This window comes from Thunnus albacares, chromosome 1, assembly GCF_914725855.1.
Source record: "Thunnus albacares chromosome 1, fThuAlb1.1, whole genome shotgun sequence".
NCBI lineage: Eukaryota > Metazoa > Chordata > Actinopteri > Scombriformes > Scombridae > Thunnus > Thunnus albacares.
Window position 1 is genome coordinate 25094115 of NC_058106.1, and position 133160 is coordinate 25227274.

Here is a 133160-nt window from a genome sequence, read left to right on the forward strand (position 1 = left end):
GGAGGAGGCTGCCCCACCCACAGAGGCTGAATTGAAGGCTGAAGCAAGCAATGTGGTGGCGGAAGCTGTGGAGTCAGCTGCAGCAGTAGTATCTGAGGCTGCTCCGGAGGAGCCCAAAACTGCACCTCCAGAAGAACCAGCTCCTGCAGCTCCAGAGGAAGCAGCTCCAGTATCAGAAGAACCAGCTGCAGTTACAGAGGAAGCAGCTCCAGTAACACAAGAACCAGTGGCAGTCACAGAGGCACCAGCTCCAGTAGCAGAAGAACCAGCTGCAGTCACAGAGGAAGCAGCTCCAGTACCAGAAGAACCAGTGGTAGTCACAGAGGCAACAGCTCCAGTAGCAGAAGAACCAGCTGCAGTCACAGAGGCAGCAGCTCCAGCACCAGAAGAACCCACAGCAGTAGTTGAGGAACCAGTTGTAGCAGCAGAGGAATCTGCTCCTTCAACAGAGGAACCAGCTCCAGCTCCAGCAGTGGAGGAGTCAACCCCGGTAGTAGAAGAACCAGCTCCAGTAGAACCAGCAGCAGCAGAGGAACCTGTGGCTGTAACAGAGGAACCTTCTGCGCCAGTATCAGAAGAACCTGTACCAAGTGAGGCTGAACCTGAGTCTGCAGCTGCACCTGAAACGCTCCCTGTAGAAGAACCTGTAGAATCTGTGCCAGAACCAGAGGTTGTTCCTGTCATCACAGAGGAAGCACCCAAAGACCAAGAGCCTGAGCCCATCCCAGAGACTGTTACTGAGCCAGAAGCCATTGTGGAGGAGGTAGCAGCGACTGTTTCTGTCCCTGAACCCGAGCCAGCTGCAGAGCCAGCACTGCAGGAAGCTCCAGAGCCAGAACCAGAGAAAGCAGCAGAACCAGAGCCAGAACCAGAGCCAGAGCAAACCCTAGAGCCAGAACCAGAAAAAGCAGCCGAGCCTGAGGCAGAACCAGAACCAGAGCAAGAGCAAGAGCAAGCACCAGAACCAGAACTAGAGCAAGAGCAAGCCCCAGAGCCAGAGCAAGAGCAAGCCGCAGAGCCAGAGCCAGAGCCAGAGCCAGAACAAGAGCAAGCCCCAGAGCCAGAGCCAGAGCCAGAGCAAGTACTAGAGCCAGAGCCTGAGCAAGAGGCTGAGCAAGAGGCTGAACCTGCAGCAGAGGAGGAAGTACAAGAAGTTGAGCCAGAATCAGTAGTACCCACATCTGACATTACAGAACTTGATACTGTGGAAGCAGAAGCAGCAGCACCTGAGGTCTTAGAGTCTGCAGCAGAGGAGGTCCTCACTGAATCTCAGCATGCAGAAGAGGAATCAGTCGCAACAGAAGCCTCCAGCACTGAGGCGGCAGCTGAGCCAGAAGCAGCAGAACCTGTCCCTGAGATTATCATTTCCGAGTCTGTATCTGCCAGCGAAATTACTGCAGAGTCTGAAGAGGCAGCCGAAGCCTCTGTGGAAGAGGTGCCTTGCCCAGAGCCTGAGGTAGAGAGCAAGATGGAAAATGGAGATTCGGAGAGCCCTTCTCTTACAGAGGATGTGGCAGAAGTAGATGCCCTTCCAGCTGTGAACGGAGAGTGCATACAAGCTACTTCCACCGCTGCCACACAGACCACACAGGGTGAGGAATGTGTTAATGGTAGTGAAAAGCCAGAGGAGACGCCTGTCAAGGTGCAGAGTGACTTTGAACTGAAAAAGGATGTGAACCTGAGCGGGGATGTCCAGGAAGTTCCAGAAGCAGTCTCTGACATGGTGGAGCCTCTCAGCACTGAGGTCACCCAGGCAGTCTGAAAAGAAGCCATCTTTCAAATTAATGTGAATCCAGATTAACACTCTGATCGTGCAAGAAAGCCATCAAAGGTATCGCAAACACAGCTAGGCTTTCTGATATGCTGAAACCACCGCAATGTTCTATAGTGGTAACTCAGGCAAATGGATGTTTTCTTTTGAGTAACCAAAAATGAAATGCAACCACTTGGGGATAGAAAGATACAGGCAGAGGGATAGATAGATAGATACAGACAGTGAAAGCAAGTGAGGCGGAAGTGCAGAGTTGAGACTAGAGTTTGGAATTTGTGGCATGAGTACAGACAGTAAGTAAAACTGGACAGCAGAGCAAAAATACTGGACAATAACTATGATATTGATGAATGAAATGAATAAATCTGTCTTTGTGTGTGAGCCCGATGAATATTACAAAGTGGTTTATTGGAACAGCATTCATTACTAGTATATTATCTGATTTAGAATTTCATATATCCTTTCTATTACTATATGCAGAGACATGAAATAAATGTTTTGGCCTTTTATAATAATGGTACCTGTGAGGACTGTTAATTTTAAATTGATTGTTCGGAATAGAGAATAAAAAGAGATTGTTATAGCCTACAGTGATCTTTTCTTTTTTTTCTTGTGCGTTCTCTCAGCATCAAACTGTGTCACAATTTTCTGAGGCACTGGGTTAATAGTAAGATTGATTATATTTCACTTTATTTCACTGAGAGCTATTTATATATAAGACTTTCTTGCAAATTAATCAGTAGATTTCAACTAGTTGTCAAACCACAAAATCAATGAATGGCTTTCATTTTTGCTGGAGAAGCAGAGCAACATTGTTCACTGAACATCTAGGCTCTGTTAATTTCAAACCACTTGTTGCAGCCACTAATGCTCCTATCAGCTCTAGTGGGTCAGAGTTTAGCTGATTATTCCTATCTATGAAGAGCAATGTCCTGTGGGTCACTGCTCACATTACAAATATTTTGGTTGGTGGGACATGACAGGCAATAATATGTAACCTGCATGTCATGACTGGGCAAACAAAAGCCTTTCATTTCTGAGGTTTCCTTCCTCACATCTGCCTCTCTTACATCACCATGCCTATAGCTGGTGCCCCCTGCCATATCAGCACACACTGCCAACATTTCACAGATCCATACTGGCAAAGGGAACTAAAGTGGGGGGAGGGGCAGGAATGCTTGCAGGAGGCAGAGAAAAGGAAGACAGGACAGAGGAGGGGAGGGGGTGTTCCGGGATGAAAGCAAGTGCTATGATGCTGCAAAGAGGAGAAGAAGATACTCTCTTTTCTGGACATTTCACAGAATGGAATCAGGCAAGCAGTGGGGGATAAGTAGAGTTGGATGGTAATTGGTAGGGATAAACATGTTTTGACACCTACCTGATGGCTCCTTGTAGAATGTTGCCACACCTTCTGCTCACGCCAATGTCATAAGCTGGAGGGTCTTTGTCGTACAGGTGCTAACGCATATACATTAGCAAGGGGTAGTAAAATTATATTTCTGTGGCTGAGTGTATGTGTGCATATGTGTGTGTGTGTGTGTCTGGGTGTGTGTGTGAGGTGGTGTGGGAGGGCGCATTAGTAGAGTATGGCCATCCAACCTTGAAATAACTACTGGACCATGGGTCAGAGCATAAGAGGAGATCTGATAGTGATAAACGGAAACCTCCCGTAGAAGTAGCTCCATAATGGGCCCATCCACATACCAGCTCTCTCCGGTTTCTTAAAAAAATACTCCAGCACTGCACATTTATGAAAGGAATGCTGTGGAGAGGGTTTGGGGGCCGGGAGGATGAACTTGCTGGCGTGTTTTTCCTTCTTTTTCGCTGAACAGTTTTGTCAAAATGTCTCACTTTGTATGCTTGTGGGCTGCTGCCACAAGTTGCCGGTTTGGAAACAATTTTTTGTAAAGTTAATCATTCTTTTGCAACAACGTCTGACAATTTGATTTAGTCCAGCAACTCAAGTTTTCCAGAGAAATGATACCCAACGGTGCATTACACAGTCCTCTGACATTATTTTTTTTAAACAATGATGAAAACACATAAGGCTTAATTTAGGCACAAAGTCAGTATGTTATAGATTAATACAGTATATGCCATCATTATCTGAACAGGAACCCTGTATTGGAGCAAGCTTTTAAATGGTTTTACTTTCAAACAGCTAATATGGTATTATGTTATCATTTGTTGACTTGTTTAAACTGTACTTTTGAAAAAAGTCAGTTTGGCAGCAGCATGACTTGCTAACCTTCAATGAGCAATAGATATCCTTGGGTAGGACAGAAAAGAGGACACCCTGAAATCCAGAAGAGTGGTAATTGTAGTAGCTGTAATGGTAGACACTTCATGATGAAATATGAACTTTCTTAAACCAGAGAAATGTGTTGCTACAGCTACTGCTCTTGCCAAAATGATCATTGATGTAGTCATTACAGTAGTCCTGATTTTAATTTAATTAACTACTACATTTTCGACATTTCCTTGTTTCTCTTTATTTCTCTTATATGTTTGTGTATGTGTGGGAGAACAGGGTCCTTGTCTTTTGCATCTTGATTTAAACACTGCCTTCAAGTTGCATAGTTGTGAAAGGCCAGCTGCACTGCCTAGTTACCCTAACACTATGTGCTCTATATGCAAGCTCCTGCACAAAGCGCAGACTGTGCTCCAGCTTCTTTTTTCCCAGTGTGAAGACTAGCCTGCAGGCTTTAGCTATCCCTGACTGATGCCTCTGAGAAGCAAAGGAGAAAAAGAAAACGTGAACTAAATCCAAAGGCTATTTTACGAATAAATTCATGAGGCGCTGACCTACTGGGTCAAATTTTCAAGTTTGTTTTCTTTGTTTAATTTAGTTTTTTTTTTCTTGAGGGCAGAGTATCGAAGACACAGATTTCGAAATCACTGATGATGTCTATTTTAACTCATTCATTCATATACTATGGGCACTTTAATGGTTGATTTATTGTCAGTGTCTGTGTAAATGTGTGTATGAATGAGAAGTAGAGGGGAAAAAGAGGGAACATTAACAAACGGTAATTTTAACCAATTTCCTGTGGAATATCCCTACAGTAGCCATATTATGTAACAACAGATTAATTAAAGTCCAATGGCATGTTTCTAACATAGCAGAAATGGTTGAATATCATTGTTTGTGGTCAAACTGATACACAGTTAGAGCCACAACAGTGTAGAGTTGCAGTCACATGTAGGAATAAGATTATATAATCAATGGTATGTTAAATTCACAAAATACCTTCAATGGATTAGATACAGCTAATTATTGATTATTTAAAGCCTGGACAGATATGAAAAGCTTGGTTTCATATCTTAAGTTTTTGAGTTTTTCATTAAAAAACTGAGTTAATCTGCATCATTAAAGAATAGGTTCACAATTTTTCAAGACTGTCTTAAAACAATAATTCAGGTGCCCAAACAAACGCTGACACATTTTTCTTTCTTTCATGGTTTTTTTTGCTGTAATCAGATAAACTTCTAAATATATTTTTGCTCAAAATAAGGACTTTGGATTTTGTCCCCCTCACTTACATTATAAGCGCATTTGCAGGGGAGTTTCTAATGGTCAGCATGAACAGCTGGAATAATTGCAGTGAGAAAAAACAGCTTCATCGTTCATAAAGGCACCTGACTATTGTTTTAAGACAGACTTGATCATTGTCAACTTATCCTTTAAGACTGTTCAGGTATATTTGATCAGATTTGATTGAAAGTGGCCTGGTAACATCACCAAACAACCCCACAACTGTCATTACATTTTGGTTCAAATATTACAAAATCATGATTGGTGCACGGAAGTAGGTGACATCACCTATTTCCAACTGAGCCTTGCCCACATCAAAGCAGTCAAAAAACACAAATGCAAAAATTTCACATGTGACATGACTGAAACTACTCTAACAATTGTGAGAATATGTTTTCAGGGCTTTTAAAGCTTTATTATCCATATAGACGACTGAAGCTTTGCACTCTGCTAACTGAACTGACTCTATGTCATGACAAACTTGCCTGAGGCAATATTTAACATGACTGTATTTACACACCTTTCCCTCCCTATCTAGAGGGCATTTATAATAAACGACTCCAGGGCCCCACGTGTTTCTGGGAAGGAATCTTTTAAGCTAGTCTTGGTTGTTAGTGAGATAACAAACAAGGAGGATGGAAGCCTGTGAGGGAAGACTGCTCAGACTCGAAATGTAGACTCGAGATACTCTGAGAGATACTCTTTATCCCGCTCCATTCACTCAGCTGTCTGAGTGGATAATAAGAGTCAGGTGGCCAAATTACAGCAACAGCTGATCACTATTTATTATTCAAGCAAGAGGGTGTCAGAGGAGAAGTACAGACAGGCAAACACACACAAGACAAGGATACAAAACAAACATTGCACTCTTCTTTCCTTTCTGCTTTTTCTCATCTGAGACACACACACACACACAACACACAACACACACACACTGATGTCTAATGCTTTTATTATGATGGCTGTACAGAGACTTCCTCTCTTTCCCTTTAGGTTCTCTAAAACGACAAACAGGAGAGGATGCACTGAGTAACTGACAATGCTGAAAGAGCATTTTTTATGGATTCCTTCAAACAGTGCCTACATAAGCAATGCTTTCGGTCTAGTTAAATCTCTCTCTCTCTCTCTCTCTCTCTCTCTCTCTCTGTCTTGCACACATTATTAGCATTACTGTTTCCTCTCCTTTCTCCTCTGGACCTTTAAGTCGTTTTCAGCCTCTTTATCGCTCTGTCTCTCTTGTTCTGGTTGTGGTTCACCCTCCCACCCCCAAACCCATCCATCTGGACATGTGCCCTAATGCTGTCATTGTATCAGGATGGGCAGAAGCCTATTAGACAGAGCTCGGTGGTAGTAAGGATCAATATTGATCCATAGGGTTAGTCTAATGGACGCTGAGAGCAGCAGTGATTCCCCTTTGTCTGCTCAAAGATCCCATCACCCTTAACTCCTCACACATGCGCACTCACACACACACACACACACACACACACACACACAAACAAAGACACTGCTTTCTATTCTGTTTCACTCTGCTGATGCAGCTGCTGCACTGACTGAGCACTTTATAGCTGCCCATTTTCTCTGTCTATACTGTGTGTGTGTGTGTGTGTGTGTATGAGGGGTACATGTGAACAATAGTATCCATGTAAACAGTATCTCCGTAAACATATAAGGGCCTGTTGACTCTCTGCTGAGCATATACTGTATGTGTTTCCCTTAAGCACTCCAGGCTATTAAGACGAGAAAAACAGAGGCATCAGCAGCCAGACTACTCAACTTTATGCTGTCATTACACACACCCACACACACACACAGACACACACATTAGAGATGAGCTGCTGTGTCACAACGCAGTTCAGTGTCAACTAAAACTAGCACAAAACTATGGTTTTTTGGAAAGCTGTTTAGATTTTGACATCACAAAATAAGGCAGGTAGCAGTGTCGATGTCATCTCACTTTTCTTTTTGGCTCAACAGCTGCTGGGGTTTTCAGGCCCAGCCCCAGGCAGTTGTATAAGCAACTATTCAATGTCACAGTGTTTGCTGGGTAGCACCAAAATGAAAGCTGAGACAGCATCCACAACTGCTAAATTGTAAATGCTACATTCTTTGAAATTCAGACCTAAATATCCCCCTGATAGCTACTAGTTCACACCCCTTTCTAAAGCCAAGTTATCATGAGCTTCTACAGGGATATACTATATTATAATAACATTAATACAATGTTTTGGTCACTTATAGCATTTTACAATCCACCAAATGCTTATTGGGTTGGCTCAGCACAATTGTGTTGTTGATACTTACACAGACACACATACATGTACACACACCAACATTGTAGTCAAGTCAAATTGATTCATATAGCCCAGAATCAAGCCTCAAAGGACTACACTGCATACAACAGCTTCTATACTTAGACACTCAGTTCTGATAAGGAAAAACATTTCCAAACATTTTTTTTTAACTAAAATTGTACTGCTAAATTCTAAATTCATGCTAAATTCATAAATTCATGAAACTGACAGTCATCTTCTAAAGCCATCCCCAAATTTTACACTAAACAACTGCTCTTCTGTTATCTCAAGTTTTGAAAGAGTGGTTGCTAACGGGTCACACATAAGCACAGTATGTGTGTGTGTGTGTGTTTTAGATTAGAGATGGAAACTCATTCTGTGTGCAGTCACCTTGATCAAGCCTCCAGGCCCTGCAGGTTCCAAGGAAACATGCGGTGAAAAGTTCATTCCTCTCTTTGACTTCTTTAGCCTTCCCCTAATGTAACGTCCACTCCATTCCACCATGTTAACCATATTTGAAATGTTTTTTTGACTCTTGTCATTTGTCATTTCATTTCAACAAAGGAACAATAATCATCCCATCATGCTTTCTTTAAACTTTCAACTTCTACCTAAACATTCATGGGGACCATTCAGAAAGTTGTCAGAATGCTTTCAAGCAGATTTATGTCTTATAAACTGCATAATAAAGCTAACAAAAATCAACATTTTAGAGGAAAAACCACATAACAGACTACTTTTATGTGAGCCAACTGAGCACAAGGAAGAAGAGGCAGAATTTCTTTATGAGTTTACCACAAAAACAATCAGAATGGAAAAAGAAAAGACAGTAATAAGATATACAGGTGGGCACTGTTTGCTTTTAGAGGCAGCCAGAGCTGAAGAAAACACATCTCATATCACATGACCTGCATTTTTCATATTATCGAGACAAAAAGCTGTTTTGGCTGTGCTTCCTGTTCAAAAACCATGTACAGTAAAACCTTGTCCTCCCTCATAATAAAATTCCAGTAGTAAATTGTTTCAGCCCCAGCCACCATGGCTGCAGAGTGTCCACTGGGGAAAGATGACCTTCACTATGCCTCTGGTGACAGAGCTAAATCAAAGCTGCTGCTTGTTTAAGACAGCCACTGCACACTGTGGCTGCATGGCCCCTGGTGAATTATTTATACATGAAATGAAATGACCTCTGGCACTTTGAAGACAGCAGGGGTAGGGCAAGGACAAAACTGATGAAATAAAATGTAATGGGATGGCAGAGAGAAAGTTGCAGAGACACAGAGGGATTATCCGTTTGTAAATACTGTAAATGTCAATTAAAAGAAGACAGAGACGGATGGAGAGAGTGAAAACTCAATTCTCAGGAGAAGCCTGCAGGAGTACATGTTTAAGGTCTTTCCAAACCTGTTACAGCAGCCACTCGCTCTCCCCATCTCTCTCTCTTTCTCTGTGTTTGTGTTCTCTTTAATGTCTATCTTTGTAAGGACCAAAATGAGCCTTAGGCCTGCATGAACTCAAACATTCTACACAGGATTGTTTGAGGTTCAAGAAATATTTTGGTATGAATAGTTTGACATTTTGGGAAACAGGATTATATACCTTCTTGGCGAGAGTTAGCAACATGAAAAGGTGGATACCACTCTCGTGTCTGCATACTAAATATGAAGAAACAGCCAACAGGCAGTAAACTTAACTTAGCATAAATACTGGAAGCGGGGGGAAACAGCTAGCCTGACATCTCTTTACATTTCTGTTTGTGTACAAAATAAACACAGGAGATATAACATGTTAAGTAGTAAAAATTAGTGGTGCTGGTATCTGTATTTTTGAACTTGGGACAGAGCGAGGCTAGCTGTTTCCCCCTGTTTCAAGTCTTATGCTGGCTTTAGCTTCATATTTGACATATGGACATTGATATTAATTCTCTTAGGACTGATATCAATCCTCTAACTATCAGCAAGAAAGCAAATTAGCCTATTTCCCAAAATGTTGATTAAACTATTCCTCTAAGGTTAAAGTTAGAATCAGGTTTAGGTTACATTTAGAGTTTTGAAATACAGACGTGTGTCTCGTCTTTTAAGAGGCAGTATCCTACTTACAAGCAGAGAAGTCAACTCTAATAACATCCATCTGAAAGTTATTCAAGCAGGATATTGTGTTATGCAACACACTCACACACTCAGACACACACATACAGTCCAACTCTGTCTCCTGTAAATTCTGTTCACGTGAAATTGTGCATTAGTAATTTACTTTGAATGTCAGTGTTCATTCAGGGCCAGTGCAGGAATTTCATACAGGTCAGTGAAAAGTAAGGTGACAGGTCAGGGTGTTTGATAGGTGTGTAAGAGATTGTGCAACAGTATACTTAGTATACTCTACTCAGGGTTGACATTTTTATTTCACTATGACCTTGATCTTCCTAGAGCCTTCACCATTTGCTATTAGTTGTCAGAACCACACTTTACATATTATTCACAAATATTTTAGGAATAACTGATGAAAAATGTTCACATTTTACAAATGTGAAGGAAAACATAATCCAAGTTTACATTTATGCAAATTTGTATTTCTTTTTTAGTTGTATGAATATCATTTATACATAAACAATACAGATGCATGCATTGTGAGTTGCATGTAGGGATAAATCCTTGCAGCTACTAGACAGTATCAGCACTGACTGCCATGCTCACTGTAGATTTACAGTTTATTGGGGAATTGACAGCTTGCAGAGGAATTTCCCCCCCATCTTTAATTATCCATCTGTCATTTCCACTACCTGAAAACATTCTGAATGACTGAATGGCTGACTGGTGGGCTGAATGAAAATCTGCCCATTTATCTGGTGCTACCAGGTAGATTCTCAGTGGTTTACGAATTGTGATGGGCAGGGGCCATCACAACACTCATAGTCTAATTAAACCTGACATGGGAATGTGGCACTCATGGTCACCACATTGATATCTCAATGTTGTAAATTAAGTCATCACAGGAATTAGAAAAGTAAAGGGTTTGGCAGGTCAAGTGATGTTGAAGACAACAAACAGAACCAAACACAACAGGAAGCCAAACATAACAAAAAACAAGAGATGTAATGATGCTGTGTAGGACAACATTACTATATGCTGGTTGACAGAAAGACTAACTGGTCTGACAGCTTGGAATGCCACATTCTCCCTAAGCGGCAGCCTCCGGGCCTGAAAAATGAAGCCAATGCGGAAGTGCCAAAAACTGCAGTTCCTCGATTAGCCACTTGAGGCTGACTCCAATGCATAATTAAGGGTGTGGCTGCTTTGACTGAGGTGGGTGCCCTCACAGGCAAGTGGCTACTATGGCAACAACTTAGGTACTTTAGGTAATGTAACCATGGCATAACCCCAGACACAGAGTATAGCCGTAACTGTAGCCATCAATATTTTAGTGTTTTCCGGTAAGTATATTTTGTTTAATGGTTTTAGGCCTGTTTAACATTTGCATTATCACAGTTGACCATAGACTGTAAATGCACCGTGCTAACCAAGCTAGCAGCCAGCAGCTAGCGTTAGGGTCAGGTCCACCCTCTTGTCCAAATATGGTCACTTCTGGCTCCAAAAATCCAAGATGGAGACACAGTGGCTACGTCCATTATTTTTTACAGTCTATGATTCTTCCCCAACACCTCTTCACAACACACTCACACACATTTAATAATAGTAATGGGTAATTAAAGTAAATAATGCATATTTAGAATCTGGAAAAATATGGAAATTACAGACTAGTTTTAGGTTTTGTTCAAATACACCTTAACAATGTAGTGACTTCTATATGATCGCTCTGTGACAGGTAGATGGGAAAAGTGCCTTTCTTCGCAGCCAACTGGAAATAGCAGCTTAAAGCATCTGTCACCTATAGTCCAGCTGCTGCAGGGATGTGAACAGCAGTAACAGGCCAATGTACTTACGGTACAAACTATGGGTTCAAAGACATACCAGAGATTTTTTAAAGATTTTTTACAAATTACTGTGGTTGTGTTTTATTTATTTGATTAATTTTCCTCCCATTTTGACAAAATCTCCCAAAAGCACAAGTGAGTTTACAGATTGCACAACAGAGTGTTTTACCACACTGTTAGAGAAGTGCCAACACTGCATTAAAGGCTGGAGGGAAAGGCTCCATAAATGCATTCCAGAAAAGTTAAGGCTGAATTGGCAAAATATGTATGACTCAATATCTCTCAAACTGAATACATGCATGTCCTAATGAACCTGAATATTGTTTTACATCAGCTGGAGAGTGTTCTTTTTGTTCTTTTTGTCAGGACTTGTCAACATTCATTTAACTGTGGAAGACTCTGAAGTGCCATGGCAGATCATCATCCCAGCTTTTCACGTCCAGTTATGTCAACAGAGAGGGAGAGAGACACAGGCGGAGAAAGAGAGGGGTTTTTTCTATTCAAATTAGTGACAAATAACCATTTACAATCTAATAAAACCATTAAACATCTCTGCAGTTATAGAGAATTCCATTTTTACCACAATAACCATAAACAAGAACATTGCAGAGTTTTTGTCCTATGGAAAACAATGGTCATTTGTAAAATAACACTAGCTCTCTTATCAAGTGAGGCACCATATGAATTATACCACGTTAAGGAAATGTAATTTCCCACAGATGACCATATATACCATTAACTGCTTTTTCATTTCAACAAGAGCAAGTATTTGCTGTCTTTCTGTGCATTTCTCATTTTGAATACGGGAAAAAAAAATTCCAGCTATGTTTTCAGAATGAGGCAGGCAGGACTCATAAAAAAGGAATCCCTCCAGCTTGGAAACAGAGCAGATACACACATAAACACACCCCAACCCCCAACACACATACAATCATTATGAGTTCATTGTTTTTAACAGTTTAGCCTTACATTGCTTTTTTAAGTTACTACTCAAGATTTAAGTTCTCATATTATGTGTGTACTTGTTTGTAAAAGTAGTTTTTGGGTGTCTGCATTTGTGCGCATGTGTCCATGAAAGGGAAACTGAAGTGAAGGCAACAGACAAAAGAACTGTGATGGAAAGTGTGGGTTAAAGGAAGATGGGGAGGGGGCTTATTGTATTAGAGCAACAAGGACTTCAAACTGGCCCCTCCTTCAGATGCATTTACAGAGAATCACTAAGCGAGTGCCGGGACCTCCCTCTGTTGCTGACCCCCTGCATGCCCCATTAAACCCCTTAACTTTGTCATAGATTCATCCCAACACACACACACACACACACACACACACACACTCATACATAAGCACATGCAAACACACAAACATAATACACACAGTGCCCTGTGCCTCCACCCCCTGTGTGCCCCTGGCCCAAGGCATTGCCATATGTCCACCACACAGGCACTGGCAGCTCCTCACTGCTTTGTACTCTCTCCACACACACACTCTTCAACCTACTGCAACATGTGAGACAGGCCTGCCGGGCAACTACAAAACACCCCAGGCTTTTGTGAAAGATGGTGATTCAGTTGATCCCACTCTTGCTTTACAGAAAGACTCTTAAAATTTGTATGTTGTATGTAAGTTTCATGTCATGTTTTGGTCGTTTTTAGTTTTTCACTTCAGTTAATAGATTACATATTCCCTTTTGTGTTGGGCTCTTATTTTCAGGGGGTAGTGCTCATTGCTTATGAAACATTTTCAAAATCTGTTGGATAAACTAAAATTTGTATGCTGAACACAGCCCAGTTTTTTTTAATAGCTGATACAACTTTTATAAGACTTTTTTTTTAACTTGACAGAAACGAGGTGTCAACCTCACATATTGTACATGCAATGGAAAATATTATTAAGTATTTTGGTTTAATCTATACTAAATTTCATTCACTTATATAAATGCCTGTCACCTTTGCTTTACATGGGGGGAAAAAATCAGTATGTCATGTATCGGTATCAGTATGTTCATATGTGAAAATAAATGACAGGGCTGTGGTATTGCTGTAATGTGTAACCCTGTGCCTCTCACTGTGGCAATGCTGCTGCCCTCTAATGTCAAATGTTACACCTTAGGTGCAAGTTTCAGTGAGTGAGAATCCCAACAGTCCAGGTAATCATTTGACAGTGCTAGTTGATTCTCTATCATATAGGTCATGGCAACCATTGACAAGAGTCTTTAATGTATATTCTTGTCACTCAGTACCATGTACTGAAGCAGGACATAACCATTGCTTGGTCTTAAACATACTTAAACTGGATGATAGAAATGAATTTATTTTTTTGTAGATATCAGAGGAATCACAGCTTTGACTAGAATTTGACTGTACGCAAAATATCTGAAAACAACTTTCCACTTCGGCTTTTACCATCCACTTATGTGGGCCGGAAAGCCACAGGAGGGCTAACTTTATGTCAGAGTTGACCCTGTTTTTCTAAGAAACACTTGAGTTTTACACTGTAATACACCCATCATGTCACAAGGGGAATTCGCCCTGAGAAGAAGAGACAAGAGAGAGCAGAACTAAAGGAATGAAAAATGGCTCTCAGTCTTTTACAGAGGCGACGATGGACTGACTGTCAGTGTTTTGACAGCCTAGTTAACATGGCCATATCAACTAAAGAAGTCATGATATTTGTTTTTTTTAAATTTTAACTGCATGGTTGAATGAAATACAAACATGAATCTCATATGACAATAAATCTCAAAGAAAAGAAGAACACTCTGACAGTGAAAGCCAGAAAACTAGAGGAGATTTAGAAGTAGAAAAAGAAGGGCAGGCAAGATTAGGTAAACAACAAAGAAGGGTCTCCCTCCCCTTCGCTGTGCTGCTCTGTCTTTTGGCAAACCAGCCTGGCGGGTCTCTGGCGAGCCACTGAAACAGGTAGAGCAAGCAGAGTGACTCAGCACCGGGAACGTGACCCAGATCCACCACTGTTGTGAATATCTGATGGAGAAGTGTCAAGCAATGCAGGTCAGATACCGCCATCACTCCAAACTCTTACTGACATTTCAGAGGCGAAGACGGAACAGCTTCCCTGGCACTACTTAGCAAGAAAGCCAACTCAGCTGATGCTCGAGGGAAAGCACAGAGGGAGTGAGCTAGGTGGAGAGCTGTGCTGTGCTGTGCTGTGTGTGTGTGTGTGTGTGTGTGTGTGTGTGTATGTCTATGAATGTGTATAACTCTAGGGGTAACCTCCCAGAAAGGTTCTTAATAAGTTTCTTTCCAAAAAATAACAATGAGTTATCCTTCATAATTTTGCTGTGCGGCTACAGTACAAGCTGCTGACTTTCCTCTGACCCTTACTGCATTGCTTATTGAACATGGAGGCTTAAGTAGAATAAGATTACACACATGCACGTGCAAAAGAAATGGGCATGCGGCATTATACATAGCAATCGTGTAAATTCATACGCATATGAGATTACAGCTAATTAACCTTCTTAACTGTTAATACGATTGTAAAACTCTACAAACAGAGTGCTATTGTTAAGAGCAGTGGACGCAGCCTGCTGCCGAACATGGAATGTAACACACTCCTTTGAGATGAGACGTCCTGTGTTTTTCTTCAAAGCGTGCCTGTAAGAGAGGAAGAGGAGAGGAGGGGGGAGCTTGTAGTGGGAGAGTGGAGGCAGACAGAGAGATTGTAGAGAGCAGAGGTGAACTCAAGTGGCACTGTTATTTGGTGATTACATAGCAACTCACAGAAAGAAAGAAATAAAAACATAAGAAACAGTGTCACAGTTGCATAAGGCCACTATGAAAGGACAAATGTGGCATCCCGATTGTAATTTAGAACAAATACAGCCCACCAATGAAACTGTCGTTCATTTGGTGATGCTATTCAAGCATGTTTTATTTACAACAAAAACATTCTCTGAGATTTCGTTACAGCGAAGATAGGTTTGAACAAAACCTCCTCTGGCTAACATTCGAAAATCAATAATCTACTTTCTCATGAGTAGATTTTTAATGAGCTGGTCATTACATAGCTAAAGGATAATTCTGGTTTATCAGAATTTATTTTTGATGGTTTGGCTGCCATCCCTGACAGTAATAGCATTGTACTTACCAGGTTAATTGCTTGAACTTTGGAGCAAAGTTTGGCGAAATTGCTATAAAAAGAAGTCAGACAGGGCATGAAACATGAGCGGTCAGATGTTCAGAAAGGTTCAAAAGGACACTAGCAGATTTCACTTGAACATTCTGTTGCTAGTAGCAAACCCTACTAGCGCAGTTCAGTTGGCAGTTGTTGCTTAACTGATATTGTTACATCCACCATTTTGTCAGATCTGTATCAAACCAAACATTGACGGGCATATTTTGGACATGTTCCTTCACCCTAAAGATAAAGGTTACTGAATTCTCCTTAGAAACGGCTCCAAAGACTAAAAACTGCAATGACATTTTCAGTCTCAGGAGAGTTCTTTCTGCGGCAGATGCCACTGCACATACATGGGAATGTGGTTCCATTTACAGAGATTCGTTAGCTTGTTGTGCTACATATCACAACCTCTTGACTTTGTACTACATTGTAAATTTATCAAAGAACTTTAGTACAAAGTTCCAATAAAAGCCAAAGTGTAAAAACACAAGTTGCAGTCTTGTGGGAGGAGGGGTCTATTTCTAGGCCAAGAATGGTAATTTCCCAAAATATTCATCAAAATGTCAAACTATTGCTTTAACCCTGCATTTCCAGAAGTAGTTGACCACAATACCTAATTAAAAATAAACTTCTGTGCAATTAGATTACTGATTTTAGACTGCACTAGTATTTGTACATAATTACTTTTCAACCATGATAAAGAGAAAGAAAAGAGATGGACAGAGAAAAAACAACTGTGGAAACAAGGTAACTGTTACATCAGCAACTCAGATTCTGTGTTGTCATCGTGTGTGTGTGTCTGTGTGTTTGCAACTGTCTATCTGATTCATGTTTTCCTGTGTGATATATTTGTATGTATTTACAGAGATTTTTTAGCCGATTAAAACTGAGTTGGCATGTGCGTCTGCATTAGATAATATTCTTACAGCCACAGACATCTTCCTTAGGACTCAGCCAGGCCTCAGTCTCCTAACATGGCAGTGCAACTCTCCACTTGAATCTGATTGCACCACACACCCCCTGCTGTCTAATGAGAGGATTAGACTCTACATATTTGTTACAATCCCTTGTTGAGGTTACCCTTTCCTCTCCCTCTCTGTCTTCCTCTCGCTCCTCCTCCATTCTGTCAGGCACACTGCTGCGTTTATGGGTCTCTACGGTTTAATACGTATACGAGTATCTACTGCCCTGCTGACACATGCAAACCACAAACATTCACGCACGCGCAAATACAACCTGCATACGCCTACAAACACCCCCACATGTGGGCACATAAACGCTTGTACTCACACACAGACACAAATGTAAGCTACACACAGCAGAGGAAATATTTATAGTCACAGTGTTTTGCTTTTAAATGGCCACGGAGCAGTAAATGTAGGGGCCTCTTTCTTCTTCTTACAGGCTGATTATTCTCTACGGTCTCTTGTGTGTGTGTGTGATTGTGCGGTGGAAACAGAGGGATCTGAAGATGATCATCACCATCCTCCCGGCTCGTGGATAAAAGATATACAGCTGAATCAGACCTGCCAGTTTAATTACAGGCAGGAATCTGAAGAATGCTGTGATCTGAACTGAGCCTGACACCATGTATAGGGCCCCATGCAGCTGATTTACCCACTCCCAGTCTGTGTGTGTGCTGTGTGTTTGTGGGGGATTTTGACCTTGGTGTTATGCGTGCCATTTGTTATAAATGACACCTTTTCCTTAGTTTTCCTGGCATCCTACATGGTACAATTCAAACAGCAGATCACTAAAAGTTTGCTTGTTATGGGCTTATGCTGTAATAACTGAAGCACTCTAAAATACTGTACTTTTAAAACTCCCTTATTCACTCACTGCAAGCCCATGAGCTCCAGTTTGTGCATGTTTTCTGAGGTTTTCCATATACAGCCCGGGGTGTGCTGAGCTCCTCTTCATCCAGAACAGAAAGAGGCCATGTCACTTATCTGAGGAATTCACCCTGAACATCTCCTCTTCATAAACACTCCCCTGTGGAGCACATCACTCTCTCAGTCTCTCTTTCTCATAAACACACGCTGCTCTGGATCTACATGGTGCACCATCAGTTTGCTTTATGAATAGCAGAAACAAAAACTTATACAAGAGGGCATAAAACTAAAACAATATCCATCATGCAAATCCTACACGGTCCACAAACGCCACCTGGAATTTCCATAAATCCACTTGCATTGCTGACATAGTTCTCTGTCTTCATGTTTTCAATGTCATGGCTTCACCAAACAGGTGGTCCTCATTAATGCTTGTCTCAAAAAATGGGTTGAGACAAAGCGCAACACATGCAAGGGTCTCTCATGATCGTGTTGGTGTGTAGCAACTTTCTGAGTCATGAGAAAGACATCAGATCTGCAGAAAATCCCTGCGGACCAGTTAAAACCTCTTCTCCCACTGTGCCATATCCTTGCTGGTCTTTGAGTTCATAAGACCTGACAATGGTCTGTTGAGGTAAGGAAATGATTTGTCTCTACCTTCACCAGGCTAGATGTGTATCTGACAAAAGCACACAACATACACAGAGACATGGCGGCACAGAAAAAAAGTTGTGTTTTACTCCACAATGGAATTCCAGCCGCCTGTTTCCGACTGATCTCAAGGATGAGGAGAATGCCAGAGTGCGGCGACAGAGATAAGAATGGCACCTGGAGAATGCACTCCAGAGCACGCTGAAGTAAATTATATGCCAGAAATGAGCAAACAATGCTCACTCACACAATGCTGTTACAGACATTTCTACACAGCCACAGTTAAAGATGAATAGATTGGAAGATACGAGCAATGTCTGAAATGTCAATACGTATGCATTCTTGTTTAACTTTGATCAGGAAGTTGGAAAGACTGCAGAAGAATCAGCAACACATCTTTCTGAAATACTCTGATGAGCACAACCATCTGCTTCAATGATTGTTTGAAATATTCTGCCTAACAAAGTTATGTGGCTGCCTGTGTGTGTTCATCTCCTTTGAGAGTGTACAGTGTGCGCACATGTGCCTGAGGGTGTATTTTGTGCATACATCAATGTGTGTTTGTGTGTGTGTGTAATGTGACACCCCAGTCTCGCAAGGGGGACCATGTCTCTGACCCCATCTGGAGACACTGATTTCCAGACTCTCTAAAGGCCTGGCTGCTAATGGAACATGAATCTAGATGAATAGATGGTAGATGTGTGCAGACAATAAGCTAATGTCACCACAAATAAAATACTAGAAAAAACAAAAACGAACAAAAGATGGCTAATTGACTGTTGTGTAAGGACACTAAAAGGTATTCTTTAATAAATGTAAGGTTTAGGACAACAATGTGGTTGAGATTTAAGATAAATGGCCTTTTTCACAGCAGACATTTTTGGTCATAGTAGGAAAAGCACAGGTGTTACTAATAACATTAACGGTGGCTCTGTTCTATTCAAGTGTGCCAGTAAGCCACGACTGGTCTGACAGAAACTGAAGCAGCTAAATGGGATTTGGCCATCTTTAATTTTCACCTGAGCTTCTCCTACTGTGACATATCAAAATATCTTCCATGAAGATTGCCTTAAATCCCACAATGATTTAAACCTCTGATGATTAAAGATACACTGACAGGATGAAACTCAAAACATTGTTTTCTGCTTCTGTCAGCGCAGTCTATCAAGATCATGCAGTCACATTCTACATCACTGTTATCTCGCACGGCTTGCATGTCAGATATGTTGCACACCGAGCAAACACACAAACACACGTTTGGGTCTTTTATGAGGAGATGTGTCAGGATGATTTGCTTCAGCTGTCTGTGGTGTTTGTTTTACAGTGTTTGTATGTATATAAACACAAACACATATTTTATATGAATATGCCTTTATTAATCATCTTTATTACATTCAGATGACTACTTGCCACAAAGTATATTCTCTCAGTCCAGTTCCAATGCATCTGGAAAGCATATAACCATTAAGGCCTGGCGGCTGAGACAACTCCACCCTCACAGACTTTGGCTGGATGAAACTGCATTGCTGTTAAGTGTACAGTACATATCACAGATAATACAGACCAGCGATAACATGCTGAAGTGTTCACTACAGTGAAACATATGGTTTTTCAATTGCACATGTACAGTGGTACTAATTCGGTATTTCTAATGGAAATATAATCCCACCAACTACTAAAATGAACAAAACATCTTACATGCATTTAAACTTTATCTTTTGTATGGTTGTATGGTGCTTATAACTGTACTTTAAATCTTGGTAAGGAAACCAAACTGTTGCTGACGGTGTTTCCTTCATTTCCACAAGAGTCTGCATGTATTGTACATATACATTCCTCTGTCACGGCTCCATCTGTTTGTAGGAAGAATGGAGAGGCCCTCAGCAGACCCCTGAGAGGTTTAAAGTATGCCGGCCTCCTGCAGTCTCCCAGCAAACACTGAACACTCTGCTCTGCTCTGGCAGGCCGGTTTCAATTCAGCCTGGGCCTCACAAGGAGGTGAGGGCTGAACTAGTTGGAACCCAGCCAGGTAAATGGCTCAAACTAACAGCCATGAGCCATCAGAAGACATCACCCTCAACCTCCGCATTTGCATTTTTTAAAAAGCCTAACAGACACTCTCCGTCTCATTGCTTCAGTCTTTACTGTTCATCTGTTTGTAAAATACAACCTTGTATTCACCTACAGGGAGTGAAAAAGTGGACATATGATATCTGTCCTTGTGGAGGATACGACCATCAATCTGCCACCTTTACTGTGCTATTTCCCTCATTTCCTTAAGCTGAGTCATCCAGTTCCCTCCCCCCTTTTCTTTCCCTTTATTGCTTGAAGCTTCCAGAGAGAATCATCGCTGGCAGTGTGGCCCTTCTGCAGGCAGTGCCTCTGATTTACTGATTGATTTTAGCATTAACGACCAGCCCCTCCCCCATAACTCCACACACACGCAGGGAGGCACACACATATCCATTGCTGGGCCACTCCTGTGGCTTTAAGATAAAGCAGTCACAAGCTCAGCCTGTAAACTGAAGTCTTGATAATGCATGGATGCAACAGAGGAGGTAGAGATACTGTGGGTGCATAGTAGAACAGGAAAGGTCAGTTTACATCTTGTCAGTATCAGCTGCATTTTCACTCCGACTTCATGGCAAAACAAATTTCTAAGCTAAATTTTTACAACATATATTTTTATGAGTTATCACCTGTTTTAAGGATAAAACCATTCTTATAATGACATATTTAATTGACAGAGCAGTATGGTTTGGTTGTGGTATGATTGGGTTGATCTGAAGTTAAGATTACAGAGCAGTAGATAACAGTCTTTCCTTAAAGCAACACCATATCAGTTTTGAAAGAACAAAAAACACATTCATTCTCTTAAAAATGAAAAGTTGAACTCATAAGCAATGAAACAAACCCATGTTCAATTCAAGTCACTCAGGTTTCTGCAGCTACAATCTACCTGGTCTGGTATGACCAGAAGCTTATTGTGGCTAATGTTAGCAAACTTTAGGTAGATATTGCTGTGTAACTGACATTGATGTATCAGTTTGTGGGCTTCATAACTTTTCTCTACTTGTGCTTCTATAACAGTATTTGTAGCATTTATCAATATGCTAATTGTCACTTGAGGCAATAGACTGCTGTTCAACAAAAGTCACATGGACTCACTTAAATGCAAAAATGTGTTTAGCCATACGGCTCTCATTCTCACAATTGATTTCATTCTTTAAATCGTTAAAATGGACCCTTGCTGATATCACTGCAGAGTTTGTTGCTTGGTCAAGAGGCTTTGAGACCAAAAGAGGAATATGTTACTAGCATGCTGTAAAGGTACCATACTGTAAAGAATGTTTGCCTTAAAAACCCTGACATGGCCAAGTCATCACCCCCAGTCATGCGAAAGCCATGAGGCTAGCTAAGCATAGATCGAATTGGTCCTTGTTCCATGACAGATTAAGAGAAATAAAACACATACGTCAGCACAGCATTAAGTGAATTAGAGAAGAAAAGCCACAGCACAGCATGAAGTGAATTAGGAAAGAAAAGCCACAATCAAAGGCTATAGAACCAATCAATTTGAAATGAATGAATCAATTCAGTATCACATGATAAAACTGAAAGAAGAGTAAAGAAACTTGGAGAGTTAAAAAGAGATTTTAAAAAACATGTTTTTCTTGGAAAACCAGGCATGCTTTCTCCATCTTTTCAAGTTCAAAACATGTGATTAAGCGTTTAATTTCTGTCCACTGGAAATGGAAAATAGCAACCACATGCTAACATAACCATAAACCTGCTACTAACTGAAACATGACATGTATACACCGTCACCCATAACATGATATAGACTTATAACAGAGGTCTGTCTTTTGCATTGTCTGTAACAAGCACACATGCACTACTATACCCCCGAGAAGCATTTAGAAAACATAATTCCAGTGTTCTTTTATTTCTTTTAGAGTACCAGGTGACTGAGTAACAAAAAGTTTGTAGTATTCCCGGTTAGTCCTACTGTGAGAAAGACTACTAATTATGTACTAATTATGAGAACCACTATCAATTCAGGAAGACAAAAATATAATTTTACACTAGTCTCTTTAATATCATGTGTTAAGATACTGTAGGGTGGATATTTTTTTCAGAGAAAGATCAAATACCCTTACTTTTTATTTAGATAGGCTATTGTTGCAGTGAGCATGCTTACATGTAATGAGAACAAGATACTTAACTTGCATTTTATAATTTCAGTAAGTTGAGCCACACTGTGCCCCGTATGAAAACAACTGTTTCAAGAGAGAAGCAGTCTCCTTATCCTGTTTATCTCTGTCAGTGACCACAAGTGGGGGTGTTCGGTTACAGGGAGAGACACAAGCTACTTTCAGGACTCTGATAGCATGAAGCAAACGCAGTGCAATAACTGAAGCCATCCTGATGTGTTTAAAACAGTCAGCAGTTAATGTTACATGTTAGGATGTTGACACATGCTGAGACACACACAAAATACATACCTTGGTGACTGTGTGACCTCATAGCCTCTCTGCAGTATTAAAGTCTCATCATTGGAAAATACCATAGAGGTAGTAGATTAATTGTAGAAAAATGATGTTTACGAGTCTTAAAATCAGTGAATATTCAGACTCTTTACTTCAACACACCAGAGAACTGCTATAGGATACATGATTTAAGACCCCAACACACAATATAAGACCTTGAAACTGAGCTGATGTTTCATGCAACGTAGGGATACAATGACCAATAAGACACATAATTGAAATAATGTAACTGTCCTCTCTGTTTTAAAGGGCATCCTACACCCTAAGTGTTGTTTTTATTTAAAATGTAGACACATACAGAACTGTGAGAAAGGGAAAGTCTGGCTTGATTAAAAACTAGCACAAAATAGGTAATTCCTGCAGAGACATAGACGTGAACAACTACACTACCTCTGATGACCTTTTGTAAAGTATTTACAAAAGTATTTACCACCTCCACCACAACCCTATTAATAGTTGGTGTGGTCCATTTCCAATCTTACAATAAACAGAACTGTCTGGTTTGGCTTAATAAACCTGGCACTGCTACCACATAATAATCTTAAGAGGCAGCGGGTGGATGGATGGACACATCATAATCTTTAAGAGGCAGTGGACGAAATCTTCATTTAGGAAATGGCCAGAGTGCTTCTTGGCAACCTGCTTGATCCTTCTCAGACAGAGGGAGACGGAGGGTGCGAGTGTGTGAGAGAGAATGTGAGAGATAGCTGCATTTGGGAGAGCTGGAGTCTTATGAGAAGAGATCTGCTGAGGGCAAAATTTCCATTCTGCCAAAAGTCTGGGAAAAACAACAAATGAGGAACGTCACTCTGCCCAAGTGTTACATCACAATGACCCACATAAATACACGTTCTCTTAACAGGACCCTGTGATGTATATTAGATCATATTAAGACTAGTGTTGTCTATATTTCAACGCATCTCAGTCAGGGCTACTGAGAAACAACATATAGGTTGATAATTAACACTGCAAGTTACAGAGGATTACGTCAAATGCAGCCTGTATCCCATTGGTAAGCTTTCAGGAATTGGTCACTGAACAGGTATGTGAAACTGCATGTTGACCCATGATTGGGTTACCAAGGAAGCACACCCTCTACTGTTGGATGAAACAACATCAAATCCATCAAAACTCATCTTAAAGGAGTGGTGTGTAGGATTTAGGAGCATCTAGTGGTGAGGTTGCAAATTGCAACCAACTTAATACCCACCCACTCACTGCCCCTGCTCTTTCCCTTCCAAGCATGGAGGAGAACCTATGGTGACTGTGAAACTTGCAAAAAACGCGAGATGCCCTCTCTAGAGCCAGTGTTTGGTTTGTCCATTCTGGGCTACTGTGGAAACGTGGTGGTAAAACATGTCGGCCTCTGTGGACCCGCTCCCTATGTAGATATAAAGGGCTCATTCTAAGGTAATGAAAACACAACAATTCTTATTCTCAGGTGATTAAACACTAATTAAAACATACTTATATTCCATTTCTGCGAAGTCTATTCCGCTAGATGCCACTGAATTCTACACACTGCACCTTTAACCTGGGTTGCATGAGAAAGCTGCCAGGGGGCAAGTCACATTACGTGCATCTCAAGAAGCTCACATGCTTGTCATCTAACCTTTATTTAGGCTAAATAACTGTGTAATCCTTGTTTCAACTATTAAACAAGTCAACAAATCAACATTCGCTTCACTCAAAGCATTCAACACTTTGTATTTGTATAGAGGTTAAATCGTGCAGGCCCAAAGGCTGGCAGATGATGAGCTTAGAGTCAGGTCAGTTTCACACATTTCAAAGCATGTGAACTAAAAAAAACCTCATCTTCATGTCTGACAAAAAAAACAACAACAACAAAATAACAGAAAACAAAAAAAAAAAACAAAGAACAGGTCAAATATCAAATGTTTTATAGCAATGCATGAGTTAAACCCTACATTTGTTTTTTAAATTTTAAACCAAAAATCTTCCACCTTGTTCTTGAGACAATGTAATAAGAGACAGGCGCGACTTAAGTATACAAAGTGCTGCTACATTATAATATATCATCCATAAATATGGAGTTTCAGAGATGAAAATACTACATGACAGTTTTGAATTTTCTAGTTTCATTTACAGCTTTGTTTTATAATGTCTGCCAAACCAGAAAAAAAAAAAAAAAAAAAAAAAATCAGTGTATGCTCCATGGGTGCATATATGGGTGTATCCTGATTTCTTCCCCCTTTAAGAACTTTAAGAAGAAGGCAAGGCTCTACGGTTGACAGAACATTTAGTCTAAAGAGTCCACACTTTTGATCTTCTCCATGACAAACATTTTTAGGTTTAAGTGCACATATTTGGGCAGTAATCCCAATCTGAGAATAAGAAAAAAAAAAAAATGAAATTGTTCCTCTTTCTTCCAAAAGACTGATTAAAGCAAGGTCACAAATTCCTTTTCAATCTTGCTCCATTTCTTTGTATATCAATTTGATATTTCTGAGAGCAATTTCAGGATCAGTATTCACAACTGCAAGGTAGCGGAGGTCTGGGACATTGCGTTGTAAATGAAAGTGTTGTTGAAGGGCAAAAACTGGTGGCTGACGATCTTGATGGCCTCTTGAGCAGCTGATCCTAAACAATCAAATTAACAGAACGTGAACACACATTTCTGATTTATCAGCACTGTAAGGGTGCAATATGCTGTTTATTTGAATCAAAATCAATTTCTAAGGAGTGCTACTAAAACATTACCTCCCAAAAATGCAGCAACTGTGTGCGGCTCTGCAGCACCGTATCGACAGCTGCAGGTTATGAAAAGGGAGAAACACAGTAATTTTAATACATAATCTAAAAATGATTATTTTTGACACAAGAAAAGTCAAATCCATTATTTGGCACAGACATCAACAATCAGTAAATCCAGCAGTGACCAGGACTTACAACTCGTGGATATAATCGTCTTTGATGTTGACATTGAGGCTGTACTCCTGCAGAAGGCTGTTCACACAAAGCTTCAGTTTGCTGATGTCTTCCTCTACCTGGTAGTTATAAACTCCTGGTGAGAGAGAACAAAACAGAAATGAGGATAACAGAAGTATTTTTTTCTGTGTACTGACACCAAGAGGAACTACCAACATGATTATATATAGTAAGACCAGGCTACAGTGAGAAAGTATTCGCAACTCATGGTTCTGTAATGTTGCTTGTAATGAAGAACACCACCTGTTTCGCAATCATTTCTATTATTGATTATTTTCTCATTTAATTGATTAATCATTGTCTATAAAATGTCAGAAAATAGTGAATAATGCCTGTTAAAATTTCTTAAGAGCCCAAGGTGATGTTTTTATCTGTTAACAACAATCCAAAAGCCAAAGATATTCAGTTTACTATTATGTACAATGCAGAAAACCTTCAAATCCTCCCATTTGAGAAGCTGCAACCAGCAAATATTTGCCATTAAAGCTTGAAAAATGACTAAAATGATGATTCAATGATCAAAATAGCTGCCGATTAACGTTCTGTCGATTGACTAATCAATTTAATTGACTAAACGTTGCAGTGTTGGTGGTGCAGGCCCCAGGTCTAAACCACTGTCGCTATTACTTTCCTTCCCTTTCTGTGGCACAAGTTGCCATGGTCTTACATTGACTCAACATCTCCCCCTTGTGGAACATTTGCACTGTGCCAAACATGAAGGAATGATTTGATTTTGCTGCGTTGAGAGATTGCAAGTCAGTTACGAGAGGCGTAATCTTGTAATCTGCTAGCTAAAATCGCATCATAGCAATCATTTAACACCATGTATTGACGGTATAACACGTGTTATACCATGTAGACATTGTACTCTACAGGTGTAGAGTATATACTGCCTAACTGAATTTTTTTTTTTTTTTTACAGAAAAGTCAGTATAATCCTTGGCCATACCAGGGTAGCGGGAGTGCTGCTGATAGAAGCGATCAACAGCACGAAGCATGAGGTAGAAGACCATCTCGCCATCTGGATTGTCCATGCTTGAGGCTGAGGAGATACAGTTATAGTTAATATACTTTACACAGTGAGAAAATGGTACAACAGTTAGTTAAGAAATGAGTATAAACAATACTGGATGGATTATGCAGAAGAGAAATGAATCTCCCACTTACTGATTTCATCTTTATTTACTGAATCCACACTATATTCGTCAGCCAGAGACCTGCAGCGCACCACCCTCAGAAAGGATGCATTCTTGCCTAAACACCAACACAAATGACTACAGTTACCACCAAATCTGTTGTTGTTGCAGTAACAGATAAAGCAGATTATGCTGCAATCAAGTAACTTGCGTTCTCTGAAGTTAAGGAAGTGTGACTTATTGACTAATATGACTGCATTACAAATCTTTACAGTAACCACGCTCAGAGAAATGAGAAACTTTAGATGTCAGAAAAGGCAACACCACAGCATGATGGCAACACATGACTGGTACTGTATAATAAACGTCCTCAGTGGGTATGTTTACATGCATAATACTCTTAATTACTGTGGATGATCAGATCATTGCAGTTTAATTAGAGGATGCATTATTTAAAGTAGAGAAACTTTAAACAATTTTCAAGCATTACATAACTTAATTGAAGATGTGGAACACAATGAAACCCCGACTCCACATCACAATATAAGATAAATGACTCAGAAACACTATATAGTATGTGCTATGGACAAAATATGGCTTTAATCAAATTTAGAACACATGTAAATATACCCAATGAATGTAAGTGATCATCAAAATAGGAGGGTTGTTTCTCAAAGTACAGATTGCTTACAGAACAGTCTGATGTCCTTCTCAGAGACGCTTTCTGGTGGCTGGGGGAAACAAAGAGGAAAAGTCATTAAGTGCAAATCCAGTTTTAGTCAAATTAGTTTTCAGTAACTGCATTTTCATCCATAATGCACATATTATTCACATATTATCGTTTTGTGTGATTGCATGTTAAAACTGATCGATAAGCCACAATGAAGACACAAAGCTGGAAAAACTGATAATTCAAAAGTTAATTATGTCCTAAGGCTGCGCTCTTCATCTCTAATTTGACTTCTAAAATTTGCTAAACTTGTTCAGATTCAGTTGCGTCATCAAGTCACTTCCAGTATTTTCTGCGTGGGTGCTTGTATGGAGAGTATCACCAAGTAACAGCATTAGTGGGTAATTAACATCATCTGTGCTGCTGCCTGTTGTCAGTTTTTGTGGTGGATAATGGGTCAGTAGGGAGTCATCATTTTCTTAGTTTTTGATAGGTGTGACCACAGAAAATATTCTATGACACTTTGGTTTCGAGAGTGCCTGCTGTGATACATCAAAATCTTCTGCTGTCTAGCTCAATTGTGAAACCTATCAAGCACATTTGTTTTAAGCGCAGTAGTTGTAGTTGTTTTCAGTAGTACACAGTTAGACAACTTACTTTTCCAACAGACTGCAATAGACATTCTACATGCTTAGAAACAGCTGCTGCATCCTGCATGGCCTTTTCCCTGTAACTGTGATAAAAAATAAAGATGAATGGCAACACACTCACAAACATTATTATATAATTAAATAGAAAGAGTATGACATAGGACCAGATCTACTGTGGGATGATAGTGCTATTAGTAAGTAATTAGCTATTGGTATCTTAAAGTGCTGTCTATTGTATTTAACCATATTTACTAACCTAGGTGCTGGTGGCAAAAGACCTGTAATACTACATATGTGAAATAAATTGTCTGGATTTAAATGTTAGCAGGACATGGGAAATGATTGGCAATGACAAGACTGTGATTGTATAATGGGAAATAAACACAGCCAATAGCCAGCACTGTGGTTGAGAACTAAGATATCCCCAAATAGGTTGCCAAAAGTAAGTTTTTAACTGCTGCTCTTTTGCCCTTGTGCCCTGTATCCATATAGCTATCATCCATATATTCCACACTTACACATTTTGAAGGTTGATAAACTTCTGAGAGTCTGCGATCATGTCTGGTATGGTTCCCCGCACAGGTAGGCTGCCGTTGCCTTCATTATGAACAAACTCCTTGACAGCTCGTAGCATCACCCAGAAGGATGTGGTCTGGTAAACATGCACACACAGACAGAATTCCACATTACAAAAGAGCAATAATCTCATTTTCTAAACTTGGATGAAATTAGAATGTTTTTTTCACAGAAAAGTCTGTAGAAAAAGGCCAAAACCTGTGATGTGATGTTGTTACACTGCTCACTATTGAAGAGGTCTTCAACAGCACTGGGGACCTGCAGAAACAAATGTGAAACAAATGAGTTACAACAGGAGGCTCAATAAACTTTAATAGGCAACAGTGAGACTATGATGGGTGAGATTTGTTGTATGGGATTAAATCTGGCACCTTGGTTGGATTTAAAGCAGTATTGACATTCTTAATAGCTTCCTCAAAGTTTTCTTCATCCTCGGGGACACCATTCTCATTCTTCAAAATTCCTGGAAGACAACAAAATGAGAATTAATCAAATATATGTTTGATTTACACAGCCAGGTGATTGAATTTAGGAAAATACAATCTCCACGTCTACAGATACCTTCCCGAATAAACTGTCTGAAGGCCTCTTTCTCCTTGTAATTTTTTGGTGGCTGACAGTTGTGCTACAAAGACAAAAGTAGAATGACATTTAATTGCACAACAATACTACCAAATTCACTCAAGAGTCAATATAAGCGATGCAGTAATTGTTAAACAACTACTGGTGCTGGAGAGGCCACAGAAGATATACTGTACCTCACTGAGCCACTTCTCCAGGTATTTAGCAACAATGATTATCCACGGTGTGTGACTGTGATCCTACAGAGAAAACAAACAATAGAAGGGGACACTATCAGTTGGGAAAAGCAGACATAATTGAGACATAGCCAGAATAGATACACAAATGTGCTGACCCCAAAATATGCACCTTCTTGTCCATGCTGTCAAGGTCGTAGGACTGAATGTGGTTCTTGAATTCGGCAAAGGGCTGGTCTAACCTCAGGTCCTCCAGGGCATTGTCTGGGTGAGATTCAATCACTGAAGAAATGGGAAGTAAAGAAAGAATATTTCAGAAATTTGAATTATACATTTTAGCATGGAGCCACAGTGAAATGACCAGGTACCAAAATGTGTGTATACAGGCAGATAATATGTCACTGATGTAAATTAAAATATGCCGTCTAAAGTGTTAATGTTAATTAGTCATAATGAGAAATGAAGAGGAATCGATAATGAATACTACTAACCTGTGTGCTCTTGCACCACAAGCCTCATGTAGCCGATGAGGCCGTACGTTTTACAAACTAGGAAAGGTACTGAGGCACTCCACAGAACTGAGCCTAGCCTCAAACATGTGCTGTTGAATTTCAGACAAAATCTGGTAAGTTATTTGGACAGAAAATATAAAAAAAAACCCAAATCAAGCCAATCTAAAGGAGATCTGCATAAGATGTAAACAATTTAAAAAGGAGTAAAAATATACTATACTTCTAATACTTCTGTAGTCAGAGGAATCTGAACCAGTATGGGAATCTCTTTATTCACCAACTATAATAATTGACCAGCAACAAGTTTTGTAATCTTTGGTTCTATTAGAGATGTCAATTAAATATATATTTTTAATGATACTGAGGTCCTTGTCAAACATTTGTAACCATAGCGAATTGGTAGGACAATGTTACTTAAATACCACAAAATAACTTTTCTTTCTGTGAAATATTCTAGTTCAGCACACTATAGGTTCCTATATGATTTCTCCTTTTACAATAAAATGTGAAAGTACAACTATAACTCATACCTTTCTGGCAACTGGACGCCAATGACTATGGTAAACCTGTGGAAAAACTCTGGATCGTTGTCCAGGAGCTTGTCTGGACTCTGCAGGTGTAACAGAAAATACAATATCTTTGTCACTATCAAAATAATGATACTGATCAAAACATGTACACATTTACACATAATATGTATTCATAAACCTACTTTAATGTAATGAAAATATTTTTGGCATCACTTTTACCCCTCTGCCTCTCTATCTACTTAAAGTTGTATTTAGTAGATTGTATGTCATTTTAACCTTGTATAGGATTTTGTTTTAATGTGTTTTACAATATGACATGAATTTTGAATATTATCCGTAAGAAAACCTGTGTAGCACCATATTGAAATCAATAATACCAACCTCCTCGACAAAGTTTCCAGACACGTCGCTGTTCAGTTCTTGTAGCAGCTCAGTGGCAGCCTGTGCTCTGTTCTGCAACATAAAAACTAAGGTCAGAGCTCATACAAACATGCAAATACATTGTCCCCCTTTTTTGTTGAATGATTTTCTTTTTTTTTTGAGCATAACATATACATGTGTTTATTTTGGCAGAGCATACCTTTCCAATACTGTTATTGCTCAGGAAAAAGCTGCAAGACAAGATAAAGAAGTCAACAATGAACAGACGAGTCAAACTAACAAATATCATTAAAGAAAAGTTCACAACATCTGTCAGGTGTCCATATGAACACTGAAAGAGGTTTTCCTCTCTGTAATCATCCCTCCTGTTCATACTGGCTATTAAAAGATTCCCTTCAAATGTGCTTTCAATGTAATGATGGGGACCAAGATACACAGTGTGTCCACATAGTCATTTTGTGCAAAAGTGCATTTGAAGTTAATCTGAAGCTTATATGAGGCTTCAGCAGTCTGAGTCATATCAAGTAGATATCTGCCAATTTATACATATTTACGTATTTTTAGCATCAAATTCCCTCTTTGTGTTTCCCTGTTGAGCTACAGTGGAAGTATAGTAACAAAAAGAGGGACTTTGGTACTAAAAAGACTGTAATGTTCAAAGATATCTACTTGATTTGGATTTGGACGACTGAAGCTTCATATAAACTTTTAAATACATTTTTGCAGGGAGGGAGGACTATGGATTTTGTCCCTAGTCACTTACACTGAAAGGGCATTATGAAGTTATCCTCTGATGGTCAGTATGTACAGGAGGAATGATTTTGGCAAGAAAAACCTATTTCAATGTCCATTTGGACAGCTGACTACCCATTTTTTAAGTTTAGATCAACAAAAAACAACTGTCTTACTTGTTTCCTACATCTTCCCCAGAAACTGTGTGTCCATCGACTATGGTGAAAGCTCCAATACCTGACACAGAGATCAATTCATTCAGTTACAAACACGATCAGTACCTACAGAGTTATCACCTTTTGGCTTGGTCTCCCTTGTGAGAGAGACAATGTATCTCAGGAAACTTCCTGGTTAATAAATTCCCTAACACAGAGCTATGTCTGTTTACCTGGAAGTACAAGGTTCTTCAGTATTTCTGTCCCAGTTGCTGTTGCGTTGATGAGACAAACATGTGCATTCTCCAGTGCTTCTTGGCCATGGTCACCCCACAGTCTGAAGACACACAACATAACATGGACATGTGTTGCCATCTAGTGACATGTTACATCCTCAACCACTGTAAATACACAGTGAGCTTCTGTGTTAGTGGTATGACAGCTGCATTAGCATCGACCCTGCTGTGATGTTACAGAATCAGATTTATTATATGTATAGCACATTTCAACAACAAGGCACTTCAAAGTGCTTTATGTAAAACATAATAGCATGGAGACAAAATGCAAAAGCAACATAAGGCAATATAAAAAGACATTTTAATACAATTAAAAGAGTTCAATAGAAAATAAAAAATAAGTTAAAATAGAATCAGTCAGATAAAACAGTCGAGTGTGTAAGTGTAAGATATTAAACGAAAGCCTCAAATTTGATGTAATAAAAGGCAGCTGTAAACAGAAAAGTCTTCACACATAGTTCTCATAAAAAACTATTTATATGCAAAAAGCAGACTATAAATAGAGGTATGAATACTAATGTAGACATGAATATGAATTTGAGTGTCAATAAACTATGTGTGTGTATTAACAGGACATATATGTGCAGTTAACAATCAAAAAATAAAGTCTACATAACGTTACATCCACACAGTGCAGGACAGACAAAGACAATATACACAATATAAATATGAATGAGATATGGAGGTTAGTCGGGGTGACGGCTGTCATGAAGCAACCTGGCAAGTTTGACGGGCAAGCAAACACGAAACTGAGAGACATATCAACTCATCCCATCACGGTTTATAGCTAATGTGTTTGCTCGCCGATGATGTTAACGTTATAGCGCATATAGCAAGTCAGCTAACGTTAATGCTAGCACGCTAACGTTAGCTCTGCTGTCTCACCAGTGTTTTTGCTGTGAGGTCTCAGATAAAATGCTAACAGCACATAGATAAAAAAAAAATACATAAATTCTTTGTGACATCTACGACACAACTGAGTTAAAACTTACCTGAGTTGTCGGTCGTATTTCTGTTCTTTGGAGGCTTTGGTCGCTGCCATGATACCTCTAGAGTAAGTGACGTCTGCAGACACTTTCAGAAGGCCAGATTCGACAAGAGTACACCCGCGCGAGAATTCATACCCGCACTTTCGTCATATATTGCCATCTTTATGCTAATAGATGACGAAATTATATGACATAAGGTGTATAAATATTGTGTGAGTAATATATAAAGGGGATTTTCCTTATTTTGCACCAAATACATAGGTGTTCATGTGCATATCATGTGTTTGAGGTGCATTCCTCTTGGATTAGTGGGGCACTTGGGGAACATACTGGGGACTTTGGGAACCAAAGCAGCAATTAAGATAGTAATATTTTTTATTAATATTACTAATGTTAATATTCTCTTTAACTAATATTTACATTTTTTAAAAAAGTATAAATAAACGTGCCAGCATTCACTCATCATCCAGAATTCAATACATGCATGGGTATAAAAATAACAATTTCACCATGAGCATCGCAGGTGGGCCTGATACTGTAAGACAATGTAACTTTATTTGTATAGTGGGTTTCATCCACAGGGTGAAGTCTTTAGCCCATAAAACATTGGCAATAAAATACCAGAATAAAAATCTATCTGTCTTTGTCAATGCATGTGGAATAAAAAAATAAACAAACAAATACGAATTTAGAAAACAAAATACCTTACAAAAAAGTCTGTAAATATTTAATATTTATCATTACAGCCAAAAGTTGAATTTTCATTTAATTTTCAGCCTTGATTTAAAAGTAGTATAAAAGCAATTGTTTTAAGGACCATTGCACATTTCTACAGCGTTAGTGGCGATGATGATTTAAAGGCTATTAAATGGTAGCCTACAGCTTTTTAAATCCATGGTTACATTGACCATATTGATCATTTTGTAAGATATTTACCTCATCATACTTATATTACATATATTAATATTGCACATATTGCAATATAAATCTGTATTGTAGACAGGTGTGATGCGTGCACATGTCTGTGTGCGCGGGCGCGTGTGTGAGCGCGAGAATGTGTGTGTGTGTGTATGTGGGCGTGAGGGGGCGTGTCAAGAAAAAGGATAATTGCCCTCCCCTTTAGTCACTACATTAACTTCATCAATAGCTGCACCGGCTGATGTCCTTGTCCTTCCTCCACGTGCGCACCGGAGTGCGAGAACCTCAAAGCCGACTGCTTGATTAGACTTGGATCCAAAAGCAGGGACAATGACAGGGAATCAATGGGGATATGGGAAAGAGGACGGTAAGATTTCGCGCATCCAAGCTCCAGGCAAACCGCTTTCTCATTCAATTAAGCCAGGGTGTTATCAGAGACTGTAAAGGGCTGTTTTTTTATTTGGTCTTGCTGAGCCATTACGTGGTTTGTCCAGAGGAGCAACGTAGATGTTAAGATAGCTGTTAATGCGAGATTAACCCCATGCTTAGAGGGATGACTGCTGTCACCTTAACCTGACTTTCCAGTGGATTTGTCCTGGGCTCTTCAGTGGTGTATTGAAGAAAACAAATATTTTATGGCATAGTGTTTAGTTCAGTGTTCAATATTTGTCTTTAGGGGAAGTGTCTTTATTTATTTTGCTTAGTGTAGATTTTGTGTAGATTTAGATTGAAGAGAATATCAAGCATTTATGTTCTCATCATCAGGCACTACATACTCAGGCAACTCTGTTATTTATGCACGCTATGATTTTCTCTAATTTTTCATATTGTTTGACAGTATGGACTCAAGCATCACTATCCACAATCAGACACCTCACATCTTTATACAATCAGGCACTGAAAATAAAGGACAAAAAGCCTGTCCGGTGGCATCACTGTCACATACGGAAAAAATACAATCTACTTAGTTTTGTGAGCTTTACTCATTTTTGTTTTCGCAAATTAGTTTTCAAATGCATCAACAGTTTAGCCCCCCGAGCCTCTTTCCAGATATATCCAAAGACAAGACAGTACCAGAGTAACTAGAAGCAGGGTGAATGGCAACTGTAAAAAAGCCACATTGTAGATCTAAATCTGGACAATCAGCCTTCTCCATAAAGGTCTGTCAACGCTGGAACACATTACCCACTGAAATCAAATGAATTCCAGATATAAAATCTTTTAAAACAAAGGTTAAGTGCTGGCTAAAAGCAAACCAGAGCTGTACCCATTTTTAGCTAATTTTATTGTAGTATTAATTTTTTTTCTGTCTCTTTCAACTTGTACATCACAATCATTGTTTTTCAGTATGTGTATTTCATTGTACTCCATATCTGTAGTGCACTGTGGTTTTATGATGGTGAAAGCTGTATATTTTAATGACACTGTATGTAAAGCTCAACTAGGGACAAGAGTTGAAAATTAGCAATAGCTATAAACTCTCTGTAGAGCACATCAGTTTCATGCTCTGTATTGGAACTATGTTAAATTGCATTGTCCCAACCAAATCAAATCAAATCAAATGATATAAGATTTGATTTTTGTGCCCAAGTTAGTGCTTTGAGAAACAGATGTTTTATAGTAGTTTTTAATAAAATGAGCATGCTGAATAAAAGCTAAATCAGTATTCCATGTTTAAGTAGGTGAGCCAGTGAAACCTTTATTCTATTTTTTCCTTTTAAGCTACATTTGCACTTCACACATGACAGCTGACCGCATGAGTGCAGCAGTGTGAGTGTATTATGAACACTTAAGTCCTAAATGATATTGTTTTGGTTGCTTGTTGTCGTCTTACATAATTAGGTCCGTCTGTATGGCACAAAAACTTCCCCGTTGCCGAGGGGAACCGGCAGTCTCCCATTGACATCGTCCCTCAACAGGCTTCACATGACCCCAACCTGGACCCGATTGTCCTCAACTATGATCACTGTACCTCCATGAACATCACCAACAATGGACACTCTGTAGTGGTGGACTTTGATGACTCTGATGACCGTTCAGGTAAGAAGAAGGCGGTCTTTATTTGTATTTACTTTAAACATCAGCTTTTAAAATCACAATCTGTCAGTTTGTTCAGAGATGTAACAGTTTTAGATCTGCACAGTATTCGCACTTACATGTGGATGTGGTGAAACTGAAAAATAAACAGAAACGTGACAGGAGAATAAAGTCTTGGCATGGACTATGTGCATTGATACGATATGACCTCTATGACAGTATTAAAAGATTATTGAGTGCCTTGCGAAACAGTAATTGACAGAGGTCACAGTTCGGGGATAATCTTAGCTCTGATATCTTCTGTCAGCTGTATGCAGTGGAAATCTGTGCTAAAGGTTTACTTTATGTGAAAATATGCTTCAAAGGTGAGATTACCTTGATTTTTAGAAAGTGCAAACCATGCGCATAAATAACCATAATCAAAGGTTGCAAATAAACCCCTGATTATGCTGGAAGAAAGTGCAGCCAGCAGTTAACTGTATGAGTATCTGTCTGCTGGACAAGAGATATAATAACCTGAGGTGATTTCAATGCTTATTATGAACCTATTTGCTTTTATCATTGGGTGGATCCATGTTATCCACCCTGTCATTACCATGAATGATAATCTCAGAAATGTGGGGCTGTTTGGCTATCTCACAGACAAGTAGCTATCACTGAAAATAATTTATGGAAGAGGAGACCTGTAGGAAAAGAAATGCACTTCCTCAGCATTTTTCATCAATAGTTCAAATGAGGTGTGCAAATCGCTTAAACCTGCTGTTGTCAATCTGTCTTGTGTGGCTGGGTCTGGGTTTACACACGTATATATGCACGCTGCTTCTACAGAACATATTTCACTTTTTGGTTAAAAAACCAAAGATAAAGTAACACAAAGAAAAGTTTCTATAAAGACAGATGCACACAATTCAAGAAATCCAAACTGATAAGCATATATCAGATCTAGCTTTGAATGTTAGAATAACAAACAAGAAAGGAGTTAAGGGAGGTTATAATTGTAAGTAATTAAGACAATACTTAAGGCAGCCCTTAATGTTAGCATTACCATACCAAGGCCAAGATTTACAACATCATAATTACCTTTTTAAATACCTGATTTAGCGCATAAGTTGTTATAAATGGTTATCTATTTATCATTTAACTGATGGTAAATAAATAGTCTAAAATGTCCAAATAATCTTATATATCTGTTACTAAACATCTATGTAGATAACAGATTTTCTTTCCTCTGGCTGTCTCCATTTTAAGAAGTGTTTTGCCCCTTGTGTCATTTCTGCCTGGCTGACTTGACTTGGACTGGTGTGGCCTGTTTGTCAAGAGGATGTCAGCGGCATCACAATGAATAACAATCAGATTAGAGTGGTCCATACCCAGCAGTCTATACCCAGCAGTACAGGCCACAGGCTTGGAAAACAGTCTGCGCTGTCCTGACAATGGGCATGTCATTATGACACGCACAGTTAAACGACATGAGAGCGCCATTAATTCTATTTATTGATGACCTTATTATCCAGTGGACCTGAATAGGAGGTTAAATCAAGCTAAATAGCTATATTTGCATAGGATCGGCTATTTGTGTCTCTACCTGAAGCATGTGCCAGAGAACGCTAATGATAGATTTGTTGGTGAAGCAGGCTGTCTGTTTGTGTTCATGTCTCAGCATTGAGTGAGAAATTAAATGAAGTCTGCTGGGTGTTACTGGGTTGACTCATTCTGTGCTGTGTGTGTGTGTGTGTGTGTGAATCCTGCAGTGGTACCAAGCTGTCTGGATGATACCACACACAGGATGCTCTGTGCAGCTCGTTGCTGGAAACACCCACCGACAGAGAGTGGGAATGTGGATGTGTGCTTGTGTGAGGATGCTGAGCCTTTTTTTTTTTTTTTTAAAAAAATTTTTTTTATTTTTTTAACTACTCCTCTCATCTTCTACAGTGATCCAGGGAGGCCCTCTCGACAACCCCTACAGACTGAAACAGTTTCACTTCCACTGGGGCGGAAAGGGCTGCCATGGCTCTGAGCACACTGTTGAAGGGAATAGCTATGCATCTGAGGTCAGTGTTTGGGGTCTGAATACTATAGTGTCAGTGTCTGATTACCAATAGATACAGAATTACAGGATACCCAATTTTTGGCTACTGGTATTTGGTAAGGTATATTTAATGTGATTTTCTACAAAATAGCTGCAATTTGCATCTGTTCTTATGTCTATGTGTGAGGTTTCTTCTCTTATATCATTGTCTAAAATAATAATGTCCACCATGTAATCAGTGAAGAGACTATTATACGTTTCTATAGGTAATTAAGCATAACTGGTTTGTCATTTCCATCTTAACATGCATTATATGCCTGCTAACATGACGTAGATATACTTATTTGGAAAATATTTGCACATGATTGTCCCACACAGGTGTAGAATGCATGACTTGAGTTAATTTATTTAACTATAAAAGCCTTTTTTTATTCCCATTCAGTTCCTTTCTGTCCTCTTATTTACCCCCTCTAGCTTCATTTAGTACACTGGAACGCTGTCAAGTACGACACATTTGGGGAAGCGGCTGCAGCTCCCGATGGCCTCGCTGTCCTTGGCATCTTTTTAGAAGTAAGATGTTTCTCTTGAGTGCTATCCCATTTTCTATCCTTATGCCCCCTTTTCCTTTCCATTTAGTATTAGTGTAACAGCATAACAGTTGTTTGAATGGTCTGCATTAAGTCATGGCAACTTGACCTGAAGCAAAGTCAGAATAGTGTTATATGAAAAGATTCGATCTGGATTCCCTTCAAAAGTCATGTGATCAAATTCAAAAACAATCTGTCTGTTATGTCAGTCAGGTGACGACCACAGATGGCTCCACATGATAACAGACGCTCTGTACATGGTGAAGTTCAAGGTGAGTACTACAGTATGATTTTACATGCAGTGTTCATGTGTTTGTTGACTTGTTCTCAGCCTTATTGCGGTCATATATAAATGTTTTTGTCTTTTTGTTTCTATTACAGGGCAGTGTCACAGATTTCAAAGGTTTCAACCCCAAGTGCCTCCTACCCAGCAGCCTCCACTACTGGACCTACCTTGGATCGCTGACCACGCCCCCCCTCCATGAGAGCGTCATCTGGATCGTCCTGAAGGAGCCAATCATAGTGTCTGAAAAACAGGTGAGTGTAATTTTGACCACAAAATAATCCAGATTTATTAAATCAGATATAGTGACAGTGCTCATCCTAAATTAGAGATAAGTATACCAGGGTCTTGATCAATTATTTGAATGATGCCTAAAAGAAACATTAACTTTATATTTTGATTGTTGAAAGAAAAAGAGGAAGTTGACTTTTGTCCTATCATTAGTTTCTAATTTAATACTGGTCCTGTGTATTTACAGTATGTGAGACAAGAATATTGACCACCAAAACCCTGTAATGTTAGATATAGATATTCTTTTATTCCAGGTCAGGTGTCACAGCCAATAACCCCAATCCAGCTATCCTGGCTGCAGGCCAGGCCTGAGCTACCCCTCCTGGCACAAGATCTACATTTTCCCTGACTATAACTGGGGGATCTGCTGGCACTGCTTAAAAAGAAGCAATTTAAAGTACCAAGGATGTGCAAGAAAAAACTAAAAATTCATAATAATTAAATTCTGGCTGTTACAGAAGAAAAATCATAATTCAAATAGATATCTGAAATAATAACATGTGTACCAGCAAGAGGATTTTTAGACAAAACTGGCATTTGATTTTCGTGATTATTACTGATTGCTTTAACATATTGGTCTGCACTGATATTTTTCTTATCCTAAGTGTTAACTTTTCTTAAAATGTTTTTTCTGACTGACTGAAATTACTTTTTTCATAGAAATGACAGAGTTGCACACAATTATAGTTGGCAGTCAGAAGGCCATGTTTTATCTGTAAGTCAGTGGAGTTTATGGGAGTTTATGAGGGATGCTACAGTTGGATCAGTCAGTTATGGAATCAGTGTTTCCCAGCCAGCATGACAGAGGGCTACACTACAAAGTTCAGCATCACTGGATCTGTATGCCAAGTCTTAGTAGTGGTGGGGTTGGGGTTTGCCCGCTGTCGGACTTCCACAAATATACTGTTTGGCTAGTGTGTAATGCTATACTTAGATGCCAAAACAAGGGCCAGCGTCATTCATGGGGCATGCAGTATTTTAGGGTTGACTTGTTTTTATCCACCCCTCTTAGTACTGAATTTAATCAGAAAGTTTAGGTCTGATAACACCAAGTTGCTGACAAGTTAAGCTTGCTAACTGGATGACTGCAGCACATGCCTTCCAGGTCCCCCTGTGAGCTGGCCCTATGGCAACTGCTGCCAGCCTCTGGATTACACTCTCTCACTGTGTTGATCTTTTCTAGTTTACTTCCCCATTTTTAACTCTGGGAGGACTAGTAGGGAGTTTTAATGACGGCGGCACCTTGGATGTAGTCCTGAACATTCTGTCTGTAAACCCATAGCTAGGGGTTAGGATGTAAGCTAGGCAACTGGCCTCACAACCTATGACTCCAGGCCTCAAGCCTTTGATCCCCTCCAGCTGATTATCCTGATGGATGGATGACTGGATGGGTACAGGGCTTTGATTGAGAAATGCTTTCATGGAGACCCAGCAGGGGAAAGCCCTTGGATAACAGGGCATTATTGTGTTTTTCATTTCCCCCACATAATGGTAGACATAGAGCTAAAGGGAAATACTAAAAAGAGAGTGGATGTTTGGGTAGTTTTTACGCCTGGGAGTGGCATGCGTTAAAGGGTAAGTGGTAACATGCAATATTTTTCTTGTTATCAACAAATCTAATGAAAAGACCAAAACCAAAAATGAATTGATCCTGTTGCCTGTGTATCCAAAAGCCTGATAAGGCTAATTCTTCCGTGAGTAAGCTATATGATAGACCTCCATTGTTGTCCAAAAACTATTAAATTCACATCAATGAGCCACACTGATGCACTTGTTCCTTCATCATGAAGAACATGGGCACTGTAGTTTATTCTTAGTCCATCCCACTTGCACCATCCTGCTGTCATAAATGCTGACTCGTGAACCAAATCTGCAGCTAAAAAAAGGCCCCAACAAATGCGCTATTTACTCCTGTTTGAGTAAAGTTTGCTAAGAACTAAAAAAAAATTGAGAGACGGACTGATGCGTTGTCGGTTTTGGTCTTTTAATGGGATTTGTTAAACAAACACAGAATATCGCCAGCCTTATCCTTTAATGGGCTTACGGTGTCTAGTTTAAAACAAAGGTTGTGCATACAATAGCAGTAGTTTCAATTTCTTTGCAAGGATATAATGAGGAATTTACTCTCTGTCTCTCTCCCAATGCAGCTGGGCAAGTTCAGACTACTCTTGTTCACTGGGGAGGAAGAGGACCAGAGGACACGCATGGAAAACAACTTCAGGCCTCCTCAGCCCCTGAATGGCAGAAAAGTGCGTTCCTCCAATTAATGCGACCCCAAGGGATCTGATGTCATAGATAACGAAATTGCTTTTAGACAACAGAGTGAATGCATAAATATGAGTGTACTTTTACCTCATGTTAGCTTTCTGATTCTTTACTTCTTTACAGAAGGAAAAAGTTCAAGGAGTAATTCTCATCACTGCCAGAACGTTAAGATGCATGTTTATCTTCACTGGTCAGAAGTTTTAATGACAGTGGGAGGAATGATTTAGGGAAAAATAAAAGGGATGTTACAAAGTAATATTAGAATACTAACACTTATGATGCTCATTGGGTATATCATTATATAATTATAAGCTTTATGAAGATTTAAAGGTTGGATTTATACTTGCATAGCTATTTAAGGAAAACAAGTGTTGAGAAAAAAAGGTGCTACTGTACAACTAGCAGCAAGGTCTTGTAAGGCGTTATTACCTTTAATCCTCTGCTGCTCCCCAATTAAATATCTAACTGCCTAGATATACAGAGCAGTCTGTTGCTGTTTGCACACTGGTACTATGCCACCCTGCCGTCTGCAGATCCAGGGCCTCAGCTGATCCCGATTGATCCTCCGCTGATCCAGCCTTTTGCTGGTGGATATCCAGTTCTTGTGGTCACGGATCCTTTCCAACAACGAACTGGAGGTGGGATTGGATTAGTGCTGCATTTATCTAAAGTGCTCTGTTAGGTCGTGACGGGTAGCATGAAAGTCTCAGATCCTTTACAGCTTAAGAGACTGAGATATTTGTTCCCATCAGGGTGGTTATTATTTTTAGCATGTTTGCCCCAAACCTGTCTTTACAACCATCTCTCACTTGGGGTTTATCAAACTCTAGCAGCCCAAACAAAGACCCAATGAATTCAATATTTCAAACAAACTGTGCATCTTTGTTTTTCTAATCTTCATTCTGAGATTAAACTACACCTCGGTTAAAGTGTCACATTTCCTGCTCCAGTCTCTTTACTATGCAGGAAGGTTTCAGCATGATGCACAAACTTCTGCAGTTGCAGTTGTAAGAAAAATAAATGCACAGTCCAACATGTAATGCCTGACAGAGGCCCTGGTGTCTCCCACTTGGTGAGTTATGGCAGCTTTGTGTAATGCCGGTCCTTATTTAGACCGACTTGGATTTTGCTAATACTGACCTATGGCAGGGATAAACATATATTGTGGCCATACAACCAGATGCACACATGAAGAATCACACCTCACTTATGATTGTTTTATGTCATTGATGTGAAAGGACATTAAAAATGTAATTTATGGGTGGTTTGAATGTTTTTGTAATGCATTCAAAATTTTGACATTTGACATTTGCTGAATGAAATAAAATTCGAAATAAGTTTGATTTATTTGTTTTTTTTTCATTTGAAGGGGTTCTTACCAGATTTGTAATAACCAACATTTTACATATGCAGTGAAAATAATTGAAAATAAATAGCTGGACAAATGGCACCCAGCAGGTTGTTGAAAGGAGTACAAGTGGACATTTACATGAAATATAGTCTGCAATTTGTTTTTCCTACCAAAAAGCACCATTCTCCACCGTTATTGAAGTTGCAATATATGAACTTTGTACCTTTGTATCTACATCATGTTTTTGAGGGAGGTGCCATTCAAGCAAATGTTTAAACTCACTCTCACAGATCAGCAGTAGCAAGACTGTGTTCAAGGTAATTAGTAGCCAGGATCTAGCCTGGGGCTGGGGGTGGGGGGGATAGTAGAAGAACAAGAAGTAACATGGACCATCATCACAGTCAATTATTTACCAATGGTGCTCATTGAATGACTTTATTTGGCCCTTAAGTTCACATGATGGAGTGTTTATACTTAATGCATGAATAAACTAATGAGCCAATATTGTAAAAAATGCCCAAGGATGTGTGTCTGTAATGTTGCTTAATGATGATTGAGTAATAATCAGCATTCTTTTATTCACATTTTCTCTCCAAACAAGGTCCTTATAGCCCTATCGAAGAATGTGTAAATCCTCTTCAGTGGGCTCTTCTAAACTTTGTGCACCTTCATCAGGTCACCCATGTGGCTGACATCTCCTTAGCTCAAATTTTGTACAGAAAATAATTGTTCCTGTGGGGATGGAAGTCAGCTTTCTCTTTGTAAAGCAACAAAGTCAGTAATGAAGATAATGGATTTTTTCAATAATCAGAGTGCTACCCAAAAGTTCAGTTTTTCTACAACAGAGCCCCTAATTTTAACTTAATAGTAACTTTAGTTTATTACACAAGGTGATTTGCAAGTGTGTGAAGTGTGGGCCTCGATCTTAATCAATATCGAAGAGCTGCAAGTGTGCTGTTGTAGTGTTAAACAAACTGAATTTAGATACATTTGAAATAAAATGTTTACTCATTATCTAATCATTCACAAGGAATTTGTTTTGGTAATGCTCTGCTGAATACTATAGCAATAACAGCAGTGTCTGTGCAGATCAATTATTTTTATTTGGTTAGCAAATAAATATGAGTGTTCATTTATTGATTTTACTGTATCTTACTCTATTTTTCAAACAACTTATTACAGAACAGGAGAATTACAGACAGACTTCTGCACATATATAGCAGCTCTATAGTCAAAATATAAGTTGGGGACAAAATTAAAAATCACACAACTAGTGATTAGAAAATAGTTGATAAAACATATAAATGTTTCACATTTTTTTCTAAAAGAATAGCAAGTTTTTGTGCTTCTTAATCACAGAGATTGTTAATAGATGCATAAAGGTTTTAATTTATAGCTTATTAATAACATTCTCCTACAATATTAAACATAACTTGATCTTAACCAGGAGATCCTTTCACATGTTGAATACTGCAGGTCAGAGCAGCTGGATTGGCATTATGATAGAACATGTTTTTCATGTTCTATCATAATGCCAATCCAAAATGGGCATCTCAAAATGCTGAAGACTAGACAGGAGGAAAAGATGGAGAGAGATGGAAGGCAAAAAGACTGGAAGGAGAGACGGAGGACAACAAAATTACAGTAAGAGATCAGGAAATGAGAGACAGAAGACAGTGAGATGGAGAAGAACCAAATGAGAAAATTGTGACAGAATCAAAGACAGAGACAGAAACTGATGGAAAGCGAGATGAAGACAGATGACCCAGTGCCTGCCACAAGTCCAGCTGGACCTCATGGTATGTTTGCTTCTGTTCATATAAATTCAACTACAGTGGATCACCATTTCACAGTACAATAACATGTTTTTAGTTGTGATGTATTTTCTATTGTACCCGCAGAAATTTTTATTTGAGGACCCCCATCCATCCATCTCCCATGTCACCTGGCCAAAACCTTTGCACTGTAATGACCACTGTGCATGTTTAACGCATCAAAGTCCAGTTTTTCAAAATCTTACATGAACAACTGCCAAAATCTAGTTGTATTTAATCTAAAAGTCCAAAAAACTTTCTTATTCACATTGATACCTGTATCTTTCAAAAAAGTAAAGAGACACTGTAGATTGGACACCAACAATCAGGATAATATTGATCCTGCTGGAGGTTTGTATTTAGAGGCCAATTAGAGACAAATAATTCTGTAATACCAAGAAACTGTGTATAATTGTAGAGGATGCAGCAAATATATTGTACATCAGAAATAAAGATTATATATAGAATTTATTATTTTCAATTTTTTAAATGATGGTTGACTTAATGAATAAAGTAGTTTGCTTAGAAACTGTTTTATGCTTGAGTTTGTCTGGATTATAAGTGACTAAAGTTGCATTTGACTTTTCCCCCCTAATTTCATTCGTCTTTTGAACAATTTTGACTACAGTATTTGTCCAGCAGATGGCAGGATATAGGTTTACATGATAAAACAGAAGGCAGAGCTTGTGTATTTCTTACTCTGTGGCATTTGGATTAGGGTTACCTGACAATATTTACAACAAAATCTTTGAACTGAAATTTAGATCATCAGTCAGACAGATGAGCAGATCAGCAAGATCTGTCTGAGGCTGGACTGTGATAAAAAGAGAAAATAAAATAATACCACTCTAAACCAGATTGAGTTTTTTAAGTGGTCCTGCATGGGGAACCACAAAATACAGATTTATATGTACACAGAACAGAATAACAACATTTCAGTCCAGTTCAAACATATTACATCTGATGCAAATTCAGACTCAGACTCTTTCATTGCTATATATATATATATATATATATATATATATATATATATATATATATATATATATATATATATATATATATATAAATTTTTATTTTTTATTTTTTTATAGATGTATTCTAATTTCATTTCCAGATTTTGATGATGCTTTCTGTATTTGTGTTATCTACACAGTGTGTTTAACTTGTGTTGGTCTTCCTGTAGGTGGCAGCATCTACTGTCTTTTTTAATCAGATGCGAGAACTCTGGTTTGCCTTTTACCAGCCACAAGGATTTCATTTAAAACAACTGTACAATGTCTTTGATGGTACATGGAAGTGGATTGATGTGGAAATTAAATTACGTATTCTATATATAATGTATGACTACAGGAGAAAAACAAGTCTGACCACCAACCTTTTATTCTTTTGCCATCAATTTTGCTTGACCTTGTCCGCCTTCCTTGCTACTCTGTAAGTGTTGTATGAATCAAAAGGTTGCATTACCCCATCTGGTTTCATTTCCATTTAACTGCTGATGGCTGTGGAAAAAAACTGTTTGCAGGTTAATGAATAAAGAATGAAACTGGGTGTGTGTGAAGTATATTTAACACATATTCTCAAATAATCCCTCCAAAATAGCATCAGGGAGCTTTATTGAGACCGAGAATGCCTGAGCGGGCACATCATCCTCAGCCACAATCGATGTGCCATGTAATAAGATATTACAGTCAGGCCTCAGAAATAGAGTCAGTCAAATGTATTTTTAGCATCACGATATCTACTTGCTTGTTGTAGTGATTTTTCCCAGACACAGCAACATCTGACCAACTTGTGAAATACAAACCTGCAGGACAAACGGGAAGAAGGAAAAGTTGCTGCTCAGGCAAAATAAGTTTTTGAGAGAATGAATGGCTGAATAGTCTTGATGAGAATTCAGAGGAAGGTATCAAACAACCAGCAGGAATTATTCCATGAAGACTCTGCACCATCACTATAGTCATCATTTATCTATAACTAGCATTATATCTCCCATCCACAACTTAAATATGACAAAAATGAATGAATATGTGTTTGTTTACGTAAATTTGCTCCAAAAATAGATTAAACTAAACTAACCAAATATAAAATCTTTTAAAAATATGGTGTAGTCCTTTAAAGGGGAACTCCACTGATTTTAAATGTTGGTTACTATTGGGGGCCCATGAGATCAGCTGTATAGAATTGTTAAGTCTGAGTGAGAAGTCTGGGCTTGAGCTTGAAGACCACAAATTTTTAAATAAAACCTGCATTACAAACTGTGGGCCAGTGGTACTTAAGTAAAAGTGCATAAGTATTAGCAGTAAAATGTATTTAAAGTATTAAAAGTAAAAATACTTGTTTGCAGAAAAATGGTTCCCATTAGAGTTTTGTAAAAATCTGTGTATTATGTAATGGGCTCATATTAGTGATGAATTAATGTGTAAACAGCATTTTATATTGGAGCTGGTTGAGGTGGAGCTAAGTTTAATTTATATACTGTTAGGTACATTAACCTATAGCAATGAATTGTATTTTATAATCTCATTATACAATTTTTAACTAGTAAGCTGTTAAATACATGGGATGGAGTAAAAATACAACATTTCCTTGTAAGATTTATAAGCCCTGTATTATTAGTATAAGTAACATAAAATGAAAATACTTAAGTACCTCAAAATCATACTTGTACAGTTGAATAAACATTCTTCGTTACATTCCACCACATGAGAAGAGAGGGATTAACAAAAGATGTTTGGATGCTCAGTCCAGACTTCGGAGTAAAAATTGCTAGAGTACCCCTTTAAATAGAATTTAATTATCATGTCATTGCTAAAAATATGAGAATCTCCTTTTGATTAATGAATTTAATTTGTACAGAACCTAATATGTTTGACAGTCATGAGGCTGCAGAGGTTCAAACCACTGAGTCATCACCTCACCTAAACCAAACTCCTGACCGTCTAATCACATAACTTTAATGACGCTTTAGTCTACACAGACTGAGTCACTACCCCTGTTTCAGCAGTAAAACTGAAAACAGGACGCACTCTGCTCCTAAATCATTTTAAGTTTCTCAATATTGTCAAGGACAGTGACTCTATCTGGTAATCAGAGGACATGGACACGGTGCAGTTGCCATGGATACAAACAGCACATGTAACACAACACAAACACTTGGCCAGCTCATATCTCCCCTACTTGTCTACGAGCCAGTGATCCATCGCCGTCACCCTGTCAGAAAATAAAACCGTACTACAAAAATATCTGATGCTTCGTTCCCCTTAAGACCCCTCTGGTGACACATGTGTGTTACAGTATTCATTAAGGGGCTTTATTTAGCAGTGTGATATCTATTTTGTGTGGATGTTTAGTGAACGGGCCTAACCAGCCACACATCACCTGTCCATCCTGGATGCTGATGTTTGGCCTTCACCCAGGTTCAAGGATGGGTTTAAGGTACAACAATCACAACTTGCCAAACAAAATACACCTTTTATGGGTTGCGTATATAAACCAAATAATATTAAGGTTGTCAGGCAGTGGCCTTGGTTCACTGAGTGGATTATAAATCACACCAGAAGAGGAGATGAGGTTCCCTCTCTTGGGCAGACTGTTGGTGGTCTGTTATGATAATTAAAGAAAACAGAGCTTCTCTGTTATGGGAGGGGAGGTCATGATCTGTAATTCTATACTTGGCTGTCAACTCATGTACCATAAAGCCTTTGATCTATGGACTATTTTTTCAGAAAAAATCTGTTTGATTCCTCTGGCCTTGATAGTTGATTTTCTCTGTATAATGTTTAGTTGCTCAGTTGATTGAAACACTGATACACAGTATGTTAGGTATGACAGTCACACCCTGACCCCTGACACCTGATCTTGACAGTGTGGGGTCGCCCAGAAGTGAGCCATGACATATTCAGAGTGGGCAACAGACACCTACACAGTCTGCGGGGAACTCAGCTGACTTAACTCAGTGACCCTTAAATCGCCTTGAGTCACTCCAAGATCCACTGTTTGCTCAGGGTGGCTATAGCAACACACAGTCAGCACCGCATCATGGCTCGGTCAACCCATATTTATTTCAGGCATGTCTGTTTAAAATCACTGTCAGAGACATTTGGTTTACAGAGTGCATACATGAAACTAACTCTAAGGGAATCAGAGATTTGTATTTGCAGCTATTTCAATCAAGTTTGAAGAGAGCTGATATAAACTAGCAGACACAGAAGGTGGTGTGAATTACTAATAGACCAAACAATTTTCTAGTGTTGAGGATTGACATGACACATGTTAGTATCTTTTGGCTCTGCTACAGATGGTGCACCTGACACACCAGTACCCTTTATTATAATGCCATCTTCTCACCAAAAAAGGGGTCCCAGAAGCCTACAAATTATTTTGAATGAGACATTATGTTTTCAGTTTAAGTGTGACCTCTCGCTGTGACTTTTAAGCCTCACCATCAGCATGGTTCTAGCAATGCCAACATAGCTTTGTCCGTTGGTAGCACTTAGCATGACTGTATACTCTCTAGTCTTGGCATGTAGTCACAAGACTAAGAGTCAACATCCATGCTAGCAGCTTTGTGAGGCTGTTAAACATAGCTGTGCTTTGAGCTAAATGCTACTGTCAGCATGCTAACATGCTTACAACGGCGATGTGAACATCCTCATTTTTAGCAGGTAATTTACCATGTATACTACCTTAGTTTATCTTGTTTGCATGGTAACATTCACTCATTAGCACAATGTAACAATGTGTAAGCTACATATATCTGGTCATAAACCAAAATATTGGGCAAATTGAAGCACTAGTTGAAAAGTCAAAGGATCACCAGCTGTATCCTCTAGGGAGCTTGAATATCTGCACCACCAAATTTCACATAAAGCCATCCAATAGTATTCAAGATATTTCCCTCTGAACTACAGATGTGATCCTCACGGTGGCTCTAGAAAAAAAAAGTCAGGGATTCATTCCTATGGGGACCATGAATGTCTGTCCAAATTTCAGGGCAATCCATGTGATGGTTTTAAGATATTTCAGTCTAGATCAAAGTGGTGGACTGACCGACTGTCTGACATTGCCTTCCATGGAGCCACACCGCGAGCATGGATAAAAGCAGATGTTTGAATTTGTATTGCTAATTCTGCTGTAATATCACAAAGGAAGTAGAAAAATCTGACACGAAGCCAAACACACTGGTTCAATATGAGGGCTGAAATACAACAGATCAACAAACTCAAGTGCATATTTTACCTGTCATTGAAATTCAGAGCAAATCACACATTGAATTTCAATTGAAGTGAAGAAGAGTGAATCAAAGCTTTATTTAAATTTTATCCCTAGACAGAACCATTAAAGAGCAATCTGATAACTTAATGGGTCTGACTGGGATAGACCCATGTGATCATCTCTCTGTCTGTCTCTCTGGATTGTCTCCAAAAACATCACAGGCCTTTGGCCGGTTTGATCCCTGCCGCATCTGCTATCTGCTGCAACTCCCACAACCAACCACCGCTGACACGTTCAAGTCAGAGGGGTCAGTCATGCACCCAGAAGCGTCACAAGTTTCCAAGATCCCTTTCCCCCAAGCCCACCGGGTCAAAAATAGCCCCGTTAGCCTTTTATAAATCGGAGTGTTTCTATAAAAAGCTTTTGGCTGACCAGAAACCTGGGCTGAAGCCACATCACACTATCTTTAGCTTTATTTATGTCCTGGTGTTGACAGCACCACTTGCAAAGCTTTCCAGTCACTGTTCAATAGGTCACATGTGTGCCAAGCCCTCAGCCCGATGTTGGAAAGCACCGTCGAGTAAAAACGGTAATCAGTGGGCCTACAGCGCTGGCCGGCCTGCATCCCTTACAGAAACAAACCGCCTAACAGCTGCTGAGTTAACGGCTTGATGATTCTTGCCCTCAGATTCTTTCCATCCACTTAGTGTTTATGGAGCTCTCTTCTGATGACAGATAAGCATGTCCACTTTTGTGAAATGATGATTGGCATTATTACAACTGTCACATGACAAGAACTATTGTTACATGAGAGCTGTAAAAATAGAAAGACCCATAACTGTGGCTTTATTTGATTAATCTAGATCACTTCTGCTTAAAACATGCTTTACTGTCTTTTGCATATAATAACTCATCCCTGGCTTTCTGAGTAAGACCCTCAGTCACTGAAACTTTCACTGTTTACATTTACAGCATTAAGCTCAGTTACGGAGTTCAAAAAAGCCAACAGAAATATCAAAAAAGGTCAGTTTCTCTCAACAAACAAGGTATGAATTGAGGAATGGATGAATTCAGGATCAATATAGACAAACATGAAATACAGATGAATGTAGGGTGAGTGCAAAGGAATATGTTTTACTTGCAGTATAACAGTATCATGTGTGTAATACTGTACATATTAAGTTTGTTAAGAGATTTGTTGCTGGAACCAGCTTTTTAATCATATGTTAGAAACAGAATGAACCACATACTACGTATTTATTTACACTTACCATCTCATCAACTGTTGTTCTTCAGACATTTTCTCACAGCTGCTCTTTTATTGGACAAATTGTGTATTTTTTCCATAAGACAGTATTAATAACTCTGTCCTTTTGGGATTTCTCAAAGAAAAGTCACGTTCGGGAGGAATAACTACAGGGTCAGTATGGTGAGTAGGAATTGTTACAACAACCAAGACCTATCTCCACATATATATGGGCACGTCAGTATTGTATTAAGACAGTCTGGAAAAACATGAACCTATCCTTTAAGCTAGTCTAAATAAAGTGATCTGCTGGACAAACATGTCATTCAGAGACACCTGGAAACACATACAATATGTGGTGGCCAATCGAACTACCACGATAAATATCCAAATCTGAGTTAAACTGTAATGCAGCTCTGTAGGAGCTGTGACTGGATGGGTCAAGTTAAGACTGCCAAAATTCAGCTTCCTCCTGTAGGCTCTGTTCACTTCAAATGAAAAGGAAACTCTTGGGAGAAGGTCAAAGTGCCTTTACAACTTGATGACTTGCAGTGGAAAAATTGAGTTCACTACCAACTCTTCCCAACCTTTTCATCTTCTCTCTCTCTCTCTCTCTCTCTCTCTCTCTCTCTCTCTCTCTCTCTCTCTCTGTCCTTCTCACCCTTTTCTCATGTGTTTTGTCTACAATATTTCAGAGCAAGGTCACCCACACAAGGACAGTATGTCTCATCCCACTCATGCATCAGTTCATGACTGATGGCAGAGGCCACTTGCCACATTTTCTCTGCACTGAGATAGTGTAGGTGGACTGTGTGTGTATGTGTCTACGTCTGTGTCTGTGTGTGTCTTGTTACTCTCTTCTCAAGATTGTTACACTAAACCTCTTCAAGTGTGGGGGCAGCCGTGTCTTAATGTTTGAATACCTGTTGCTCTTCTTTTGTCTTCAAGAAATAATAAGCTTGTCAAACAGTGAAAAGGTGGTCATCAGTTTTATTTATAATCTCTTATTGAACCTCACATTGAACTATGTTAAGTCTGAGGAGTGCAATCATGCAGATGCTTGTGTCAAGATGGAGATGGAGATGTGTCAGGAGCTACGGATGATGTGTGTGGGATGAGTGAGTCTGAAAGGGATGAATGATTGGAAGAGTTTCATGTAATTGTATTGCTGTTAATTGCAGTTTCTGCTGCTGTCACTTATCAGAGGATGTAGGTCTCTGAAATGTTCTGTAGCTTCTTTCCTCTTAAGATATCAAAAATACAAAATCAATAACCATTTAATGAAGTATTTTTTATAATTTTTATGTGAAGACAATTCCCTACCTATGGTTAACTGATTGAAAATCTAATTAAATGGACTATATAGACCTTGAGTTGAGACTGTAACAAATTGTTTCCAAGGTCAAGAATTCACTTTATAAATAATGGATTCGCAATTTTTCTTAAAGCAGTATTGACAGGCCCGTATGTACATCAAATAGGTTATTGATTGCTGTAATTGCAGTACTGGCTGCAAACAAATTACTTCCTAAAATTATTTTAATATACATGATGGGGGATGAAATTTACATTCATTTTACTGTGCAAAAATGAATTCTTGAGTTTAGCTGAAGCTAACATGAGTCTCCAGCAGTCTAAGATGGGCACATCCAGTAGTTATCTTATGCAATTACATCCTTTTTGGAATGAAATTCTTGCTTTGTGCTTCCATGGACAGTATTTTCTTACTGAGGCAAAGTAACACAAAGTGGGATTTGGCACTAAAAGGACAGTATGGTACCTAACTCAGACTACTGAAGCCTCACACTAGCTTTACTTGAATTTAAGAAGTCATTTTTGCACAAAATGAGGATTGCTGATTTTGTCCCCCATCACTTACATTGTAATTAAGAAGGGATTTGTTTAAAGCCAGTATGGACAGCAGTAACAATTAGAGCAATCAGTAACCCTTTCAATGTACTGTACATACGGGCTTGTCAGTATTGTTTTAAAATAGACTTGAAAAAATGTTAACCCATCCTTTAAGCCAACATGGACGAGATATCCTTAACATCTACGATGCCATGGTAACTGGGAAAACTCTAGCTGCTGATGAAGATTGTGGGATATGAGAGAAAGCTCCAGAAAAGCTTCTAAATGGATCTTGAAGTGAGATTGTTTTGTGAATAGAAAATATAGTATTGAATGCTTTCAGCAGCAAAGTAACATTAACATCATATAAGGTGGAAAGCTGTACAATTTGCCCAGGTGAAAAGATACACAAAAGCCTCTTTCATTGCCATAGAAACAGGTTGCTGGGTTAAAAAGGGGAAATACAGTAAAAAAAAAAAAAAAAAGGCTTAAACAAAACAATGATATGAAAGCAAAATTTGGTTTCATCTCTACATCTTTGTTATTTTTTCTCATGTCAGATTCATAAACTATTTATGTGCACGTGCTGTGATTTGTTTCACATAGGCTACCCTGAATGACATGTACGGTATGAACCACCTTCTGTATATCGTATCAATCAGCACACTTTGTCCTGATCCCTGATGTGAACCTTTTGTGTTCTCTCTTTCATGGCCCTCAGCTCCTCTCCAGTTGTAGAGCACTTTACTCTGTGCCTCTGCCTCACTCTCACATGGCTTTTTCACAAGTGCATGTGGAATATATTAACGCAATACATATATGGTCAAAAGTTTGGACACACTTTATCATTCAAGAGAGTGAGAAGGTGTGTCCAAACTTTTGAATGTTACCGCACATAATATCCTTCTTTCTTTTTTTTGTCCTGCTGTTTGATGATTTTTTTTAAATTTGATTAATGAAATAATACATCTGGTGGTATTATATATGTTTCTTATAGCCAACAAATCCCATAAAAAGACCAAAAAACAAAAATGAATTGATCCCTCCACTAAGCAGTGTCACCTGTGTAGCCAAAGCCTGATATAACTTGTTCCTTTGCGCCAAAATCTCAAGAGTGAGTCATGCATTATAGTGGCTCACATGTTTCTTCATTACAATAAACACAGACAATGTAGTTAATTTTGAGTCAATCCCCAGTACACTGTCCTGCCACTAGATACTCACTGTACAGCAAGTGTGTGTTAGTTCGCAGCTGAAAATAGTCCCAAACAATACACTTTTTACTACTGTTTGAGAAATGTTTGCTGAAAACCACAGTGCCCATCTTTTTTTTTTTTTTTTTAGGAATTTATTTATTTGTTTTTATTAAAAAAAAAAGAAATATATTTCTAACATGTTTTTTAGAGTTACATCTTCAGTAGGAACAAATGGTACCGTAATATTGAGGGGTGGCCGAACACAATGTTGGTTTTAGTCTTTTCATGGGATTTGTTGACAAAAAAGTACAGAAGATTGCCAGCTTTATCTTTTAAGCACCTTCATATTCATAATTCTACATGATACAGTAAATGATTGCTGATGATAGTTGATTAAACAATATATAATTTACATAACTGCATTCTGTGTTCATTTGTCAATGATAGTTCTGTTGCTCTAGTCTCATAATTCCTTCTTGTCTGAGACGCACCTTTGCAGAGTGGATGAACTCTGCTAATGTGATAAATTTGATATTAACGTGCTACATTTCCATAAGTTTCATTTCACATCCACAAATAACTTGTGCTTAAAGAAATAAAATGATTAACAAATCGGTTTATCTAATATGCTAAACATATAAACAACAAAATATAAAGAATATGAAGAAATCTAATTAAGTAACACATGAATAGCAATTCTGCAATTTGTAATAAATGACTACACTGGTGATCTACCACTGATGACTGTTGCAATACATACAGCAATAGAGGGCGAGAGCAGCATTTTAGAGTCAGGTTTGCTTTCATGTGTGTATATTCCAGCTGCTTCTTGAATCAAATTGTTGATTTCCAGCTTCCTGTCTTGATAGTCTGAAATGTAAGAGTGATTACAGCCTCCAAAATGCCAGAAATAGCATGAGTGACGCACATACTCTGTCAGATGTCCATTTCATGTGACAAGCAATTTAAAATGTTTTCCTGTTTGGAACACCAAATTACTGTATTGAATGAATAATAAAAAATTAAAAAAAGAAAAACAGAACTACGACCTTGTCTCTTTTAAAAGGCTTTCTTTATACGCATTTCTATTCTCAGGGGTCTTATTCACAGTACTGCTACACATAAAACCCGTAGCCTCTCTATTTTTAGTTTTTAATGCTGGAGAACATTGGTGGAGGAAGTATCCAGATCCTTTAGTTAAGTAAAAATGGCAATACTGTAATATAAAAATACTCCATTACAAGTAATGGCCGCGCATTAACAATGTCACTTAAGTTAGCAAAATGTTAATATCAAAAGGAAAAGTACTCATAATTCAGAAAAATGGCCCCCATGAGTGTTACTGCATATTGTATATTACATTAGTATGTTATCATTACAGATGCATTCATGTGTAACCATTTTACTGTTGTAGCTGGTTGAGGTTGCGCTACATATCACAACCTCTTGACTTAGTACTATGTTGTAAATTTCTCAAAGAACTTTAGTACAAAGTCAAGAGGTTGTGATATGTAGGCATGTGACATGTTTTGTATAGTTTGTGGACAACAATGGGGGTCTATGGCACGGAGGAATAAGATATACCAGGCTTTGGATACACAATACTTGTAAATAGATCAGTTCATTGATGGTTTGGCTCTGCACATGGGATTTGTTGACAATAAGAAAAATACAGAAAATCATCATCCTTATCCTTTAAGTACCTATAATTTCCACTTAAATATAGTATCTGAGTAAATGTACTTAGTTACATTCCACTGCTGGAGCAGAGCTGTAGCAAACAGGATTAACAGCTTCTCACGCTGCCAGTGACAGTGTTATGTGAAACAAGACAGCCGCCAGCCTCTTACAATCACAGGTCAGCTCCACTCTCAACTTTAAAGTTGATGGAAGGTTGGACCACATGAACTGTGTATTTTTCCAGTGTTTTCATTTATTATTTCAACTTGCAAAAACATGCAGCAGCAATTTGTTGAAAATCCACAGGAAATCCCAAAGTTTCTGCCAGCTGAACAGCAGCTGCTTTTAAAGTGGGGTTACTGTAAAAGTGGACAGCTGGAACACTTTGGTCAGTGATGCAACATTATGCACCAGTAAGCTGTGTCACTGTTATGCTGCACCATTCCTGTCAGTGAATCAATTTATCGTTCAAATGGAAAACCCTACCAGCCTCTGACCTTTCTCAACTGCCAGTAATTACAGGCAATTTATATAAGTCAAACATAATTTACTGAAAGAGCAGGAGATGCTGGAACAACCGAGAGCAGGTTTACTCTGCAGGCCATTTATTGCAACATTTCTTGAGGTAATTTCAAAGGGAGAATGCTCATGTTTTTAACCTTTTAAAGTTTCCATTTCCATTAGTACAATATTAACAGGAAGCAAACGTCCTACATGCTCCTCTTCCTTTTTTGGTGGGTGTTTTTATTCGAAAGAAATTCAAATGAAAGCCTATATACTCTGGATGTAATCAGTGGTATTGAATAAGATGATAATAAGGTGTTTCCCTCCACATGAAACAAAATCAAACATACTGCAATCAAAATGAGCCTAAACACTCTCAAACCCAAAAGAGATGGAAATGCAGGCAAATATAAAAATGAGTTGAAGAGTTGCAGTCTTATGAAATAGATATAAGTAGTAGGGACTTGCTATGCTGACTTTAAGTTGCCATTTTTAAATAGTATTGGTGGTGGTTATTGATGGTGATAATGACAGTAAAGTCCTTCCAAGGAGGCATATTTCTACTTGATCTTCACTGGCAGCAGGTGATAAGTTCCTTCAAAGTCTGGCATTGACATCCACATTTGGGATGACCAATTTAAAAAATAATGTTTAGGATGTGCCTGGTGGTGTCTATCTGTTACAGGAATAGTTTGAGTCTTTGGGAAATACTCTTATTCGCTTTCTTACTGAGAGTTAGATTAGAAGATAAACATCACTCTCATGTCTGTACGTTAAATATGAAGCTACTGCCGGTTAGTTTAGCTTAGCTGCAAGCAGGTGTGAAGCTAACAAAATTGGCCTACCAGCACCTCTAAATGCTTACAAATTAACACAATATACCCCATTTGTTTAATACATACACAAAAGAGTTTCAAAAAGTATAAAAACAACATTTCAACCCAACATATTCTCACAAATTTGGTCATTGTGGCTCTAAACTAACTTTGCACTTGCCAGCTCTATTGTAGACATTCATGGAAATGAGAACTCATACAAAACAACATGAGCCTCCCACAGCTTTCCAAATAAACATGATTTCTATGTGAATAATTTTAAGTGCTTATCTCATAGTTAGTATTTATATTATTTAGTATTTATATTTAGATTATTATGACTTGCAGCAGTACTGATACAAGCCTCTAACAGCTACAGATGGGAAAACTGTCAAGTTTGGAGCCAAAGTGAAACTATCTTAAAACAAGCTTAAAATAGCCAAAGCTGTGGGGAAACTCGAACCCGAGGGGGGAGGTTGGAAAAACACTCCTCTATGCTGGTAAACCAGCAATGGAAAACTAGCTGGTCACTTGGGGAAAACCGGCCAGTGCTCCACTGTTCCTGTCCCTGAACGACCATCCATATGTGGTGAATTATCTCTCATTTCCCAAGCTACTTGAAGTGATTGGAAATCTCACCCTCATTTCTCTCCGTGGCCTTGCACCCCAAGTTGGCCAGCTGAACCATCCCTGTCCTCAGAGGATCTCAAGGCTAAAGTTGGAGGCTCATTACCTCTCAAATGTAGCGCTTGACCCTATGTCAGAAGCTAATCCCTTCCCCTCTGTTCTCTCATCTCCCTCAGGGTCCTCTTCAGTGTACTTTTCTTTTACTCGCCATGTTGTGCTTGGTTGTGATTGGGAACGGTTTGCAACAACGGATATAAATAGCCTAATATAAATGGACAGTGGGTGGGTAGGCTATCAGCAGCATTGTCTGTATGTTTGGTGAGTCACTGCACATTGAAAATGTCCAGTTGAAGGAGCATCTTCTCCTTGCTCAAATGTATTTGTGATAGTGAATATGTAAATGTGTTTATTTTTAGATATTGCCATCTCATTTCTGCTCCATTTTTGCCATGTTTATTCCTTCACTTCATGTCTGCTGGAACAGAAGAGATGATAGAAGAAATTGTGGTTTTGTTCTAGTTTGCTAACCCGGGATATTAAAAAAATACAGCTGCTAACCTTCTCACAGATGAGGCTTGCTCCTGTATCGGTGTGTATGATGTCATCATCACTTCTAAACTGTGAGTCTTCACTATGTTTTGTTTGTTTGCAAAATATTATGGCTGCATCCCTAATTTTATCATATTGTACTATAATATGTTATGCGGAGAACATTAGCTAACTTTATTTGGGTATTTTAGCGTCTAAGGATAGCGGGTGTTGTATGCAGATTTAAAAAGCCCCTTGAGGCAAATTTGTCATTTGTGATATTGGACTGTATAAATAAAATTGACATAGTCTATTGCTATAACTACCGTGCAATGTGTAACTAAAAATGCTTGTTTTCAGGTGATAATCGCAGCTGTCATAACATAAATATAGCTGCCTCTAGATATTTAGTTTCTGATTTTGGGTTAATACACATTTTTCACAGCAGACACCAATAAAAGCACAGGTGCAAACAATAAAATCAATTTCATCATTGTCATGCTGTAATGGTTTATTGGGACACTTTAACAGAACAGAGCCATTGTTAATGTTATTAGAAACACCTGTGCATACCTTTTCTTACAAATCAAAATTTCTGTCAGTCACTAGAGGATGAACACACTTGGTGAATGTAAGTCCAATATTCATTCTCCTTTTAGCTCTGGTTTGGTCTCCTCCAAATCCTGAAAAAAACCTCTGAATCTTTATCTTTCTAGTTGTTTGACTTTCCTCACTAGCTAGTTGCTAACTTGTCTGTCTGCCATTTGGTGCTGGCCATGTAGAGTACATTGGGTTTGTTATATATTGTTTGCTACAATAGCTACTTGATGCTGCTGAAACTGGGACTGATAGTGACACTGAACCATATAGTAAATTTGCAGACCATAACACCAAAATTGGGATCAAAAAGTGGCTGAAAAACTCTTTGGAGCCTCTCAGTTTGTTCATCACTATGACAAACCGCTGCCAATGAGGAAGGAAAGATGCAGTGCTCTCAGGTATGTGTATTCAGAATGTGAGCCAGTTCTGGTTTATCTGGTTTGTTTTTGGTTGACATATGGCTTACTTGTGGCCCAGATCCAGGAAACAGGAGCAGAGCGCCCAAGTGCCATCATTCCACGCGGTATGTGGGCTGGATGAAAGTGCTGAAAATGTCGGATGTGGGCCGGATCTCGGCCACAGCAATTTTGCTATCTGGGTTAGTTTCACATACGATGTGTGTGAGGAGCGTCATATTTGTCGTGTCACTGACAATGTGACTGCCTTTTTTTCTCCTCACAGTCAATTATGAACAGTTATCCCAACTTAATTAAACTTTTCTCACAACAGGCTAATGGATGGGTATGTATGCCTATTCAGTTTTCAGAGCTTTGTCTCTTGTGAAAAGAGAGTGATTAGTTTGTTGGACACTGCTGGGTGAGTGTCATTCAGTGGTCCTTCAATTGTCAATCATAGCAACACTTGGGTCTGAATATAGCTTTGCTTGCTTGTTAGGTTGTCTGGGTCAGCATTTCTAAAGGCTTAATCACACAGACTGGAGTGCGCCACTAATGCAATTACAAACACAGGACGATTTCAGGCTGTCTGGGTGCGTTTCAGTTTATAATGAAGAAGAAGCAAGCAGCAAGAGGGTAAAAGGAAAAGATTTCATGCAGTAAAAGTGACCAAATCCATTTCTACAAGTACTGTACAACAGACTCATATCTAAAGTACGGCATACACATGTATGAATTGATAAAATGAAAAGATATATAAGGATATATATAATTAAATAGAATTACACAGTTGTGGTGCAGTAACATGTTTTAATTCTGTTGATGTGTTTAATTAACTAAACTACAAATCAAATCTCAGCATTTACAGAGTTGTTTCTTTTCGTTTATGGTTTTATAACAGTCTTTGTGTGACAATTTATCATAGCTAGGAATTAAATAAATACCATGAGAACTCAATAACCAGATGTGTTTAACATAAATTAACAACAAGAATGAGCAAGTTAAGGAGGCACCATCTTGAAACGAACGACCAACTCCATAGCAATAAAAAAATAACAAACTTAAAACATAAAAGACAATGTAATCTTCCAAACATTAAACATGCATAAGACATCTTGACTAATCTAAAAACTAATTTTGCTTTCAGGTCAGTGTACATCACAACTTTGATCTAATAACTAGATTCATTTTCATACATTCTCCGCCACATCCTCTACAGCAACATTGGTATGTTGGTCCAGCAAGACAGAATACATCCTTTTTAGATCGACATTTTCAGTGGGACTCTTTCCTGGTTAGATTTGCTTGGCCGTTTAGGGTTCTGGTAGGACAGTCTCACAAACACAACAATGAGGATAGTGCCTGGAATAAAGAAAAACAGACACTGAGATATTCGGCAATGTCACTACAGTATGTTACCGCTCATTTGTATGTAAAGTGCAGTAATTAGTATCGTGAGGACATGTCAAATCTAATACATTATGATGGATTGCACAGCTGCCTCTCTGCTTACCTATGACTGCAAAGGTGCCAAGCAGAATGCCCACTGCAGACTGGATAGTTGGCATGCCCTGCAATTGCTTGGCAGCCATTTTGCAGTTCCCTCTGACGTTGCAGGGACACACTGTCACTAACAGGAGATTTGAGAGGAAAAACACAAAAACAACTCATAGATCCAGACTTTTTAATATCACACAACAATAGTTATGACTAAACAACAAACAGGGAATACAACTTACCTAAAGAATTAATGTTACAGTCAGGATTGATGTTTGGTGCTTAATTCCTCCAAGACAATTTGATTTAAGATATAAACACTTCCTCAGACTGTAAAAAATGGCTCCAATGATGATAAATAGGAATTTTACCTGCTATACATATGACAATATTTGTTTCATATATGAAAACTGAATTTCACATAGAAGGAAACAACCTAAAATATAATTTTCACATATGCATCACATGTGACTTTTTGTAAGATGTGTGCCAGAAGTTAAATCTAATCTGACTGCAAAATTGCAGAGAGGAAAACCTTGGAGAGCACTCTGTTCACGTACAACCCTAATCTTTTTTCCAACTGTTTATCCTGACCAGTGTGTGAGAAATTATGCTTTTTTTGTGCGATGTATGTAAGGTGTCAGCAGGTTATTATTGGGCAAAACACAGTCTTAAGAGCGCCACATAGTCATCAACCTAGAAAAATCATTTATAAAGCCCCATTGCATCATTAATAAACAAGAACAGAGCTAGGACAAGCTGGCACACAGGGGTTGATCTCTATTGATTGTTCCTATGCTCTTGTCCCATATCCTCCCCATGCTCACTTTAGCTCATCAGCAGGAGTGTCAGCATTACCTGGCAAGTTTATGAAGGTGCTCCTGGGAGGAGAGCTGCTGTCAGAGATGGTGAAGGGTACAGTGTACACCTCGGGGGCCAGGTATGGGATGTTTAGGGACAGGTTGGTGTGAGTATCTGAGGTACAAAACATTTGCTTGTTGGTTGAGAAAAAGTCACATACTGTAAAAATGTCACATACTGTAAAAATAAAATAAAAAAACTAATAAAATTAGGCTTTAGACAAAATCATGTACTAATTTTTGGTTGAATGATGAGGTAATGATTTGCATGCTGAACACAAATCTACTTCATATAGTTGAATTTAGATAACATTTACTTAAACAAAGCTCTGACAAGAAGGTCTGAGTTCCCCACTGAATTCTTTTGTACCTTTGATGACATTAAACTATAAAGAAGTAACAAGAGGAAAAAGAGGTATGGTGCTTGTAGATCAAGGTGGATCAGAAAATATAGTGACATATTTTTGTTCATAAAAAAAACAAAAAGTGTATAACCTCCTGTGCAGTGCTACAATTTCACACCAGTGCATTTTTCAAAACTACTTAAATAAGAACAGACACTACTGAAAAAATTAAATTAGACTAAATGCTCCATTACATCCCCTAGAAGGTAACTGCAATACTGGTATGTAAATTTGAAATATTTTGCTGTCATTTCTACTATCAAATGGGAAAAAACCTATTAAAGCAAATACTGCAGACATCCATCCCATTACACAATGCAGAAAGACTGATGGAGCTGTGTATGGAGAGGTCTGGAGTGTGTGACTCTTTATCTTATCTCTGTAAATCAGTCTAAAATACACGCCTGGTTGCATGACGTAAAAGCCCTGGCCAGTGAAGAGAAACATCTTAACAAGTTGTTTGAACCCTTATCTGAGGGTCTTAAACCCTACGCTTACACCTTACCATTATTCCCCTTCATGTTCCACTTGTCAGTCAGGGAGAGCTGTGCAGCACTTCTCTAGAGACTGTTAATGTTGTTTTCACTGTACTGTTGCATCTTTGCTTTGACATCTTTGCAGGTTTATTTTGTGAGCTCCTATCCACCTAAAATTATTTTTGAATGTTTGTGTTATCAGAAAATGCTTTATAGACCGCACTCATGTAGCACCTTTCTACCTTAACGGACAAAGCGCTTTACAATTTTTGCCTCTCATTTACCCATTCACACACACACACGCACAACACACGCACACAGACACCAATGGTGGTGCTGTGTTACAGGCAGAATGCATATATTACATTTTCTCCTTACTGCTATGAACAATAATGAACCAATAATTTCTACATTGAAAGGAACTGTCAGTCATTTGAACATGGCACATTTTAGAGTCTAAGAGACTTGAGATGAATGGTCACGACACACACACACACACACACACACACACACATGTGTGCACACACACACACACAAACACGCACATAGGTTCTTCTTTTCATGAAATGTTACACATTATTGGTGCGACCATTACTGGCTGCTACCAGGTGCAAAGCATTGTGGGAGATTCCTCTTTTAGCCCCCATTAGCTGGCAGGAACCCAGCAGTGACGCCAAAGAAATTACACAGAAGATATAATTACAGCTGGGCTCAATCAATACCAACAGGAACAGCAGAGTGAAAGGGGGAGATAAAAAAAAACCTGAGAGGGAAGTGGCTGAGCTGTGTGAATGACTTAATGACAGACGTCACAGCAGTAAATAGTTTGCATTAAATGAGCCCAACACTAGCAGTTTACAACTGCAGAAAAAAGAGTAATTACATTTTACCTCCCATCCCAGATCGAACTGAAAAAATCATGCAGGAGGAAAATAGAACAAGGCAATTTGCACATCTTCTGGGCCAGATCCGTTTCCTTGACAGTAGACATGAGTTTCTGTACCATACAGAAGGATGGCATTTTTACTATCTTAATTCCTATTAATCGGTGTAAGTCCAAGCTTCCGTCATGCTCTGCCCACTGGATGTACTTAAAAGTCCAATTATCAGTAGTGACACATTACTCAGCCTTGTTGCTTAGTTGAAATTTTGACCTGAATCACCAAATTTCATGGCAATCCATCTAATAGTTGTTGGGATATTTCACTACAAGCTAAAAACATCAATCTGCTTTTGGCACTACAGGAAAAGTTAGTGACTCACGAAAGTCTTTAGGATTCATCCTCGAATGTCTGTGTAAAATTAAATGTCTGTCCATCAAATAGTTGTTTTTCTTATTATTGTTATTTCAGTCTGAACCAAAGTGGTGGACTGACTGATCAACTGACAGACAGGCTCTTGCCATCCCTCAAGCAATGCCTGGCATGGCAAAAAATCAAACATGTTTAACTGCTGACAGCAACCCAGGTAGCAGGCCAACTGGGTGTCAGCTTGCATTCTGGTGCGAGTAGATGTAAAGCCAATACGGTTGCCAGATTTTGACTTTTGGGTTGATCTAGGTTGAGAATTAGCTCCAATTTGCAGCACTTAGGCTGGCTTGGAGCCAGTGTTGGCACCCAGAATCAGATCAGAGCCAATTCTGGCACGTGACTTGTCATGAGTAATCTATTTGCTGGATCTAGACTGTTTTTGGGCCTAGCCATTTTAGCTGAATCGTCAATCTCTTGCACACTACAAGAAGATGTGTTCAATCTGTCCATTGAGGCTGGTTTTGAATGATATGGAGTTTTTCCTGTTTGCGCATTCAGAGTATCTTTGAATTATAATAAAACATTCCAGTTTTATAAAATTTTAATTTTGTCAAGGATTGGCTAAAAATAATACATGCTTGTTTCACTTGTTAAATTAATTTAAAAAAGTAGCTTAGCATAAAAAAGGTACCTTTTTTCCCTTGATAGTTAATTTCATATACTGAACAATCATCTTTTCTCTTTCTTGGTGAATCACAAGACTAATACAGAATGCTGTGGGTTGGCTGGGTTCACCTAGTCTGTATACACCTCACCATTGATCGGTGTTAGCTTCCAGTTGCGTCGGACTGTAGCATCGCTGCGCAGGGAGAAGTTGAGTCGTCCTCCATGCTGCGGCCCATCGCTGTCCCGCGAGGCTAGCACCAGTGCTTGGTCTTCCCAACGAGGCGTACACAAGTACTTCCAGGAGTAATCCCCAACCAGCACCGGACTGTTGTCATTCACATCCAAGATTTGGACAGTCACCACGGTGGAAGCAGATAAGGAAAAGTTTCCTGAGAGGAACAAAAATTCATCAATATGTCAACAAGTTTAGGGCAGCTAACATTTCTTTTAAGCACCAGATACTCACAAATCATGACAGCTGTTTACTGAACGACAGATTAAGCTGATATACAGTTTGCAGGTGGTTATCAACATTTACTGTACATACCGTGTATAAAACAAGAACAAACTGTCATGATGTGAAGATGTCTAAATTGGTAAGCAGCTCAGTATTTTGTACTTGTGTGTGTGTGTGCATTGGTGCAAAACAATGTTATGAAATTTCAAAGTTAAATGAGGATTCTTCAGTGGAGAGGAAAAATAAATTGGGCTAATGAGTTGTTACATTTAAGAGTACATCTGAAGAAATTCAAAGAACAAGTCAACATACAGTACCAGTCAAAAGTTTGGACACACCTTCCCATTCACGAGAAAGTGTGTTCAAACTATTGACTGGTATTGTAGTAAAATGAAACACTGAATAACATGTAATTTAATTACTAATTCACAGTTGGATGGAATATGTGCTTAAGGCCATAGCCCTTCATTTAAATAGTTTTGTTTTAATTAGTAAAACTATCTTACGTCCATCCACTGCAATAACCTCCATGGTGTACGTGCTGTTCTCCTCTCTGTCCAAGGCCTGCACAGTCTTTAGTTCACCAGAGTATTTCCCTATTGAAAAGTACTTCTTAGTGTCCCCTTGAAGAGAATATCTGGAATGAAAAAGACAGGAAGAACCACATGTGCATCTCTGTGAAATAAGAACTAAGAAACTTAATGTCTCTTCCATGACTTTGATAATTATTCATACAGCACTCAACAATATCTTGATTTACCTGATTGGGTGAGAATCAGGGTCATAACCTCGGATGGTGGCAATAACTCGCCCTGGTTCCTCACCCTCTCTGACAGTCACCTCATAATGGCTTTGAGAGAGAATTGGACCTTCGTTTATATCGTCGACATAGATGGAAACTGTTGCCGTGGATGCAGGACCATAGCGGCCACGGACCAGAGCCACCGGGTTCTGAGCACTGAGCACGAGGATGTACTCACTCTCACGCTCAAAGTCAAGAACCTGCTCAAACGTAGATAAACATACACACACAGAGATGAAGGAACACATTATTGGTGACATGAGCTCAGTTTAAGTGTCAACATCCAACAGAGTTTAGAGAGTTTTGTTGAACTTCTAAAACATGACATACAAATTATCTGTAATGTCCAAAATGTCTTTACATTTAAGGGCCAATTCACCAAAACCTTGATCCCAAATATTTTGGACCTATTTTTAAAAGCCCTGATACAATTGAGAAAAAAAGGTTGTGTGCATTGTGTGGATGAACCCAGGGGACCAGGACACAGTCTGTTTCCAGTTCCCTTACATTTCTTCCAAGGAAACTGGATTTACTGGCAGCGTTGTTCTGTATTTCCAATATGAAGCAAACACTCTAGTCACAGGGAAAAGATCCAATCGATTCACTGTGTCATGATTGAACATTTTCCATGATGATGCACTGATTGCGACTACTATGTGACCTTGTAAAAATACCCCTGTATAAACACTGTTAAACAGATTTGTGTAAGTCTGGTCATAGATTATATATATGAAATTGTGTTCTTGTGGGGTTGTCAATATATAAATTCTAAATTGTAAAAGAGTGCAAAATTAACATATACATAAACTAATCTTTTCATTAACTTTATTACTTTTACTGCTGCTCTGCGATTAGCAGTACATGCTATTTTGGTTCAAAACATTTGCAGCAAAGTTGGGAGTATTAGATTTCAAATGATAGGATAGTTGTAATCTGACACTAAAAATAGTGACTGTAGCCTGTTGACTTTGTTTAAGGGATTAAAAACATGGTTTTATAATGGGATAAGACAAACCAGTTATACAGCAGTCAGTAATTTGAATAATTGTTGGGAATTTTAAGATTTTACAGATTTTAGAGGCAAAAGAATCAAATTTAAGACCAAGGAATAATATTATTGAATCCTGTCCAGAAGCTTGTGTTTCATGTCCTGTTTTACCCTTAAATCTGCTTTGTCTTCCCATAAAACAAGACATCATTAAACCAGTGTGGCCTGACATCATGCTGCTCAGACTGACTGCGTCTCTGTTGCCAGGGAGAGGAAACAGAGACCTTGGAGGGTGCATGAGCACTGCTGTTGACTGGAAGTGACGCATCAAACTACTCAGCGTGTATCAGAACATGTGTCCGGACTATCTGGAGGCTACAGTCAGTCATCTGAACCATTATATTGCTCAAATGCTTCACATGGTGGAATTACTTTTGATTGATTCTGCATTTCTTTGCATATTTAAAATGTGAATTAGGTGTCAGTGGACAGATACCTTGAACCTTACCCAATCCTTAAACATCTCCAGAATGTGTATCTAAAACTAATAATCATCCAGTTCTTCTTGTAATTAGTAATCTCATTGTAGCCTTATTTGTACTGTTAATTATTCATCGAATTACGCTCCATGCTTTTATTTAAATAACTGTGTTCCCATTGGGTGAGATGCATTATTCTGTCATTCTTTAGTGCATATCATAAGCTTCTATTTGCCTTCATTTTGAGTCAAATTTTCTCTCTTTCTCCTATAAAGATATCTCTTTTCCTATGATAATGAATTATTATTCCTTTAGATATACTAATCTATGAAATATAATGACTCAAACCCTCCTCTTGTTTTCTACTCTGGACAGATTCATGGCAATGAATCCCAATAGAAACCCAGTATTTTTTTTGTGTTTGTAGCATCATTGCATACCTGTCTCTTTTGGCTCGTCCTGTGCTATTCGGCTCGATTTTTTCACTTAAGCCACATTACAGCTTAGAAACATTTTTCTGATTTAAAATTAAGCTTACAAGAAATAGAACTGTCATAAATATAACATTCATGTAATATTATTATGGTTGCATTATTTTTCCTGCTAACGTCATTCTCATGATTCATTTTTGTTACATCACAAAATTTACACTTCAAACCAATGATTCACACATTTAGTCACTAATGGATGAATATGTATTGAGGGTTTATTTGGTGATTTAATTAATTAATGGTAAATGGGTGCATTAACATAATTAATTTCACCGTTACAACAAGCCCTGATTCACTTTACCTTAAAGAAGTTTGATGTAATTTTACTTTAACAAAATGATTTTACATGTGATGTAATGTCTAAAGTCTACTCTTCTTCCATCCTGATTAGATTCATCTCACTTCCCCTGGTTCATTATACATTTACCTCAGCAGCTTCTAGTCTGTGTGGTAAACTGCCATTAGTGTCTGCTCACACAATTTAATTATTCACTTGGGCTGTGAGCAGTGTGTAATTTCTAATAATGAAATGTGTCTGCCTTCTGGTGCTGACCTCACACTGTAACACAATGAATTAAAGGATTTGCTCAAGTGCATTTTAATCCACTGGGGTTTTACTTGTGAGGGATTTAAGCTTTAATTTTTACTAAAGTGAGCTAAATAAACAACAGTATCCCTCCTTGGTATTAGTTACAGTGGACTCTCCCAAGGTCAGCACATGTGCTTTAAACACAGCTGCTCGAATAGACAAGATTTTAATCTGTGCAATATGATATCATTTCTAAAAAGCAGAAGTCTTTGTGTGTTAATCTGAAATAATGCAACAAGATCCATTTTTAGCTTTTAGACATCTCCTGCTTTATCTCAGAGGAGCGTGTGTGACACACAGTTCAATCACATTCGTCAACTCCCACAGAGAGGTCGAAAATAATAGACTGTCTCCTGCCTGGCCCACTTACAGAGAGCACATCATAGAGTATACACACACACCGCCTCACACACACACACACACACACACACACACACACACACAAACATGCACACACACTTCCCCACACATCCTAAAACGCCCCGCTGGATTATAGGAGGCAGGCGAAGGGCGATGCACCCCGGGGACAGGAGAGATTATTGGGCTAAAACATTCCATTGTCATCTGGACTCTTTTATTATTTGACGCATGTGGGAATGAAGTACTGACGTATTGGAATATTATTTTCCAACCTTTCTGTCTGTGCCTCACATCTTCACACTGTGATATTAAAATCATGTCCTTGTAAAAATTACTTGAGTTACATGTGACGCCAAGAACAGATACATGCAATCATGCCAAAAATGGTCCTTGACATTAATATCTCTGTCTCTGAGAGGGAAAAGTTGTTTGTACACTCTCATATAATAAACAGGACGATAAACATAATCAACAATTTGGGTTAACTTTGGACTTATTAAGAGTTTCTGATCTGAATCACTGTTTTTAAGTTGATCTTAGTAGGGATGAGCTAGAGAGGAAATCAATAAGACCATTAAATGCACGTGTGTGTTTGTGTGTGTGTGTGTTTGTGTCAACAGAGGATAATTGATGGTTTGTGTTCTTTACCTGTGAGAGGACAAGTGAGACCTCATTGGTCTGCTTGTCTGTCACTAATATGAAGACCTCTTCCTCGTTTCCAGACTCTAAACGGTAGTCCACCTGCCAGCTGTCTCCTCCTCGAACATCAGCATCCCCTGCCAGCACAGCTGTGACTGTGGTGCCCACTGGAGCATCCTCTGGGATGTGAAAGGGCCCATACTGATGATGGGGAGGAGACAGAAAATGTATGATCACTCAGCAGAAACCATTCATTTATCAACAAAATACTCCTACACTGAAGTGTGTCTATGTGTAGTGGACGCCTACCTCAAGTCAATAAAGTCCATGACAAAGTTGCATCAATACCTCTTATTGCTATAATTACTCATTTACATTAAAACATTGTTTCTTTATTGATAGCAACTGGATTTTGGAAACGATACTGATATTTAGAATCTAAAATAATTTGATAACAGCATATAAACCAATATTCTTTTCTTATCCTCTGACACAACATTTTTGGCGAAGATCCCCAAAATGTAGTGTTGTTACAAAGATATATATATTGGAGGCAGGGTAATTTAGTTGAACATGTATATAAATGTATTATTCTCAAATGACTGCATTAACAGGTGCATTAAATATTAAATGATATTATTTAATATTTATCTCAGTTACAAGCCACTGTAATTTTTGCCAAAGACCCATCAGAGATGAGTGTCTGCTCGATTTTTTGACTGTGCTGATATGACTATTTGTGACTACATGTCAGTATACCTTTGCCCCTCGTTGCCCTCCTGGTGTTAGCTGACCTTTATTCACACACCTCTGTGTGTTTAGACAGCCTTTTAATCTGCCACTCACAGATGTCCTCTAGTGAAGCAGCCATGCCTCTGATCTGGCTGCCCCATCCACAGGGTCGCTGAACCCAGCCCTGTCACCACTCACCTCCCACATCACCCCCTATAGTGCTGCCTTCACATAGCCATGGAAAAAGCTGCACTACTAAGGCGTGACCCCGCTCAAGAGCATTTTCCACCTCTGTGTGTTTGTGTGTGTGTGTGTGTGTGTGTCTGTGGTAAGTGTGCATATTTGTTTGTAACAGTTTGAAAAGTACCATTCAGAAACACCAGTGTTTAAAAGATATGTGGGTTAATCCTAATGTGTTAATTGAACTTTGGGAATACCACAAGTACTGATGACATAAGAACAAATTTGATATTATGAAATAATGTGTCTGTACATCTGCATTGAACAACACTGTCTTATATTATTGGTCTGGACCTTCTTGCCAAAACTAGACTGCCAGTTTCCGCTGTTAAACTTCAAGACAGTACCTTCTCTTCTCGCTCAAAATAAAACGTTCCTTCACAGCTCATAATGTCCTTGCAGTCTTTCAGTGCCACTATGGTCTGACAGAGAGAACAGCCAGAGACTGGCTCCCCATTATCGCAGCATGATGGCTCTCCCACGTATTGCTCCCAACCCTCATGAGTTTTCTCGCTCCTATTATGCGGCACATGTGGGTGGAAGTGAGGGGATTTTCTGTAACTGCCTATCTTTAGTCTATTTTTCTTTCATACCAGCAGCTATGTTGAAATGAGGGAAACCACTTCATCCCATTTCATGCTGGGCCTGTGACTGCAGTCTTAATGAATGAAATGCCTTTCTCAACTGGATCACTAAGAAAAAATTCCATACAAATATATAAAATGGAAATGAGGATGCAATGGAAAAAAATGTAATAGCTGTCAGATTTACCCAAAAACTACACCCAAAACCATGTTTTTTATGGGATATCAGATTCAGAGATAGCTGTAAACCAAAGTTTATTTTAAATTTAAACTTTGCTTAGCCAGTCCCAATAAGGTAGAAAACAATCACTTGCAAGGGAGACCTGACTAAAACTACAGCACAATAATTGAAGTATGACTATGCTCCAAATAGTTTAAGAAACTTAGGACGCTAATTTCATTTTTTCCCACTGTCAAAACATTACCATTGAAAGAAAACCAAAGAATCCTGCACACTATCCATCACTTGAACTCACAAACACAATGTTTCGGTCCTCAGACCTTCAGGCAAAATTCATACAATCAAACGGTACAGACAGGTTTGGTCTGAGGACTAAAACCTGTTATTAAAATGAGTTCAAGTGATAGACAGTGTGTGGGATTCTTTGGTTTTCTTTTTATGTTTAAGGTTCCCTGTGGAGTTTTTGGCCTCTAGTAGCACTATGGAGAGGTTTTTTTTGAGTGGTTCCCCAAAGAAATGTGGTGAGTAACAGTGAATAAGCATAACTTTTGTTTGTTTACAGGGGAACTCCACAGGGAACCTTTAAGAGTTTTTGATCCCACGTACGTACGTAGACTTTATGGTGTGCAGGAACTTTTTTGTAATTACCATTGAGAAGTTTTCATAAATGTAAAATTGTTTTCCTTTTTCCTGTTATGCACTTCATTGTAAAAAAACATGACTACACTCAAGCTTTTTTACAGCCACCTTTCAAGCAGGGAGTAAGTGTTTAATACTAAAAGGATTTCGGGCAGAGAGCCACTATAAGAATTATTTTGTTTAGATTCATGCTAGTATGCTGCTGAAATAAAGAGCCAGCTCACACAGAAATGATGATGACATTGATTCTTACATAATTTTAAACATGTTCTTGCTATTCTGTAGTCATGATGTAGATTGTGGGCTATAAATAAATGAGTGGAAACTTCTCTCCAAAGGAAGCTTTATCTGATTAAACTCTACGAACACTGTCCACTTAGAGTACAAAGAACAGAATAAAACTCCTCCAATAACATGGTGCCATCTCTATAAGCCTGAGATTAGAGGGCATGCTGTATCTAGTTCCCCGCCAGGAAAATTAGATCACTGACCTGCAGAGCGGATTCACAGTCCTTAGTCCAATAGCCACTTATTATGGCCTGCGATGTTTGGCCTGCCTTTTTTCCAAAAGCTATTGTTTATCATGTCCTGAGCAGACCGATGCATTAGAAGTGTGACTTACTGTGTGTGTGTGTGTGCTTGAACATGTGCTCTCGTACCTCATGTTGGGAGAAGACTGGTGGGTTGTTGTTCTCATCCTGCACCGTCACAACCACAGTGCAGGAACTGTTTAGACCTGCCAGGGACATCATCACAACTTCTGTTAGTGACTCAGGGTCAGCCCATTACATTACACAAATAAAATATGTTGGAACAGCAAGTACCTCATCTTGCCTCCATCACATCCTGATCCATGAGTCATGCGGACCACATCATCTGTCACCCCAGAGGCTAGCATACATACTGTACATCCCCTGGACAATATAGTGTCAACAAAGCTACTGACGCACTAGCTTACAAAGCTAATAAACTTTTGTTTGTGACAGTTTCATTATGATGGTTTTATGTGTGTACATTATATTCCTTACTGGCACAGTAACACAGCACTTGCTTTCTTTTTTCTCCCTCTTCTCTCTCGGATTTGTTCATTGACTGACATTTGATGGATATAGTGATTGGCCAGTCTTCAATAGGGATGTGCAGAGAGCCCAGTATTTGTATTTGTATCTGTATTTGTTGAGGCAGCAAAATTATTTGTATTTGTATTTGTATTCAAGTAAAAATGGAAAGAGGCTTAAACATCCTGTTTTTATTTTATTACGCTTTCAATTTTAGAAAATCAAAGTGTTACAATAAGTGTTCATGAATAAACTACCTTATGAAGGAGGTCCCCACACTGGATCTCGAACTGGAGTCTCCCAGATCATAGACGACTGCATTGATTACTGAGCTAAAACTTTACTCATCACCTCATGGCAGACAGACCTCTACCTAGTTATACACCCATAACAAAGAGACAGTACAGCATGTAATGTGTAGGGAAGAACTTCAAAGGTGATTCTTGCTTTGCACTTTTCATTTATTGCCTATTTTTTACAACCTAACTTTGTGGACAAGGGGAACAACAGGTTACGGAGAGTCCCTTGAGAGCACTTTGGTTGTGTCAGTAGCTCAGCTTTATCTCTGGGGAACACCCCCAACTCTGGGAGTGATGTCCAAATAAAGAAATGTGCGTCATGTAGCAGGCGGATGTGACTCCCCTTGTTGAGACCTGCTGATAGACGTAACAGCAGAGCAGAGGAGATAGACTGAGACAGCGGTGTAACTGACCTGCGCGCTGGTATTTGACATGTTTTTTTTCCCCCGAAAACAAATAATTTAAAAAATAGTATTTGTATTTGTATGAAACAAATATTCATAAAAAACCCACTAATTGTGCTTCACTATCACTAGTTACATAGAGGATAGTGATGAGAATCCTGGTCTGTTAAGTCTATTTTAATGATGCGCTATTTTCATACTTCTTCCACAAATAATCACCTTTGGCATCCTCAGCAGTAATGGTGAGAGTGTACTGTGGTGCTGTGCCCTCCATACTGTCTGCTTGGACTGAGATGACCCCTGAGTCACGGTCCACTCTGAAGAGGGCACGTGGACTCTCTGGGATTTGGCCGACTAGACGGTAGAAGATCCGCACATTGTCTGTCTTGGGATCGTCATTATCGGCTGCCTGCACAGTCAGGATTTCCGTCCCTAGAGAGAGATACACCAGTAAAGTACACTTAAAATAAACCCTCTGAAATGCAAGAGCATCCGAGAGTCAACATTTCTAATTTCTCATTTTCTTACTTTTTCAAACAGCTCTACCTCAGCTTTCAGTTTCTGTAAAACAGCCAAAGAACCTAAAATGTTTTTGCTCTCTGCAACAAGTTGCAGTCACATAGCGCTCTGAATGAGAGAATAAGGGGGAGGAAGGATATAACAATAGCTTTCTCATTTAATCCTCACTCAGTGATTCCATTTAGATTAACAGATTGTCCTCTGTAATTCATTTCCGAGAACCAACTGTTTTAAAGCATCAACAAAAAAGCTTTTATGCCGAGACCTGATATGTCACAACACACCATGAGGTTTTTATGAGCACTGATAGAGTGCGGGTGCCTTCCCCAGTGTCTTGGCAAAAATCCCAATCTGCCTTCACAAAAGGTATCTGGCACTCTCAGCCATTTCATCACTGCAATGTCCCATCCAGCCAGTGTTTCCTCTACCTTATTATTGCTGTTGTAAAACAATATTCCGATTACTGGGCAAATGTTACAAAGGATTACTCAGAGGACTCCTTGTGTTGTTAAATGGTTATCCCTAATTTCAAAAGTAACTACATTTTACAACCATTTACAAGTGGATTTTTACAAGGAAACTTTGATGCATTTAAAATATATATATATATATATATATATATATATATATATATATATATATATACTAAATTTAATGGTTCAGGCAGTTATAGATGGTAACCAATTTCTTACAAAAATTATGAATCAGAATATTTATTCACATGTTGGGGGAGCAAAATTGTAACACAAATCAATACATTTCTCACAAATATTTCCTAAATTTTCTTCTCTAAATGCTAAAGATATACAGTCAGTTGTCACTTACCTCGAGCAGCCAGTTCCTTGACCACAGTATGGTACTGTGCCTGTGGAAAGGTGGGTCTGTTGTCATTGGCGTCACCAACCATCACTCTCAACTCCACAGGCTTGGCAATCTCTCTGCCATCTGGACGCTCCACCACAATGCTGATCTGGAACTGACAAGGCAAAAAGAGAAGACACTCCAAACAGTTGGACATATCGGGTCATGTTCAAGGTGTTTTCCCCATTTTGGACCTCACATGTAGACCCCATAGAGCAACTGGTAAGCAGTGCAGAATGTTTCCCTTTGTGCCTTTTACCAAATTTATAGGATAGTGAGAGGATCCTGCAAGTGGAGTAAGCTGGTAAACATGGATGGAAGTGCGAAAAAAGCTCCCTGAATCTCTACATCCATCATTCTGCACCTCTGACGGACACAGATGAGGACACACAACTAACAAAGTGAAAAGGCTCTTTCAGCACCATCACTCATGAGGGATACAGACTGATTAATGGAGCTGTATTTGGATATGTTTAGCATTTATTTGCTCTTTAGCACGTCCGCAGATTATCAATCAATTTAGCAGTGATGGTACGTATGCATCTACAACCTTTTACTTCAAACAAAATAGCAAAAATAACTTATATCTTTTCCACCTTTTCCTCTTTTTCCTTACTTCTACTAATGTTATGCACATTTTAAAACTACTAATACATTTAAATGTCCTGTAGTATACAGAAATACAAATGTGATGTTATCTCTTATATAAATTGCCAAACTCTGACCATAAGGCATCAGGCTGATGAAGCATTTTCCCATTAAACGGTCACTAGAGAAGACAGAAAGTGCAATGTGCCAGGAGCATGTGTTTATACACTAGTCATATCCACTAATGTAGCTCAGTCTCTCAGCGTTGTTCTTTGGCCACTTGAGCATTTGTGCCAGAATGTACTGTTCAGTGAGCCATTCAAAGCTCTCAGGAGATTAAGTTGTGTGCAAAACTCAAGAGTAAAATGCAAACACGTGAAGTTTAATTTGTAATCCTACAACACATAATGATCTGTCTGTCTCTCGCCTAAAGTGAACAAGATTTGAAATGAAGCCTTTAACTTTATAATCCTTGTCATAATAAAATAATTCTTTTTTTGTTGCCACAGGGAGGTTCAGGTTTAGATTATTTCCCTAATTACTCCTGTGCAGTTTAAAAATAGACTGTTCCCTGTGGCTTTGTTGCAATAATATGTGCCAAGGCCCTTTTAATTAGAAGATTATTAAGCTATAAATAATAAGACAATTCAAAGAGAAGTTTACTCTTGATGAACAATATGAGAAATTGTTTAGTGGCCTTAAGTGTGTCACATCCTATTGTTCTTTAGCATTTTGATTTAAAAACCTTGGTTATCTGGTTATTGCTGAGAGTTATTAAAAGATAATGAAATGCACTGAAAATTACTTGAAGGGAAAAAAGCAGCACTAGAAATTCTGCAGCATATCACATAGGATTTTGTTGGTTTTAGAAAAGAAGAATCTCATGAGAACCAGAAAATAATGTGCCTTTAAATCAGAGCAACTTAATATAAAGAGTCTATTGCAGCTGTGTTCTTTTACTATCACATGTGAAACAATCACAATAAAGCAGGGATAAACAGAAAAAAAGGTTTGCATACTTCATAAAGGTGCTGTGTAGCACCTACAGCCCTCATGTTTGGACATTTTAAACAGTAATCATAAACTTGAACATTCGTTATTAGGTGCTGGAGATGTTTAGCTTGCAGGTTTACAGACCTGGTCTTGTGTCTCTCTGTCCAGAGGGGCGTTGAGATAAATGACTCCTTCTCTGCTGATGGTGAAGAGCATCTCTGGAAACTCCCCCTCCAGACTGTACTCTGCCTGACTTCCACTCCATTTCACCTACATAAACACACACACACACACACACACATACACACACACACACACAAGAAAAAGTTTAATGAATACAACATCCCACATACCACAGCAAAGTATTGTAAACATGACTAACATGTTGACACCTTGCTTTGTCTGTTTTATAAAATGAATTTAAGTGGTATCTATCTAGGAAAATTATCATGACAGCTATTTAACAAGGCCTGCGTGATGCATGAGTACAAAGCTAAGCTACCATTTGTTTACACGATAAGGAGCCAACCAAATGCGCTGACAATGATGTGGAACAGAGAGCACAGCCAAAACTAACTATGCAGGCTGAGGGGGATTTTCCACTCTGCTTTACAGCCCTTGACAGAGGGCTGTGCAGTGGGGCTGAAAGGGCCCTAGTAGCCATCAAACAGCACCCAACAAGGAGAGGAGCCTGGTCATAGCACAGCTGATGCACACCCAGGGCATGTGTATCTCCTCATCTTACTGTCACACACTTCTCCCTTGTTTTGGAGATGGCTGCCCAAACGCTATGCTTCTGTATACACAAAGCCACTTCACACAGCTGGCTGCCTCTCAGTGTTATGGTGTGTTTCTGGACCTCAGAGCTTTAAAGTGATATGTTTAAAAGGCTGATTAATGATCAGTGACTGCACTATATAAAGTTCTATACAACATATCTATGAGGTCATCTGTTTTGCCTCTGTCAGTATTTGTGGAGCGTGTTCTGTCTCCCCTGAATGGTTTGTGTTTGAGCGCCTTGGTGTCTCTGTGGTGTAAATGACAGAAAACAGTACAATGGAAAGGAAAAACTAATTGATTAATCAACAAATTGTTTCAGCTCTAATAGTTATCAATACACAGTGAACTTTGGCATATTTCACTGTTTGTTAACAACTATTAAAGCTGAAACAAATTGTCAATTAACCTATTAGTTGATCGACAGGAAATTAATTTACAACAACTCTCTCAAATGTGAGGATTTGCTTATTTCATTTGTCATATTGATAGTAAACTGAATGTCTTTCAGTTTGGGATTGTTAGCCAAACAAAACAAGGAAATCCAAATATGTCACCTTGGTCTCTGGGTATTTTTCACTATTTTATGATATTTTTAATGAATTAAGAAAATTATCTGAAGATTAATTGATACTGAAAGGCCTTTTGTAGATCTATAAAATATGGATATAACATGATACTGATAATTTTATTGACACAGTAAATGTCTGTGTCCTACCACACACTACCTGCTTAGAGGTATCTTGCTAACAAACACTGATGAGAGCAGTAAGACTGAACCAAAACACTAAAATTGTAGGTGTAAAACCATAAAATGCTCTATAGAGTAGGGGGGCAGCTGCAGGCTCAGCTGATAACTCTCTTCACTGGATTCACAAGATCATGAGATCACACAAGAATCCATCCTGTCAGGCTTCAAGTTACGCACTTGTGGTCAAACCACTATTGGTTTGGTACAATTGTCATCCTGGAACTACTGGCAGCTACAGGCGTGGTTTAGGTGTAATGACAGCGAGAAACGATAGCCCATGATAGACGGTAATAGACAGATGGTTCATCCAATCATCTGCCAAGTATTTTTTGAAAGTGCCTGACCTTTTCCAAACAGACTTCTCAGATGGTTCTGTGTAACAAACCATCTGACGTGTCAGGTTAATAATTTTCTGTGGGTTTGTCATTACAAGCATCTGCTTCCACATACACATAGTCATTTGAACCATTGTTGTTCTAAAAATATTGATTATAGTAGCTTTAATGTTGGTGTTATTCTCACTAACGTGAGATCACCTCTGATGACTAATGTTAGCTGAAGCACCATGTTCATACAAATATCATTTGTAATATTGAACACCGATTGTGAGACCATGAAGAAGGTCTAGTGAGGTTCAAACTAATTCAGCAACAAATAATCAGATTTTAGTTAACAGTGAAAACTGACTATTTAATGCAGTTAAGAGCCTTGAATCATTCATTGATAGGCACTGAGGCCTCTATTCCACTCCAAAGTCTCAATAGATTGCATTACTGAGTTCAAGTAGTTGTACTGATTGCATTACACAATCAAAGTTTTAGGCAGGCAATCAGAACCACGCAACAGATACCAGATTGAAATTAACCTCCCTAGCCCCAATGACGCAAAAGTACTGATAACAAATGCCTGGATTTCATATTTAAAATTACAGCCAGAGCTTGTTTTGATCTGATTGCAGAATCAGTCAAATTGATCACACAGCAATCTCGGCTTACTTTTATAACTGATTTTTACACAGAAACGGACGATGGCAAAAACTACATAAAGTGCACTATGAGCAGCAGATTGATTTCAGCATCTTTCAAGTCGTTGTCACACAATGGATGGTGTCAGCACAAGTAAAAGTCCAAATTTGTTACAGTTGAGTAGATGTGGACATGACTGCTTCGTTTATCTGGAGACAGTGGGGGGAGGTGAGATCCATAGAGTGGGTCCTTGAACATGACTATCTGTGTGTGTGTCATAACAGCGGTTAGTCCCACCACCTACTGAGCGCAGCAGTACGATCACTCAGCGTGGGAGAAATGAGGCTTCCCCCAAGTAAACACCATGTTAACCTAATCCAGTTTTGTGATTTAGATTCTGGATGGGGATAGCTGGGACACTGTAACTGTTTTTATGTGGATATTTCAGTGATGATCTTCATTTCTCATTCTTTTAACACATTTTTCATCAGAATGTAAGCAGATACAGAAGGGGAGTCTGTTCAGTAAAATATTCTCACATAGTACCTTTTACATATAGTGGCACAGATGTTTTTCAAGCTGTGTAAAATAGCACTTATTAGGAATTAAAACTACATGACAGATATAATACATGATAGATTTTATTGTAGATTTGAATTGGCCTTTGAAAATATGACCAAAAAAAAAAAAGAAAAGAAAAATCAAATGTGCCTACACTTGTGAATCCACACATTTTCAGTGGGTGGAAGGGGCTGTTAGAACAGGAGAGATGAGAGGCTGAGGGCGAGTGAGGGGGAGGTGGGAGAAAACAGGAGGAGGGGGAGGTATTGTAATGTACCTACTGGACACAGTGACTCTCAGAACCTGCACAATGCATTTAATTCAGCATCGGAATTATCACCGCAAGCCTCTTTTGTTTCCACAATTCTCAGAAGTGAATGAATAAAATGTTTTTTTCCCACGCAGGCGTACTGTAGCTACACTGGTCCAATGAAATAATGGCCGTGCATCATACAGATGTCTTTTGAAGATTTATTTTATCTCTGTCTCTCTTTCGTCACCAGACACCGTGAAAAATACAAGAAAATAACTGACATAAAAAGTTTAAAATATACAGTCTCAGTCATTTTTTAAAGTCTCTCAAGCTAGTGTCCATGAATAATCAGGCCCAAATACATAAGCACAACAGAAATGTGATGAAATCAAATAAAATTACTGAAAACATGTTACTTTGTCCATGTAAAGGCACATCAACACACATTATACTATCTGGGACCATGTGCGGAATAAGGTCATTTGGGGGTCTTTCGTCTACATCCATGTCGACTCTGACGCACAATGCCATGGTCATGCCCTTAACTAAACTCTGGTCATGTGACCCGTTACACTCTAAATTACAATAAAACCTTATTTAAAGAGCACTAAATTTTTTCAACCAAAAATTGTTTTAAGGTGGTATATTTTAGACTTTTTTTTTATCCATGTTTCCCTTTTAACATCTTATTTATACTATTACTAATTTTTTAATGGTTGTATGAACTCAAATAACCATGAATTTATGACATATGAAATAAGCATCCTCACAAAGGATATGTGCCACTGCTAGCTGATTTTTTTTCAAGTGTTACAAATCCTCTGAGGGCTTTTGAGTTATTTATAGCCATAGCTGATATGGCTAATATTAACAGCCAAAAGACAAGGGACAGACACAGTGATATGTTACGAGAACCTGAGGTGACAACTTTGAACAGAATTTAAATGTTATAGTACTGCAACAATGCAGGACAGTTCATTCCTACAAAAGTTAAAACTGTCTCTTTTAAATAGAACTTAACGAGATAGTTGATTGATGATCAGATATCATCAGGTGACACATTTTTGAGTTTTTTACTATATGCCGCGGTGAAACATTCTGATGGTATCAGTACTGCCAACCATTTCCACTATTTCCATTACCGTGATTATCGTCATTTTCAGAGGACATTGTGAACATAGAGCAGTGCTCCTGCCTTCATTAGCAGTTTGATTTTGTTAGCCACAAGGAAGGAGCTTTCTACTGGTCAGACAGGCAGAATAACTACTGCACAGAAAACCAGGCTCCTGTCTGTCAAGCTCTAACGATTCTGGTCATGACTTCCTGTATTAACATTAGTCGTCAAGCCACTGAAGCATGGCTAGCTTACAAATGTTTAGTTGTAACGTTCTGTGAGAAAGAGCCGCATTTTACCTGACTGGCAGACGTGCATCGAGATCACACACATTACACATTACAGTCGAAACTGTTTTTGATGTGATTTCTTAAAGACTCCAACAAAGCTGCAATATACACACTGTGAAGTTATTTAACTGTACTTTAGAACTAATAGTAGGATCGATCGATTAAATGATTAATCATTTCAGCTCGAATGGAATGATGTACTGCCACAGCAGACATGGTTACATAATTGGTCAAATATTTTTCAAAATAAACAAGAATGATTGTCTATGGAGTTAGTCATGATTTGCCTCTAGATGACATCACTACAGACTGTTTCAATGCTGACCAACATGAGGGCAGCCTTGTTAAAATATTGTTAAAAAAGTATAGTATGAGTTATGCAATATGATTAAAATAACATATTTGAAGTCTTTCTTGGGTTGGATTCTGCCTTTAAGCTGCTGGGTTTGTATAATACCCCTCAGAGTGGTGGTGGTGGTGATGGTGAAGGGTGGGTGGGAGAGTGAGTGATTATGGGAGTTAAAGTGACTCAGTCAGGAGGTAGCCGGAAAGGATCCATGGCATTTGAACGGCATCAATAATTCAGTATTTGGTCACTTAGGATGACCCAAGAGACTCTAAAAACAGCAACTGGCAATACGATGCCACTTTACTCTGTCCAGGTTATTGACTGTTTGTTTCATAGTAATATGATATCACAGTTGTAACTGCATTAACAATAAAGTCAGCACTTAGTCCGAGTTGTTTGTGTGAATTATAGTAAAAATCGAATAAGTAAAAGTGTTTTTATTGCTGATGGGTAGATGGGTTAAAGTGTTTGACTGAGTACATGTTGATGAGGGATTTGCCACCTCACCTGTGAGATGGGGATGGGGTACGGGCCTGGGAGGTTCTCCTGTAGTCGCACAGGGTCAGGTGATGCCCAGGTGTTTCCAGTCACCTCAACGGTGACAATGCCAGTGGTGAAGAAAGCGTTAGCCTTTCCAGCCATGTCTTTCACCATCACTGAGAGTTTATAGCGGCCACACATCTCTGGGTCCAGAGTAGAGGCTCCTGGTGGTCACATTGGAATAGATGATATAAGGACATATTTCAACATCAGTTTTTTCAATCTCATTTCAGACTTACAGTAACCTCTTTATACAGTCATTCATATATTTTAGTCTGTTTCATGACAAGATACTGTATGTGTTCAATGTCCTATATAAGGAAAAGGCCACACAAAAGAAAATAAATGTAAAGAGATACAAAAATAGTGAAACATGAAGGCTTATGGAAACACAGAAAGTTTTAGCTGACTATATTTTACCTCAAATGACTGAAACATTAAACAGATCCCATGCTAAATTTAGAATACTTTCCTTATCTTACTTACTTACTTACTTATCTAACTTATTAATTTTCATTTTCTTACTGAGATGGCAGGGAAATAAGATTAGCAAACCAGTATAAAGGTTATCACAACCATCTGTTAGTAGAAAATCAAGGAGGTCATTTTCGATTTTCTCTGGTATTATGAAGCTGTGTGGAAACCAGCAGCAGCAGTGTGGGCCGGAAGGGACTGGCAAGCGTGAAAGTCATCCAGCTCCTGCCAAGCCGTAACAAGGGGCAGTGTGAAAGCTCTGGAAATAGCATCAGCATACAGGACTTCACTGCATGTGTGTGAGGATGTATGTGTACTGTATATGTAAGTCTATTTGACTCAAAAAGGAATTGTGGGCCAATATATTTGCATCACTTCGTATTTTCTAACATTAATATTAACAGTAGCTCTGAACCAACCCGAACCACCAGATAAATGCTAGTTTTTCTCTGAAATGTCTATTTCTTGTCTTTCATGTATAAGTGAGCCTTTTCGTTCATTGTTTCATTCAATCAATTCATTACATTTTCTCCCATTTCATTCCTATTTTAAAAACTGCAATAAGTAGTAGGCTTCTGGCAAGTATTAGAGCTCCTCTTCACACACTCAAAAACTTTATTCAAACCAGAGATTGTTTCCATATTAGCAATGACATCATAATTAAAGCCCAACCAATACTGGACTTTTGAGGCTGATAAAGATCAATATTTTAGAGTTTCTAAATCCAGTGACAATACATATCGTCCCAGACATTATACAGATGAAAAACAAAATTGTCAGTGCTCTCTGGTAGACAAACTATGTATAAGACTTAATTTAAACTACTTCAAACACCTATTTGGCATTTCTGTTCCATAACCATGTGAACTGTGTGAACACTGCAAGCACACAAAATTAGAAATGAGAAAGTATTCTCGAGCATATGAAAAAGATAGACCTCTGAAGTGGCATGTTTACCCTAAACTGGGGTACACTTTGTGCCCTAGTATCTGTAAACAAGTATACACTGAAAAAGGAGTGCTGCCCAGTAGCTGACCTCACTGAAAAAAAAACATGCATCCAAAAATTTCCCTGTGGGGACCAACAAAGTATGATATTAACTTGATACTTTTCCTTCAGTATCTTGTCAGGACTGACCTTCCTCAGTGAGGGAAACCTCTCCAGTGATGGAGTCGATGAAGAACATTTGACTGGAGGGAATCCTGGGTGTCTGTTCCATCAGACTGAAACGCAGCTCAGCGTGGGCGGTGTTGCGGTCATCACGGTCCAGCGCCTCCACCTGCATGAACGGGATCCCTGAGAGACACGGGTGGCGCAATGTCAAAAAAGTTACCTTCTGTGTCACAACCGTTTCGCCACACCACAAACTCAGAGCACATTACCTTTCTGAATGTATACAAAAAGGGATAAAACATGGATTGTACCAATCAGGATGTTTCAATCAAAACCAAAGACATATATGTGTCTGGTTTTGTATATAGGTATAAGGATATTGGTACCCAAGTTAAAAGATGATACAGCTGCAAAAAGCCTGTTTTGCACATACATGACAATGTGCAATAATATCACCAGCCTTCATTGTGGGCAATTTAGAATAAAAAAAAAAACAAGATAAGAAGCTGCCCATAACAGAGTATGTACCATCATGACTTTTTGGTGATAAAAAGCCACACATGCAGTAGAATGAGCTAGGATTTTTGGAGAGGTTCTGCAGCCTCAGTTTTCATGTTTTACTGACAATGGTTTTATTGCTCATCTCTTCCAAGAACAGAGCGTTAATTAATTAACATAAAATACATTTGGATATTGTATCTGAGCTGATGTGATAGCTGAGCCCTGTGACAGTTTGCAGAAAAATATTTTTTAGTGTAATCAAATCATTAATTCTATTAAAACTGAGGATAAGAGTAAATGGCAGTTTCCAGGGATACATTAGGCATGTTCTCCATTGTTTAAAACTGAATGAGTATTTGTATTTCATTTGGCAGAATTGACAAATGTGACCCAGACTGAATAAGGTTGTGCAACATGGTGACATCAGAGCTTAAGCTTCTCGTGCCTTTGAGAAGCCCGAGCTGCACGCTGCCTCTCATGCTCTCCTCAATGAATGTGGGCACATTGTCGTTCTTGTCGATGACAAACACTTCGATAGTGAAGCTCTGATGGTGTACAGATGTTCTGTAGGACACCTGCAGTACACACACAAACACACAAACATATTCCGTAAGCATTTTTGAATTACACGCTGGCACACAGTCATACTAATTCTACTGAGTGATGAATTCTTCATACATTATTAAGCATACAGTAAGCACATAAATCTCATGATTAAAATAGGAAAGAATATCCAAAACCTGATTATGGTTTTTGTAATTTATGTGAATTTTATGCTGTTTATCTATCCTAAATTAAAGAATTTGTGACTGCTATTCATGAAAATGCCATGACGAATATATGATATGATGAATACCTGCAGAGAGTAAGACGGCTGCTTCTCTCGGTCCAGTGGTTTTAGGGCATACAGAAACTGAGCGTCGACTCCAAATATCCCCTCATCATCCCCCTTTACCACCACGTCACTGTAATTACCTGGCAGGCTGTGGAGCTGTGCAGCAGAGTAAAATTCATAAAACATCAGGTTGTGTTCCTGTTTAAATGCACGCTATATGCAGAAACAATAAAAGTGCAGGACTGGACGGGAAGGGTAGCAAATAGGGTAGTTACTGCAGCCACTAGTGATTTGATTTGAATTTGTACTATGTGTGGTCAAATGTTGACTTATAAGAGATTCAATAATATAAAACCCATAGAATCTGCAGCTGTTTTCCACTTGCCCCCCCCCCCCCCCCCCCCCCCCCAAAAAAAATAATATTAATATAATAATATTTTTTCTTACTGTCAATAAGTCCCATGAAAACACCAAAACCAACAATAACTTGAGTCTACTAGGAAGTAATACATTTAGCCAGAGCCCGGTGTAGTGTATTCCTCTGTGCCATAGATCCCCATTGTTGTCCAAAGACTATTAAAAATGCATCAACGCATCATATTGCTCAAAACTACAGTACCTATTTTAGGGAATTACTGAGAAGAAAATGAAATTATTTATTTGTGACCTGTTTTCAAAGGTTTAAATCTCTAGTAGGAATGAATGGGCTTGGGGCTACAGACTGGGGAGGGAGGTTGGAAAGTATTGACAGATGACTAATGCATTGTTGGTTTTGGTCTTTAAATGGAATTTGTTGACAATAAGAAAATACAGAGTAAGGCCTGCTTTATCAATTAAATTTTCTTTTTGCCAACATCCTACCATTCAACTTGTTTGATGACCCAATTATTGTGGAAAAGAATAATGCAACACTGTAATACTTTGCAGAAAGGTTCAGCCTGATCAATTGGTACAGATGTTTGAAATTCACTAAAAAGGTCCTCTCAAAGCAAAAACATCAGTCATTAAAATTGATCTCTCTTATACCAGGTCATGAGGTGACATTTTAAGTGCTTTTATACTTTGTAAGGTTTGCAAAATGGATCATTCAAAAAGTTAGAATACAAGAACTGACAAGTGTTGCCCCTTCTAATGTACAGACCATCATGAAGAGCTTTTACCTCGAACGAATCCGGAGCAATTATTATGTCCTTTCCATTTATAACACAAAGTGGGGTTATTATCCAACTCCTCCATTCTGACCATTAACATGCTATTTAAAGAGTGTTAATGACACTGAGTCTCAGCGCAAAGAGTGAAAATATGACTGTGTTTCATTCAAGATGTGGTGACGTCACAATGAAACCAATTAAAGTGCCAGCTACTCATGCTGTTGAATTATCCAGAGGATGTCTGAGTGACACGCATGAACAAAACACCCCGCCTGCCACCCAGCTGGACTGAATGCAGAGGCTGGGTATGACGCCTGAAAAACATTGTGAACACTCCAATTATAGTCTACTGATGATGACAGCATGTTCATACATCTTTAACCTTGAGTGCAGTTGGGGGAGAAAAGAGACTAACCTAACCTTTGGTTTCTGCAATGATTTTTTTTACCGCATTCCTCATAACTAAAAGACAAACAAGCTCATAAGGTTGGCAGGAGACTTTTGCATTTACCTGGGTTAATCTTGAAGAAATGTAGTGATTTGATGTTGAGGCTTTGAGTGCATTAAATCTGATCAAATATTGAGAGATCATTCTCTATGAGCAGGTATTGGAACATTTCTTTTCCAGTTGTGATTAATGCTTGTTGGCCATACAGGGTTAATGTTACTGCCATCCTTCATCTCAAATTACTATGTTTATGAATATGAGATATGAGAATAAAAACTGCCCTAAATATTGTACACTTTTGCTGATTTTCCATTTGAATTCATTTACTGCAATGTCATATGTTCACATTTGTAATACATTCAGATGGTAAGATTATGAAAATAATGAGATTTATACATCTATTTTGTTTTCTATGACGGCTGTGAACAAAAGAAGAACTTTTCTTTGTAGAATAAGTTAAAAAAGGAACTGCCTTACCTTGGCTAAGTACCATGGGAAAATACCATCGTAGTTTTCTGGGACACCTATTTTAACATTTGCCCCAGAGCATGGTGCAAATGTGTTAAGTATCACCAACTGTGAAACAAGACATCAACCTCATCTTAGTGACTTTGTTCATGCAGCATTTTGCTATTATAACAATTCAAGTGCAGGTTAATCAAATCTTACTGTGAGAGCAATGATGAGCATGGGTATAGCCCTTCTTTCAGCCATGAGTCCCTGTGAATGTGGCACAGCATTTCAAAACCACATGGCCTCAGCCCAACAATCAACACAATTTCTCTCTCGTTACTGATTCACCACCATGGAAGTATTTCATACACTAAGATTTCACAGTTTTTACATGACTGACAGCCTGCATTTAAATGCGTAACCACCTACAAAGCAGATGTCAGTGGCACAAAAAAACAAATTAGACACGTTTGATTTGAAAGTTAAACTCTGGTTTATGAAAATCAAGTTGGTTGAAAACATTACCTAAATATCTGTCAAATATCTTTTAGACACATCAATTTTTTCAGCTATATCAAAGCACAGGCTTTGCATCTGTATGCACCAGTTCCTCCAATGCATTACATATACCGTTAACTCCAATTCATGCCCCTAAAGTTTAACAACAAACTGAAGACATAGTTAAACAACTGTAGATGATGACAATGATGAAGATGACAAAGAGTGCCATCAGTCACTACATTCTGAGACCATTTTAAATAAAAACGTTCCTTTTGTATCTTACCTTCTCCAAGTGATGTGTGTGCTCCGCTGTGTGTGTGAGAGGAGTTTAAATTGTGTGGAAAAATTGTGTTCTTGTACTCTTGTACTCAGTGGGATTAATGGTTAACACCTTCACATAAACATGCTTAACTACCTTGTTTCCTTCCTGCAAAACCAATGGCCAGTGCAGTTCCATTCTACTGATACGATCAGATGAATATTCATGAGGATGTAAATCGCTCAAACAAATCTTGTGTGTCTCATTTGGCCAAAGACTTTGCTTTAGAAAAATAAATGACAGAGAGGATTTTATATTTTGATTTTGTTTTTTATTGAAAAAAAGGGAAAACAACGTAAACAAAGAATTTCCAAATAATGTCAAAGTTCACAAGACTAATATAACTTATTGCTTTACTCATACATTCACAACCTGAATTCAATGTTATGGAACAACATGGAATAACAGAGTTTTTTTTCTTTCAGCTGTGTGACTAGTCTTACGTAACTTGGCCGAGGCACGAACCTGCGTACCACGTTTCAAGTAAATGTGACTCCAGGTGACCTAGTATTGCGATCCTTTACCGTGTCTTTTAGGATAATGAGATGTACAGTATGTTGCATTCGGCATCAATCATGTTACAGTATATACACGTCGATCCCCTCCAATAAAGGAGCCCAACAATAACCCAACAGCAACTTTGCAACTTATTAGAAAAAACAAACAAACATCTTCATAAATACTGATCATATTATGACAGCAACATGTTTAAGGCAGACAAAAAATAATAATAAATAAATAAATGTTTGCAAAGCTGCATGCATGTTATCACCATTATGACTTGCATGATGTCAGTCATGTTTTATTAATGAAGTCCTCTCTTTGCTTTTGGTTGGTGTCTAAAAAATAAAAATATATTTCTGTACAGCTCTATTAGTCCATTAGGGTTAGTGTTAAAACACACACATCGTCTGGTCTTCAGAGGCCAAAGAAAAAAAATGTCCTTCTGTCCCATGTGTTCCTCAGAGAACCGTTAGGTCATGGCAGGACTTTGACTTCTGCCTAAAAGCCATCTTCTTGTTCTTGCGCGCGACCATGCGGCCCAGAAACCGCTTGGCTTTCTTGCCGATGCTCTCTCTGCGCCTGCAGCTAGCCATGCGTCGTGCGTTCTCCTCCTTGCTGTCTTTCCTCAAACGGATCTGTCTGACGATGCCCTCGAATAGGTCCTGCACATTGTGGTGGAGGGACGCAGACGTCTCGATGAACTTGCAGTCAAATACCACTGCACAAGCGCTTCCCTCTGAAATACAGAACATATAAAGAAGGAAAATTAGTACTTTGTGCAGATGGACACATTAAGGAAGAAGCTCGACTAGATTTAGACTGAAAATGGTAATTGTAGAGAGCATAAATTAACCTTCAGTGGTAATAGTTACAAAACTTTGACAAATAGCATTAGTTTGCAGTGGGATTTGAATCTATGCCTGGCCTAAACCCGAGCAGTCAAGCAGTCACTAACCAGTTCTGTCAGATTTGATCATGACAGTCTCAAGAATAGCTCTTAAGCATCAAATCATTAATATTGGATGTATTTAAAGTAACCAAAAATTACTTCAAAATCCACTTCCCCTGAGCTGAAAGCTTATATTGGCTTAACATATCACACATTTAGGTTCAAATGGTTGGTTGATCACACTGACTTACCATCTACAGACACCTCTCTGGACCGCACCAGGTCACTCTTGTTGCCCACGAGAATTATGGGAATGTTTTCAGACTGCCTGGCCCGGCGCAGTTGGATACGCAGCTCTGACGCCTTCTCAAAGCTTGATTTGTCTGTCACCGAGTATACAATGATGTAGGCGTCTCCCATCCTCATGCACTGCTCCTTCAGCCACTGGCTGTTATCCTTTAAGAAAGAGACAGATACCGAGTTTAGCATCATACTATTACTAATACAATAGACATGAATCAATGTACATGGAGAAACATTTCATGAATAATGTATAACTCTCACCTGTTCCCAGATGTCATACAACACAATGGATGCCTCTTCCTCATCCACCACGATAGATCTGTCATAAGTGTTTCCTGAGGAGGGGGGCGGGGGGGAGAGGGGGGGATATTCTGTTACACACTGACAGAGCAAAGCATCTCTTATCTGAACAGTTTGTTGTCAATGTGTTGTCGCTTCTCTTCATACTGATTTTAGCACATTTATTTTTTTGTAGTCTACATATTCTAGCAGAAAGCTGATCACAGCTAGTGATCAAGCCATCACAGGTCTTTTTATATTTTCCTTTCATGTTATGTTATTGAATGTGTTTTGACAGCTGTACTACTGAGGGCAGGGCTGGTGCCTCTCTGTAGATGGAAATAGCAATAATCAATGCATGCACACTCTTGCGTGCAAAAATAAGAACCCTGTGTTTGTTTCTAATCCATCAGCTATAATTTACCACTGTTCTCACAGATGCATATGAATCTAGAGCCTAAATGACTTCATGTGTACTATTTTTTAAAGAATATTCATTATCTGAAAATGCTTTTTCATGGTTGTCTTTTTGTTTTAAAACTAGAGATTGGCTCCAGTTTTTTATGCTTGACACCTCACTCATTTGACCTTATTGCTATACTCACATAATTCTGTATTGTTCAGCATGCAGCCTAAGTTAACCTATGTCATGTCTTCAAAGACAATGAACATGTTGAATTTGTGTGTGTCTATGAGTGTGTGTGGGTTGCTATAGGGTTGATGACTCATCCCCAGCATCACCATTTACCTGCTTCATCGCAGTCGTGACCAGCATCCTCAACTCCTCCAAAGACGCGAGCCAGGCTGGACTTGCCGACGCCGTGTTCCCCGAGGAGAACCACCTTGTACACCTGGGAGTCAGCTTCGCTGCTGGTGGAGATCACTGAGTCGGAGGAGTCCGACGCGCAGCTGCCCCGGTGCTGCTCGTTAGGAGAGTAGGACATGCAACGCAGGAGGTTGGACAGCTCGTCGGTCTGTCCGGTCTGTGGCATCGTGGCGCGCAGGTCCCGGTCGTCCACGGGCATGCTTCTCCGGTGTAGGTTGGGCAGATTCATAGGGAACGGCATGCTTCCTCTTCTCTTGTCCATGTTCCGCAGTTTGTCACCCTTGTTCAAAGTCATTGTGCTTATACCGAAGATCTGAGGACAGATGTGCCATGCGTTAATGTTATGATCCAGGCTTATGTTTAACCACATTTTAACAGGGAAAAAGTGCGGTTTCAGTCAGGGATATAGCGGATAGTCTTTACACATGTTTATCATTATAAATCATATTGTAAATGTTGAAATTATTGCAGCTCATTTAAACAGATATGAAGACAAATTGTTTTTTTCCCCCGAAATGTCAACTCTGCTCAACAAAAAAGAAAAAAAAAAGAAAAAGAAAAAAAGAGAGAAACACAAATGTCTCTCCAGAAATCAAGGCACTTACTCGGTGCTGGCAATAAATCCAACGAAGTGAATCCAATAATCCTTTGTTTGAGGAGCTGTTGTTGACGAAAACTCGCTTTCGCTTCAGTCTAACTAGAGTTGCTGCCCAGCTTATTTATACAGCACTAGGAGTGACGTCGACAGGGATTCGCCCCAGAGAATCACGTCTCCGTTTATTATAGTGGTGCGTAACGGTAACATCATACAGAGGAGGGGAGTGTATGACTGGAAGAGCTGAGGAATCTCCCTTCCGCAACGCCAAAAGGAGCTCACATCTGAGGGGGCGGCCAGAGATGAATCCTTGAAGAGGGAAAGCCCACTTAAAGCTAGAGTGATCTATAAATATTTAATATTAATTCGGGAGATACGTTTATAGAAGGTGGGATTATATCCACATGATCAAAGATGATCGATATGCAAGGTGAATGATTTTATAGAAATCTTTATTTAAGCTCGTCTTGCTTAAATGAATGATCAGTTTTGAGCTTCACTGCCTTTACAAAGTGGAGGTCATTGCTACAATAATGCAATATAATAAGAAATAAATTTTAATTTGAGGGTATAGCTCCCACCCACTTAGAACAAATCTCACATTATAAAGGTCCTTAGAAAAAATACTGATTGCTATTAATTGATTCCTTCTTGTTCTGTGGCAGGCTACCACACTTGGATTCAATTTTGTGCATATGCAAAACATTTATACTTCAAATGTGGTGAAAATGCTGTAAACATAAAAATTTCTATGTACTCTGGCATTACTCTGGCATTAATTTATCATCCATCTCCAGCTTTCCACCCACCACCTAGCTGTCTTAAAAATGAAGGCAACACTGCACCCACAAAACCATAATGGTTTGCAGCTGCAATCCTTCTCGGCTAACAGGCTTGACCTATACCAAATAATATTTGGTTTCACTGATCCATGCCCAACGTGAATAATTCACAATGCTTTCAATCTAAATCTAAATCCATGGAACATATCACTGGAGGGAAATCTCACACAGTTCTATTGGAGCGCCAGAGTTCAGGTCGTTTTTCTATATTTTACCTCTGCATGTGTTTTGTATGTTTAATCTTTCATCCAGCATGTTTTTTTTCTCACAGAAAATGTAGCTACAGCAGTCAGCACTATGTGATCCACATGCACAATTAAATCTTCCAGTTTATTTCACGGACTGTCTCTGCATGGTGTGTTGCTGCCTCCCTGTGGCTTTAGGTATTACATTACAAATGAACCTTTTGAACTCACTGCCCATGTATGGGTGTGCATACGTGTCCATGCATTATAATGTCTGCTGCATTGTCCCTAAACATGAATAAATAAACAATAAAACAAATACTCTGTAAACAAACAAATATTCTTTATATGTCAATGATACTGATGTTTGCATTTTTCCTAAATCTGCTTATCACAAGAAAATATTTGTCTCAGATGTCTTTCAAATCTACCTCACATGGTTCACTAATTATTTCTCTTGTTTTGGTGCAATCTGAAGAAAAAAAAGGAGAATTTCTTATCATTTCAAGATAAGGTGTATCATAGTGTATATACTTCTCATTTTATTTCATCAGATAGCTGCCACAAAATGGTCTATGTGGGGTCAACATGAATCAGATCTGAATCGAGTTCTTAATATACAATTTTTAGGACTGTTGCTTTGGCGGTTTCTTCAAATATTTGAGGTAATTTTGAGGTAGGTTTGTGTAAATATTATGAGAGCATTGAGACTAACCACTTTTAGCCAAATGTTAGAACAGATTTGAGTGAAACATCACTTGATTTCCCAACAGAGCATTAATGTTTGTATATAAGGTACCTGTCAGGGTACAAAATGTACCTTGGCTGATTTATAGATATCATTTACTTTATTTTATTGTATACATGTTGTAAAATGTTTTTCCCCCTCTTATCGCTTGTCTTTGTTTTTTTTAAATCTATTTTATATAGTTTTTTAATCTAATTTTTATTTCACTCTATTTAATTAAAGTCTATTTTATTTTATGATGTTTAGTAATTTTGAGGGAAGCCAGTTTATTAACGTTAATATTCACATTTATTTAAATAATCTATTACTAACTGACCCTTTCTGTGAGACTTACGAGGCTGTGGTGTCACTGAACTGCAGCAGTCTTTGTTCTGTCATGTGCTCACTTGACCTCTAGACGGCAGTGAACAACAAACAGCTTTACATCTAAATTTGCAGGTGCAGATAATGCAGTATAATACAGAGTTGGTTCCTGCTCTACTGCTTTTTACTGAGGGCGAATTTATAGTAAATGCTGCAGGAGTGGCATGAGTAGAAAGTTTTTTTTTTCATATATTTTTATTTTTTATCAATTCATTTACAAACATTAAGGCACAGAAAACTATAATAACAATAAACACCTCTTAACATACAAGGCACATTGATAAGAAAGTTAAATTATATAAAATAATAATATTATAACGTAAATAATAGTAAAGAAATGCAATTTAAAAACAAATTAATAATAATAATAATAATATCTTGAGTGGGCGGTAACTCACTTCAGGAAACCGGAAGTCAACCCTTTAAGCGTCACACTGCGCCTGCGCGTTCCTCTCGTGTCTTCGACCTCTACTTACAAACCGGTGAGAGCAAACTAACCTCCTCTGCCACAAGACGTGTTTCAGTAAAAATTAGCGTTGTGTCGCTTCTTTGTAACTCAATATCTTTTTTTAGCTTTATTAATCACAGTGCTGCTCTTTTCTTTTGAAACCCTCAGCCAAGCTAGCTCGTTTTCAGCGACCTTGTTCGGTTTGCAGCTCGTCTTGACCTTAACCGCTAAAGTTACTTGTATGTGTGTGTCCCCGCTTTACTTGGCACACTTTGTACTTTGTTATATAACAAGCTAGTTGTGAGTCAACTAACTGAATCTGCTGCTTTATTGTGTTTTTTGTTTGTGTTTCTGTTGACAGCAGACGCTGAATCACCGCCAGCTCCTTTGGTTGACCTGAAGTCCAGTCGTTATGTATGCCTGCGCTAAGTTCGTCTCCACGCCCTCTCTGGTGAGTTCAATGAATGAATGAATGGATGAAGATAACAGCTACATGAACTGTTTCACTCTTTTTAAATGGCTGTTGGTTGTTAGCTGCTAGTCTGTGTTCAGGGCTAACAATCAGTAGCCATCTGTGACCCTCTGCTAAAGTTAGCTAGTGTTCACACCTGCAAGGGCGTCCTGGCTTTGAACCTGTATGAGGGCAAAACCCAACAATATTATATGAATCAGTATTACCTAGACTTTATCTAGATTTGGTCACTGTTGGTGTTGCCACTGCTTTATTTCAGCTATACTTATATTTATTACAAGGTTAATGTCATTGTAGATGAAACGGCATGCCCATGATGTCTTGAGCTGAACTGATGTATTACTTTATTATTAATCATGTAGAAGTGAGTATAACATGCTGGTAAATCTCTTAATAGTGCACAACTGCTATAACAAACGTATCATCTTCTGCTTTTTTTTTTTTTCTTGATACAGGTCCGTGCTGGATCTCGGGCACTGTACAGGCCGCTGTCTGCAGCAGTAGTGTCAGATGCCAGGAAAGCAGAGGTGAGCAGTTGCCTGTCCTAATTATTTTAACTGATTTCACATTATCGAGTGACCATTAATATGAAGGTGCAGTTACATCGATGGTCACATACAGAGTTACCAGGAAAAATAGAATAAAATAAACCTTTACATTATAATGCAATCCAATACAACAGTGCTATAATAAGTTGTGTAACTTCTTCACGTATTCTAATCAAATTTTATTAGTTGGGTTTGATTTGTAAATTTTAATCCCCAGTACTCAAGAGACAAGACCTGAGGCAGCATATTAGAACATTGTGTGCTATCTCCATCAGAAATAAACTTGACTCAGGTGACGTGCTGCTACACTGTGTGTTCAAGCCTGATTAGAAGGTGAGGGTAACAAACCACTGAATGGTGCGGATTCACACACTCTAATGACAGCAAGCTACCATGCAGGCTGCTGGCCTGACCATTGGGAGGAGTTTGGGGTTTAGTGTGGCGCCCAAGGACACTTTGACATGTAAGGAAGGAGGAGCGGGGGATTGAACCTGTTATTAGTAGATGACCCACCTTACCCCCTGAGCCACAGCCGCCCATCCTCATAGGTTACTACCTTTTGTAAGGAATGCAACTCTGTATCAGTACTGAAAAGTCTCCTTTGACTTGTTCAATTTGGAGAAACTTAAGTTCATGCTACAGCCAAACCTTGACCCCCAAACCTGTCTGCGTTATGATAGATGTGTTAAGTATTCCAGACAAATGCATAGAGCAGCACTAACTTGCATGTCAGCAGACAGTGAGATAAGAGGTGACTAGCATTAAGCAGCAAGACTCTCTGCTGGTATATTGTTTTTTTGTTCTGCTTTTTTTTTTCCAAAGCACCAGTACAATACTACTGACCGCATTAGGTTTTGCCAATTGCAATGGATATTCGGGTACCAGAAGCCTAGAATATGTTAAAGAAATTTTACATAACAATTGTGGTATCACACATTTTATTATACTGTCCTCTATTTATTAACTAGTTCTGCTGTACAGTGTTGTTAGCAATTAACATATGCATTGTTCTTTATTTCTCTGTCTTGTATTCTGTACTTACACATATCCAATAGTTCTTATACCAAGACGTTATTCTTTGTTGTCCTGTCTAACAGATTTGATCTCATGGGCTGAAAACCAAGTTTACACTACAGAAAATTGTTCAGTGCAGCTTTGGGGACTGTTTCTTGGACTGTTTTTGTTTTTTACTAACCTCACTTTATCTTTGTTTTGCAGACTGCTTCCCTCCTGCCACCACAGAGTTTCATTGCCTCCCAGCAGCAGGTGGCAGTGCGTGGATTTCAGACTAGCGCTGTGAGCCGTGACATCGACACCGCTGCAAAGTTCATCGGAGCAGGAGCTGCCACAGTGGGAGTGGCTGGATCTGGAGCTGGGATTGGAACAGTGTTCGGTAGCCTTATTATTGGATATGCCAGGTAGATGAATCACTTGTCATACAGGGTTTTTTGTTAATCTCCCCCAAGAAGGGAATGTTTTTGCTCATCAGCACAGTGGCAGAAAAACCTAGCAAATAATTTCCATTTCAAATTCCAGACGGATGTGATTTTTAGCCAAAGAACAATTCATTGGATTTCAGGTGGTTTCTCTTAAACTAACAGAGGCATACTTTATTCCAAATCCCATCAGTATGTTTACATGGTCAAGAAGTACATTTTAGGTGAAAAAAAGATTTCTTTGGGGGTATAAATATATTTGAGAAGTACTGAGCATTGTTAGATGTTTGTGCTTCTAGTTATTGGTGTAAATATTTAATCACGTATCCCACACAGGGAACAAAATTGGAAGACACAGGGGTTGTCTGCTCATTTAAATGTCTTGCCAGTTGCACTTGTAGCACTTTGTACCTCCAATCTGTCTCAACTGTCTCACTTCGTCTCAACAGGAATCCCTCTCTGAAGCAGCAGCTGTTCTCCTACGCCATCTTGGGCTTCGCTCTCTCTGAAGCCATGGGTCTCTTCTGTCTGATGGTTGCTTTCCTCATTCTGTTCGCCATGTAAACCAGTTAGGCATTTGCTGTAAAGGGATACATCACAATGTTAATGAGCAGTTCGGACGCCCATGAATGGTACTGTGACTTCAGCTAATCGTGTGGCTTAGGTGACATCGGTGTTTCTTAAATGATTGTGAACCCACTGATGTATGAAACTCTGACAAACCAAAGTCATTCTTTGACACTGGTTTTGCCAGTATATTGTATATTTAATCAAATGTTTTTGTTAAACATGGAACCAATAACAGAAGTAAAACATTTGATTCATGTGTGTCTGTTCATTTTTACTGGGGTGTTCTTATGTTTGAGTTATTTTTGTATGTTGATTTAGACACAAAAATGGTGACACCTTGAAGTCCCCCTCCACTCAAAAATTTGTTTTGCTTGTTATTTCACTTGAATGCCTGAACTTAACTAACCTAGAGTGAAGTAGGAGACATCTTATGTCCAGTGATTTTTTTTTTTTTAAAGAAAAAATATTGGTAGATTCTGTATTTTTTTCAATGAGGAAGACGGAGTGACAGTCATTGTAAGAAATTTCAACCAGGTAATTTAACTTTTTTGTGGAAAATCATATCACAGACACATTATTTTTAAAAGCTGACTATTATTCATCTCAAAACATTTCTGGAGGGGATATTTAAAACCCTAATAGTTTCTTGGCTGTGATCTGGAAGCTTCACTGGATATTTTTCTCTTAACAATACCAGTTAAATTACTACATGTAGCTAGCTAACTCATTAAGTTTCAAAACTCACCTGTGAGGGATTGATGATATCATTTTAATTCTGCATTAATGTCTATAACTCAAATACCCCCAAAATGATTGTCAGTCTTCTTCAACATCCTGGTTAGCTAGCTAACCTAGCGAAAATTAGAATTAGTTGACCCTTTTCTGATCTGGTCACATTGTATAACTTATGTAAATGTAAGGGGACCCATTAGATAGTATGGAAACCCATTCCTGCCAATAGAGGGGAAAAAAGATGAAAACTTAGCCTTGATTTAAAAAAAAAAACAAAACACCCATGGTAAGTCAAAATTATAGTTATGACTTTTTATCTCATAACTTTGACTTTATATCACAATTATGACTTTTATCTCATAATTTAAACTTTTTATGACTTATCTTTTTTTTACTTTATAATTTCCGCTTTTTATCATAATAAAAACTTTTTATCTCATAATTTTGACTTTTCATATCATAATGATGACTTTATATCATAAGTTTGATTTACCATGAGCATTTTTCAAGCTTTCATCTTTTTTTTTCTTTAACTGGCAGATATGAGCTTCCATAAGATACATCCATGGTTTGTATCGTCAGATGTATTTAGTGATGTCGTAGTTGTGATGTCTCTGCTGCTCAGAGCTGTGCTGAGTGGGACTGTCCGGGTAAATAATGGATATAAAAAATTACTTTCGCCCCGGACAGACATATTACCATTCCGGGAAGAATATAGACATCTGTGGGCTCACTAAAGTGTATTTGAAGATGCTGAATAACTTCAAAAATTGCGTTTTGATTTTTCGTCGAAGGTTTGAGTTGGGAATCTGATGTGACTTCATCACGACTAACGTATGAAGGTCACAAATATGGGAAAGTTTCTATTTTCTGACACAAAAAGTCGCTTTGCTCTTTTTACCAATGAGCTCTCCGTAAAGTCAAGGGAAGAAGCGAAGGGTGTGTTTTCGTAATAACAACCTAATAAATATCCCAACACTGACGCTCCAACGAAAAAAATCCCAACGTTTTGTTTTGTTTTGTCGGGTGGAACTAAAGAAGCACAGTCCAAGGTGAGGGGGGGACGGATTTAAGGAACGTACGTGTCAGTGTTTATTTTTTTGTCCGTGGTTTATGAAAGGAATTAATTTAGTTTTGATCATACTCCGACATGTCAATTAGGTGGTAACAAAAAGCGGAAAACGAATGTTCAATTACATGTTTTCAGTACATACATTTTGTATTGCATGGAGGATAATTAGCTCCAAAACTGGAAAGCTAACGCCAAGACATCTGTGGTGGTCAGACAACTGTCACACTGGTCCCGATGTTGTTTTACAGCCGAACAGACAAAAAGGAGCCACCAACACTCGGGTAAACTAATATTAGGGAAAGCATTACATGTATAGGCTATTATCTGTGTTTCACTCTGGTTTATAGCGATACGCTGTGTTTTATATCAGCTACATTGTATCACAGCTCCTGCCAAATTAGACATTTCACATATAGCTTTCTAACCCTCTATTCTTCAAAAGCACATCATTACTTTTTGAGTCTAAGTTTCATACAGACTTTACCCCATTATATGTGTTTGTGTGAGTAACTTTAGGATTCAGTATTATTGAACTGATAAAGAAGAAATTGAATGATTTACACCTGAGATATGTCGGTAATACTGTGTTATACAAAAACTATGGCCAGTTGCAATAAGTCATTTTGAAATAATAGTTTTGTCTATGAATCTTGTATGCCTAAGGAGCTCTGGCATACATTTCAGCATGTTTATCCCTATAACTAAATATACCTGCAATCTATTCTCAACAGTATAGACTTTACACTCAATATCCACCAGGGGTAGCAAGTACACAAGACACCACAGCAGTTATTCAGCTGGTGACTAGAAATTGAAATTACACTTAAAGTGGTTTTTGGTCGGTTTACTGTTAAGCTGGAAATACGATGCAAACATCACTTGAATGTGTTAGGTCAGCAGGTGTAAGTTTTTTGAGTTATTTACTCTTGTTATTGTGGTCCAAATGAGTTGTGCATGAATGTAGGACTCTCAGCTTTAAATCAGGATATGTCCCCACGTTCCATTAGCAAAACAATCTGAGTGTTGTCAAACTTTCCTATGAGTTCCTGCATAATATATCTAGGATTTACTGTATCTCTAGGTAACATCTTCACCACAGTCTATTTGTAACAGGTAACCAAAGCACGCAAAAAGCAAAGATCTTCATGTCAACCAGTGCTGGACCATTTTGACCAGCAGTACAGTCAGGAACTTGGAGCCTTGTGGACACCTGCAAGGTAAATTATGTTTCCAACAATCATTCCCGCTTACATATGTACAGAGTTTGTACGTTTTGGTCACCAGGCTTGCTTCTCTTCCACAGAGCAGTGCTCCTGGACCCTCACTCCTGGCAATATGGGGTCTTGCTCAACCGCTTCACTACAGTGACAAACATCAAACAGATTCTCCAATCACAGGGCTTTTCCACACTGCTACCTCAAACAGATGCCTCCACATTGCTCTGTGATGCCCCCACAGTGTCCAATTCTAAAAACCAAGCAGAAAAATACACTGTTTTGCCATCTCGCTGCATCTCCAAGTTTCCCTCTGATGACTCCCATGTCCAGCTTGTTAGCAGCTCTCATGCACTCAATCAGCCGCCTCAATCAGAGCCTTCACTCAGTCTGCCCTGTTCTTCACTACAGTGCTACATCCACCCATATCCACTGCGTTTTCCCTCCCAGGCTCATAGGCCAGGACAACTGAAGCAGTACTACCTCTTGAATGCTGCCTCCCTGCTTCCAGTGCTGGCGCTACAAGTCAGAGATGGGGAGAAGGTTTTGGATCTGTGCTCTGCCCCTGGGGGCAAAGCCTTAGCCATAATGCAGTGTGCTACCCCAGGTAAAATAGCTATTTTAGTGGACTTGACTAACTTTAAAATTTAATTTATTTTATGTAAAAACACAGAGACAGGCTGCTCCATAGAGTGGGTTCAGTATCATTTGAAAACAAGGCAATCAAATAAAAGAATGCTAATCCAACTCATAAAAGACTGAGTGTTTACATCAAGTCAAAACTTTGCAATAAAATATGACATACTGGCATTTTATATTTATAATACTCAATATTAAACTTTAATTATTAACTCATATAGTTATTAAATATGAATACCTTTTCCAGGATAGAGCTTTCCACATCTTAGTTAAATGTGTTCAGCTTTGTTTTTAAACATTTAAAGCATGCTTTGCATATAAGTTTCTGCAGTCGATTCTAAGGAATAGTTTTGTCTGCCTTGAATAGCCCATTAAATAGCCCATTTGCATTGAATACAGATAATAAGTAATGCTGTCCTGTGCTATGTTCCAGCATTTCTCTGCTGTAATGAACCAGATCCTCACAGACGGGACTGGCTGGCTAAAACCCTGGAGTCTTTTCTGCCTCACTCATTAAATAGCCAAGTGATTGTGTCTGCACAGGATGGACGGTCTTTTGGGCAAAGCGAAGTGGGAGCATATGATAAGGTGGGGAGAGGACTGCTGTCATGTTTACGACATGATTGAATTGTACTTCAGTATCCAACAAATTAAGGTGACACACTTCTTAGTGAAAGCCATGGTTAGAAATGAATTTGAACAGCAAGCCTTTGAACAGTAGCTAATAAACCCAGCAGAAGAGAAGAAAACCATTTATTCAAAGTAGGAGCCAGGAGGAGGCAGACGCATGGCTGGGAGGAATCAAAGGACTCAAAGTGTCTGATAATGCAGAGGATGAAAAGGTAGAGAGTAAGACATACAGTGCGAACAAAGAACCATTGAACAGTACAAACAGGCTGCACAGATTCTAGGTGTATTGGAGCAATGATATGGCTCTGTAAGTTTGTAAAAAGGACACATTTTCTGGGTACTGAGGGACAAAAATGATTTGTAGAAGATTCTTTTTTCAACCTGACTGACCATAGTTTGTCCTTTGTGGCTGAGGTGCTGTGGGGAAAAATATATAAAATGTGTTCGGATGATGTTCCAGACTTCCAGCATCTGTCTTTTTAACTGCTTTCACATTTATTATGTAATTAAGTTTCAAACTGTTCTTTCACTTTTGGTGTTTTTCTGTGACTTTCTTTGTCTCTCACTGCTATCGCACTCTTGTCCTCTTTCGGTCTGACTCCTCACAACTCGCTCTCTGTGTCACAGGTCTTAGTCGATGCTCCGTGTTCTAACGACAGGAGCTGGCTGTATTCTTCCAGTGGCCAGCAGGGGGAACAGAGACTGAAGGAAAGAGCCAGGCTGCCTGTGCTCCAGGCTCAATTACTCAGGCAAGTCCTATCCTCAACCTAAATAAATGTCTGCAGTGTGTCCAAACCTTGTGATTAATTGGAATTCTTAACAAAATATTTAGTTTTTTGTGAGGATTAAGATGAAGAATTACAAAATATTTGCCTGTGTTTTAAGTGGTATACAAAATAATATAAACACTGTATGAGAAAGGACTTAAATTAATTACAATTCCAAACAGTACTATAAAGTGGAATTACATTAGATTTACTGGAAATTTGCATCATTTGTCACGGATAAAAATGGTCTGGCAACCAGCTCTTAAACACAGGAAAATTCAAGGCAACAGAAGGTAGCTAAGAGAGTTCAGTAAAGGCTGTATCAAATGTGGTCAAATTGCAGTTGTACTAGTCAAAAAATAGCCAGATTGAGGTTGAAGAAACTCACAAACGTTGTAACCATGTTTGAAATTCTTATTTATGCACTTTAAAGTTAATCCCTTGTCATGAAATTCATTATTTGTCTACTCCCTGCAGGTCTGCGCTGTCAGCGGTGCGTCCAGGGGGCATTGTGGTTTATTCAACTTGCACACTGTCGAGCTCTGAGAACTATGCTGTGGTTGAGACGGTGCTGAATGACTGTCCTGAAGCTGAACCTGAAGACCTGTGGGAGGAGATTGCTGTTCCTTTATCAAACTGCTTCACATTTAGTCCAGCTCACCATGGTCATGAACAGACACCTCACAAGCCATCCCTGCAGCCACAGTATGGTACCGTGTCCTCTTACCACCACAGACTCGGCATTCTAGTGGTTCCTCAGCCTCACAAGACTTGGGGACCCATGTTTTTGTCTCGGATTAGAAGGAGGAAATAGTGTGTATCTTTCCTGAGCAGAAAAGATGTGTGAAAGCAAATGGTTACACTTCCACATTTCATATGTACAACTTTTGTTTGTTTGTTTTTTAGATGCAAAATACCTCACTCAACTGGCGTTTAACTCTCACAAACCCACTCATTTGTGGCAGAGTCTCCACAGTGCCATCCTGTGCCATCTATAGGACAAGAAAGAAACAAAAGCAGCAGTTTAGACCTACTGTTGTATACATGTCAGTGTCACCACCTACAGTAAAAAAATAGTAACAATTATTGCTGGTTTTACACTTGAGCCACCTGCAGTAAATGAGTGTTAAAGCTTTTCTTGTTAAAAGCTGCTGTTTACTTTTTATAGAAGGAGATTTTACTGATAACACATTTACTACCTGTTGGCTAACAACATAAAACAATATATAAAAAGAATAACAATCACATTCACACTAAACTCCAGTGATCTGCATCAAAAGCAGACCTCAGACCTTCTTTTCACCCCTTTTTTATTTATTTTACTGTATTTATTGGTTATAACCCTTCCTTCCCTCTTTCCCTAAGGTATCAAGAAGGGGAGACCTCAAAAACCGAGGATACAATATGACACTCAGAGAGGTGTGAACTCTGTACCTTCCCCCAAAAATATGCTCCACCCAAGAAAATTCTTACATGTTGCTGGTTTAAACTGTAAAATATAAAGCCTACAAACACACACTCACCTTAAGATATTAATACTGCAGTTGTAACACTCATTGCCTGCAGGTGGCACATGTAAAAATTGCAGAGGCTGTTGCTTGCATGCCCTCATCTGCTACTGTTGTTACCTTTCATTCCTATAGATGGAAAGGTTAAAAATTAATCACCATTTATCCTGTAAGAACTGAGTGTGAGTTTTCTAAATACTTGTCGGAGTGATAGAGAATGAGATATTGCTACACTCAACACCATAGAAGCTGATATTCAGAATATCCATCTTCCAAGCTTTTAGTGCATTAATTAAATTTTTATGACCTGTTGAATTAAGTCATCACTATTTTTTTTTTAAAGTTTCTATCTGAATGCCCACAATTGATGTATTTATTGACCAGTGCAGTGTCTAAGCACCGCATCACCATTTGAAATGTCTTCAGACGTCACATAGTCTACTCAACAGGAAGCTAAAAGTTGTAGTCTGAGAGATGAGTTTAATAACAGTCTACCAGGAAATGTGAGAGCAGTAACCATATAATTAACACACAGTTCCCATCTTCACCAACTACCTCTTTCTTCATTCCTGCTATTCCCATCCCCGTACTGTCTCACTCTGAATTAACACATGCTTTAAGTCTCACTAGATGTAATCTTAGATCTGTCATCATACCTGCCTCCAGTGTGTTTGAGAAGGCAGTATCATCTCTTACACTGATTCATTACCTGGGTGGACTGCTCTCATGCTTGAGTGAAAAGTAGACGCTATTTCATCGCAGTGTGTCTTCTCATCCGGCTAGGATTGCTCAGACAAGAACCAGAAAAATTCCTTGGTAAGTAACTGTGGACCACAACAAACAACAATTCATATACTGTACTTTTTGAACATAACAGACTGACAAAGAAAGCTGTTGCAAAGACATTTATATGTGGAAACCCTTATTTCTGCCTTCCATAAGGCTGGTCCGTTTGAGAAAAGCTGCATGACACTGTCAAGGATATGATTGCTGAAATAGGAAAGCTACAAGAGCCTTGCGTTGGTTTCATCCAGCTTCTCTGAGTGGACATAGACACAAGCAATATTGGGAGCATTTATATGGCTATTTTTATTGGCTGTCCTACTTTTGCTCCACTTCTGCGTGTCTTTGAAAAGTAGCTTCAGCCTCCGATATGAGTGCATCATTACACCACAACAACAACAATGCAACTTAAAAGTAGTGAGATCTAGCGATGAAGTGGGACTTCACTGAGGCTAACCGTGTTGCTGACCTTTGCGTGAACTCTAGTTTGTTGATACTCCTCATATTGCAGTGTTTCCTCAAGGGGAGAATCTCTAAGCAGCTTTTCCTCTACTTCAAAGGGAGAGAATGTAGGCCTGCTTTGCATAATCAGGTGGGGAACAGCTTTTTGCCAGAGAGGCAGGAATTCATTTGTGGCACCGCCAGATGTAATCATTAAAACGCTAGTTATTGACAATAAGGGGAGAGGAGGAGGGGGAATTAGAGGAGGAATTGTAGAACAGTAGATAGAATGAGAAAGCGATATGGAGCATAGGATTGTCCTGAATGCCAGAGGACACTATAGCTAAGCAGGCTAATCTTGCCTGAGCTCTGTTAAACCAGAATGTCATCTTTTCAGACTGGTAACATGCAAATCTATTGCTGTGTTTGGACATGTTGATATGAAGTTAATTCTTACTTATACTTCTCCCTTTAATTTATATGTATTTCGATATTTGGTGGTATATTAACACACAATAAAGGAGTTGAAATTTAGAAAATGAGTTATTTAGGCAGCTATACTGTATACCAGTCTTACTGAAAGCCATTTAGCAGTATGTGTAGGCTTTAAAGCTCCATTTACAGCCATTAAGTGTACTGCATGGGTCAGTCTCACTGCTCTCATTAACCCCATTTCCAGCAGCAGGCCGCTGTTCTCAGCACAAAAGCTCTGATAAACCCACTACTGTGCCTGCACAGCACCAAACAGACAAAAGTTAGTGACTAACCGATGTAGAATGTTTAACATATGGCATTTTTTCCATCATATTTGTTATTTTTTGGGAGCAACACAGTATAAGAATATAGAGGAACATCAAAGTATTTGTTGTTCATGGTGCTAAAATCCAGTCAAAGTCAAACCGCCATAAAAACATCTGATATTTTGCCGCTTTGAGAAATGTTTGACTTGAAGCATTTGACATTGAATGTGCTGGACAGTTAACAAGTGGGTCTATAGATTTACTACATTTGGGGATCATTCTTTTCAAACGTCATAATTTGTCAATATTCCATCAGTGGATGTGAGAGACAAGGATTGCAGCTCTTGATTGATTGTTACATGACTAATCTCTGAGGAAAAAAACAGAATGAATAAGGCTCAAGTCTTACTGTGGATTCATTGGATTGCATGCAGAAAACGCACACCGGTTTTATTCATTAGGTTCATTAAGTTAATTGTTAAAGATCTGTCTTGTCTTGAATATTTTTTTTTTGTGCTATTTATTGAAAGACTACTAGGGAACAAAATAAATCATCATATTGCCACTTCTGGCCAGACAGGTATATGACAAATTAGTAATGTGACGCCACCTGTAACTCTTCTGAGGAAGACATAAGAACTAAATTTTGTGTAATCAAAATGTCATACATAAAACAAAAAATGGGCTCTCTATTTAATGACTGAAGAGATGCAGAACATGTTGTTTCTCCAGATGTGTGTTTTATGGCTTGGGGAGACTTCAAGTACCATCAGCACAAACAGACAATGCCAGAGGCAATTTAATGGAACAGAAGTGAAAAAGTACCTGAAACAACTTCACAGAAATCATCATACTTTTGTATGTGTCACACACAGACTCTAAATGCAAAAGAAAGTGTTTACAGATTTACAACAGTGGTCCAGGTCTATTTCCAAAAAAAATACTGAAGAAGTATTGACTGAATGTTGGAGTACAGCAGAACTTGAATACAAGTGGTTGTTGTTTCATATTTAGATGTGCAATGTTTAGAATTTAGTGGCATCTAGTGGAATGGACTTGGCAGAAATGGAATATGTAAGGGATAATCACTGAGTAGGTGTGTGTTAAGTGGTTTTAAGGTATGATGTGGAGCGGAGCTAAGCATGGTTAACTGCAACATCCATGATTTGACCCCCCCCCCCCCGAACCTCACCATTTCTCTCTCCCCTTGTTTCCTGTCTCTGCTGTTGCTATCTGCATAAAAATGCTAACTGCTAATTAGCTCTAAACAAAATGTACAACTGATACTGATGGGAATGTCATTATTTTGCAGGTATTTGGTTATAAAATATTGAACAATTTTAAATTTCAACCAAATGATGGCGCTAGTCTTTGCAGTCTTAGCCCCAACTCTGTGGCATCATCTTCCATCTGCTGAATCTTTGTTTTAAACTCCGTTTTAAAATCTGTTTTAAATGGCGCTTAAACCCATTTATATCAGCGTGCCTTTATATAGACCTCCCTTCCTGTTCTCTCTGTGCATGTTAGATTTTATATTGTAAATTATACAATTTTGTTAATGTATTTGTTTTAATTTTGCATGTGTGTGTGCTTGTGAAGCGCTTTGTAACTGTGTGTTTTAAAAAAGTGCTATATGAATAAATAAAGCTTTACTTACTTGCTAGAGGAGAGTCAACAATTCATCTTGAGGGGAACATGAATGTCTTTACCAAAAATCATGGCAATTTGTCTACTAGTTTTTGAGATATTTCACTCAAAACTACGAATATCACCCTCATGGTGGCACTTGAGGAAAAGCTTCTAGTGAAATATATCAGTTTGCAGACTGATATAATTCACTAGTGTGAGACAAAAAATGGTCATTTGTGAAGGAGAGATGTTCAATGTCCACTTTATGGAAGTGTTCAACTTATGAGCTAAGTCTTTTCATAAGAATGTACTGATCAAGCCTTGATGTGATGATTTCATCTACAGGGCCTAACTCTGGCCTCCAAGGTCTAATACAAGAGATGTTTTAGGCTCACGGCACCAGGCTGGGAGATAAGGTGGTAACCTTGGATGGGTTACAACGGCTGCCTGCGTTATTTGTTCTCAGTAAACTTCATATATTCAAGTAAGCATCAACTGGAGCCTGTGGAGTCTCTTCAACAATTATTCAACAAGTACAAGATTTTCCCTATCAACTAGATAAGTGGTGGTGGTTCTGGATGACAAAGAAATCAGAGGATCTCCAAGTCCACATGAGGATTCATCCTCTGCACACCATGAATGTCTGTACAAAATTTCATGTCAGTCTAGCCGACAGTTCCTGAGATATGTGATGGACCGACAAACAGACCAACACTGCCATCCATCAAGCTACACTGCTAGCATGGTGAAAAATAGTTAGAAGCAAACAGAAGGTGCAAAGGCTTGTCTGACATATTTTTTTAGTTGTTTTCTGTATTTTCAAGTTCATCATTTCCTCAATATGTCCACAGTTTTCAATATGACTGTTGGGGAAATGACGACCCTTAAAGAGCACATTTAACACTAACTCCTATGTGTCATCTAATAAGCTATACTATGAAAACATGTATTGTTGTGGTTGTTTGTCCTGTAGACCTCTGTGAGCCTCAGCAGCTGCAAGGAAGGAGACATCCATAACAGCTGCATGAGAAGAGAAAGCACTGGCTTATGTAACAGACTGAAGGCAGGAGAGATTACCCTGGTCTAGACATTCATTCATCCTTTGAGGAAAAGACAGAATTGATCGGAAGATATAAAACTAAGCCTAGTCTTGAAGTGAAATGGGATTTGAAGGAGAATTGCCTGGTCTTTTTAGTTTTAAGTATCAAGCCATCATTTCTCCACAAATGAAATGCAAATTGGAACAACAGATCAGTAAAACTGGGCATAAATATGGCAATTTAGGATGTGGGTTTACACCACAGACCACTCCAACAGTTACCTCTAACAATAGCTCACAATGTTTTCTGCTTGTGACCGCTTAAAACAGAGTTGTGTCTTCTTTTGACCCCTGTGTTTGGCAGTAGAACATCTAGACCAACCAAGACGCCTACAGATTTAAAAAGATTCACCGTTTCAAAGAAAAAAAGTAAAAATTAGTGGTTAATAAAGGGTAAGCTTGATTAAAAATATCTGTAACAGAAACACTGTAGTCTTTACAGCTGATAAATGAGTCCTTAAGTTATTGCCAGTGTCTTCTGTAAAACATTTACCGAAATTGTGTTTAAAAAGGAACATTTCCACACCCTTTTTTTTAAATCAGAGGTCTTTTGAAAGATATGGAAAAGGAAACAAAAGCTTATTTAAATCACACGACCAGCTAGCTTAGGCTCCTTATTACACACATGGAACACAGGAAAGAACTTCAGAGCTGTAGGCTCTAAACTTGGACTCCAGTCACACTTAAAAATGTGGTCTTGAGACATGACTTGGACTTGACTTACGTGACCAGACTTGAGAGTTGAAAGCAAAAATATTCAACTCTCAGGTTTTGACCTGGTCCCAGAACAATTGAATATAAATAAGTCAGTGTAGGCAGGCCTTGCACCGTCTCACACCTTGAATATTGAATGATCAAGCCTGTGCCAAAAAGACATAGCTAAAACACTATTAACACAGGTTGAAAATGAAAATGTTCACGTTATGTCAGCAGCGTTCAAAGACCAGAGAGACTTGCAGCTTGACTTAAAATTTGCTTGAAGACTTGTGACTCGATGTGAACTTTACCTCAAAGACTTTGGACTTGATAAGACTGAAGACTTGACATGAATTTGCCCCAAAACTAATAAAAGCTCTACAGAACTAATTAGCAGCCTAGAAAAACAGCCCTATTTTATTCGCATTGAAATGAAAACTACTACATCTTAAATGTGCAACTCTCCTCCTGTGGGGATTTTCTCTAAATTAATTTTTGCCCAATTTGAGATACATGCTTCTTAGCATGTGATAATTAAGCGCTCCCTGTGCCTAGACTGCTGGAGGCTCATGTCATCTAGCCTCTCTCCTAGTTGCTGTACATGCACCCTACCTATAAGGAACATACGCACTGCAGCCCTGTGTTAACACTTATTTGACCCCTGCACATATTCCTCCAGTAGACATGCCCAAGAATAAAATGTTCATCCAGAAAAGGTGTCCCCAAACTGAGTTGCCTCATCGCGATTCCTACTTCACTTATGTTAAACTTCCAGACTTCAAACCTTGTTGAAAAGTGGACACTCCCAGGGTGAAGGAAACGCATGAATAATAGATTCTTCACCTGAAGGAAAAAAGGGGAAAGAAAATCAGAGGGAAAAGGAATGGAGGAGCTGATTAAAACTGATAGATTTCATACGAATACTTTCAGCTTGAAACTTCATAAAAACATTAGTAGGGGATGTTATTCAAAGGATCGAATGGATGACACATCCTCAAATTAAGAATATCTTCACAGAGTAGTTTGATGTAATTTAGAAATAATGGAGCCCTCTTGGAGCCTACCTTTAAAATGCTTACATTGGATATTCAATAGTGTATTCATCATATTTTACATAAGCACTTAAGCACTTATACATAATATATTTATTATTCATATTCAGCTGGTCGTAGTGGAATGTACGCAGCTAAAAACTGTTGCAGGATGCAGGCTCTCTCTATTTTTATCACACCTGTAATTCCTGTTTCACTAAAATTTGGGCAATTTGCCTTTGAAATCTGGCACTGATGAAATTACACCTGTGACTACCTGTGCTACAGTGAATGAGCTACTTTGACATTTCTACGATGAGAAACACGTTTCTTACAAATAAATAGTGAGTAAGTTGGGGTTTTTTTTTAAACTTTAGACTTTCCAGAAAGTTTTATCTCACACATTATGAAATAATTAGTCATTGGTGCAAAGTGGGTGCTGCATCATTCTTGGATGCACACATGTTCACTGCAGGCTTATTTCCAATTAGCATGTCTCAGTAGTCAGTGCGCTGACCAGACACGTTCAACGCCTGCCTTGTTTCAAGGGTTTCACAAGGCATACAGAAGGTGACACTGAGGCCAATGCAGCACATAATCTGAAGTCAGCAATAAGGCAGATGGCAGAAGGGAAATGTCTTCTATTTATCCTCCCTGTCGATTTTTTCTTTACCTGCCTCCCTGTCCCTTCTGTGCTTTCAGAACTTGCTATTCTCTCTGTCTCCTTGTCGCTGGATGACTTTTTCTCTCCCTTCCTGTGTGTCTATGTATCTGGCTGTCTCTCTGCACCCCCCCACCCCCCTCCCCTCTCTCTCTCTCTCTCTCAGAGTCAGCCTTTGATCTTGCCAGTCCTAGCACAGAGGTAGACAGTGATGCTGTATGGCTTTTCTCTGCCTATTAATGTCTTAACTCTTGCTCTGCCTTTTGCAGCAGGTCTACTGAGACATCATTTCCCCACACCGCACTGTCTAATGACAAGCCTGGACACCCTAATCACAAGCATACTGTGTGTGTGTGTGTGTGTGTGTGTGTGTGTGTGTCTGTGTGTGTGTGTGTTAGTGAAATAAGGTAAATTCAAATGAGGTGAGAAACAGGTTTGAAATTCATATAAGCTGAATTAAATTCGGTGACAGCAATAACACTCCAATGTCCTTATCAATGACAATGACAAACCACAGCCTGCTGTTTGTTTCCATAGGTAATACACAGCACACACTGGCTGGTTGTAATCTGTGATGTAAGTAATCATGTTGTGATATAAGATAGATATAAGATGAACATATAATAACACTGAAATAAAAAACATTGAGGAGCATATATGGATTGAATTATAACTTCATAAAATAAGAAATTATGTGAGCAGTTTCATCGCTGTAGTGTCTGACTACATTAGTAAAATCCTGGATTAAAAACCGGCTAAATATTTCATCCTAAACTTTGCATTATTGCAGTGTCATTGCATCATTTTTTTTGTGCTAAATTTTGAATCATTATTGCTCAAGAAAAATGAAGGGAAACATTTTTCATTCTACAGCAATAAACAGGTAAATTAAGATAAACATCAATTGTGCTGTGTGCAGAGATTGCTTCCCCAGTGTCACACTAAAAATATGAATATCAAGAGAGCATGATCCTTATAAAAGATTTAGTGAAGCAGATATGAAATGATGGTGAGCCACACTGACATGCTTATTCTTACAATGGCCCCACACAAACAGCAAAGTTGAACTTGACCACAACTAAAACACATTCAAATATGATGCTGAATGCAAATTTGCCCATACCCTGAGCTGCAGCTTTTAAAAAAAAAGAAAGACAGAAAACACTTAATTTTGGTATTACTCATCGCAAGGATCAGTTGATAAATATCAAAACTCATAGACATCATTTATTGCTCATGTAAAGCAACTAACAGGCAAACAAATGTGTACCCTGATCCAAGCTGTGGGTGGATAATGGGAATTTATCAAGGATGTCGTTAGCTGATTGCAGGTTCTTATCCATATGAATTACAATCTGTTGTAATTTTACAGATATGCACGTGACACGGGTAGACTGGGTGGGTGAAGGAATATTATGTACATGTTTAAAAAATTAGCGATATACCTTTTTCAAGGTGGATTGCATAACTTTAACTAAGAAAAACTGGAGGTAGTAATGTAGCCACAACAATATGCAAAGGAACACAGCAACAAACAAGACTGAGGGAAATTTTGAATCTAGAAACATCTTTAAAGATTAAAGATGTTTTGCTTGTTGTTCCTTACCTTGAATGTTTGAGCTTCATTGTGCAGAATGATGTATGTTCAAAGTTTGACACTAGAAGGCTGTTTTTACATTCATCTGCTGAAAGTGGAAAGTTTCTCTGTGCTCACCTTAAAAATGAGCTTAAGGTATGCACCTATGAGCATTACTTATGACATCACAACCAGCTTGGAGATCCAGTATGCAACTTCCATAAGTGTGATGTGGAAACTTGAAGCCTCCAGTGCACAAACACTGAGAATGGCCTTCTCAGTGAAGCAGGAGACATCTTGTGTCCAGCAGTTAAACTTTTGAAATAAACAAGGTTTGCATATTTATAGATGGATTTTTCAATGAAGAAAAGATGGGATGTCATTTTAAGAACGTCAAATGAGGTAATTGAACCATATATATATATTTTATATAGGTTTAAAAATGTTTCTGGGGGATCCTTAAAATCGAAGCACTAAACGATGTGATTTTTGTTGCATAACCTTAACCATTTAGTTGCCATGTGGAGATAGTAAACAAATAGCCAATTAAAAAAAAAAAAAAAACTTTGAGAAATGAAATGTGACATGGCAGTGATCTGTAATTATTATGTTTCCCCAGAATGTATTTCATTAATACAAATATAGTTGCATGTGAACATAATTTGAAGAGGATATCTTTCTTTGTGAGCTGGTCTTATGTCATTCTTTCGCCCCTCTCCCCTCCACTTTTCTCTCTTCCTGCTGTCTATTCATCTTTCTCTTTTTTGCTGGAGTGATGGCTCAATTACCATTCCTCACACTGAGGCTTCAAAAGTGAGCAAAATGGACCAGGATTGCTTGACCATGTTAAAAAAAAAAAAAGGACTTTTAATTTTCCCTGACTCCTCGTCTCTGGCTGTCAGAGTTCACTCAGCTCAGTAGTGAATTGTGACACCGGTAATTTCAGAGGTTTCTGGGCTGGAGCTGAGCTTTGATTCGATTCAGTGAACTCAGTACTTAACGACGGAGGAGGGTAAAAACTTCTGAATGAATGTATGAGGGAATCAATTAGTTATAAAGTCTGGTTCCTATAAAATATCATCCAATCTATGTTTTGTATTAAAATCTTGTTAGAACATCAGCGGGTTTCAATAGCATGATATGACAGAAAGTCCTTTATCCCAACCTTTTCATTCATCTGTTTTCTAACAGCACATCCTTCCATTGTTTTCCTTCATACCTTCATCTTCCCGCTCTCAAGTCCCTCTTTCCCTCCCCCCTTAATCTTCCCTTTCCCTAAGTGCTAGCTCCCAGCCTCAAGCCTCAGGGATCCACATGACTTGATTGTGTTTTGATGTTCTTGTGAAACTTACAAGTGCACTCAGCACTCAAGACCCATAACATACATTTTCAAGATCGTTCACCCAGAGGAGAAGAGATGGAGGAGAAAGGAAGAGTATTTACTATTACCATCGTCAGAACAGTGTACACACTCACGGTTGCATAAATCCACACAAATCCTTGCATTACTATACATGTGAAGGCACAGATACATCCTGCATGTTGACTTGTATTTATTTGTAAACCCTGAATACCTGCCCCGTTGTGTACTGAATCATAACCCTGGACTAAAAACGGTGTATTCCCTTTTGTATCCCCCTTAAAAACAGTTTTGTTTTTAAAATATGACTATTTGTATCCCTTTGTACCTTGTTTTTTTGTTGCTTTATTGTTCTCTAATTCATTTTCCCATCTTGTTATCCCATTATTTTAGCATATTTTTTCAGGTTCTGCCTGTTATACATATTATTTTACTTTAAATCAATTTATACCTTTGCTTAAAGAAGCCTTGCTATATAGATAAAGTAGATTGCTTTTTATAAATATTGTAAAGCTATGCCAACTGGACACACAAAAGGTTTAAACATCACATGTTGGTTCCACACTGTAATAAATTGCTGTTAAAGTACAGCCAAAATTCTAACAGTAAGGTACTGTTCTTTTTAAATATGGTAAAATACTGTAAATTTTGATGCTTTTTGGAGCCAAAACCAAGAACAGACATTATCAGTAGGCTACTGTAAGATTTGATGGTAAAATACCATATTTTCATTTTCACTGCCGCAGTAATGAAGGGACAGAAGCCACATGCAACCATCATATAATCACTGTTCATCCTCCTTTGAGGAATCAAACCAAAAGGTCACTAACATCCTGCTGAGAAAACAGAGCTACATTTGTGGATCTAATTACCCAATTAGTGACTATGTGTAATTTTAGCTAACATTAAATTGGTTTAATCCTAGCAAGCACCTGGCAGGCACAAGAGAGCATTTTCAGTTAGTGTTCTTTAGTTGGAAGTTTGAATGACCGGCATTTAACCATTATTTTCATATGACTGCTGCTTGCAAGTCTAGTTTAAAGATTATTTTTGGATGACTATTTCTTTTGAACTGCTTTTCAGTGAATGCTAACGTTAGCCCAGCCTGGTTTATACCTAAACCTTGTTTATCCCACTTGCATTTCGTAATTAATAATAGCCTTCTATCTAAGTTAACAATTGAAGTTTATTCAAATATGTAGCCAAGTTGATTAAGATATGTCTGCTGCTGAGCCCAGAAAGACTGAGTGGTTATATCGGTTATCTTACCTCAACCCAAGTATGTTTCTCAGTTGTAGGTTGCTGCAATGATACTGTAGTTTGTTGCTAAAGCTGTACTAAAACCTGGGACATAATAGGTGATTTGTTAGATGTTGCTTTCAGGTACTTCATTGTGATTAACCCTGAGATGAGAACAAAGGCCAGCCTGGGAAAGTAATACCTAAGAAGACAAACAAGCTCACAGTGATTCCTTGTCACCATTCTTCTGAAGAACTCAATGTCACTTCATAAAAGAAAGTTAGGTGTCCTTCTTGTGTAAAATGCTTCTGTCTCCCATTCAGTTGTATCATTTCTCTTTCTCTCACTGTGTTCGACTTTCATTCTTGTTTCTTTCTCACTCAGTGAGCTGTCAGCTTGGAAGCCTGGATGCCGACCTTCTGCCAATTATAACGAGGACATTTGAAGGCATTACACATTACTTTGTGTATCCTGCAATCTGTTTTTTGTACTTTAATATTTTTAGTAGTTTGCAAAGCTGTTGCTGTTTAGACTTATGACTAAGTTTTGCTGGCAGCTCAGGATATTATAATTAACAGATTTACATTGACCCCCTTTGAAAAGGCATGAACTTTGAGATTTTTTTTTTTTTTTTCAAATGCGCATACTTGAATATACTTGACATTTGAAAGCTTCTGCATAAATGTTCAGTTCCACAAAGCTTTCACAGCTTTACACTTAAATGTAAAACTGAGCTGATCTCATTACTGGATCATTAAGATTGATGACACATTGCTATTAACAGTATATGTCTACAGTTTATAGTTGTTTTTATTAATATGAATAAGATTTTTCAGTTGTTTACTGTAACATTTACAATAAGAAACTGTTAATGTATATTACAATAGCAACACTAAAAATACATTATATTACTGCAGGCCTAGCTACAATATCAAACTGTAAACTTCACATTCTGCAGCAGAATACTGTAATCATTTTTACAGGAATTAACTGTGTAAGTAAATTACAGTAGTGGTACTATAAAAAAAAAAAAGCTGGCAACTACAGCTGCGAGTAGTTTACTATAATTTTACAGGGAAATTTGTTACAGTGTTCAACTTGCAGCTGTACTAAAATAATAATAAAATCAGACATTTTAACTGGAATCTGATGTGTTACTTTATGTCAACTAACTGTCAGTTGAGTTTTCACTGAGTCATTATAAAACTTAGCATCAACTTGTCCAATGTTTAAAGGCTCTGTACACAGGTGTTTTAAATTGTGGATGATTACACCTTTAGTCAGGCTGAAGTTGTTTGGAGTTATAGTGGTAATCATGTGATGTCACCAATCTGTGTAATAATAAGAATGATACAGGCTTCACACTTAATATCAGCTAGCTATCAAAAGCAGTTATGGTAATGGTAACTACTTACCTTAACACTCCCTTAAATGTGAAACCTAACTGTATTATGTAGTAATAATATCAAAATGAGTGTTCACATTGGACAATTTAATGGCAAGTGTGTACAATAAATAATTAAAACTAAACTGCAAAACAAGACTGACCCATCTTTATGAATCTAGCTTTCTTTTTATATCACTGCTCTGTTGCATATTAATATACATATATTCATACACATTCATATATACTGTAAATCCATACAGTGTTTCCTTCCCTATTCTGTAATAAACATGTCCTTGTTTTCTGGAAGCCCATACATATAGTGCAGATGCTGAGAAGACAAGTGGTGCTTGTATGTATATATTTCTCTTTCCTGGGGGTGGATCACATCGATGTGACAGGTGGCTGTTGGCCAGAATATAAAAGCTTGACTGAATGATGCTTTCTTTTTCCCTGCTGAAATCAATAAATACTATATTTGGGGAAAAAGGCTTTGAGAATTCAATATACCAAATATATATTTAATAAATCTTGTAATTGAGCAATTCTAAATGGTTCTTTGGGAATTCATCGACTTTGTAAAATTTCATATGTAAATTAAACTGTAGATAATGAGTGACAAGTTTTCACGACCTGTGCATTATTTCCTTGTAAACAGGCGCCAGGAGACTGGTTGGGCAAATAAGGAGAATCATGGCTGAACATTAATTGAACTACAAACCGTGGACCAAAAATTAAAGTTTAATTTTTTCATGTCTCACAGGGTCTTTTTCTTTGAACTGTTGTGTCTAATTTCATGCTACATACCCTCGCACACAGAACGAGAGAACAGTGTGGGTACAGCAGTAGGAGCAGCAGGACTGGCTGTAAGAGCGCATACATGCAAACAATGTGTGCAAATGATCAGACACGTACACACTGCTCTGTATGCGGCAAGGGCAACAGTCACAGACACTTGCTTCTTTTTCTTTTCCATTTCAGCTGCAATCCTTTTATATTACTTCCTCAACCGATACATAAACACCAAGAAATGCTAGTTTATGTTTTAATTTATGCCAGAAGAAATATAACAACGAGCAAAAAAAAAAAATACATGAATGACAGCACCTTAGGGGCAACAACACTGGTGCAATCAAAAGAATGGGTCCAAGTGTGAAAACATAAACACTCTTTTGTGTTGTTGCTGCTTTGCCACATTCAGTTATCATCATGAATAATGAATTTATTATTAAAAGGTGCTTGGAGATTTTAGTCACACAGTGAGGCAGCATTTTAATCACTTTGCCAGAGTTGTGTGTCATCCAAGCTCCTCTTCAACACGAGCTACAAGTCACAAGAACAAAACATATCTGAGAGGAACACTTATCTAATATCATGTTTTTTCCATTTTTTTTTTTTTACTGAAAATAAAATTACACTTGTTCAAGATAACCAATGCATCTTGAGTTCTTTGCCGTCAAAAGTAGCTCAAATGAGTTCAGGAACAGAATGTGACAAAACTGTGAAGAAACTGAGTCACTGAAACAAACAGAAGTCACACGTTTCAACTTGTGAGAAATGATTTGTCTCATTTTCTTTTCCCTAACTGTTCCTCTCCTAATTAAATACTCACATAAAACTTAAATCATCTTCTACCACTTGTCAGCACTTCTTGTTCTTGGCATGTCACATCAGCTAATATAAGAAAATTAGAGAGTATCTCAATTATTAGTGGGATTTAGTCTGAAGCTCTAATAGATACACTTCATCCATCCATATTTTTCCTATACTGTGCCTGCTTACTGTATTGCTTTTAATTGTGATAGGTGGGATGGAGCCTCTCCCAACTTGCACATGGGGCATGCAAAGGCAGGGAAACAAACTCACCTCAAAATATTCAGGCATCTGGTAAGGATGCCTTCTGGACACCCTTCTTTAGAGGGGGAGGCACAGGGGCAGACCCAGAATATGTTGTAGGGATATATCTCATCTGGCCTCAGACGTCTGGAAATATCTTTGGATCCTAAAGGAAGAGCTGGAGAACGTGGCGAGAAGAGAGATGTCTGGGCATAATGTACTATTAAAAGTATCTCTACCTTGAACAGACGTTAAGTAAATGTACGTAGATTGTGCTAATAATACTTCTGCATGTTTACCTAAGTACATTTTTGAATGCAGGACTTTTAGTTTTAGCAGAGTATTGTTAGTGTGGTATAATTTAAAGTTTTGAGTACTTCGTCTACTACCACCAATACCAACATTCTCAAAGGGTGAAAATAAGGCATGGAGGAGGTTCCATGACTTAGTTTGCCCAGGGCCCCTGAATCACTAAATCTGCCCTGTCCTTGAGTGAGGGTAGTTTAGCCAAGAATTAACTGGAAAAAGCTCAAAAACAGTTTCTTAAAGGATAGCAAGCCAAGACAATGTCCATTAGTAGAAAAGTGTATTTATTGTGCTTCAAAAGAAAAGGTGATTCTCTCACTTGTCTTAAGGTTATTAATAGTATTTACAAGACATTAGAAATCTGAACCTACTCTTACCAGCAGTCTGCTCAGCACCACACTTTAACACACTATTTCTTTAACACAGTGTCACTGTTTATTATGTGCTCAATTTAACTAATGTACTTTTGGTAATGATGATGCGTTATGACCATTTGTAAGCCTAACCAGGGACAGAGGTGCAAATTAGCCTTATTTAGAAATCCTGTATGCAACACATCATGTTATTGTACCAGTTACAATGTTTTTTGCATTGTCCCTGGCAAATAAACTAATAAACAAACAAACAGAATGACCCCCCTGCTCTGCTTGGAGTCCATCTATACAGGGTTGGCTTCTCCCACTGGTTCATCCCAACAATTAACACTGAAAAAACTATTATAAATAAGACAACACTTGTCCAACACTTATAATAAAAATACTTGCACATATTCAATACATTTATGCCAAGCATTATATTTAAATAAAATACTGTAAACATTTCAGAAAACTCTTAATTAGGTAAAATTGCTCTCACTTGGGTGGCACATAAATCAACAGCCCTTTCCTGTGCTTGGGTTCTTTTTGCCTAACATTAAATTATTGAAAATAATTCAAGAAAATAAATCAGTTCCTCCAACTTAAATGTTTGTGACTCTTATTTGGTGATAGAAACAGAAAAAGATCATATATAGCTTGATATTGCTTGATGTGAAATATTAGATGCATGTGCACCAACTAGCTTTTGCATGTTTCCTGGCTGCTCCCACTGATTCCTGTCACTACCAGTGAAAGAGGAGTCTGTCAACAAACACAACAATAAAACCAGTGTTTGCTGTGTATTCGCGTTACCTATTATGTATAATTAGTCAAATGTAGTGCATAATAGAACTGAATGTGACAGCATAATTGTCATTTACATTTTAGGTCATTAACAGAGAAAACCAGACTGATTTATAATTAATGCAACATGAAAAGGTCAAAGTCCTTTAAAAATAACAAGAAGATGTAAAAGAGAAGTGCAAGGATTTTTTTTCTTCTTTGTGGTATTCAAGTGAATGTGTTTCCGAAATGACATCCAGTGGCTAACACATTAAATAAACAATTATAAAAAATTGAATAAGTGATACATACAGTATTATACAGTTGCCAAAGTGGTATTTTGATACAGATTCTCATTGAGACATGGAAAAAGAATACAGTATGTATGACACTTGTTAAAGGCAATTTGAAGACAAGTAAGGTTAATTATGTTAACTTAGAAGTAATGAGGTGGAAGATATGGTGGAGATGAAATAGCTGGCTGGTAGGAGAAAGACCCAGCGGGTCAAATAAGCCTGTAACCTTTAATGAGATCAATGAGCCATAAGATGAAAGATGGCAGGTAAGAACATGGCAAAATGCATTAAGTTAGACTAGAAATGGACAGAGATGAAGAGAGGACAATGTAAGTGAAGGAAAAAAAGATACTTTATAAAAAATGAAAGACTAAGCAGTAAGAATACAAGGGGAAAGGAAAGAAACAATATGATAGATGTAAAGGGAGGGAGAGAAGAACAGAGAGGTCCAAAAAGAAAACAGTTTTGCGTCAGCAAAAATACTTTCATGTACCAACGGGAAATAGATTGAAGGTTTTATTATCTGATTGATAATTAAGCAATCATGCTTCACTGAAGGCCTGAGAGAAATATTTGGATGGAATCACTTGACTACACCATGGGAGGATCTAGCTTGCTGAGAGTTGCTGTGTCGGCTGTCTTCATGGTCAGTGAGAAGGCAGCAGCCTGGTGACACCTCTTTAAAATCTCCCCTGGAGGAGTGATACCTGGGTCTCACTGACTCATCTTATCACACTGGGCCTGAGCTTAATCCTCATCAGGAGACTTTGCTTTGGAGAGAGAGTGAAAAAGAGAGGCAGAGCAGTATCAAGTCGTCATTGTGGTTCTGCTATTTGGGCTTGTATAAACAGACTTATTGTACATTGTTGCACAACATCTGGCAGAGTCTACAATTAACACAGACCACTTTAATCTTTACTTTAATCTGCATAAAACACAGATTGTGGCAATCATGATAGTCTTGTAATCACATTGTTATATCATGGATTAATATCTAATTGTTTCTACATCAAAGACTAGTGTGCGCAGACCTGTAGTTCTTAAACACTTTTGAAGGGCACAGAGCCTTTCACATCCCCTAATCACTTGGAGGATTCAACATCCCACTGGGCCTCTTAGACACAGCTTCAATCCAATTCCTAAACCACAAATCTGGGCTTCCCCTCCTGCCACTGAGATCGATCTTATAACAACAGGTGTTCACAGGTGTTCAAATGTGGTCACGCATCGACTGAAAGCCTCTCTGAGCTTTAGAACAAAGGAAATCAGCTCAGTAGGCAGCGGGAGAGGGAGGATCACACTTTATGTGATGTCCTCTAGATGTTTGATATGTCACCTTCTCTTTACACCGGAGATGTAGTGTTGAATACCTAAAATGTCCTTAAATGTCCTCTGATGTTTGAGGATTTAAACCTTACCGAGTTAGTTGAATTTGCAAAAGATTAAGAGATTAAGATAAACTCTAATTTGACTAAATCATAATTTATTTGAGTCAATACTCTATCTGGCAATTAACAAAGGCTTCACAACCTAAAATATGAATAAATCGGTGAGGTTTATATGCATAATATTGACTACTTAACCACCTAACTCGAATAAAAGCAATACTTAGACATCTGAGACTGTCACACAAACAGTTATATTTGATCATCTTAAAAAGAGTAAGGTCAAACTTGGTGCATGACTAACCTTGTTAAGCTATTTCTGCTCTAACGTTGTGAAATTTATGTTTTTGGGCAATGTGATAATTAGGATGATATTGACTGATGTGAGGAGTTTCTTTGAAGACTTTAATGTATGTTATCTGTATTGTTTAGTGTGTATCTATTTGGTCCCCTTTATTTATTTTCATGGTTATAGCTTCTCTTCCTGGGGATCACAAAAACATTAACAAAATGTTAATTGTGACCTTTTTGCTTTTGACTAAAATGAAACATCTCCCCGAGGGAAAATAAAGTTTATCAAACGCTACACACTCTCAAAAGGGCAGAACGAGCCCAGAATGGATATTAAACTTAACATACACATGACTTAATTTTTATACGGCCCATTTTCTTTCTGCACCGAGCCCTGTTCAAATCTCAGTGTTCCATTTAATAGCAATGAAGTTGTGGTTAATAGTCACAGTAGAGGTAGGCTTAGTCCACTGGACTGTAATGTATAAGTTAAGATTCTTCCTGCTGACTTCACAGCTTTGAAGCTGTTGTGCCTTCAGCTATAATGCTCTCAGTTTTACCTTACAGCTACATGAAAGTTCAAATCCAGATTTTTCAAGCATATCAACTGTAATGCACTCTCAAAGGAATGAATGCTAATAGGAAATCATAACTCCCAGATGCCGTTGTGACTCAAAATGAAGACCATTTTGGCCCAATGAAATAACTTTATATGTATTGAAATATAATCTCAGTGAAAAGAGTGGACAGAAGTTTGGCTGGAATTGAGGAAAAGTAAGAAGAAATACCAACTACAGAACATGCATTCTTATAAGTAATCGAGTCTGTGTGCATCGATCTTAACTGCTCATGTGGATTGTTGTTTTTACATATCTGTTTGTTTTTGGATTAAACTGAGATTAATTAGTAAACTTTATAGTGTTGGTTAGTGTATTTTTTTTGAGACCGTCCTCAAAACAAAAACAACACAATTGGTTGTACTGTCAGTCGCCCAAAAACGACATATTAAGTAGTTATGTTTGAGTGACAGATGCCATCTAGTGGCTGTAGTAATTATGACTAGGAGCAGCGACAGTTGAGGTAACAGTACTGTGCAAAAGTTTTAGGTGCTAAAAGTAAAGTGAGGATGTTCACAAAAATAATGCTTTTTTTTCTTTATCAAGTAAATTCATACAAAGTTCATTAAAGAGAAAAAACCTTAATCAAATCAATATTTGCTGTGACCAAGCTTTTCCTTTCAAATAGTGCCAGTTCTCCTCAGTACACCTGCACACAGTTTTTCAAGATACTTGGCAAGTGGGTTGTTCCAAGCATTCTGGAGAATTTGCCACAGTTCTTCTGTGGATTTAAGCTGTCTCATTTCTTCTGTCACTTCATGTAATCCCAGACTCCATGATGTTGAGATCAGAGCTCTATGGGGGCCAAGCCATCTGTTGCAGGACTCCTTGTTCTTCTTGTCACTGAAAATAGTTCTTTATGTCTCTGGCTGTATGTTTGGGGTCGTTGTCATGCTGCAGAATGAATTTGGAACTATTCAGACACCTCTCTGATGGTACTGTGTTATGGATATGAATCTAAACATATAAAGTGCCTAAAACTTTTACACAGTACTGTATAGGAGGAGGAGGGGTGGATGGTGGTATTAGCCCAACAGTTGACTGTGCCACAGGAGACCGCTGTTTGTTTTCCCTTTTCAAAACGCGAGTTGAGATGTTAATTTTGTAGCCATGATGACAAAGGTCGCCTAACTTTAAGGATGTAATAACTTTAACCCACACCATGTTTCTAACCTTAATGAAGTGATCATTTTAACCCAAGCCATGACCTTTCCCTAAACCCAACCAAAGTTTTTGGGCCTAAACCTAACCAGACCTTAATCATAGCATTGTCACATCATAAAACAACATTGTTTTTTAACAGTGATTTGCAATGTTTTCGGAAAGCACAGACAAATTATGTTGTCCTAGATTAGAAATTGCTCCTATGTGTCGTTCTGGAGTGCATGGTCAAAGGATGTATTTATCATTTAATTTGGAGGACCTGTTTTTTTTTCACTTTGGACAGAGAGAGACTAGTTGTGCCTCGCTGATTCCAGTATTTTTGCTACACTAAGCTAATTGCATACCAACTGCTGCTCCTATTTTAACATTCAAAAATCAGTTGGATGAGGACTAACAGTAAATAATAAGACTAAGAGTCTGCAGTTGTGTTAGCAGTGCCTTGAGCTAAATGCAAACATCAGCTCACATTAACTGTTAACACATATATGTATTAGGTACAATGTTAACCATGTTCATCATTAGTTTAGTGGGTTAGCATGCTAACATTTGCTAGTTAGCAATACACAAAGTGTAGGACAAAGTCAACTCTTGACTTGCACCAAAGTCATTAGGATTATTCCCTGGGGATCATGGATGTCTGTACAAAATTTCATGGCAATACGATGAAATATTTCAGTCTGGACCAAAGTGTTGGACTGAGCGAGGTCTGGTCTTTAGAGAACCCCATAGTTAATTGTCTTCGTATGGACTTGGAGCCACTCCTCATAATCTGGGCAGGACTGATGGCCTTGTCTGCACACTGACTTCACACAAATTCATGCATAATAAATTTCAGAATCACTTAGTTGAAAGTTAAATTAGCTTCTCTAAATGTATCATAATTCCTGTATACAAGGAATGATTATTCATGTGATGAACAGGGCCAGTCAGTAACAAACTCAGCTTAACTGATTTCCTCCCATTTACTCCATGTACACATGTATACACACACACACACACACACACACACACACACACACACACACACACACACACACACACACATGCACACACACACGCACACACACCTCCTAAATGACTGCTCCTTTTCTATCACTCTCCTTTCCCACTTCTCCTCTAATAAAATATAATTATGTGTCTGTGTTTCTCTGTCTACCTCCCAAATATCTCATTCTCTTGTCCTTCTCTCTTTAGCGAGCTCTTTCCTCTGGCTCCACTTCCTCTTTCCCTGTCCTCACTCTTCTGCATGACCAGTTCCATGTCAGCCCTTAATTGTGTTTTGATGTTCCTCCAGACATGCAATTGAGCTCCATTCTCGCCACCAAAACAGAACAGACATTTGTCAATGCACAGACACTGTGAGATTTCATTGCTTTTCTTATCTATCTATCTATCTATCTATCTATCTATCTATCTATCTATCTATCTATCTATCTATCTATCTATCTATCTATCTATCTATCTATCTATCTATCTATCTATTTATCTATCTATCTACCTATCTATCTATCTCCTAGAAGACTTCAGAGAGTGTGAAATGGAGCAGTAACATCAATGTAGGATGAGACCAAAGACCTCCTTTCCCCTCTGGGGCCCATGTCACATGTAATCACTGTTACTTATAAGACAAACACACACACACACACATACACACAAGTCCATCTTAACACTCAACTAAGCTCAGCTAGGAGAGTAAATATTTGTGCTGTGCAAGCTCTAGACAGAGGCTCTTCACCTCAGCACTGTGCCACCAAATCATGAAATATTCAGAGAAAGAGAGAGAGAGATGGGAGGGGAGAGAAGGAGAAAGTGAGAGTGAGAGAAAAGAGAGAGAGAGAGAGAGAGAGAGGTCACACATAACACAGAATAAGAAGGACGGAGGGAAAAGGTGGTACAAGCAGAAGATCTGAAGGGAAGGAACGGGTTGTTTGTGGAGAGGAAGAGAAAGGAGGGGAAAAAAGCAGAGGAGGTGTTGAAGGAGGCAGGATGAACGAACAAGGCTGTGGAGAGAGAGAGGATGAAACACGGAGAGGAGAGGTTGAAGAGTGTGACAAGACAGAAAGGCAAGAGAGGCAAAGGAGCAGAGGGAGAGGAGGGGCGGGTACTCTAAATGTAGGGGAGAAATAAAGATGTAGACTGACAGGCAGACAAAATCAGGAATAATCAGGCAGCACAATGTGTGGTGTCCTGCAACAGAGGAGATGTGTAAGAGGAAATAGATTGTAGGAAATGGTCCCAGTCTGTCTGCAGCTGAAGAGTGATAATCCCTATCCAGGACTTAATGAAGAGTTTATTCTTTCACAGGTCATTCTGACATATCTTGAAAGAGGTCTCCCTGGTGGAGTCACTCTATTCACTTCCACTCTGTTCACTTTGTGACTTTAAATGGTCATTAAACAATAACATTTTTTTTTTTTACAGGAATTGAGTGTAATTTACTTTGAGCTGATCACAGGCAACATTAAATCACTTGAGCAAAAGGCCATCTTTAGTAGATTTCAAAGATTTTTTTCTGCAGTTTTAGTCACTGTCTTATGCTCAGTTTTTTTTTTTTTTTTTTTTTTTTGGACCATCCTAGACTTTGGTCTGAGGTGAAAATATCTCAGCAAAGCTTGGATGGGTAACCTTGAACATTGAGATATATATGAATCCCAGACAATGTGTAAGTGTGTAAGTGAATGACTTACACACTTTGAGTTTTTCGTTTTTGATGAAATATCTCAACAACTACTGAATGGATGCGATAACATTTGGTGCAGACATTCATGTTTACCACAGGATGAATTGTAATAACTTTTTTTTTTTAATCTCAAAAGTGGTATTACATACCCAGATAGCAAAATTGCTGTGGCCCAGATTCAGCCCACACCCAACACTTTCGGCACTTTCATCTGGCCCACATACTGCGTGGAATAATGGTACTTGGGCAGTCCGCTTCTATTTCCCAGATCTGGACCACAAGCAAGCCGTATGTCAACCAAGAACAAACCAGATAAACCAGAACTGGCCCACATCCAGAATACACTTACCTGAGAGCACTCTACCAAAAAAGGCCCACATTTGATTTGGGATATTTGGGCCATATTTGCTATTTTACATGTGGGTCATTTCAGGCTCACATCCATTTTGTCCAGGCCAGAAGAAGGCCAGCAGTGCCGCATCATTGCCTGAAGTGGCCCACTTCTGTATGCTATCTGGGTCCTTACCAACAAAATATTCAAACCTCCAAATTTAATGAAACAAATACCTTGGTCCATGTCCCTCCAGAACAACACATGATGTTTTCTGATCTGACTATCAGTAGGACAACATTGTTGTTTCATAAATAAAACCATTTTATGATCTGAAAATGTTACAATGAAGGTTTGGTTGGGTTTAGGCACAAAAACAACTTGGTTAGGGTTAGGGAAAGATGGTTGAGGTTAAAATAACTACTTGGTTAATGTTTGGGAAACAGTAGTTTGGGTTAAAAATACTTGGTTAAGGTTAAGAGACCTTTGCTGTCATGGTTACAATAATAACAACTTAGTTATGGCCAGGGAACAACAGCAGTCATAGTTAAAAGAAACAAACATTTACTGTCAGTGTAGGAAACGGGGAATGAGTCTGATATTTTGTTGTCAGACTTTGTCACCATAACACTGTTTCCACATTTGCTCCCAATGGACAAGAGTCATAATTCTTACATCCCCTAGAGGGCTTTGTCACATAAATGTACACTCATGTTGTTTTTAGGTATCTATTGAAATGACCCAACACCACTGTATGGACCATCTTAAGATTTGGTTTTCTTTACAATGAATATTACAGCCTCACAGAACTGTAAATGTGCCCTCCTTTTGATGCCTGTTGCTCTATGCTGCATATAAAGATGTCCCACATAGGTACTGAACTGGTCAATTACAGTAAAGCTGTCTGTAAACGATTGCTTTCACACAATTGAGTATGCAGAAAATGTTAGCATTATACTGGAGAAGCAGCATCTGTGAATCTGGAGCAAGACAATGTGTCAATATCAATGCAAAGATGCACCAGGGTAAAGCTGGAAATGAAGGTGGGAAGATTTACAGTGATTGTTAGCCACTGGAAAAAAGGAAAAATCAATCTGGCAGTGCTTAAGTACAACTGCTTTTCAAGATGGGTGAAGGGAACATGAATCCACACTCTGTTCTTCTACTGTGTTTAAGAGCAATAGTTTTTGTCTTTTGTGTCAAAGGATCATTCTTATACATGATCAAATTAAACTACCCTGAAGTCACAGGAATTTATTATTGCAGTGTAAAGCTTTAACTGTGTTAGGTGTAAGGTTTAGCAGAACATATAACAGTGTCGTTCATTAAAACAATTGGTGGGGGGTACACACGATGCAGCTGTTCTGCACCATCCCTGTTAACCTTCTCCCCTCATGGCCCCTCAGCAGGACTTCTTTTGTTTGATTATATAAATATCATTTTACAAGATGATTTGCACTTCAAACAACATGTTATTCATTCATTTATGGTAAAGCTGGATGTACTGCTGTTCTTTGGCTTCAAGTTGAATGGTTGTATGTCTATGCGGACAGTTAAATAACACTGAACACACATATGAAAAACAGATTTCCTAATTGAGTTTACTGTGGAGCAGAAAACAATATGAAAACCTAAACCACCACCAGCAGCCCTTAGAAGCTGCAATATTCATTTGCTTGGAGCATTATCACCAGCGGGCCTAAAAACATAAAATGTGCAGCATGAATATGCTCAGCAAAACTTTTGGGTCATCTGTTAGCTTTTGAAATATTGTGCATGAAAAGCTAATAATATGTCCTGGTGGTGATGCAAATGGAAAGCTCATGAAGTGTTTAAAATGGATATGGTAAATCCTCTAGGGAGCACAAATGAGCTCACTATGTTCCATGGTAATAATGTCTGTGAGATTTTGATATATGTGAATTTGGCTGGTTAGCGGGTCACCCAAACATTAGAATAAAGATCTTTTGCAGAAAATAAATATCCATACCAACTTCCATGGAAAACAAACTATGAGGATTCACTTTGCCATGGACCAAACTGTTGGTCAATGTGAAACTTTGATCAGACAGTAGCACCTAATATCGAAAACTTTAAATCATGAATATCCTCACCAAGTTTCACGGAACTGATCTACTTTGTGGATATATCATGCTCTGAACAAATTGTTGCTTGGACAGATGGACAATCAAATGAAATTGCCATCCTTCAGCCCCGCTGCTTGCAGAGCAAAAATAGAATCATGAAAATATGGAAAGTAGTCATGCTCTCTTTCACTCTGTGGGAAGTTAATGGCTTAAAATTGACCATTAGAATCAATAGCCACATGGCCCTGAATCTTTCAAACAGCAGGTAGAAAGGGAGATGGAGGGGCACACTGCAGATAGAGGATAAAACAGAGAGAGACACAACTGAAAAGAAAAATAAATAATCATAGGGGCTTGTAATTGGCTTGTAGTGAATCCCAAAAGTTTCTAACAAATTTAAAGAATATGCTCATTTATATACTAATCCAATGGTTCAGGAGGGTGGGTGAAGTCTTTTGTGATGCATTTCTTTTTTTCTGATTCTTTTTGTCCTTTTTTATGTGGGTTTGGAAGTAGAATTTAGTTAATATGTTAATGGTATATCGTGGTTGTTTATCTGGTAGAATCCTCTTTAATTGTCTATATGTGTTTTTGATTTTTTTTTTTTTGTATGTGTGTATTTCAGTATCTATACAGTACCAGTCAAAGGTTTGGACACACTTTCTAATTCAAGTGAATGGGAAGGTGTCCAAACTTCTGACAGGTACTGTATATGTATGTATATGTACGTGTGTATGTATATGTATATATGTATAGATATAAATACTGTATATATCAATAAAAAGTTGATCACACAAAAAATATATGTTAATTTTGTGTATCGTATCGAATGGTGCTTTTTAAATTTTAAACTCAGAAATGGAACTGGTCTCGATTAACCTGAAGCAGCAATATCAGAGCTCTTTGAAAGTTTTACATTAGTTTTACATTTAGATTTAATTGTTAGATTGTTATTTTGGGAAATATGGTACACACATTTATAGTTTATTTTTGACTAATACTGTCTGTGCCAAGCAGATGGTATACTAATATTCATAAAGTAAGTGGTGTCTGAAAACTCTGAGACTTTATTTTTACCCAAACCAGGCAAAAAATGATCACAGATTAAAAGTCTTCTGCAGTCTGGTTTCACTGTGCATGGTGCTGAAATGCTGTAGGTGTCCACTGGCGCGTCAAATACTTAATTCGAGACAATTACAGAATTTATTTAAAATTGTATTAAAAAAAAGCTGCACTGCCCTCTTCTGTGTCTGTATTTGTCTAAAAACAAAGTTTTCCAAATATTCTATGTACAGATGGATATAGATATCTTGCTGATAGATATTTTGCCTTTAACTGCAATGGGGTTTAGGGCAGGACCCAGGAAAGAGCAACACCTCAGGCAGCTGAATATTTTGTCCATGCCACAGAGCAGCCCAGATTAGCTACCTGGTTGGTTTAGCTTCTGGGAAATATTTCACACTCATGTGACATGAACATTAAAATTGCCATGGCACTTAGCAATCAACTTGCTGACTATGTGCAGCATGCATTTTCTACATGGCATACAGGGTAGCATTTCTTGTCAGCAACCACATGCTAACATGGTTGAACTGAATGCCCTGACTAAATGCCTCAGTGCCATTGTCAATGCAGCCAGCACTTACTTCAGCTGTCACCTGAACAGACAGTGAGTGACTGATGCCACTCGTCAGTTCGAGCAGCACCTTTATCCTCCAACAGCTGAGCTGCTACTCTGGAGCCCAAGGGGTCATTAAACTCTCTCACTGTGGATGCCAGCGGGCCTCTATTGGCAATCATATCCACTATTATGTTTGTGACTTGCTTCCTGCTTTCTTACTGTGCAGACGCTTTGCTGCTTGTCCTCTCCTCTGTTTGCATTCATCTGCTGATGTTCTTGTTTGTTTTTTTTCTATGAGAAATTACAAGCAGTAGCTCCTGGCTGCTTATAAATGACTGGGACTGTAATTTTTTTCATAGATATAGTAGGCTTTTGCCATATTTCAACATTTTTATGACCTCCTCAGTACTACATGAGTGAGGCCTTCCAACAGCACAAGCCTGTATTGCAGTGACTGGAGATGTGGTACTTAGCTAAAGCTAATTAGCAACAATATGCCCCCCTTCTCCTCAGACGACTTCCACAAACTTCTACAGAAGATTGCAGTGCTGGGAACCAAAATTCTAAACCAAAATGCTCATTAGCTCCAACAAGACTACCAAGAAACAGGAGGGCTATGTGTCCAGTAGTCCCCCTGGAACTGTCTTGGTGCAAAGTCTAAGAGTAAATCATTTTGCTGGGAAATAAGAGGACAAGTAACAGGCAGAGCCCAGCGCCCTGAGATTTGTGATGCAACCAGCTGGTCATCCAGGCACAGCACCTCTTCAACCCCTGTTCTTAGTAGGACACAGCCGTGGACAGTTGCGAAAGGGAGAACTAGCAACAAACCTCCCCAACAATCAAGTGTGCTACTGGAGAACAGATTTGCTCCACTGCTGCAGGACCCTGGATCTCCTTCAGATGACCTGGATAACCTCTCATCTTCACACAGCAGGGTAAGTACTGAGAGTAACTCAGAAAGTAAAAAGCTACAGGAAAAGCTAATGAGTGGGCCTCAAACTCACACCCACTGACTGTGGGTGATTTTGCTGTAAAAGATGTAAGAAGCATGTGCAGTACGAACACCAAAATACACTGCTTTCCCAAGGATATGATCTCTGACATGACAAAAAGAATCCTGCATATCGTGGCTGCACATCTAACTGTGAAAACCATCATAATGCACATAGGATCCAATGATGTTGTGAAACAATAATCTGAAGTACTGAAACAAGACTTTATTGATCTTTATTGACTGCAGGTACCCTCCATTCAACTTATTGACAATTTCAACTTTTTCTGGGACAGCAGAAATCTTTTTGAGGCAGATGGACTTTGCCTTAATGAGTGAGGAGTACAAATTTTTTTTATCTCTAACCTATTTTACTTCCTGCGTCACCCATCTGTTTTGTCTGCCAAGGACAAGAGACAAGAGGATCAAAACAAGAAGAAGAACTAACACAACGTGGCAGAAATTTTGAAAGAGAGCCACCTGAGCCCCCGCCTGAAGAGAGATTTAAACATGAGAGTTACCTGAGCCAAGAAGAAGAGGAGTCTCCACCCCACTCACCAACAACTGTGAGGATTCACCTTCTTCACCCTCCTTAACCCCATCCAGATCACCCTTCTCTTCAGTCACTCTTTCCCCCTCCTCCTCCCTCTTGAGTTCAACTTAACCCCCACCCTACTCCCATTTTCTCTCCCCTAAATCCCCCTCGGCGTCCACCTCCACCATTGGCTTTAAGCTAGTTTTGACACAATCGTCACAATTAAGACGCCCACCCCGACCCCCATCCATGACGGCATCAGAATCATCCTCTGACTCCCCAGCCTGATAAAAGAACAGCATGTCCAGTTATTTGTGTACAAGATACAGCAAGCTCTAACTGATATGTGCTGGGTCCAGGCTACAAGGCTAATGGCACTCATGACTCTTCCGTGGACAAGCCAGGGCCCTGTGTGCCAGTAGCTTCTTCAATTCCTATCATGATAAGTAACAGAAAAAGAATGGTGAATCTGCTAAGATACAGGACGCACTCAGTTGATTCTGCAAATTTAGCATCCATTCCTCATCAGCCATAGCCTGTCCCAAAAAAATTGGGTGGATAATGCTTTTAACACACTAAATCTAGCTTTATTAAATGTCAGGTCTTTGGCAGGAAAAACATTTTTAATCAATGATTTTATTGTCCAGCACAATCTTGATTTTAAGTGTTTAACTGAAACTTGGTTAGACCAAGATAACAGTGCAGCTGTTCTTATCGAGTCAACCCCTCCCACCTTCAGTTTTATGAGTGAAGCTAGAGTGCATAAGAAAGGAGGTGGAGTTGCGATTTTGTTTAATGATTTCCTCCAATGCAAGCAGATATCTTATGGAAATTTTGCTTCTCTCATATAGCTATCTCTCTCTCTCTCTCTCTCTCTCTCTCTCTCTCTCTCTCTCTCTTTATATATATATATATATATATATATATATATATATATATGTGTGTGTGTGTGTGTGTGTGTGTGTGTGTATATATAAATATCTACAGGCCACCTATATACTGTGCAACCTTTTTGATGACTTTGCTGAACTGCGGTCTATAATCTGTATTGACTTTGACCGTGTAGTTATTGTTGGTGATTTTAACATCCATGTTGACAACCCCCAGGACAGAGGGACTAAAGAGCTGTGTTGTGTCCTTGATAACTATGGACTGATTCAGCATGTGATGGAGCCCACACACAGCAAGGGGCACACTCTGGACTTAATTATCTCCATTTCTAAGGTTGTGGTGACTGATGTTGCTCTCTCTGATCATTCCTGTGTTTTCTTTGAGAGTGCTATCTTCGTGCACACAAATGTTCAAACAGAAGTAATCACAAAACGGTATATAAAAACACCAGTGAAATATTTATTTGGGCTTTCTCTTCCATACCCACCCTCACTTGTGTCTCAGTCAATGAGCTTGTGGATGATTTAAATTCTAAAATTACAAATGTTATTGATGCCATTGCACCCACTAAGGTGAAAGTGGTCTCTGGTAAGAAAAGATCTCCATGGACAAATGCCATGCTGATAAAAATAGAAAAAAGAAAGTGTCGAAATGCCAAACGCAGGTGTTGAAAAAGAAATCTCCAGGTTCATTATAACATCTATAAAGAGAGACTTCACATTTATAACTTGGAACTGAGAAATGCAAGGCGGTCCTTCTTCTCTGACATAATCACCAAAAACAATAATAATGTACGTTGCTTGTTTGCTATTGTTGACAGGCTAACAAACACTCCTGTGTCAGTAGCCTCTGAACTTCTATCTACCAGGGCCTTGTCTTCCAGTCAGGATTTCAACCACTGAGACAGCTCGTTAAGGTCTTCAATAACATCAGACATCAGAATTTCAGTAAAAGTATTACTGGATCTCAGTGCTGCATTCGACACGGTCAACCACAACATATTACTGGACCAACTGGAAAACTGGGTGGGACTTTCTGGCACAGTACTAAACTAGTTT

General features: G+C 38.6%; 7 protein-coding genes across 14 annotated transcripts in view; 4 read left to right on the top strand and 3 right to left on the bottom strand.

The window, feature by feature from the left end:
- si:dkey-56m19.5 (fibrous sheath CABYR-binding protein) overlaps window positions 1-2359 on the top strand; it is a 5254-nt gene extending 2895 nt beyond the window's left edge. The window contains exon 2 of the mRNA XM_044351695.1: window positions 1-2359. This exon is cut by the window's left edge and continues 115 nt beyond it. Coding sequence (XP_044207630.1) covers window positions 1-1762 — 1762 coding nt within the window. The 3' untranslated portion in view covers window positions 1763-2359.
- Window positions 2360-24301: 21942 nt separating this feature from the next.
- Window positions 24302-33157, bottom strand: nae1 (nedd8 activating enzyme E1 subunit 1). The gene is made up of 20 exons (XM_044351707.1): window positions 33042-33157; window positions 31987-32090; window positions 31775-31835; window positions 31066-31096; window positions 30867-30938; window positions 30486-30565; window positions 29935-30044; window positions 29616-29725; window positions 29444-29506; window positions 29247-29310; window positions 29057-29148; window positions 28884-28943; window positions 28628-28761; window positions 28117-28192; window positions 27481-27520; window positions 26821-26907; window positions 26603-26695; window positions 25615-25729; window positions 25426-25475; window positions 24302-25305 (listed from the first exon to the last, which is right to left on the bottom strand). The coding sequence occupies exons 1-20, from the start codon at window positions 33089-33091 to the stop codon at window positions 25196-25198; spliced, it is 1602 nt and encodes a 533-aa protein (XP_044207642.1). The 5' UTR covers window positions 33092-33157; the 3' UTR covers window positions 24302-25195.
- Window positions 33158-34162: 1005 nt separating this feature from the next.
- Window positions 34163-42685, top strand: ca7 (carbonic anhydrase VII). Of its 2 annotated transcripts, none has more exons than XM_044351730.1 (7): window positions 34163-34323; window positions 35799-35996; window positions 37926-38044; window positions 38497-38592; window positions 38819-38881; window positions 38991-39146; window positions 39438-39782. In XM_044351730.1, the coding sequence occupies exons 1-7, from the start codon at window positions 34287-34289 to the stop codon at window positions 39456-39458; spliced, it is 690 nt and encodes a 229-aa protein (XP_044207665.1). In that variant the 5' UTR covers window positions 34163-34286; the 3' UTR covers window positions 39459-39782. The 2 variants fall into 2 exon arrangements, with proteins under 2 accessions (XP_044207665.1, XP_044207655.1); XM_044351720.1 differs by lacking the exon at window positions 39438-39782 and adding an exon at window positions 41331-42685 and having other exon boundaries at window positions 34164-34323.
- A 17188-nt stretch (window positions 42686-59873) lies between these two features.
- On the bottom strand, window positions 59874-87717 carry cdh16 (cadherin 16, KSP-cadherin). The gene is made up of 18 exons (XM_044351744.1): window positions 87688-87717; window positions 87120-87170; window positions 86928-87026; window positions 84873-85007; window positions 84462-84591; window positions 83540-83698; window positions 81896-82092; window positions 76473-76598; window positions 74712-74862; window positions 73587-73799; window positions 72266-72342; window positions 69240-69431; window positions 65643-65884; window positions 65389-65519; window positions 64575-64814; window positions 61628-61744; window positions 60786-60902; window positions 59874-60634 (listed from the first exon to the last, which is right to left on the bottom strand). Exons 2-18 carry the CDS (start codon window positions 87162-87164, stop codon window positions 60534-60536), a joined length of 2472 nt encoding a protein of 823 aa, XP_044207679.1. The 5' UTR covers window positions 87165-87170; window positions 87688-87717; the 3' UTR covers window positions 59874-60533.
- A 434-nt stretch (window positions 87718-88151) lies between these two features.
- rrad (Ras-related associated with diabetes) lies at window positions 88152-91238 on the bottom strand. Its single transcript, XM_044351754.1, has 5 exons — window positions 91130-91238; window positions 90447-90837; window positions 89681-89754; window positions 89368-89572; window positions 88152-88963 (listed from the first exon to the last, which is right to left on the bottom strand). The coding sequence occupies exons 2-5, from the start codon at window positions 90817-90819 to the stop codon at window positions 88686-88688; spliced, it is 930 nt and encodes a 309-aa protein (XP_044207689.1). The 5' UTR covers window positions 90820-90837; window positions 91130-91238; the 3' UTR covers window positions 88152-88685.
- A 2412-nt stretch (window positions 91239-93650) lies between these two features.
- LOC122982458 (ATP synthase F(0) complex subunit C3, mitochondrial-like) lies at window positions 93651-96985 on the top strand. 6 transcript variants are annotated; one of them, XM_044351768.1, is made up of 5 exons: window positions 93651-93739; window positions 94067-94156; window positions 94633-94704; window positions 95944-96143; window positions 96611-96985. In XM_044351768.1, the coding sequence occupies exons 2-5, from the start codon at window positions 94118-94120 to the stop codon at window positions 96723-96725; spliced, it is 426 nt and encodes a 141-aa protein (XP_044207703.1). In that variant the 5' UTR covers window positions 93651-93739; window positions 94067-94117; the 3' UTR covers window positions 96726-96985. The 6 variants fall into 6 exon arrangements, with proteins under 6 accessions (XP_044207703.1, XP_044207710.1, XP_044207742.1 ...); XM_044351775.1 differs by having other exon boundaries at window positions 94070-94156; XM_044351807.1 differs by lacking the exon at window positions 93651-93739 and adding an exon at window positions 93752-93948.
- Window positions 96986-98501: 1516 nt separating this feature from the next.
- On the top strand, window positions 98502-106032 carry nsun3 (NOP2/Sun RNA methyltransferase 3). Of its 2 annotated transcripts, XM_044351827.1 has the most exons (7): window positions 98528-98816; window positions 99649-99752; window positions 99839-100085; window positions 100200-100356; window positions 100822-100976; window positions 101646-101767; window positions 102263-106032. In XM_044351827.1, exons 1-7 carry the CDS (start codon window positions 98649-98651, stop codon window positions 102597-102599), a joined length of 1290 nt encoding a protein of 429 aa, XP_044207762.1. In that variant the 5' UTR covers window positions 98528-98648; the 3' UTR covers window positions 102600-106032. The 2 variants fall into 2 exon arrangements, with proteins under 2 accessions (XP_044207754.1, XP_044207762.1); XM_044351819.1 differs by having other exon boundaries at window positions 98502-98816; window positions 99839-100356.
- The last annotated feature ends 27128 nt before the right edge of the window (window positions 106033-133160 follow it).

What these genes read in the sequence shown, in the direction of transcription:
- rrad (XM_044351754.1), bottom strand. Translation starts at nt 90,819, where the DNA reads ATGACTTTGAACAAGGGTGACAAACTGCGGAACATGGACAAGAGAAGA. An exon ending in TCACGACTGCGATGAAGCAG is followed by an intron (nt 89,755 to 90,446) that starts GTAAATGGTGAT and finishes CCCCCTCCTCAG; the next exon opens with GAAACACTTATGACAGATCT. An exon ending in TGTATGACATCTGGGAACAG is followed by an intron (nt 89,573 to 89,680) that starts GTGAGAGTTATA and finishes TCTTTCTTAAAG; the next exon opens with GATAACAGCCAGTGGCTGAA.
- LOC122982458 (XM_044351768.1), top strand. Translation starts at nt 94,118, where the DNA reads ATGTATGCCTGCGCTAAGTTCGTCTCCACGCCCTCTCTG. An exon ending in TCGTCTCCACGCCCTCTCTG is followed by an intron (nt 94,157 to 94,632) that starts GTGAGTTCAATG and finishes TTCTTGATACAG; the next exon opens with GTCCGTGCTGGATCTCGGGC. An exon ending in CTTATTATTGGATATGCCAG is followed by an intron (nt 96,144 to 96,610) that starts GTAGATGAATCA and finishes TCGTCTCAACAG; the next exon opens with GAATCCCTCTCTGAAGCAGC.
- nsun3 (XM_044351819.1), top strand. Translation starts at nt 98,649, where the DNA reads ATGTTCAATTACATGTTTTCAGTACATACATTTTGTATTGCATGGAGG. An exon ending in AATGCAGTGTGCTACCCCAG is followed by an intron (nt 100,357 to 100,821) that starts GTAAAATAGCTA and finishes GCTATGTTCCAG; the next exon opens with CATTTCTCTGCTGTAATGAA. An exon ending in CTCCAGGCTCAATTACTCAG is followed by an intron (nt 101,768 to 102,262) that starts GCAAGTCCTATC and finishes TACTCCCTGCAG; the next exon opens with GTCTGCGCTGTCAGCGGTGC.
- nae1 (XM_044351707.1), bottom strand. Translation starts at nt 33,091, where the DNA reads ATGGCAGCGACCAAAGCCTCCAAAGAACAGAAATACGACCGACAACTC. An exon ending in TTGACAGCATGGACAAGAAG is followed by an intron (nt 29,507 to 29,615) that starts GTGCATATTTTG and finishes TTTTCTCTGTAG; the next exon opens with GATCACAGTCACACACCGTG. An exon ending in TGGAGAAGTGGCTCAGTGAG is followed by an intron (nt 29,311 to 29,443) that starts GTACAGTATATC and finishes TTGTCTTTGTAG; the next exon opens with CACAACTGTCAGCCACCAAA.
- ca7 (XM_044351720.1), top strand. Translation starts at nt 34,287, where the DNA reads ATGACAGGGAATCAATGGGGATATGGGAAAGAGGACG. An exon ending in GGGATATGGGAAAGAGGACG is followed by an intron (nt 34,324 to 35,798) that starts GTAAGATTTCGC and finishes TTACATAATTAG; the next exon opens with GTCCGTCTGTATGGCACAAA. An exon ending in TCCTTGGCATCTTTTTAGAA is followed by an intron (nt 38,593 to 38,818) that starts GTAAGATGTTTC and finishes CTGTTATGTCAG; the next exon opens with TCAGGTGACGACCACAGATG.
- cdh16 (XM_044351744.1), bottom strand. Translation starts at nt 87,164, where the DNA reads ATGGCTGAAAGAAGGGCTATACCCATGCTCATCATTGCTCTCACA. An exon ending in TACTGCTGAGGATGCCAAAG is followed by an intron (nt 72,343 to 73,586) that starts GTGATTATTTGT and finishes TGTCCCTGGCAG; the next exon opens with GTCTAAACAGTTCCTGCACT. An exon ending in TCTCACTTGTCCTCTCACAG is followed by an intron (nt 65,885 to 69,239) that starts GTAAAGAACACA and finishes ACGTTTGAGCAG; the next exon opens with GTTCTTGACTTTGAGCGTGA.